General features: G+C 35.5%; 4 protein-coding genes across 7 annotated transcripts; 3 read left to right on the forward strand and 1 right to left on the reverse strand.

Annotated features, from left to right (window-relative positions):
- The first annotated feature begins 3,815 nt into the window (after nucleotides 1–3,815).
- Nucleotides 3,816–16,037, forward strand: LOC109098738 (6-phosphofructo-2-kinase/fructose-2,6-bisphosphatase 4-like). 4 transcript variants are annotated; one of them, XM_042733890.1, is made up of 14 exons: nucleotides 3,816–3,970; nucleotides 7,875–7,991; nucleotides 8,080–8,176; nucleotides 8,293–8,359; nucleotides 8,458–8,532; nucleotides 8,613–8,669; nucleotides 8,753–8,874; nucleotides 8,950–9,157; nucleotides 9,888–10,034; nucleotides 10,124–10,228; nucleotides 11,745–11,874; nucleotides 11,997–12,059; nucleotides 12,149–12,213; nucleotides 14,811–16,037. In XM_042733890.1, the coding sequence occupies exons 1-14, from the start codon at nucleotides 3,922–3,924 to the stop codon at nucleotides 14,868–14,870; spliced, it is 1,362 nt and encodes a 453-aa protein (XP_042589824.1). In that variant the 5' UTR covers nucleotides 3,816–3,921; the 3' UTR covers nucleotides 14,871–16,037. The 4 variants fall into 4 exon arrangements, with proteins under 4 accessions (XP_042589824.1, XP_042589823.1, XP_042589826.1 ...); XM_042733889.1 differs by lacking the exon at nucleotides 14,811–16,037 and adding an exon at nucleotides 13,633–14,446; XM_042733892.1 differs by lacking the exon at nucleotides 3,816–3,970 and adding an exon at nucleotides 6,794–7,033.
- Nucleotides 16,038–19,917: 3,880 nt separating this feature from the next.
- LOC109098874 (zinc finger matrin-type protein 3-like) lies at nucleotides 19,918–32,992 on the reverse strand. The gene is made up of 6 exons (XM_019112389.2): nucleotides 32,607–32,992; nucleotides 28,268–28,623; nucleotides 27,837–27,983; nucleotides 26,209–26,375; nucleotides 24,718–24,812; nucleotides 19,918–23,515 (listed from the first exon to the last, which is right to left on the reverse strand). The coding sequence occupies exons 1-6, from the start codon at nucleotides 32,722–32,724 to the stop codon at nucleotides 23,307–23,309; spliced, it is 1,092 nt and encodes a 363-aa protein (XP_018967934.1). The 5' UTR covers nucleotides 32,725–32,992; the 3' UTR covers nucleotides 19,918–23,306.
- Nucleotides 32,993–33,823: 831 nt separating this feature from the next.
- On the forward strand, nucleotides 33,824–53,685 carry LOC109098872 (phosphatidylinositol 4,5-bisphosphate 3-kinase catalytic subunit alpha isoform). The gene is made up of 21 exons (XM_042733893.1): nucleotides 33,824–34,370; nucleotides 35,241–35,345; nucleotides 36,542–36,951; nucleotides 37,604–37,813; nucleotides 39,139–39,389; nucleotides 39,793–40,038; nucleotides 40,239–40,324; nucleotides 41,085–41,190; nucleotides 42,354–42,506; nucleotides 42,830–42,964; nucleotides 43,607–43,731; nucleotides 43,842–44,088; nucleotides 45,160–45,263; nucleotides 45,386–45,557; nucleotides 46,528–46,634; nucleotides 47,149–47,270; nucleotides 47,364–47,442; nucleotides 47,600–47,770; nucleotides 47,894–48,011; nucleotides 48,104–48,258; nucleotides 49,125–53,685. Exons 3-21 carry the CDS (start codon nucleotides 36,600–36,602, stop codon nucleotides 49,393–49,395), a joined length of 3,210 nt encoding a protein of 1,069 aa, XP_042589827.1. The 5' UTR covers nucleotides 33,824–34,370; nucleotides 35,241–35,345; nucleotides 36,542–36,599; the 3' UTR covers nucleotides 49,396–53,685.
- A 519-nt stretch (nucleotides 53,686–54,204) lies between these two features.
- On the forward strand, nucleotides 54,205–90,254 carry LOC109076241 (xyloside xylosyltransferase 1-like). Its single transcript, XM_019091986.2, has 5 exons — nucleotides 54,205–54,399; nucleotides 54,754–55,319; nucleotides 60,080–60,227; nucleotides 68,795–68,927; nucleotides 85,456–90,254. Exons 2-5 carry the CDS (start codon nucleotides 54,834–54,836, stop codon nucleotides 85,850–85,852), a joined length of 1,164 nt encoding a protein of 387 aa, XP_018947531.1. The 5' UTR covers nucleotides 54,205–54,399; nucleotides 54,754–54,833; the 3' UTR covers nucleotides 85,853–90,254.
- The last annotated feature ends 53,925 nt before the right edge of the window (nucleotides 90,255–144,179 follow it).

Here is a 144,179-nt window from a genome sequence, read left to right on the forward strand (position 1 = left end):
TAAACTCGAGAGGTTGGACATCTGAATGTGAGAACTTGTCATATTAACATTCGTATTTGTAAGTTGAAATTTACACTCACAGCTCTGATGTGAAAAGCTGAATCTTTCAATTTGCACACACAGACAATGATCAAACACCCGTGTTTTGAATTGGAAGTTGTAGATTAATAGTCACAAATGTGTAAAATGACATACACAAATGTTTACGACATATTTACTTTTGCACTTTACTTCAGTTTCGCTGCACAACGTCAAGTCGGCACTTACAACCTCTCAGATCTGGCAGTACGAGTTCAAATCCTAGCGCTCTGACTTTTGCTACTCTTTTTGCAGTATTCCTGTTGCAAAACTCACTTGCGCACTTGTATATGCAGACGTGAGAGCGCAGAGCCAGGGGCGGGGCTTTGGTGCGAATGAAGACATTTAATTGGTCGATGCCTGGCCAATGAACAACGCCAGCCACCGCGACATGCCAAGAAAGAAATTTGTGTTTTATTTTATGCATATGTATCAGTTATTTGTAAAACACTGCAAACTATTTTAACTGAATATCCTTAGCTTTTACAGGATTTTAAGACACTGCATTCATTTTGTCATTCAGGTATTATCTGGTAGACAAATAATGTAACATCTTTCATATGTATATCCCACTGCATATCGCTGTACCAGAATTGCAACATAACTCTGTTGTTTTTATTTTTTTTTATGATTTGTATTCATATGTATATCCCACTGCATATTGCAGAGTAATATCGCTGCACCAGAGCAGCTGAGAAACAGTTGTGACATGCTTTGATCTCACCGCCACACGCGGTCATGTGGAGCTATCAATAGTACTAAACATCTCGCGCTGTCAATCTATTTGAATGGGATTAATCAGGACAGACAGCGGTTTCACTATATTTGCAGCGATTTTTAATTATTAACACAATGTACATTGATTGTGCATGGCTGACTACGCTTTACAATAGCATTTTATTCTGGAGATGAAACAGTATTATATTCGCATTCGCATACTCCTTAGCAGTCAAATGTGATCAAACACCTTAAGTGGAACTTTTAACCAATAAAATAACTGTACTACATAGCTCTTACATAGCTCTTACTTAGCTCAGTCCTGTTTAGTTAATTTGAAGAGATTATGATACTAAATAATATGCGCAATAATTATGATCCATGAAATGACCATTTAAAATATAACAATTTCTAATATGCTTATTATTTATATTACAATAAGTGTAGTATTTAGGGTTAAAATAGAGAAAATGTTTTTTAAATTTTAGTGCAAAGAGGCAAATTAGAGGCATTTGGTGTCCAGAAAGATAATATTCATATGTAATGCCATTGTTTAACCACTAGATGGCCTTATTGATGTTTAATAAATAGATGTATTTAGCTCTACTCTAGTTGCTCAAAACAGTATTGCTGGTCATAATTGCTTATTTTTTAGGTTTTGCTTTTTAATGTACATTTAGACATTATCAAACACTCGATTTTTAAAGTTTTTTTATGTTGCATTTAAAAAGGTTCATTACTGACAAGCAAATTAGGAATTTAATCCAATGAAGAAGTTTAAATTATTTTTACAAATCATAAAAAATAATAAAAACAACAGAGTTATGTTGCAATTCTGGTACAGCGATATGCAGTGGGATATACATATGAAAGATGTTGCATTATTTGTCTACCAGATAATACCTGAATGACAAAATGAATGCAGTGTCTTAAAATCCTGTAAAAGCTAAGGATATTCAGTTAAAATAGTTTGCAGTGTTTTACAAATAACTGATACATATGCATAAAATAAAACACAAATTTCTTTCTTGGCATGTCGCGGTGGCTGGCGTTGTTCATTGGTCAGGCATCGACCAATTAAATGTCTTCATTCGCACCAAAGCCCCGCCCCTGGCTCTGCGCTCTCACGTCTGCATATACAAGTGCACAAGTGAGTTTTGCAACAGGAATACTGCAAAAAGAGTAGCAAAAGTCAGAGCGCTAGGATTTGAACTCGTACTGCCAGATCTGAGAGGTTGTAAGTGCCGACTTGACGTTGTGCAGCGAAACTGAAGTAAAGTGCAAAAGTAAATATGTCGTAAACATTTGTGTATGTCATTTTACACATTTGTGACTATTAATCTACAACTTCCAATTCAAAAACACGGGGTGTTTGATCATTGTCTGTGTGTGCAAATTGAAAGATTCAGCTTTTCACATCAGAGCTGTGAGTGTAAATTTCAACTTACAAAAATACGAATGTTAATATGGCAAGTTCTCACATTCAGATGTCCAACCTCTCGAGTTTAGCTACTGATTTACCTCCATATCTGATGGAGAGATCACAAGCTTATGTTGACGTGTGTGTGTGTTTGCGTGCACCAGATCACATTTACATCCTGTTCCTTGTGACCCTTCTTAATTTCATGCCCTCATCACGATTTCATGCCCTGCTTTGTTCCATTCTGAGCGTAACCTTGACTAGCGTCACACTTTTGCCTTTTTTACAGCTTACTAGAAAGCCTCAGTCTAGTGACTTAACAAGCAACAAAAACACTGACAGACACTGACTCCAAGTTTTTTTTATTCATTGACATTTGCCATATAGTTATTATGAGACCCATGTGACCTGTGTCCTGACTTGGCTTGTGTCCACAGCTCTGACTGTCTTTACTGATGCTTTACTACGGTACGTGTGGCTACGTGAGCGACATGTTCCACTGAACAGGCTAAATATGTTTTTGAATGCGGAAGCACTGCAGCATCCAGCAGGTCAAGATGTTCCTAATGTAGCCGAGACGTCCTGAGAGACAGTGTGTAATTAAAACACTTCTCCTACGTTAGTCTGCAGTGTAGGCCTTATTAAATTATCTATTAAAAGATTCTCCACATTTAAAAGGTGAAATTCATTTCAATTTATTTTATTTTATATTTTATTTAAAATCTTCAAATACCTATAGCTATAACAGATGACACTTTGATATAGGCCTAAGGATATACAGTTTTTTTAAGAAGGCAAAACTTTCCTATAAAGCTTGTACTTTCCTATAAGTCCTAGTAATAGGACTTATGTAAGACATACATTGACATATCTTTGTGTGCGTGTGTGTGTGTGTGTGTGTGTGTATATGTATATATATATATATATATATATATATATATATATATATTTTTTTTTAGTTTCACCAAAAGTCCTGTTAGTATATATACCAAAATATATGTATATATATATATATATATATATATATATATATATATATATATATATAATTAATGAAAAAATAAATTAAAGTATTTTCTTTTTCCCAAAAAATTTTTTATACATTATATATCGTTTTGCTCCAAAACATACTATTGTAATTCCAGATAATATTTTTTAGTTTCAACAAAAATGCATAATTATTTTATATAGTTTATTCATAGTATATTATATATACTATGTATAGGCTACTAGATGATTTTTCCGTGTGTGTGTGTGTGTGTGTGTGTGTGTGTGTGTGTGTGTGTGTGTGTGTGTGTGTATATATCTATATATATATATATATATATATATATATATATATATATATATATATATATACTGTAAACATAAAATACTGTCCTGTAAGATTTTTGGGCGTGTTCAAAAATCCCATTCATTTTCTTTAAACCTGCCAACAAAGACTCGAGCGCAATCATTGATTACACTGTGACACATTCCTGTGTAACATATAAAGCGTTGCATAACACCGCGCAACAGTATCAACACAAACTTTTACCTGATTCCTTCTAATGATAGGTGGGCGTGTCCCCACGCCACTGCCTCGCAGCGATTGGTCGCGCCACCTGTCAATCAGTGGGTGTGTGCGCTCGTGTTTTCACATACTTCTCCTTAATACCTCAAGGCTCGAGCCTCAAAATAAAGCACTAACACACAAAACGAGGACAATGAGGGGCGCCGACCGGTCCAGAAACACGCAGAATCTGGATAAGAGGGGTAAGGAGCATGAGCTTATGGCTGTTCTATTGCGGAAGCAGCTGGTATTGTGTGCGCGAGGAGGAAGAAGTAAACAAGACTCTGTCACGTAGGCGCGTGTGCGTTGGACTCAAGAGTCCACGAGCCGTTTATTTGAGTAGTAACATTATATATATATGGCCTGTTAATAATATACTCGCATAACCTATGCTTATACATTGCTGTAAACCATGCATGTGTTCTAAAAATAAACTAACGCTGAGTTCTGTGTAATGCACTCAATGAATGAGGATATGCACAGTGTTTGGGGTGATGTACTGCGTGCACTGAAATGCATTGGGATTTTATGTGGTCGATTTTAATTGGGTTGTGAAACGTTTTATGTCATATCTCAGTATTGTTTGTGTTGTGCATGTCATTCATGCTGTACAGGAGTATGGAGGAGTTGAGGTCAAATCATGGCCATGTTTGTTGGATTACTGATATGGAGGTAAACTGCAGCTTGTCATGTTGTAAAAATAGAATACTATGACCTAGAGAGAAGACAAGAATTGAAGGGATGTTATAATTGAGGTTATCAGCAAATGAGATTAAAACGGTCACAGCTGCTGTTGCGTTTTTTCTTTTTCATTTTTGTTTAAATGACTGGAAAATAAGGAGGTTGGTGTGTAGTAATAGCTAACAATCTGGGCTGGTAGTTAAATGGTTGTAGTTTTGTACCCCATAAGTGTCCATTGTGATGAGAATGACTGTCAGTTTTATACTAATACTAAAACCAGTATAATTTTATATCGGAGATTTTGAACAATGGCAATTTATCAAATGTTGCATACCAATATGAGACTAGATAAGCAGTATTTGCCAGATATGATCATGATTTGTTTGTAGAATGATATCAACATATTCCACACCCACTTTTTCTTTAGCCACACCAGACCTAGTTTTCTCTGGAAATCTGAATGCTGAGTAATGAGTTTACAATTACTAACTGTAATTGTAGTTTCATAGTAGATTTGATCAAATCTAGAATGTATGATGATTGAGGTTTGTGGTTTACTAGTTCCTCATGTAGAACAGCTCAATCTCAGTTGCAAGATTTTTTTTGTTGTTGTTCATTTAATAAGGAGATTAATCAGAAATGTTTAGATGTTTTTGCATCTATGTGTTTTAAGTAGAATACATTTTGCAGATGTGTAATTGCCCTTAATTTAAGATGTGTTTGCTGTTAAAAGCAATCTAACATTGTGCAGCCTCATAAGCTTAGATTGTCTTTTAACCATATATCAGTGCAGACTGCACACTGATATAAACATACGCTGTTCCTCACAAATCACTGTTATTATCAAGCTCAAGTCAAATCCCCTACCCACAATCCATAGGGTCTGTAGCCTTGAAAATGTCTCTTTCTTGCCATCTAGTGGTTGATGTGGGATATGTGCATCATGTCTTGACTTTACTTTCACTTCCAAAATGTAAGAAAGAAAAGATTCTGCCATTTTTTTAAGCCTTAAAATGTGTTTTATTATAACTGGCTGCAATAACATTGTTTTATTTAAGTGTACTGTTGTAATGTTTAAGTGTATGCCGGGTCTATGATCTGTTACACTGCTAGTTTTAAAGGTGAACTTTGACCTTATTTGCATTCTTTTGTATTTTGTTACTGTTTTTATTACAAGCATTCTCTTTAAATCCAAATGTAATTGTAAAAACAGGTTTGTGCAGTGATTCACAGTACCACCTCTGGTAAAATCATTCTATCCAGGTTACAGCTTGCCAGCAACCTGCAAATGCCATTGAAAATGTCCAGGATTGGTGTGGCCAGTATTGATTTGTTTGAACAGTTTAATTGTACACTTAATTTAACTTAGAATCTAAGTCTCAAGCACGTTTTTAAATTGTATAATCGATTCAAAACTAATACTAAAGCGTTCAAATAATACAAAAAGAATAAAGTGAAAGTCGTGACATTTGCCAAGTATGGTAACCCATACTCGGAATTGGTGCTCTGCATTTAACCCATCCAAGTGCACACACACAGCAGTGAGATGTGAACACACACCCGGAGCAGTGGGCAGCTATATATCCAGTGCCCAGGGAGCAACTGGGGATTCAGTGCCTTGCTCAAGGGCACTTCAGCCATGCGTATTGAGGGTGGAAGAGAGCGCTGTTCATTCAGTCCCTCCCACCTACAACTCCTGCCAGCATTGAGACTCGAACCTGTGACCTTCGGGTTACAAGTCCAACTCTCTAACCATTAGGCCACAGCTGCCCCAGAATAATATAAATGTCCAGTACTACACGAGACGCTTGGTCAAGCGCTGTCTTAGAACAATAGAGTTACTTTTACCCCCAAAACCTGCTAGTGATGCATCAATTTCTAGCTCAAAATCTTGCTGGAAAAACCTGTTGTACACAGGCTTCTACATGTCTTCTGTTGTCTACTTGATAGTTCATACTTTTTTAGAAAGCGAAATGCCTTTTATTATACTGTAATTATACTAATATCCACCTTCAGGTTTTGGTACACATGTAAAATCTTTAATAGTTTGTATAAAGTAAGCCAAGTATTTATACAACCTCTGCTCAGGACGATTAAAATGCTTTGGAGATGCAGCAAACTTAAACGACTATAATTAGTTCATCTAAAGTAACAGACACCACGCAACAAAAAATGACACATTTAAAAAAAAAAAAAAAATTTATTTAAAATTTAGAATGTTGTATAGACCAAGCCGCTTAATCTCTTATTTTTGGATTATTATGTATGTCCTAATCACCATATGTTTGTCTGTTAATGTAAAACTATACCAGGCATTACGGTAAAGTGTAGTAGGTGCGCACTGTCCGCTGCTGTTACGGTAGTGTTGTTCTGTCTCAGTCATTCTTCAGCGCTGTCTTTAGTGCGCACTGATGGTTATGGACGCCTGTGTGTAGAGTAGACGTTTATAATGAATGTAACAGAGGACAGCACGGAGCAAAGCGGTAACAGTTTAACCCGAGAGCTCACACAGAATCCTTTAAAGAAGATATGGGTGCCATCCTCCACTAACGGCCTTCCAGACAGACACATTAGTCAAAGGAAGGGTGAGTATGGATGAAAGGATGAGAACCGGAGTCAGCTGCGGGTTAAAGAGGCTTTCTGGTGCAATGCTTATTTGGTGATACAATTTAACTATGGTTTGAGCTACGCATAAATAATTCTAGAAGCGTTTTGCTTGATGCATTTTTTTTTTTTATCAAACGTGTCAAATAGACTAAATTTCATAAATTAAAATGAATGATTACGAGTTGTTTTTATATTTGTAGCCTTTATAGCGTTCAGTAATAATAGTATAATATTTACAGTGCCATTGTTTCATATATATTAAGCGTTCCCATGATTATGGAAAACCTGGAAATATAAGGGAATTTTAAAATTATGTTTTCTAAGCCAGTGAAAGTTATCCATGGAAATTTCTAAAATAAAAAATACATGTTTTCATCTCTACATTATCAGTTATGCTGTCTCTAAAATATTTCAACAGCTAAATATTGCTTTTGTAAAATTGCTCTGTTCTTGATTTGTCAAATGTTTCACCTTTAAAAAGCTGTACTTATTTAAACATTGGAGTATTTTTATGTACAGATCAGAAACAACATATCATTTTCACCCGTTTTAAATTGCAGGACTATGTGGAAGTTGATATGATAATATGCAGTTTGATGAGATACCGAAATGACTTATGCTCTACAATGACAACTCACAGATTTTATTAATGCAATAAAAAGGTCACCTTAGTTTAACTGCACATAGATCAAAACATTTCCGTTCTTAACACCATATGGTGTGATGATTGACAGTTCACCTGCAGTATATAGGAAGAATATTATTGTTAAACATCTCTGCTTAGTTTTTTTATGAGCTGTTGTTTTTTTTGTCTTTCAGTATGTATGACCAACTGCCCCACACTTATAGTAACTGTTGGCCTACCAGCCAGAGGAAAGACTTACATCTCCAAGAAACTGACACGCTACCTCAACTGGATTGATGTTCCAACAAAAGGTAAAATGCATATTTGTGACTTGAAATGCTGGCCATGAGTTTGTTGCTCATGCTGAAATTGGCTTGTCTTCTTGTTTTAACTTCGTAGAGTTTAACGTTGGGCAGTACAGACGTGAATGTGTGAAGATCTACAAATCCTTTGAGTTCTTTCGGCCAGACAATGAAGAGGGGCTTAAAATCAGGAAGTAAGACATTGATTTTTATCAGCGGCAACCATTCAAAATGTGAAATGAAACTGCTAGTTTAAAAAAAAAAATGTTAAGAATGCTTAGAAGCTCATGTGATTCCTTGTCTCTTGTAGGCAGTGTGCGTTGGCAGCTCTCAATGATGTTCGGCAGTTCCTCATGGACGAAGGCGGCCAGGTGGCGGTAAGAAAAACAACACATGCATAGAATATAGAATCTCATATTCAGTTGCAATGTAACAGTTCCTTTTTGTATGCATGTACCCACTTTACAATCTTTAGGTTTTTGATGCCACAAACACAACAAGAGAAAGGAGGGAGACGATCCTCAGATTTGCCGAGCAGAATGGTTTCAAGGTGCTGCATATGGGATCATTCATCTAAGCTGTGTTTCTCATTTGTTCGCTCTTTTAAAACACTCTTTTCACACCCCTCAGGTTTTCTTTGTGGAATCTGTGTGTGAAGACCCGGATGTTATTGCTGAGAACATTGTAGTAAGTCTCAGAACTGCAGAACATCTTCAGTACCTTTATCTTACGTTGTTTTTTTTGTCTAAATTTGTGGTCTTGGTGTTCAGCAAGTGAAGTTGGGCAGTCCAGACTACACACACTGTAACACAGAAGAGGCCGTCGCAGACTTCATGAAGAGGATAAAATGTTATGAAAACTCTTATCAGCCACTGGATGAGGAACTGGACGGGTAAATGCCATGTTAGTGCTGCTGAATCCAAACTATGAATCTATGTATTTCACACAGTTTTTCTGGTGTGTTCAGGGACCTTTCGTTTATTAAGATCATTGATGTGGGGCGGCGGTACCTGGTGAACCGGGTCCAGGACCACATACAGAGCCGAATAGTGTACTACCTCATGAATATCCACATCACGCCCCGCTCCATCTACTTGTGCCGGCATGGAGAGAGTGATCTGAACATCAAAGGTCGTATCGGTGGAGATTCAGGGCTCTCGGCCAAGGGTCAGGAGGTAAGCTATATAGGCCTGTTTGCATTGACTGATCAGTTTTAGTGAAACTAACAAGCACAAAAATGGCTTGATGGTCATTTACAATTATGCATTTAGCAGAAACTTTTATCCAAAGGGATTTTTTTTTTTTTTTTTTAATATCAAGGTTGCAAACGTTTGTTCCTTTTCTATGCGCGTTTCTTAAAATTGCACTTAGCATGAACGTGCAAGTTTGCATCCAGGATAGTTTAAAAGAATTGGGGCCTTATCGGGTCCATTTGGGAAAAGCACATTATTTTAATTACCCGAGACCCGATGCTGCTAATACCGAACCCGACCCGTGTCCGAGGCACTCGTAGAAGTTTTGGACCTCGGGTTTTCAGATCCAAGTGGACCCATGAAGACCTCTACACTGAAGACTGTAGTAATAATGCTGAAAATGTAGCTTTGCCATCACAGGAATAATTAATATTCCAACAGAAAACAGATCTTTTAATGTGTAATAATATTTCACAATATTAATGTTTTTAATAAATCTTTTTTAAATACGTATATACAGCATTGGTGAGAATAAGAGAAAAATATATTATATATTTTTCACTGTATATGTATATATATATATATATATATATATATATATATATATATATATATATATATATATATATATATATATACTATATATATATCTATATATTTTTTTTTTTTTTTTTTTTTTTTTTTTTTTTTTTTTTTTCCCTGTCCCTCTCAGTTTGCTAAGTCTTTGGGCCAGTTTATCCAGTCGCAGAATATCCACGATTTGAAGGTGTGGACGAGTCAGATGAAGAGGACCATACAGACGGCAGAAGCTGTGGGTGTGCCATACGAACAGTGGAAAGCTCTCAATGAGATTGATGCCGTAAGTCTCTTATTCCTGAAAATTAAGCAAGCTTTGTCTTCATTTTAGAGATAATGTGTTACTTGACTATTCAATCTGTGTGTGTTTAGGGTGTTTGTGAGGAGCTCATGTATGAGGAGATCCAGCAGAGATATCCACTGGAGTTTGCATTACGAGACCAGGACAAATATCGTTATCGCTATCCCAAAGGAGAGGTCTGTTTACATCAGATCAGTTTTCTTTCAGTCCGTTGAATTTCATTTTAATTGATATCATAAGGGTTTATAACCTCACACATGATAGCGAGATGTTCTTTCAGCATATTTTATCATTTAGTGTTTGTATAGCTCTGTCCCTTTGGCAACAAACAGCTTTTACTTACACTTGAGCACATTAAACAAGCGTCAAATAAATGTTGCTGATTGCTAGGCTCTCTGATAGCCATTATCCTCAGGATTACTCGCCAGCTAAATACTCCCAAATGGAGTAAACAACTCTACATTGACATTGTTCCAAAAAAGGCCTAATTGACGTTATTTCACTTGTTTTTGCGAGCTGTTATTACTCTGACCGAGCACATCACACACCATTACCCTCAGAATGCACATACACACTTCCATTTGCTCCTCTCATCTGTCAGGTTGTGAGTGTGTCTGTTCTTCAGCGCAAGCAGTTCTCTCATTTAGATCAATATCTCAAACCTGTTTACTCAGAGAGCATTAAAGGACCACAATGTTCTCACTATATTAGATAAAGACTGAGTGCAAGGTCCTTTTGATGTTTGTAAGTTTGCATGCATTTTTTTCAGTACTGTACGTAAGGGTGCATGTGTTAGGACTGTGCATCATTCTTATATTAGTTTTGATTCGGTATCAATTCAGTTAGGAGCATTTCAGCTGCTTGTCAATTTTAGTTATTTTACAGTACCTGTACATTCAGTGTACTTAAATAAGAAAGTACTGGGTAAGATAAGGTAACTACATGGGTTAAGTTTAAGTTTAGGCGTAAGATAAGGGTTAGTAATTAGTTATTAACCTGTCATTGTGATTACTGTAAGTACATAGGATACACGTGGGACAGGACTACAAAATGAAGTGCTAATAGAAAGGAACATATGATTTGAACTATTGGGAAAATTTAAACTGTGCGTGATGTTTAATAGTAGGTCTCAAACCACTAAAAATATAAATAGCTTTTTTATATAATGTTCAATATTTAGTGAAAATCATCTCATGTCCTTTGAAAAAATAGTTAATAAAAATTTATAGATTAATAGAAAGATTGATATTTGGATTTTAAGAATCTTGTATATATATATATATATAATAGTTCAAGATTTAGTAACTTCATTATGTGCTTTTGTCATTTTATTAGTTTAATTTTTCTATTTATCTTAATTTTAAAAAATTTAGTACTTCAGCTTTATTTTTTTTGCAGTTGGTTATGCAATGTTTTTTTTTTTAGTTTTTTTGTTTGTTTGTTTGTTTTCCATTTATTTTCTTCTATTTTTATTTTATAATTATATATTATGGGTATTAATTGTATATTTTCACTATTTTAATCACCTCCTAGCTTTTCTGCATTCCACTTCAAGAGTTCCGTCGTGTTACGAATAAACTTTTAAAAGTACAAATAGTCAGTGTAGTATCACTGATTTTATCCAGCTCCTTTTGTTATGGGATCGTTATATAGCAAACGGAACAGTGTTGTAATCGAGTATCCTCCTCACAGTCTTATGAAGACTTGGTCCAGCGGCTGGAACCGGTGATCATGGAGTTAGAGCGGCAGGAGAACGTTCTGGTCATCTGTCATCAAGCCGTCATGAGATGCCTGCTGGCCTACTTTCTGGACAAGACTGCAGGTAATAACCACCCATAAAGAGCTTGCATCTTTTTAAATCACAGTTGAGTTCCACTGATGATTAATGCAATTAAAATCTAATCTAAAGTCTACTTGTTTGGTGTGTTTTTTAATTTCCTGCAGAGGAACTGCCTTACCTGAAATGCCCTCTACACACAGTATTGAAGTTAACACCAGTGGCCTATGGTAAGACACCCTTCCTTAACTAATCTGGACATTATATTCTTTAAATAACGCTATTCCGGTCTTGATTGTGAATCATTGTGGGTCTTCAGGTTGTAAGGTGGAGTCAGTCTGTTTGAACGTGGATGCTGTGAATACACACAGAGACAGACCATCGGTAAGACTCACAGACACACAGCCACTGAGCATGTCTGTCAGTTCGTGGTTAAAAAGCCTCTCTGCCTGTTTTTGCTTAAGTTAAAGTGTGCAGTCAGTCTGTAGTTATGATTGAGAGCTCTTCTGTATGATAAAGTGATTAAGCTTAGAGTCTCCTGAGCCTCAGCTGTCACATGAAAGATGTAGTGTTGGGCCCATTGATGATTTTACCTACTAGCATTATTAGGATGTCCTGTAGCACCTCAGTTTACAATTCACGTTTTTTGGGGGGCTCACATCTTTTCGCTGTACTGATGCTTTTTCATTTTTCTTCCCCCTGTCCAGTGCTGAGTTACTTTATTATTACTGAGATACTATTTAGGTTTTATTAACAATTTGAATACACACACACACACACACACACACACACACACACACACACACACACACATATATATATATATATATATATATATATATATATATTAGTCTGTTAATAGTAATTTTTAGTAATTATGATGTGTGTATATATAATTACATAATTATCTAGTAATTTGATGTTTATTTTTGTCATTGTATATAAACATGTATATATTTAAAACTGATTATATATAATATGGATTACAAAAATCAGATTTCAGAAATTGATTATAGATTATGTTTCCAAATATGTTTGAATACATGATTACATATTATTCACACAATAATAATTAATATTTTTTGATTTCCCCTAAATAATCTTGTTTTTATTTTTTTTATTTTTTTATTTTATAAAATGTTTCATTTAAAATTTTAAAATAAAGATTTAATAATTATTAGCATTATTACCTTACAAACCCTCTGCAGTTTCTTCACAAACCACATTTTGGGAAAGCCTGATGTATTGTAATGTTTAAAATGGAAAAATATAATAGATTTTCTTTCTTTTTGTATTCTTATATCAATATAGTACAAGATTATCCTATTCAAGTTAACGTCATAAACAAGTTAGGTCAAAAGTAATCTAAAAGTAGTTTGATTATATTCTACAAAATGTGTAATGTTATTGATGTTTATGTTTCTAATTACAATTTATAAATAATCTACCCAGCACTGGTCCTGTCTAAGATGTGAGTCATAAGCAATAAGCAAAAACGCATTGGGGAACACTTTTTTTAAGGTGTCCTTGTTACATGTTACATGTTCTTACTATTATAATTACAATAAATTATGCATAAGTACATGCAAGTAACCCTAATCCTAACCCTAACCATATTTATAAGTACTGTACATGTAATTAATGAATATTACTCAGTACTTAAATGTATAATTACACTGTAACAGTGACATCTTGATACGCGTGTGAACCGATGCAGGTTTTTCACACTTCTGTTACATCGCCATCCCCTACTTACCTTATCTATTAATGTGTGACATCATTCCCTGTGTTTGCTTCAAACAGAACGTAGATGTGTCACGGCTGCCGGAAGAGGCTTTGTTAACAGTGCCAGATCATCACTGACAGTTCCTCACACACCATTATCCCATTCCCATTCCCCTTTCTTAGGAATGTAGACATTCTTTTATTCCTAAATGCATCTACTGTATTTCCTAAAATCAGGGGACATTTTTTACAGCCCAGTAAATGCATTTTGAATTACAACTCCGAAGTGAAGAACTCTGATTATGTACGGAATTAACTTTTTTTTTTTTAATGACGACGTGCCAATACTAAATTGCACTTTATCATAAATGCGCCGTGATGTTTTTCAGTTCCTGCTGCACATGAATGTAACTGCTGCTATGAAAACACCAGTCACTCCAGTAGCATGTGATATTTATTTATGTTGCACACAGTAATGCATATGTAAATTTGATAGGGTTTTGGCTGGTTAATTTGACATTATTCTTTAAAAGCAATGATTCATCACTTCATAGAACGTGTAGCATGTATATAACAATGGTCAAATTTTGATGAAGCAGAGCCTTGGAAAGAAATTTTAGGTAATTTTAGAATTTTGCGCACCAATTTATAGTAAACCTTGCAGGTTTTTTTTTTTTTTTTTAAACACTAAGGAATGTTATGATGTATAACTCTCTTCTTCTGGTAACTGAGGAGAAGGAAAAATCTCTACTGTAATGCCTATTTGTGATGCTAATAAAATGTATTTGTATAGTGAAATCCTGTCTCTCTTTACATTCACCCACAATGCAGTCCGTCACTGAAGAACAAAGACAGAACAGCTTGTAAAACATAACTGCACCACACTGCAAAATTTGCAAACCATAAAAGATGTAACATAAACATGACAGAAAAACAAGATGATATTACAGCCAGAAAGGGCAATAATGGGATTTATGTCAATGGACTTTGACCTGAAGTCAAAGGTCAGTATCAGGATGGAGATACAGAGCTGATCATATCACCTCACCTTTGGTCACATGACCTTTGACCTCCATGCTGATTTATTGTTTTACACGTGTGTGTGTGTGCGCGCTCTGTTTAAAACAAGTTTGCTAGTACCAGTTAAAAAAAAAAAAAAGCAGAAATTAGGTTATTTTTCAAGATCACAGGGTGTTGTTTTCTTTTAACAAACAGCAATATAATAGTTATCTGTTCATTTTCTGTTCTCTTCCTAGAATGTTAATGTACACCGCACTGCCGAGGACGCCCTGCAGACCGTCCCGCCTCACCTCTGACCCACAGTCTCTCTTCACTACACCAGTGTCTCTCATCCGAGCTCGGGTTTACATTACAAAAGGTCAGCCCTGCCTTCAGACGGACCCCCGGTCAAGTTCTGGTCTGTCATGTTAACCGGTTAATTAGCTGCTGTGAGATTTCTACTGGTTGTATATAATATATGGTTCCTCACTCCGTGTTTTAAAAGAGCCATAATCAGTTTACATGGCATGAGAGATACGTAGCCTGGAAGATTTTGTGTGCACTTACGGGGTTTGGGAAATATGCGTTTGGATGGATGTTAGTATCGCTCTTATATGTATATGCAATATACATATTTATGTCATTTCTACCTAAGGGATCTGCAGGTATGTTATTTTGCTGCTCCTCCAATAGTGCTCTCATGTAGTCAATTCTAAAAGATTATCTCTCTGTTATTTTGAGGGATGGATGACAAAATTTGTGTTTGTGTGCGTGTGTACATACAGATCAGAGAAAACACTCATTGTGTCAAAAAACTGTATTTAGGTTTTTTTTATGTTCTTTAAGAGTTTAGATATAAATATCAACCTGACATTTAAATGCAAACACTGATCATTAATTCAAGTGCTAGTTATTTGAAATCAACACTGACAGATATTCAGGCAGGTCTTTTTATATCATGTAAATTTTAACTGTGCAGAATATTCTGACTTTCCAACAGTGCTTTTAACTGCATGTTTCTGAGAAAATGAAGTGCTTGTGAGAGAAACATAAGCTGTTTGTTACATTAACAAATTTGGGAACAAGATAAAAGTCTCAGTATTTGTATTACCATTCATAAATTTCCATTTCTGTGTAAAGGTTAGAATGGATTATAAGAGTCTTCATAGGTTTATCTGGGTCTGTCCAGTGTTATCTGTAATGTCCTGTACACCATGACTGAATTGTTGCCTCAAACCATGTCCAAAGAGTGCTGTGATATATATATATATATATATATATACTGTGCATTTGAAACAGATCTTGACTATTTAAATGAGATTTTCTGGAGTATGACTAATAGTATTGTGATGAGCATTTTGGTGCCACAATAATAAATAAAGATATGTTTTGATGTAGTAGTGCATCGATAGTAAATAGTCACAGATTTTAATTCATTGAATAGACTCTCTGTGTAACCAAATCATTTTCATAAACATGTTGACATAACAAAGAGACAAATATCATACAGCTAAAGTATTATATGCATCGATAGAAATTATGTAAAGTTAAATTTAATTTTTTTTTTTATGTCTGTTTAAAATGAATTTTTTTTTTTATTTGTTTGTATTTCATCCTTGTTAAACCTTTTGTGATTTTAGCTATATGTTGTAATATTTTGTGTGGCGCTGCTACAGTAAAAGTATAGTGATTTTAATGAAGGTTTTGAATGATTCGGATTTTTTTTGCCATATATATTCCATCTCAAAGGATATTTTTGATCTAATACAATTCACAATTAATAAAAAAAATTATAAAAAAGCCTGAAATAATCACCACTGAGCTTTTGATTGTTTATTAAAAGGAAAACCTGGACTGGATCTGAAGAGAAGTAGTAATGGAACGCTTTGAGCGAGGAAGGAGGAATCTGTCGCTCCGCTCCACTCGTATTATGTACTCCAGTCCGGTTTTTCATCTACGCGTTGCTTGGTCACATTCATATTCAGGCTTGATGCTTTGCCTTCTTTGAAAATGGAAACTATTTTATTTGGCTGGCAAGAAACATGCGAACTCACTTATTTAGCCCGAAACAGTGCTGTGATAGTGAATATAATAGTGCCTAATGACAAAATCACAGCTGATATTGCTTAATTGTTTCCAGTTATAAATATTTAGACACCATCTTTTCCAACAATGTTTTATCCTTTATACTTTTAATAATTATACTGGGAAAATCCTCTCATCCCTCGCATACTCACGAAGTCACAGCAAAACACCGTGGCTCCTGAAAGAGACAAAATGCAGTTCAATTAAATATTGAGGCAGCGTTACTGATAAAGTACCACAAGATGGCGCTATTGCCTTGAAAAGTCGGTGTGTGTGTGTGTGTGTGTGTGTGTGTGTGTGTGTGTGTGTGTGTGTGTGTGTGTGTGAGTGAAAATAAGACCATAGTTATTGTTTTACAATGTCTGATTATGTTATTTTGCTACTTTTAAGAAATGCCGTTTCACAATTATATCTAAAAATTCATAAATCTATAATATATTTAATCAGAAGAGGCGCTTCAAAAAACAATTATTTGGATATCTTCTTATTTGACTAAAACCACAAACTAGTGAATTGCTTTGAGAGGCTTAACACCCAAGAGAAATATATGGGTGTCTTTGGGGTTGAGTTAGCAGGACAAAAACAAGTCACGCTCTTCATGAAGTGCCAAATGGTTTTGGCTCTGTGTTGAGCGGAAATATCTGTCCTCTTGCAGAGTGATACATTCCTGTCATTTCTCAGTGACTGCACTTCCTGTAAGCTGCTGTATGAGCGCATGTTTTCTTATTAAGACTGGTGTCATAAGAGATGGGTCCACAGTAAATTACTCTTTTGGCCTCGTGGTGTGTTTGTTTTGGTGTGTTTGAGATTTAGGAAGAGGGCCACAGTGTTAGAGGATCAGTAGTAGAGAAAAACAAACAAATAATAAATGTATTCAGTGTATTCAAATAGCCTAAATAATAATAAATAAAAATTAAATAAAATTAATACAGAACAATGGAGTGCCACGGGATCAGTGGAAATGTGATTAATTATTTTAATCTGATTAAAATAAATGAACAATAAAAATATATAAAAAAAAAACTTAAATGAAACTAAAATAGAGGGTCAGTGAAAATATTTAAAGAAAACAGTATAAAATATAAAATAAAAAAATAAATCATACAAATAAGATTAAAACAAATAAATAATACATTTAACACTACAGTACTATAGTAAATTTAAAAAATTCAAAATAATAGTTTACACATTATTATAATATTACTTTGTAATAGTATAAATCGGGTCTGTATATTTACAAATATTTTGCTGGCTTCACACGAGGATGAGCTTATTTGCAGGTCTGTGGCATCTAAAAGATGAACAACCCCTGGCTTATGTATTATCATTATCATCATCATCATCATCATCTTTTCAACATTAATACAGTCTTAATCTTTTAGGCACATGGTTAATGTTTAGGAATGTACATTTAAGATTGATTTTATCTACTTTGTATTTTTAGATAAAGTAGAAATTAAATATGCTTTGTTATTATAGGACACGCTTCAAAGCAATACCTGTTGCATACTTGTTGTGATATTTCTGTTGGTTGTGTGCTGATGGTGAAACAGAGGAAGGACATGGGCGTTCTTCTTCCTGAAATCAATAAGCCTCTCCACAATTGTTTGAGTTTTTAGCTCCAACAGACCTATTTCCTCTCCATGTGGACTGTTAACAGATCATGAGAGAGAATACACAGTTTCCTATTGGTTAGGAAATCATGTATCTCATAACAGACAGGATGAGCGTCCTAGCTGATATTTGTTGAAAAGCAACAAATACACTACCATTCAAAAGGTCGATAAAATTAAATGGTCACCAAGACACATAGTTGTCTCTTTATATTTAGTTTGAATATAAATTATTTTAGCAATAAAAAATGACGCACACCAGCTTTAATTGTACACGATGACACAACAGTGATCAGGAAGAAAAACACTTCTATTAGAATCAGAGCCCTTCACATCTGTTCATCTCAGCTGATGCCACTGGAATTCCCAGCCTTACTGTTCCCTGTTTCAGCTGTCACTTATCCCGCAGGGCCTCAGCCATGCACACCATAAAAACACAAACAAGGACACAAGTTTGTCAGTTGACTTAGCTCTGTACAATGCATCCCACTCACTTCAGCGTGACTGCAGTCCCAAAGACTTATGGGTGGGGTGAGCAAACAGCAGAGCATTAAGAATCTCATTATTCGAGGGGAGAAACCATGTTGTGTTCTCCTAAAACAAATCACTGGAGTGAAGGATGACTCATAAGAGCTTATTTGAGTCCCGACTAGATGTAATATAGTAGGCCTAGTAGTAAAATAAAATAGCCTATAGTATAAAAGATTGGATTTTGGGTTGTGCATTTCGGCATAAATGAAATGCCACACATCATAACACTGTTTGTTAAAATCTGTGTGGTTAAAATGATACAAGAGAGAGAAAAAAAATGCAAATTACAATACAGCATGTAAATATATGTATAATAGAGACCGATTGTAATTATGCAAATATTACAGTGACATCATTGCTGTCAGTTGAATAAATGCTAAATATCCTAGCAATGCAATCATTCTTTAACTGATTCTTCAAAAGTACGTTTACAAAACATATAAAGGAATTTATATACATATTGTAACCCATTCATAAAGAGTCACTTGCTGTTTGAATGAATCAGTTGAATGAATGACTAAATGACTCATTCATTGAAATAGTCTTTTGCCGCCACCTACTGGTGGTTTGGTTTCATATTTAAAGTATCATTGCGTTTTCCCAACATTTCTTATTTGTATGTTCAAAAATTATTTAAAACATGAATCTTATAAAATTATTCATGCATTTGAAATGCATTTTTGGCACTTCAGTCTGTGTAAGTACATCTAATGCCACTTCAGATGCAGCTTCTGCTTGCAGTGGAAAGATTGAGTTTGAGGGAGTCGTGGCCTAATGGTTAGAGACCAACTCGTAACCCAAAAGGTTGTGGGTTCGAGTCTCGTACCTGCAGGGATTGTAGGTGGGGGGAGTGTATGTGCAGCGCTCTCTCCTTCAATACCACGACTGAGGTGCCCTTGAGCAAGGCACCGAACCCCCAACTGCTCCCCGGGCGCTGCAGCAAAAAAAATAAAAAATAAAAATTCCTGCCCACTGCTCTGGGTATGTGTTCACTGCTGTGTGTGTGTGTGCACTTTGGATGGGATAAATGCAGAGCACTAATTCCGAGTGTGGGTCACCATACTGGGGCACATGTCATTTTATTTACAGGATATATTACAAACACACCCAGTTCTGCTGACAAAGTACTGAAAGACATGTTTAATTAAATTTATTAATACATTATATTGCATTCAAAATTTGACTTCAGGACTCTACAATAAAGTTAAAATGTTCTTTCATCTGTACTGTACATTCAAGACACTGAACCACTATTTAATGGGGAAAAAAGGAAGAAGTCAGATAAATATCACATCGTCTGTATTGCACTCAGACCTGAAAAGGCAACCATTATATAAGAACATGTCTTCAAAAGGCACTACAGCTGGATTTTATATCGATGTACCTCAAAATAAAATGCTTCTGCTAATCCTTTAGAAAACATTTGTGAAATATGTCTCTCAGTGTAAATTAAAACAGAGGTATTTATTGATGGGAAAAATCGTGACTGACTCGAAGGGAATTCTCCCTTGGGGGAGATCCTAGTGTCCCTGCTGGTGTCCTCTGGGAAGGTCTGTTTCCAGATAGGGTCACAACTTCCTGACTGCACAAAACACAAAACAGGATATGGCTTGCCTCTGGTGAACCTCTGGGAGCAAATACAAAGGCTACCAGTAGAAAACACCACCACAGTTTTTTTTTTTTTTATATATAGCTGTAGTGCTCATGTGGGATAATGCAGGTTCTAGTCCGGCCTGCAACATGTTCTGATCCCATTCCCTCTCTCTAACCATTCCTCTTGCCTTTCTCTCTGTATTTGTCCACTGCAAGTGGCAAAACCACAAATTATTTCTACCATCAAATCTTTAAACTGATGATCATTGGTGCATTTTATGGAATAATCTGCACTATGAACATGTTAGATTAACATTTAACATGTTTAAAATGCAAAGTCATCTTTTAAAATTTCTATCAATATATACATACGAAACATCTCACCACATTTATATAAAAAGAGCTTGACATAAATGGTCAGTATTTTGAATAATTATGCAAAACATTACTTGTTACGCCAGACCCTCCTACTGGAAACATATTCAAAGCAGAACAACATGAAATGTTCAACATCACAGTTGAGTAGGCTTTATACTCAAGAGGCACATTTAAGATGACTTCACCGCTCCACTGAGTCCATTAGTCCGTCAAGCGCTCCCGTAAGTCCCTTGTGATGATTCCCACTGTAAACATTTGATTTGAATGAACATAGATGCCTGTGTAATAATATATAGCATGACTTGATGTCTTTTCCATTTCTTAAGTGCAATTCAGTTCTGCAATGGTCCTTTTCTTGCAGCGCAATCATCTTCTTAATATGTACAAGCAGCAATAATTTCATGCAGAAATAATACTAAATCAGAAAAGAATTACAATTTCAAACATTTAGTGACAATGGACTGCAACTCTGAAGAGTGGTTTTATAGCTAATTTAAATAATTATTGAGAGCAACAAAACAAACAGCCAGAGTAAAACTGGGTCACTTCTTCTGTTCAGAATATTGTAAATGTCTTTGATAAAATATTTATAGCATTTTAAGGGATAAAATCGGGGAAGGGTGATGTTTATGCATAAAATCATGCAGCCATTAACAAACAACATAAAGCATCTAAAACTTTTAACAGCTCCTTCTTGTCTCAATGTAACTGCTTAAAGAAACAGTTCACCTAAAAATTCAAATCTGCTGAAAATTTACTCACTCTCAGGACATGTAAGATGTAGATGAGTTTGTTTCTTCTTCTGAATAAATTTAGAGAAATGTAGCATTGCATCACTTCCTCACCAATGGATCCTTTGCAGTGAATGGGTGCCGTCAGAATGAGAGTCCAAACAGCTGATAAAAGCTTCACAATAATTCACAAATAAATCATACGACTAACGTCCATCTATTAACATTTTGTGAAGTGAAAAGCTGTGCATTTGTAATAAACAAATCCATTATTAAGATATTTTAAACTTAATTTACAGCTAAATATTAGTCTCTATCCATAATATTGCTTTCTCTAATAAAAAAAAAATATGTCTGAGAAATATGTATAGATCAAGCACCATTTACAAGCAAAAACTGAACACATTATAGATGTTAAATTATATTTTGATGTGACAGGGCAACATGGGATGGATTTTTTCATTGTAGGAAACGTTATTACGGATTATGGACTCATATTTTGGCCAGAAGCAATGGTTTTAAGTTAAAATTCCTTAATGGTTTATTTCTTATAAGCATGCAGCTTTTCACTTCATAAGACATTAACTGATGGACTGGAGTCATGTGGATTACTTGTGATGTTTTTATCAGATGTTTGGACTCTCATTCTGACGGCACCCATTCACTCCAGAGGATCCATTGGTGAGCAAGTGATGTAATGCTTCATTTCAAATGTGTTCAAGAAATTCATATACAATTGAGCTAAATTTCAGAAAATTTTCATCTTGGATGAACTATTCCTTAAAACGTCATTGTTCCCTCAGTAAATATTGGAGATAAAATATTAAAATAGATAAGCTTTTCTCAGATAAGCTTTGGTAGGCCAACGTTTCAGAGTGTTGTGACTGAGGTAGGGGCTTGGTCAGCATGGACCTTATTAAAAATAGCCATGTTTTCCATTTCTCCCTTTAATGTGGGGAGAGATTCTCTGGGGATAATCCAAGATGAAAATAAACAACAATCACCAAAATAATTTTGCACTGAAGCATGCTGGTTAACAATATCAGATGTACACCCCCGAAATCTTCCACTACATCTAGTAAACATGTGCAAAGCCAGACAGACATAAATCTATTGTCATCGCTTTCATAGTACATTCAGCAGGCACGCTGTGGATTCTCCTGGGAATGCAATCTCTAATCTGATCAGCAGAACGGCGGCGTGCGTTCTGTAGCTCCTGAAGAAACACAGTGAATCTACGGCTCAGAGTGAGTAGGATTGCCTCTTCTGTTGTTTAGGAAACTGATTGCTGCTAGATTTGTCCCTTTTTGAGGCATCAACTTCACGCAAAAACAGCTTAGAAAAAATACTTACACTCATTACCTCTCCAAAGCACATTAGAGGTGATGTAAGACATTAGAATTAAATAAATTATTAAAAAATGCTAGACGTATACATAAATACTGAAAGTATAATCCAGAGCTGTATAATGTAATATTTGTGTTCTTGCTCATAAGATGATTTAGGATAAGAATTTAGTACTTTCATGTTAATTATGAATTATAATTATTTGCCAGTTGATCCTAAATCTGTGCTTATGAGGATTTGAAACTTTCTGTTAGATATCTCTTATATATATCAAAGTTTTCTAAAACGTCCATGACACCAATAAATGGTCAGTCTGGCACAAAAAAAAACTTTTTCAGTGTGTGCGAATTTTACAGTAGCTCATAATAGCAAAATTACTAACGTCATCTTTGATTTTAAAACAAAAGTGGCTACTTCAAGAACTGCAAGATTATTTCTCCAGGATCTGGGAATCAGTGATCACTTTGGCTGCTTCTTAAGTGTATCCCAGATTCTCCATCTCGCTACGGTAGCGTTGCTCGGATACTCTGCTTTTATGCTGCTTGCTCTCCAGGTGCAGGCGAAACTCCGCTTCCTCACTGGCACCCGAGTTACACATCGAGCAGTAGAACTGCCCGCTGGGTGTGACGCACATCGCAAGGTCTCGTGGGATACGCTGCCTCGGCCGTGGGTTGTAGTAAGGGCCTGAAACAGCACAGGAAACATGTCAGGTCGTGTGAATGAATGAAACTTCAAATAAATGGCTACATGACTAAGGTGATGAAATACATGTTGAAATGCAAAGTCACGCTGACTGGGGTTTATGTGCTAATTTTCACCCAAAAAATTATTATTATTATTATTTTTTTTTTTTTAGAAGAAGAAGATGCATTTATACCAGGTTCACTGCATGATTTTATCCACAATTTTCAATTCTTCTTTTTAATTTTTTTTTATGCAAATCAGTGACAATTTGGATTGCAAGCTTTTTGCAAGAATAAATAAAAAAAACAAGCATGTTTCACTCATACAAAACCTATTAGGTTGGAAAATCACTTACTTAATTAAGAACTGACAAAAAAAACCTTTTTAAATTCCAGTTCACTTCCTGAATTTGAATCGAATTGAAGTAAGCAAGATGCAAATTATAATTAGAATTTAAATGTAAGTACATTTTAAGATGTTTATGTAACTCCAAGTACCACCTATAGAAATTTATATTATTTAACTGATACTGTATATTTAAGATCATTTATTTTTTCAACTCTGGCACACACACTTTGTGGCTCATCATGTGTATATTCTGCTGCAGATTATAAGAGCAGATGACCCTCACCCGAGGGAAACATCAGTGCATCTCAGTGTAGAGTGATGCACTTGTTTTTCAAATGCACATTTGCCATTTAGAGTCTAAATGCTATTTTTAAATAATAAACATATTATTTTGAAAAACCATTGATTTAGTTCTTTTTCCGATTGATAAAATAATATCACGTGCAAAGCTAATGGCTTCTTTAATGGAATGCAATAGCATGTGTTTTTGTGTGTATGTGAGGACAGGAGCGCGGGGCAATGGGGGCATGTGTGTGACTGAGATCTGCCATCGTGTGGGTGACGTTCGTGAGCCTGGGCTGACGTGGGGTGGAGTATCGGCTTACATAGACCAAAGCCTTGGCGTCTGGCCTGCATTTAGCGAGACTAGCACATTGCGCTACATTAGCACAGGCTGGCAAACTAACACACGCAGCTGCCACAGCACTGATCGCAAATGGAGGTTTTGCACCACAGCCTGGACCACTGGGCAGAAAACAGAACCCGAGGGATAGTCTCAGGGCAAGATCAACATGATGGCAAAAATCTGTCTCTTCTAAACTATCGGTTGAGATCAGTCTGTGTAGACAGAGTACCTGGCATGGCAGTGTTGATATGAGCCCTACGGTTCTTCATTAATCGATACTCGTATCCTTCTTTCCGTGGCCGTCTCTGAGTGTTGGACAAGTCTCTGGAAAACACATGATAAGAAAACACGATTTACCACTTAGTATGGCTAAGAAATATAGCTTATATTCTTCAGCCTTTTGATGATATTATATGCCTTTATATTTATCTAATTATTATTATGTAATTTCTTATATAAACATTTGTTTCTGAGATAAATCACAGTATTTAAGTGAAATAATCTAAGCCAGAATAATCAAAGAATTCACAGTATTATAAAAAAAAAAACTAAATAGTTATTTCAATTTGTAATAATATTACACAATAATATAGAATATTTTATTTAAGGAACACAAAGAAGAATTAGGAATCGTTTTCATGTATATTCTCAAATATAACAATAATTTTATACAAAAAATATTTACTAAAATATCTGAATACATGGACAAATTACATGTATATTCACAAAAAAGTGCCTCATTCATTCAAATATAACAATTCATAACAATATAACAATAATGCTGCAAAATAGCAATATTTACCTGTAAAAATATTTTTTATAAATTTCAAAAAATTTATAAATCGAAACATACTATTCAAAGACTTCTGTGAACATTTAAATGATGATGCAAATGAGATCATAGTTTTGAATCATTCAAATGTACAGTTTGAACTGATTTATGGAAATTAATCGAACTTAGTAAGTTTTGTCGAATTTTTGCTTCTGAAATTTAAAATCAATATTAAAACACTCTCATGCTTGCAAGTAACAAAGCAAGAACAGATCATGAAATTATTAAGATGACAAATATATATTATAAATAATAATAAAAATATCTAAATTAATGTATATTTTAATTTTAAGACACACTTGCATAACAATATTCTAAAACATTTTAGTGGTCAAATAAAAAGTGAGCATTTACATCTCTAATATATTCCAGCAAACTACTGTGAATGTCATACATTTTCATCCAGCCCTACTGTATAGTCTGCAGTACCTAAAACAATGATATAGGTACTTTTTTCTTATTTTTATATACAAGTAAGCTTATTTGTTTTGTTTTGAATTACTTAAAGGGAGGGACTCAAACCTAGCTTAACTAGCCAAAGACATGTTTGCTCAGATACAATCAGAGTATCTTCCTGTGTTTGTTATCAAGACAGCCCAACAGTGGCATTAAAATGAGTGCCCCACTTATCAATGCAAAAACAGCCTGAAGATAAAGCTAACAGGAAAAACGTCTTCCTCCATGCAAAACTTCCTACTAGTCGATGCATAATGTGTACGTGGATTTACTTTTTGTCAAGATTTGAGGCTGAAATTCAAACGAGTGTATGAGTTATGCAAACTGATGTCTCATTAAAAATCCTAAAAAAAACACCGCCCTCAAACACGGAAGGATTTCCCACGGTTAACGGCTGTTTTATCTGGGAGCGCGTGGGTGTGACAGACTCACAAGGACGTGGCGTTCTGCTGTGCCTCGGCCAGCCGCAGTCTTTTGGCGTGGTTCTTGCCCTGATAGTGTGCCTGGGCCACAGCGGGGGAGCTGAAGGAAGCGTCACACAGCTTGCAGTAGTCATTTTCTGTGGCCAGTATGACTCTGCTAGCGCCCTTAGAGAGTGGCTGCAGATGGGACAATGACAGTACAGCTTTTAGTAAGAGTAGAGCGATGAAAGGTGTGCGTCTACACAGGGACGTCTCTGATTACTATCACCTCGGGCTCAGTGAATGGATGCTTGCAGAGTGACACCGCATGATCAAACTGCACTTAAAGATATTCCCAGATAGGGCTGGACGATAAAGCAACCAATGTCTAAAATATCTTGATCATTTTAAGCTTTTTGATGATATGCAATATATATGTAGCAGTGTATATAAACAACCATTTAAAAGTTTGGGCTCAGTTAGATGTTTTATTTTCTTTTTTCTTTTTTTTCGAAAGAAAAATAAATAATTTGAACATTGATAATTATAAATGTTTCACCAAATCAGCATTTTAGAATGATTTCTGAAGAATGAGAGTAGTGAGGAGTATTGATGCTGAAAATTGAGCTTTGCATCACAGGAATAAATCACATTTAAAAAATATAATCAAATAGAAAACAATTATTTTAAAGTGTAATAATATTTCACAATATCACTGTTTTGCTGTATTTTAATCAAATAAATGCAGCCTTGGTAAGCATTAGAGACTTTACAAATTTTACAGACCCCAAATTTTTCTGAGTGATGATGCAAATTAATTGCTGAATATGTTCATCAAAATGGACAGTTTCAAATTTAATGGAAATAATCACATTTACGAACTCTAAAGTCATTTTTGTGGTGTTTATTTTAAAGATGTGACTACGACAAAACAACAGGAACGTTCAAAAACTCTTCATCTGCCATTGGTCAGAAAAACAGGTACAGTGTAGTTCCGCCCCCAAAAATTCAATTAATTGATTGAGCCTATGTTATTATGGCTGCATTTTCCCTTTGCTAGCTTCCCCCTTCATCTCGTTGACTCCAATATACATCATTGCTTATGTTGCATTAGTGCCCACTACTGGCGAAACTCTTGCAATGGACTGAACTGGAACGACCTTAGCCATTGATCACTTGGAATCCGCTGTGGAGCGGATTTATTATTAACATTTTTTCCCTTAGGAATTTTTTAATGTAGCATTCTGTATGTCTATGGAGCAGTCTGGGGTGTACATATAAATTAGACTCACTTCCTCAGTCAAAACTGATGTCTTGAGGGTCTGTTCATAAAAACTTCCCTAGTCCACTTCACAAGAAGGAATGCACTTGGTGACTGGGATTCACCTGAGAGGAAGTGCTTAGGGAAGTTTAGGCTAGTTCGACTCTCCAATAGTTTACGATTACGTTTGATGCAAGAATAATGCAAGACAAAAAAAATATCGCTAAACTAGTCTATTGACATGCATTCACAATGTTGCTTAATTTTTACGTAGCTAAAAAGATCACTGCAAATAAATGTAAAATAATTAAACACATATCGACCAGCCCTATTTGCAGACAAAAAAACAAACCCACACTTGCTCGGACAGAAATGCACCAGATAAGAGTCATAAGTACCTGGTTGGCGGTCACATTTGCAGAATCTGTGGGTGGAGTGGCTGAGGGTTGCTGGGAAACAGGCTCTACTACCTCTGGTATTCTAATTGGAGGTGGCTGCTGGCTACCAGCATAAAAATTGCGCAGCTTCTTACTGTGGTTTTTCCCCTATAGACAAAACAAAGGATTGAATACATGCTTTCTTCTTCGTTGCAACAAAGATTTAAACCAGTACTCAGGCTATCAAGAATAACAACTAACTGAAAGAAACCAAAACTGAAAGTAAAATCTCCTAAACATACAGTATCAATCAAGACAAACTATTATTTTGGTGTCATCAGCCATTGTGCAGTCCAAAACCACTTTGTTGACATAAACAGAATGTGAAATCATTCACTATTCTCTTATCATATTTACATACGCCATGGACCATAACATGAGTTTTAGATTACCTGATAATGTGCCTGAGCCTGCTGGGCAGAGTTGAGAGTGACGTTACAAAGCTTACAGTACAGAGGCTTGCAAAGCTCTTCCAGAGTGGCTTCCTGGTCAGCACCCACTGCCTGACCGTCTTCTTCGGGGGGCTTGGGACTGAGGACGGGGGGCGCTGGAATGGGTGGGTTGGGCGGCAACTGGATGTGAGGGGGCGGCTTTATGGCTAGAGGAGAGCAGTGTGGGAACCGCAAGGGGTCCGGCGACATCATCACCGGTGGAGCACTGAGGTTCTGGGTCGGGGTCATGGCCTGGAAGGGCTGAGGTGGCTGCTGACATATCAAACTAAGAGGTGGTTTTAGAACGGGGTCTGGACCTGGAAAGCCAAATGAAACAAAATGAACATAGGTGTCAGAGTGAGTAAATACACTTTTAAGGGCCTTTCACACAAAATGCATTCTAGCATTTTTTGTTTCAAAGCTCTGCCTCTTATGTTTTTTAATACTAAAATGCATTGGGCTCTTAAAAGTGGCATATCATCTGACTTTTTCTGTGTTTAAGTGCTATAATTGGGTCCCCGGTGCATCTACCAACCAAGAAAACACGAAAAAGAACAACCCAGTGAATTGTTTGGTAAGCCTTTCTCTGCAAGTGCAAAAAAAATGAGCTGCTGAGATTTCGCTCCCCTCGTGACATTGAAAGGGGGTCTTATTATAATATTATTACCTCTTAATCTGCAAGTTTTCAACTACGGCGCCCCCATTGTGTTTTCACAAGCGACACCGTTGTACCAGTTCTGACGCAATTGCGAAAGTTCGAGCACAGCATGCTAACAGTTCTGTCTTTGGCTGCACTGATGAGCACGGAACATGATTTAGAGTCCCAGCCTCAGAGGAGACAACAGAGCAGTGATTTATTGATTTATTTACTGTATATTAATCTGCTGCCTGCCACACATGCGATTTCTTTCCCAGCTGTTTACCTTCACAGACATAACCGACTGTTTTTGTAACTCATGTGTGTTATTAACAAACTTGTGTGTATTTGACAGTTTAAGTTCAATAATACATGAAAGAGAACCTAGTTTAGTGCTCACAGAGAAACATGCATGAAAACAGCATGTTTCAGCTTCCACTCAAAAGATGTTTTCTGGGGACATATGAGACTTATATAACATATTGTCTTTATTGACTTATATTACATAGGTCTCCGTTAAAAATATAGGTTCTAAAAGGGAACTGTGCCATAGAAGATTCCTTCTGTGCATTGGAAAGTTTCCATTAATGTAAGAGTTTCTTCATGGAGCCATAGATGCCAGTGAAGAAACATTATCTTTGTGAAGAATGAAGGATGTGATCTTGCTAATGTCTCAATTTGTTATCACAGCAGTGAGATTAAATGTAGAGAAAACAAAAGGCTTTTTTTCCCCTGCTTCTTAAGTGATTCATCAGAGAAAAAGACTCCAGTACTCTCACATGTCTCTTCTAGTGTTTCAGAAGAGGTGAAGACACCAAAGTCTGAAATCAAAAGTCAGATATTTCAATACGAACTCAAACAATTTCCAACACATTCCTTCAAAACCAAATGTTCAGAGCTTTCCACATTGTCTTTTTACATCTACATTCCTAAATATTTAAGTGAAACATAAAACAGAGCTCCTCTGCTACATAAAACAGAGATGTAAAAGCCACATATTAGTACTGCAAATTATTCATTTTGATAATAGAGCGGATATATGAGTGAAAGAGTGAATCTCTGCTGTAAAGCCTCCTGCAGATGTGATTAGGGCTGACTCCTGCCTCCTGAACTCAGCGCATGTTTGGTGCTTCGGCAGATCTGAGGCTGAGCGAGTGGGGGGTTGGAGAGTCAGCTGTTTCGTGGCTGTGTGATATTTCCAGTGTATCAGTTCTGACGGGATCATGACAACAATGATTCAGCCGACTAAAATAGACATAAGAATGTGCCAAATGGTTCTGTTTCCGGTTGCTTGGATGGTGGAAGCATTGGAAGGTTCTTCTTAGAATTCTTAAATACCCCAATGTTTATATCCATAAATGGAGCTGTTAATGTATTTCCATTTTAAATGTTTATTTTCAATAAAAATGGTTTCTATCAGGTCTCAAATGCTCTCCTTATCCACAGTTGTTTGGTCAAGTTAGTCCCATCCCCAAATTGTCACAATTGTTGGTTTAGTCAATCTCTGATCATTTAAACAAACAGAAAAACTGTGCAATTATTTGAATGATCTTTTTCAGGTATTCTATTGTGCTATGAGGTATTTTACTCACTTTCTGGCCAGTCAAGATATAGATGAAGATGATGTATATTTGTTTCTTTAAGGAAACAGCTTTGGAAAAATGTAGCATTACATCACTTGTTCACCAAATGATCCTCTGCAGTGAATGGGTGCCGCCAGAATCAGAGTCCAAACAGCTGATAAATGCATCAGAATAATCCACACCACTCCAGTCCATCAATAAAAAAGTTTTGTGAAGTGAAAAACTTGTAAAAAAACGAATTCATCAGTAAAATGTTTTAATGTTAAAATGTCAAGCTTCTGGCCAAAATTCCAGTCCTCCTAATCCATAATGATGCTTCCTCCGATGAAAAAGTCCATCCACTGTTGTCCTCTTGCATGAAAATCCACTCACATATTTGTTTAGAACTGTTTTGGGATATAAACTGCGCTTGATTTGTGCAACTCTCCATTCACTGGAGAGGATCTTTTGGTGAGCAAGTAGTATATAATACTAAATGAATGAAGCAACAAACTCATCTTCATCTTTAATGGTCTGAGTAAGTTAATTAAGAGCACATTTTCATTTTTGGGTGAACTATTCCATTAGAAAACTGGACTGTGGTTGCTTTTCATTGGTCATGCATTGGCCTGAATATGAAAGCATAACCTTTGAACTTGAAGTCTTACTTGAGTTGTCTCTGCATAATCATTTACACTATTACAAAAACATTCAGTGGCCTACCCTTTTATATTCTTCTTCTTTTGACCTGAAAACAAACCTGATATCTCTTGGTCATCAGAGAATACAAGCCCAGAAATAGGTCTAAGTAGAACCTACAGTCCCAACTCAAGGTCAGGGACAAATACCTGCTCTCTCCATTTGGATTAAATCCACTGTTTTTTGGAAGCAATGCAAAGTTTAGTTGGAACATGACAACAAACATCTGCTCTTATATCAGGACAATGAACAAAGATTTTTAGATTTAGGGAGGATTGTTCTCGTTGGGCATCTATAATGCAAGGTATGCAGGGCACATGAGAAGGTAAAGCAGTACTATCACTTGAGGCTCCAGGTTGTTTTACACCACTCACTGCTGCAAAACACTACTAAGCTGTTCCTGCATTGTACAGTTGTTCTTTGACAACATCAATTATTGAGAGCAGCATAAATGCATTACATGCACGGTTGCTCTCTGTGCACATTTGCAATGTTTATTACAATTACACATTTCATCCTTCTGTTTTGGCAGATGCATTTCAGTACTTTTATCAGAGCTGTACAGTGTCTTACTGTCTACTTCATCCATGATTTGCAGAAACAGTGCTATCATGTAAAATAAATAAAAATTAAGCATTTTTATGTCCCTTATGGCCTTTTTAATTAGATGTCACATGAATCAACTGCCAAGGTGTCCTCTTAAATAAAACCCACAGTAGTAACCTTGTGTTTTCTGAGGACATGGACTGCAAATTGTGACGTTATGGACTAAACTGGGACGTTTAGCCAAAAATCATCAATTACCTTAAATGTCCCTTCATATATTTATTGGTTTCATATGTAATCTAGACTAAAGTGTGACAATGAACATGGGCAGAACCTACCAGATACCTCACTCAACTTGCCTCATACTCTATTCTGCATAATTTTCCATTTAATAAAAAATATTAGTAATACACGTATTAGTCCACTCTCTGTGAAAAAAAAAACAAAACATATTTAAAAAGCTTGTATGCATTTTTTTTAACTTGATCTAATGCAACCACATATCATCCATGCAGAGCTTAAGCAATATATCATCATATAATAGAAACAGAGTGGCATAAAATATAAAAGGAGTACCTGAAGAATTTCAGTGAGATTTTAAATATGTTAGTCATGTACCATTAACATTTGATGTGCCATGGTCCTTTGGCAATGCAGATAGGCATTTTCATTCTCAAACTGTCAGTGGATAGTCTGACATCAAGGCCCTTCTTCTCATAAATCTTTCCATTATTTAAAAATAAAGACCGGTCCCTAATAAAGTCCTATTTTAAACCAATGCAGGGCAAAGCAAATTTGATGCAGAGCATCAACGCAATGCACTGAAAATCATTTCGGAAACATTGTCTTATCTTACCTGTCATCCGGGGGAAATAATGGCTGCAGTCTCCATAGTTTACAGGCTGAGAGGTGTAGATATCGCAATAGTCAACAATTGGATAAAAAGCATCCCTGTTCTTTACATTCATCGCCATCTTCCCTGCATCCTTCCTAGCTCTCTGCTGCTCAACTTCTTCCAGCTAGACGTGCGCCGCATGCTTCAGACGTCCAGCAGTGGGGTGTTTTCAATCGCATACGGTTTCAAAAACACTAGAAATACGTGGGAAATGTTATATAAATGAGACAGATGGAGATTTGAATTATATAATACATGCATTGGAAAACAGTATTCGTAATCATAATTCCAGTGGTCGGAAATATAGTGCAATTTGCATTAACGTCTCCCTCAGCCTAGTTGGTACAGTCCACCTCCTATCAAAGTGAGAATCTGATTGACGATTCAGCAGCACGCGCAAAGAGAGGATGCGCGAGCCTGTGGCTTGACAAACGGTGTGTGCAATAGTCTTCTTGAGTTAGTGTACTTCATTACAATTATATGTATAACTTAAATACGTGTGTACTTTCAGCGAGTAGCACTGAATATGAATACTTGTATTTTACTCAGATTAATTTGGCTACTTTATGCGCCTTAAAAATCCATTTCGACGTTCAAACTACAAAGTAAATATTTATTGGAATAATCAACAATAAATTGAGATGACATATTTTACAATTAATTGGGAAAATTTAGGTATGTGACAATTTTATTCAAGTATGTTTTAGCAAGGTCCTTGACCATGATTTTTAACTAGTCAGTCATTCACAATAATAATAATAATAATAATAATACTACAGAGGATAATTTCTCTGTATTTTTACACTTATAGAAAGAAATAAAAGCACAGTACTGTCAATAAACAAACTATCTATTGTAATTATACATATATGATTAAATATGCAACTATCCAGATTTAAATTAGCACGGATTAAATAAAAACAAACAAACAAATAAACTGTATGTCTGTAAAGACAACGATGACGAAAATTGCTTATGCAGTCTAATTTATTAATAATTTTATATTTTTAAACCTTTTTCTATTCATTGCCATTATTTAATACATTCAGCATCGTTTAATCTTTATGCACTTGCAGTTCTTGTGTGCCTGTAGCATCAAGCAGTCTGTTTAAAGGCACATTTTCTTGTATATATGCAGCTACATAAGCATATATTTGCAGTCTGAAGATGGCATAAAATATCATATTTACGTTTCTAGGGGTTCCTGACAGGATACACGCTTTATTTCGCTTGTTTTTATCACGTGTTTGTTGAACATATGGCTAGATACCACAGTGGGATGATCGATTGGAAAAAAAACGGAGTTCAGTGGGTTTGTCGTCCTCGCTCGTCTGTCCCTCTCCCTCTTGAGCAGCCAGTCACCGATCCCTCTTACCTATCCGGCCACTTTGGTGCCTATTTATTCACAGGATCCTCCCTTATTCCATCGTGACAGCGGTTCTGGCGATTTTTATTGAATTAATCGGATATTGGACAGCATGTGATTCGTCTTTCTCCCTCAGTTATGAATGATTTGTGTGAAAACACTGCTTGTGATCCGCCGCCGCCGCCGCTGCTGCTGCTGTTGTGATGATGGAGAGGCGGTGCGTGTCAGAGCGCGGCGGCTAGAGGCCCAGCAAAGCCCCGCGGTGGATTTACAGCCCTGACCGAGCGACTGAACACCAACAGCGGATTACCTCACAGCAACTCGTCGGCACATACCCAATATTAGCTATACGCATAAACGTGAGATATTTGTTTATTCATTCATTGTTTGGATAACAACTCTGGTGGTGTTTTAAAAAATAATGTGTCGTTTCAGAGTATAATCTAACGAAGCGTCATTTGCGAGATATTACAGCATGTTTTATCTGAAAGTTATCGGGTTAGCTATAGCGGATTAGCTTAGCGGCTAGGTGGCTAAATCAATCTTATTGTTTAAAGAAATAATCCGTCTTTAATGACTAAATTCCACGCCAACTGAGATTTCTTTTTATTTAGGAGTTTTTAAACTCTTTGACAAATATAAATGGCAGTTTTCTTTTAATTAGTATGTTTTGTTTGGGGTTGCTAGCTGGCTAATTATATCAGGTAAGTCATATGAGCTTACCAAATGTGTTTCTGCTTTAATAAGATATATTACGTTTATAATATGTGTATTAATTTATTAAAATACTTCAATAAGTTCTTAATATAAATTTCAGTTCGTTTGTTTATTTGAAACTCTTGTATAGCGGTGTAGTAGTAGTTGTAGTCATCATACTGGTGCATGTTTTTGCTCTGTCATGATTCAGGTGTGTTTGTTTTGACTAGTGTTTTAAACTAATAAACTATAACACTAAGTTATTGTAATAAACTTGACTTATGTATCTATAAACAGTTAATTTTAGCAAGTGGTTCTGTGTCATTGTGGCTTTGTCTATTCATATGCAAGAATGATAAACCTCTTAATCGTATTATCTTCCCATCTCTGTCACTCTAAACACTGCTGTGGAGGTTTGTTGTTGTTGTTGGTAGTGTTGGCATGGGTATCAGTTGGGCTGTTTTGGCTAAACTGAGCGAGCTGGTCCACTTTTTCCACTAGACACTGAATGCTTGTCCTTCTTGCTGTCACAGTATAACTCAGTGGATCTGAAGAGAAGTTATAAAGCAAGCAAAACAGATGGAGTCTGAACTATGATGGACATTTACTTTTACAAGTGGCCCTAACATCACACTAAGGTAAGCAAAAATACCAAATCTTATGAGAATGTTGAATCATCTGTTTTTCTCCTTTTTTTTTTTTTACTGTGAAAAGATTAAAAAAAAGCAATAAAAAGTGTTAAAGCATGAAGTGGTTATAACCGTGACGGTACCATGATTCACAAAGCTCTGTAATAAACATTTGCATGGTGTTTTACATGAATATACTGGAAGAACTGCATAGGAGCATAGTCAGGACAAAGATCTGACGTGTTCATCTCGCATGGCCCAGTTTTAAAATCCAATAATTTCAGATCACACATTAACATGGTGAAAGATGCTGTTTGTCAGACGAGTGAATCGCTTTCAGCAGCCTTACACTCAGGAGATGCATACGGGAGTCTTTTTGTTGGCACATGTTTGCAAGGAAAAACAAGTCATCCAAATGTTTCTGGCTCTATGTTGTGTGGAAATATCGCTTCTCTCTCACAGAGTGATACATTTCTGTCATTGCTCAGTGATGTTGGGTTGTACTGAACTTCCTGTAAGCATGTTTTTTTTATTAAGACTGATGTAAGCGATGTGACCGCATTAAATGACTCTGTCGTCTTCATGGTTTAGTACTAGTGTGTGCGTCTTTTAGGTACCATTCGAAAGTTTGGGGTTGGTAAGATATTTTAAATGTTTTTTTGAAATAAGTCTCTTATGCTCACCAAAGCTGCTTTTACTTGACATTTATATCGTAAAAATATTATTACAGTTTTAAACAAGGTTTTTTTTTTTGTTATTGTAATATATTTTGAAATGTAATGTATTTCTGTGATACAAAACTGAATTTTAAGCATCATTACTCCAGTCTTCAGTTTCACATGATCCTTCAGAAATCATTCTAATATGCTGATTTACCGCTCAGTGTTGATTTCAAAAGTTGTGCTGATTAATATGTTTGTGGAAACATCTTACAGACCCCAAACTAGTAGAGTATAACACAGGTTAATGAGTAGCATCACCATTGTTATATTCAAGTTTATTATGCTTGTTTGTGGTCTATGTTCCTGTTTGTTATTGACTTTGTCTCTCAGGACCTAATTTGTTTGTTGGACATGCTGACTTGTTTATCTGAGGTGTAGTTTGCAGTGCTGAACATTTTGTCTTATCTGTTGAGTTTATTAAAAACAGTGCATGGTGTCAGACATGTTGCCAAAACATACTTTATTTGTCCTGTTCCCCTTCAGGAGAAACAGAGGTTGGAGATTTTTTTTTTCCTATTGAAGATTGTGAGGACTTCACATCATGCCTCCAAGACCCTCCTCGGGAGAACTATGGGGCATCCATTTGATGCCCCCCAGGATTCTGGTGGACTGTCTACTGCCCAATGGCATGATCCTGACACTAGAGTGCCTCCGGGAGGCCACTCTCATCACAATCAAACATGAACTGTTTAAGGAGGCTAGGAAGTACCCCCTCCACCACCTGCTGCAGGAGGAGACCTCCTATATTTTCGTCAGTGTAACGCAAGAGGCAGAGCGTGAGGAGTTCTACGATGAGACGAGAAGACTTTGCGACCTTCGGCTATTCCAGCCCTTCCTAAAGGTCATAGAACCTGTAGGGAACAGAGAGGAAAAAATCCTCAACAGAGAAATCGGTAAGACCACACATGGACTGGTTTTTCCTTTATTTACTGTATGCATCACTTGAAACAACTTCAAAGTATTTCACTAATGACAGATTTAGCAAATTTCCCTAAATCCCCTTTTCTGAAAAATGTGCAATACCATTTAAAAGTGTAGAGTTGGCAACATTTGTATTAAATTGATCAAATTGACAGTAAAGACAATTATAATATTGCAGATTTAAAATTAATGCTGTTCTTTTGAACTGTCCTTTCAACAAACAATACAAAAATGTCTCATGGTTCCCACAAAAATATTAAGCAGCACAGCTGTTTGCAAAATTGATAGTAAGAAGAAATGTTTCTTGAGCAGCAAATCAACATATTAGAATGATTTCTGAAGGATCATGTGACACTGAAGACTGGAGTAATTATGATGAAAATTCAGCTTTGCATCACAGCAATAAATTGCTTTTTTTTAATTCTTAAAATATATATATATAAAATAGTTGTTTTAAATTGTAATGCTATTCACAATGTTACAGTTTTACTATTTTAATACTGTATTTTTACTGACCCTAAATTTTGAATAGTAGCGTATTTGATTCAGGAGGTTTTTCTCTCTTCTCTTCTGATGCTGTTCTAAAATGGTGTTTTTTTTTTTGTGTGTGTGTGTGTGTTTCAGGTTTTGCCATCGGCATGCCGGTGTGCGAGTTTGATTTAGTGAAGGATCCTGAGGTGCAGGATTTTAGGAGAAATATTCTTAATGTCTGCAAAGATTCAGTAGAGCTGCGAGATGCCAGTGGGCCACACAGTCGAGCGCTATATGTTTATCCTCCTAACGTGGAGTCTTCACCAGAGCTTCCAAAGCATATATATGGCAAATTAGACAAAGGTAGGTTTGTACTTTTATAGGAATGTTTTGAGTTATTTCAAGTTGTGGCATGTTGTCAGTTACAGGATATTGAGTGATGCTTGACCATGGAAATTCAAATTTTCTTCAAGAGATAAAAAAAAAGTCTTTCTTGAGCTATGACGTTCTTAGTTCTTTCGAAGTGAGAACATTTCTAGGCACTTCTGCTTTTGCATTGCCAGTGTGATTTCTGTGGGCAGAGATTGCAGAACGGCGCATTATGATTCTAGGTCCCTTCCTGTTAATATATTTATATACAATACGAAATGTATAAATAATCAGGGTTTTTTTTTTTTTTTTTTTTTTTTTTTTTTTTTTTTTTTTTTAAGACCAGTATTGTGTCGTGTTTGTGTCATGACTTGTATGTGAGCATCAAAAATCAGAAATATTTTAATATACTACGTAATGTAAACTTAACTTATTTTAAACCAATATATTAAAAAAAATCTATATATAGATTTAGCAATTTGTTTTGCATCATTCCTCAGATATATAAAAGGAAGTTCCTGATTCCTTATCCCTAAAGTCTTATTAAATCATTTTTATCTTTATTTTCCAGTGAATTAAAATGCATTAAAATAAAATAATTAAATGTATTTTTTTTTTTAAATTTTGAGAAAAATATAGATTAAATTAAAAATATTTGAAATATAATCAGTGGTTTTATATTTGATATAAATTGTGATTGTTACCATGCTATGTCTATGTTATGCTATGTCTTATGCTAGCACATTATTGAAGAGGTACTTTCAAAACAGTGTGATATTTTTGCATGTTGCATGAACTTTTGTTAATTGTGCTGCCCAACTGCCTGCTAGGCTTTGATTGTGTTTTTGTTAATACACACTGACGGACCAGTCGACACTATTGTCTGGGGTAATCGACAGCATGTCACTAATGCTGCACATTGATTCTGGGGTTAAAAATGATGTGGAATGTTTCTTTATGGGTTGTAGCCAATAGTAATCTTCAAAGTGTCGAGTCTTTCCTGGAAGTTTTGTATTGCAGCAGTTCTGTTTTCTTTCTTATGTGGATGGGCTTGTGCTGTAGTAGTAGTGGTCATGAAGCATGTGATGCTTGTTTTTGCTTTTGCCCTCTGTTTCCTCTTAGCCTGGAGGAATGTATGCACAACAACTCCATTACATTAATTCCCTGACAACTTCATTGGGATGCATTCAGCCTTTCTTTTTTACACTCTCAGTTGCCATGTGGGATTAATTGTTTGTTCTCAGATGCTTGATGCCTGAAGGAATCAATTCAATAATGCTGTTCCTGTTAACGCTCCAATCTTCTTATTTGTGTGCTAGGTCAAATCATTGTGGTAATCTGGGTGATCGTTTCTCCCAACAACGACAAGCAAAAGTACACACTTAAAATCAATCACGACTGCGTACCTGAGCAGGTGATCGCCGAAGCCATCAGGAAGAAGACAAGGAGCATGCTGCTGTCAGCCGAACAGCTAAAGATGTGCGTGCAAGAATATCAGGGCAAATACATCCTGAAAGTCTGTGGCTGTGATGAGTATCTGTTGGAAAAGTACCCCATCAGTCAGTACAAGGTATTTAGGCAATTTCGGCTTCACTAAAGTACCTCAAACACGCACAATTGCATACGTGTTCTTGAATAACCATCTGTTATTCTGTGAATGAATGCAGTTTTTGCGTTACTTTTTTTTAATACATATTTATGGTTTGGACACTGATTAATTAGCCATCTGAAATGTCTAGTCGTCTCAGATTTTTCAGGGTTTTGGCACTGGTCATGTGTTTGTTTCAGGCTTTCATTATCTCAAAACCTGCCAGTACACAGAATGCATTTGAAGTTTTGTATCATCCCAACAAAAACTACGGTTTAGGACACACAAAAAAAGCTCTGGACATTTTGGATGACTTAACGGTCCATGAGATATGCTGATTATGTGGCTTTACGAATCTCTGTTTGTCTCTTTCTCGTTCTTTCAGTATGTACGGAGTTGCATTATGCTGGCTCGGTTGCCAAACCTCATGCTTATGTCCAAGGACAGTCTTTACTCTCAGCTGCCTATGGACAATTTCACCATGCCCTCCTACGCCCGCCGGATCTCCACCGCCACGCCTTACATGAACGGAGAGGCCTCCACCAAATCACTCTGGACCATTAACAGTACTCTAAGGATACGTGTCCTCTGCGCCACATATGTTAATGTGAATATTCGGGACATTGACAAGGTGCTTAGCTGATGTCTTTTTGTTTTCTTAAAGTCTTTTATTATACAAAGAGCATTGGAAGTGTTTGGTAAGATAGCAGAAGTTTGACATTGTGAAAGAACAGGAAGCTGTTGGTGTGTTTCTTTTAATAATTGCATGACCTTTCTGCATTAGCGTATTCTTGAGGCTGTTCGGTGATAGGTTTTTACCTTTTGTTTCAGATTTATGTGCGGACAGGGATCTACCATGGTGGAGAACAGTTGTGTGATAATGTCAACACACAGCGTGTGCCGTGTTCAAACCCAAGGTACTATGTAATCACGTGTCCTATCTGATACAACAGTTGATTCATTACTGAGAGAAAGTGCCTGCAAAACCCTAGGGAAGCCCGTTTCCACCAGTCTAAATACATGGATGAAAGGGTCTGTCTGTATTACAAAATTGTTCAAACTTTTTTTGGTATACTCCATTTCGTATTCATATATTAAGTTCATGAAGTGCAGTTGACTGAATTGCATGGTTATCTCATAATTGCAAGATAAACTATAAAATAAAAAGCTTGCAATTATCAGTATTTTTTTATTCTATAGCAGAAACAGTCTTTCATAATTCTTTGTAATTTAGTAAAAACCAAAGTGAACTGAAATATGCAGATGTGCTATGTTGGCTTTAAATGTGAAATGAGTCTGCAGTCTTTTTGAGACCTAAGTGTCATTTTTCTTGGTAATCACTGTGACACATAAACAACCCACCTCTTCTCATTTCACAATATCCCCCTCTTTTATGCTAAATTTACTGCAGAGTGTGTGAATGGCATTGTACCACTCATTAAAACCAGTAGGTCTGTGTTGTCAATGGGTAAATAGATTTGCTTCAGTCTAGTAGGCCCTGGCCATATGATAATTAGTCATATTAATTTCATATTAATTTGCCAGTGGTGTCTGGAGGTTGCCAGATCCCTGATGTCATGCACTATATTATGACTTCTAAAAGTGTTAGACATTTGGAATACAAAATGATACATTTTAAAACTGTATAGCATGCTGACATTATCTCTCTGTTTCCAGGTGGAATGAGTGGCTGACCTATGACATGTACATTCCCGACATCCCCCGGGCGGCTCGCCTCTGTCTCTCCATCTGCTCTGTGAAAGGAAGGAAGGGGGCAAAAGAGGTAATGACTTGGTTTTCTGTAGTGTTGTTATTGTAAATTAAAACTATTAAAAAATAGTTTTTGAAATAAATCGTAAAATAAAAATATTCAATGAAAACATTTAAAAGAAAAACTACAAAATATTGCCTCCGTAACTAACTGAAATAATGAATGAATGAATGAATGAATGAATAAACTTTATTTCAAACATGTAAAAAAAAAAAAAAAAAATACAGATGAAGTATTACGAAAATACAGACGAAGTACAGACGGAATAAAATAAGTTTAAAGGGTAGTTCACTCAGAAATTTAAATTCTGTCATTAATTACTCACCCTCATGTTGTTCCAAAACTGTTGGACGTTTGTTCCTCTTCAGAACACAAATTTAGATTTTTGGTGTATTTCAAATGTTTTCTGAGATTTATTAGACAGCAACACAAATGACACGTTCAAGGCCCAGAAAGTTAGTAAGGACATTGTTAAAATATTCCATGTGACATCAGTGGTACAACCTTAATGTTATGAAGCTTCGAGAATGCTTTTTGTGTGCAAAGAAAACAAAAATAACAACTTTATTCAGCAATTTCTTCTCTGCCGTGTCAGTCTTTTACGCGCGTTCACAAGAGTATCATGACACCTACATGTGGTGCTACTGACGTAGGAGCTGGCGTTCTTATGTCTAGTAGGCCCTGGCCATATGATAATTAGTCAGCGGCTTGTTTGCAAGTAGACGAATGCACACGCATTGAATGGGCGTCCAAGACTGACATGGAAGAGAAGAATTGTTAAATACTAAAATGACTACAATTAAAAATAAAAAGTATATATATATATATATATATATATATATATATATATATATATATATATATATATATATATATATATATATATATATATATATAAATATATATATAAACAAAGTTAAATCTAAATAGAAATGACAAAAAGCCCATAACAAAATAACTACTGAAATTAAATATATATATTTTTTATTTTTAGCTTTTTAAAGCTAAAAATAAAAGCCAAGTCAGAATATTAATAGTATATAAATTACACTAAAATAACACTGTATTTAAGACTACGCCTACCTCACCCTTGTGAGAATGCAGTTCAGAATGGTTATTTAAAGTGTTTTAATAGTGCTTGCTTCAGAAATGAACATTTAAATGACCTTCTACAGGAGCACTGTCCACTGGCCTGGGGAAATGTCAACCTGTTTGACTACACACACACACTGGTCTCAGGAAAGATGGCACTGAACCTGTGGCCAGTACCACACGGCTTAGAAGACCTCCTCAACCCCATTGGGGTCACGGGCTCCAACCCTAATAAGGTTTCCTCTCTTGCATAACCTCTTTGAGCACTAAACCATTTTAATAAGCTCTAATACGATTCATCTGTGTTGTCTAATCTGAGGTGACATGGTTAATCAAGAGCGTATGGTCTAAATCTGTTTATTCAGTGTTGTGTTTATTATTTTAATTGGTTATTTTTTACTTCCAAGAAAAATCTTAGTCTAATGGCCTTAATACAGAATTCAGGAATGTAATGGCTTAGATGCTAAAACTGTATTAGTTGTTAGTAAAGTGTTATTTAGTTACTAGCATTTTTAGTTACTGTATTTTTCATTTATGTATTTATTTATTTTTGCTCTAGGAAACCCCATGTCTAGAGCTGGAGTTTGACCACTTCAGCTCACCAGTTAAGTTCCCTGACATGGCCACGATTGAGGATCATGCTAACTGGATAATATCCAGGGAGATGGGATACAATTACTGCCAGTCTGGACAGGTGAGCTTACAGACACACATCCTAATTAATTAATTATAGTGACACACTTCCCGCTGCTATTAATACCCTTTACAAGCCTATGGAGCATGAGAAACATCTCTGCCATTCTCCACGACACCTCATGAGTCATTATTTCAATTATTAATTATCCTGTTCAGTTATTTGATTTTGTAATATAGCTCAGTAGTGACCATCCACTTCTTTTTTTTTTTTAGTATTGGTCCTGGACGTTTATGTACTTTCTCAAAAAAAATATTGTTGATTCATCTCTGATTCACATTTTGAACTACTGCTTTCCTGTTAAAAATAACTGATGCATCACTTCTACAGAACCAGACAGTGTTGTTTAATGATAACAGAGGCCAATTTAGGTTTGATCAAAATACAGTCAAAATAATATTAGTGTAAAGTAATAGTACAATGTAAAATAACTATCAGCTAAATTTTTTTTAGCCTTCAGTGTCACATGATATAAAATAAAATTGGGGGGGGTCAGACATTTGTAAATATTGCAATATTTTAAATATTAATTAGTAATTGCTAAACATTAATAAAATATAAATTTATGTTCCTTTCCAAGGTCAGTTTTCTTTGTGAAATTGGTTCCCTGTTTATTAATTGAGTTTCTCATCTGACTAACAGAGCAGCAGACTGGCCCGAGACCATGCCATGACGGAGGCAGACATAGAGCAACTTCGTCAGCTGAGCAACAGGGACCCGCTTTCTGAGATCACTGAGCAGGAAAAAGACTTCTTATGGAGACACAGGTAGTCCAACGCCCTCATAAGCTCTCCTCATTTTGGTGTCCATTGGCACAAAAGTTAATTTATTTCTATTTTAAAGTTATTTAAAACAGTATTTGTGTTTTCTACTCTAGGCAGTATTGTGTAAATATTCCAGAAATCCTGCCAAAGATTCTCCTGGCAGTGAAATGGAATTCCAGGGATGAAGTTGCACAGATGTATTGTCTTCTTAAAGACTGGCCCGCAATAAAGCCGGAACAAGCCATGGAGTTGCTTGACTGTAATTATCCTGATCCAATGATCCGAGACTTTGCAGTTCGATGCCTTGAGAAGTATCTGACTGATGACAAACTCTCGCAGTACCTCATTCAGCTGGTTCAGGTAAGACTGATATATTCAGTTATTGATTATAAATGTCCTTATTGTGTTTACTTTAGGGCTGCCCTTGACTAAGGATTTTTCTGGTCAACTCATAGTCGTTCATTTTAAACATTAGTCGACTAATCGCAGGTTTATTAATAAACCATTTAAATCATTATAATGAGCCTTTAATTGGCTACATAGCCTAATAAGCGCTCAAGCACACACACATAGCTTGCTACAGCACACTGGCAGAAATAATTATGAATGTGTTAGGGAAAAACAGTGAGGAGACTGCACTAACATTTTAATAATTTGATAAACTAGTGTTTTTGGTTTAAGAGATGAAGTCGGCGACACTGACTCGTCATCTCCGCAGTAGTGGACGCGCATGTATGCATGTTTCATACGGTTAAAACTTTGAGAATATTTGTTTTACATTTGAATTGGTTGATTTGAAAGTAGATAGGCTATATTTTTTTATGTTTATAAGGCAAAGATTTACACAGAGTTTTGTGCTCAAGTTCACAGACCAAGACTGTGGAAAGCTTTGCTTTCAGTATTTTACAAAAGCGCAATGTTTTGTTGTTATTGTGAGTGCACACAAACAAATGTATAGTCTTTACAGATTTGAAAGATGTATTATTCTTAACTGTATGACAAAAAAATGACAGAGTATTTTAGGTAAAGTGAGCACACTGGCGCCTCCATCTGTCCTGCAGTGAGCGCGCTTCTACACTCCACACAGACACTTCAATAGCGCACATTTCTCTAGGTTAACATTAGATTGAGCGGCCATATAAAGTTGCTAATACTTGCGTATTTCAAATGATAAGCCATGTTTGAGGTCGATGAATGGTTTGGATGTCCTGCCCAATGTACTGTATTACCATAGACTAGCCGTTATCGATCCGTCCGTCACGGACTGCGAGACTTCACCTGTGGAGGTTGTTTTTTGTTTTTTGCGACTAAGCGACTAATCAAATTTTGGTCGACCATCCTCTTCTGGTTGACTAAGAATTAGTCGACTATTAGGGGGCAGCCCTACTTTACTTGTTGATTTTTCAATGTTTCACTTTTCATCTGTTTAAGGTTTTGAAGTATGAGCAGTATCTTGATAACCCACTGGTGCGATTTCTGCTGAAAAAAGCTCTTACCAACCAGAGGATTGGGCACTTCTTCTTTTGGCATTTGAAGTAAGCAGTTTCCTCTTTTTGTTCTCTTTTCTGTCAGGCTTTTATGTACACTGACCTAAATATCCTGATGTTTTTGAAGCTCCAAATGAATTTAAATTGTAACCTATCTTGTTGGGTTGCAGGTCAGAAATGCACAATAAAACCGTGAGTCAGCGGTTTGGTCTGCTGCTGGAGTCGTACTGTCGGGCATGTGGCATGTACCTGAAGCACCTGAGCAGACAGGTGGAAGCCATGGAGAAGCTCATCAACCTCACAGACATTCTCAAACAGGAGAAGAAGGATGAAACTCAGAAGGTAAACTCAGCCTTTGACCTTCTCGCCTCACCTATAAGTAGGCAGGTGAATGGGCACGTGAGGTTATATTAGGAGACTCTCTACGCACACTGCAAATGAAACCGTAGCTGTTAGATTAGATTTACAGAGGATACAACATCCACTCTGTGAGGTGATCCTTTAAAAGCACTCAGGCATTACCTTAAACATCCCACTCAATGTTGTTAACGTAGTCAACTTGAGCTTAAAGTTTATTGGTCAATTAAGTTGTTTTGCGTTTGCTGGGGAAAAACCTGGATCAGGTTTGAGGAGGCCAGTGACTTGTCTGTTCTTCAGCTGTGAGAAGCTCCTTATTATGGGGGCTCAAATGTGATACTCGTTATTTGATAATTGAAAAATCATTTAAAGAATTAGTAAATCACTTTGGGAATATATAAACAAATTGAAAAAAATCATTGATTGAAATTAATTAATTAAGAAAATCAAATAAGCAGCTGTTAGCATGTAGATAAATTGAAGAATTTGATAAAATTTATTTGATAAAAATAAACTAATTTACAGAGATAAATATCTGAAAGTTACTGGACTCACTGGAAATACAACTTAAAATTTAGTAGTATACTTGTATTTTTTTTATTTGTTTTTGCCATGTAAGCAGCCTAAGATGCTGACATGGCTTTAAATAAAAATATACTACTACTACTAAAATGTAGTTGTAATTAATATGGAAACAAAAATATCAAAATGAAAAGTCATTTTTAATATATGTTAAAGTAATGGATAAATACATTTTTACTTTTCATTTAATTTTATTGCACCTGTCTCCTGGTGTAGTAGGAAACCAATAGTAGGGCAGTAGATAATAGAAAAAAAAAAAAAAAAAAAACTGTTAAATTCTGAGGTCATTCATTTCCATGATGTTGACCTTAGAAAAATATTTGTAAGTGCTGACCGACTTTTATTTGAAAGTGTGTTTGGTTTGGTTTTTCAGGTGCAAATGAAGTTCCTGGTGGAGCAGATGAGGCGACCGGACTACATGGATGCACTCCAAAATTTCACCTCTCCACTCAACCCTGCCCACCAGCTGGGTAACCTACGGTGAGTACCATACTGCGCAGCATTTACAGCTGAGAGAACGTATTTTCACTTAGCAGGGATAGCACATGTCGGTTTTACTACAACATTGATTAACCGTGGCAGTATGTTACAAATACTTCCTTTTCAAATAATTGCTGTTCTTTTAAACATCCTGTTCATATAAGAAAGAAAAAAATCATAGTTTCCATAAAAATATTAAGCAGAACCATTGTTTTTAAAAGTGATCGTAAGAAATGAGCAGTAAAAACATATTAGAGCATATTAGAATGATTTCTGACGGATCATGCGACACTTAAGACTGGAGTAATGATGCTGAAAATACAGCTTTGCATTACAGGAATAAAGGACATTTTTGAAACTGTAATAGTATTTCACAATATTAGTTTTTTTTTTTTTTACTCAATTTTTGATCAGATAAAAACAGCAAAAAAATAAAAATAAAAGCATACTTACCCCACTCTTTCAAATAGTAGTCTGTTAAATTTCTAACTTTGTTTTTCTGTTTGCATGGTAGACTTGAAGACTGCAGAATCATGTCCTCTGCCAAGAGACCGCTCTGGCTGAACTGGGAAAATCCTGACATCATGTCCGAACTTCTCTTCCAAAACAATGAGATCATCTTCAAAAACGGGGATGGTAAGATTTTTTTTTTTTTTTTTTTTTTTTTTTTTTTTCGTATGAATTGTCTCTATTTTGTGTGGTAAAAAACAAAACCTTTCATTTCCTTAGACCTGCGGCAAGACATGTTGACACTTCAGATCATCAGAATAATGGAGAACATTTGGCAAAATCAAGGGTTGGACTTGAGGTATGTGGACGTAGTGGTAAAACATCTTGCCTGGTAACCAAAACATTGTTCAACCAAATAAATAGTAGTAAACCAGATATTAATGTTAAGTTGTTCTTAGTTTCCTGCAGTCAAGATGTAGAATTTTGTATTAACTCTCAAATTTTTGGTATCCCAGAATGCTCCCCTATGGCTGCTTGTCTATTGGAGACTGCGTGGGTCTCATCGAGGTAGTGAGAAGTTCCCACACCATCATGCAGATTCAGTGTAAAGGAGGTCTTAAAGGGGCACTGCAGTTTAACAGTTCAACACTGCATCAGTGGCTAAAAGACAAGAACAGGGGCGAGATGTGGGTGGCGATTATTATTATAATATATATATTTTTTTTATAATTACTTTCACCATTTAAATTCAAAATGAATGTACAATGCACAATTCAAATATACAGTAACAAAATGATCTGTGTTAATAGGTACGACATGGCCATCGACTTGTTTACGCGATCCTGCGCTGGCTATTGTGTGGCCACTTTCATTCTGGGCATCGGTGACAGACACAACAGTAACATCATGGTGAAGGATGATGGGCAGGTATGAACCTGATCTTTAGAGGCCTTAATGCAATTGAAACATTCAGTCATTATCAGTATTCTCATATTGACCTTTTGCTTATGTCCCTGCAGCTGTTTCATATAGATTTTGGTCACTTTTTGGACCACAAGAAGAAGAAGTTTGGCTATAAGCGAGAGCGAGTGCCGTTCGTCTTAACTCAAGACTTCTTAATTGTGATCAGCAAAGGAGGAACCCAAGAGTGCACTAAAACCAGAGAGTTTGAGAGGTGCGTATGTGCATGTTGGAACCATTGCCAATTATTTTCCAGTGTGAGCTTAACAGAAACAAATCCTTTGTGGTTCAACATTAACATAGTAATTGGCAGGCAGCTAGCTATCCGAGACAATTAGAGATTGAGTTGAACAATAGAGGCTTTCAAAATCGGCCTCTTGGGCCTCCATCCCAGCAGCCTTTCCTCACCCAACAATACTCTGACAGCCAGCCGGCTGCCAAGTTTCCTGCCTCTTCTCCAGACTTCCGCTTTCTAACAAATCTCCGCTTCAGTCGGGACTCAAAGGAGGCTTCAAAAAAGCAGGTTGTGTTCTCTATCACTGTGTGTCAGAGGAGTAGACGTCCATGTTTCCACTTGCAAAAACTAAACCAATGATGAAGTGGTCTCTGGTGGAAGGACGGGATTTGAGTGCAGCTTCAAAAAAAGGTTTAAAAGGTTTTTTAAGCATAAAAGAATATTAAGGAACAATTTAATGTTTTCTCCTTTTAGAATTTTGCCATCTTAAATTTAGTAGCTTTATCTATAGAGCACTGCAGGAGTGAGCCAAGATGGAAGTTAGTATCACACCCCAACAAAAATCTTCAATCTTCAAGTTTCAAAACATGAGTTAGAATCGTTTACAAGAGCATTTCCATTTTAGCAACTGGCTTTTCCAAGAAATCTTTTAAGAAATCACTAATGTATTGTAATTTGTAAAATAAAAAGGGCAAATATTTTGAGCTATTGAGTATTGAGCCACTGACCTTATATCAGGCATTTAATCAAAAAATTATTCAAAAAAACCCATTACTCCTTTCAGAGTTTTGGACTTCCTATAGATGCAGCAGGGAAGCTGAACGTCTCACTGTCTCCCCCTACAGGTTCCAGGAGATGTGCTACAAGGCTTACTTGGCTATCAGACAGCATGCCAACCTTTTCATAAATCTCTTCTCCATGATGCTGGGCTCAGGCATGCCAGAGCTGCAGTCCTTTGATGACATCGCTTACATCCGAAAGACCCTGGCGCTGGACAAAACAGAGCAGGAGGCCCTAGACTATTTCATGAAGCAAATGAATGACGCTCACCATGGTGGATGGACCACAAAGATGGACTGGATCTTTCACACCATCCGACACCATGCCCAAAACTGAGCCGACACAGATCCCAGCCCACTGGTGGAATTTGGGGCCGGATAACAGGCAGAAACAAGACCCTTTTTGTAGGACGCACTGCCTGATTTATGCCATGGAGAATCATAGCACCTAAACCTCATGTACAAATGACCTTCAGAGCACTAAAACAACCTGGAAGGACATGATTTTGTGTCCTCTTGTTTATTTTTATTTTTCCCACGTGAGGCATCTCTTGCCCATCATCGTCTGGAGTGGTTGTACAGTACGTTATAGCTGTAGTTTTGTCCCAGTTTTTTTTTCTCTCCACTTTGTGCTGCTCTTTTCCTGGAGAGTAAATTCTTCTTCTTATTATTATTATTATTAATATATATTATTTTTTCTGCGGAAAAAACAAACCATTGAAGACAAAAAAAAGAAGTTCTGCACTCTTCAGGAGCTTTTGTGGGGATGTTCATGTCTTCCTGTTTAAAACTACAAATGCCTTCTAATATGCACGGAACCGCCGAGAACACAAGAAAAACAGGGTATGAAACTTTCTGGTCTGCTACCTGGCCTTTCCTCTCAAAACAACACTAACCCCCTGAAAGGCAGCCCGAGGCGTAGCAGTATGAATCTGATGGTGCTGATTTTTGAATTGCGCTCCTGTTCTTTGAGTTCAGTTGGTTTATAATAGACGGATGATAAGGTTTCGTTCTCTTTTCTTCCTTATATGCACAGCGAGCTAAAATGATAGCCTGAATACCTTATTATGCACTGGATGTGAATATTTTTATTTCCTTTTTATTACAAACTCAAATCTTGGCCTCACAGTAGCACTACATGAGTCTCATACTCCTTATACAGACTTTTCGGTAACGACATGGTTTGTGTTCTCAATATGCACATGACGCACTACACAATAACAGCGCAGGTTTCATGATAGAAATAAATAGGACTATGATTTAGGACTTCGATATGGGTTTTTTGATGGCCAGTACTGATGGTGATAAGTAAGCAAATGAGTGCTGATTTCCCTTATTTTACACAATATTTACCCAGAATATTGAGTTTGAAGCATATAAGCGATGCTTATTTTTGACAAGGCTGTCAGTCAGTACCAATGGGTTAAAAATGAATAGCCTGGCCGATATATATCAGTTTATCACTAATCAGGACATATATTTTAATTTTTATTCCTTACAGATCAATGCTGTTTTTTCAGTTCCAGTGTGCAAAACATCACGGGAATCCAGGTTATCTGCTCTCTGTGTTTTCTCGGTTGTCCGGTGCGATTGATCAGGGCAGAGTAACGATTGTCCTACTAGATGCCCTGGCAGCGTGCAGATATGAAGCCTTAATACACTCGCATAGTATAAATTGATATTCTTCTTCATGTGCACTTGCATGCCATAGGAAAGCAAACACTTGTCAGTGCATTGACGCAGAGCAGTTACGAAAGAACAAAATAGCTTTTTCTCCCCTTCAGTTGAGTGGCTGTATCTCTGGGTACTTTATTTTACCACGCTAAAGCTGGCAAGACCTTTTCTGTTAGCCTGACTATTATTTTTTTTTTATTATTTTTTTTTTTAAACACAGATACAACTCGTAGATTGTGTGTGAAGCATTAAAGGGATAGTCCACCAAAAAATGACACTTCTTTCATAATTTATTGTAAAGGTTTGATAACTAAACCATTTCGGTTCCTATTGATTTTCATAGAATGGGCAAAAAAATACAATGAAAGTCAATGGAAACTGAAACTGACTGACTATCATTATTTTGCAAAATATCATCTTTTGTGTGAAGAAAGTCAGTCATACAGGTTTTGAACGACATAAGGGTCATTTTGGGGTTGACTATTTCTTTAAGAAAGATGGTGCTATGTAGTTAAACAGAGAAATATTCTATAGACAAAATGGATGTTTTAGACGGTGAAATGGCTTTTAGATGCTTCAAATGGATGACACTGGTAAAATGTCATTTACCGATTACACTACAGTACAATGCATTATAATAACTACAGATACATTTATATACACACATACATGCATATATATATGTGTGTGTGTGTGTGTGTGTGTGTGTGTGTGTATATATATGCATTCTGTTCCCCCTCATTGTCTCTTTTTTTCATTAGTGCAGAGAAAGTACAGTAAATGTTTCATGGTGCAGGATGTCTCGAATGTGGCGTTACAGGGCTGAGCAAACTAGAGAAAAATAAAATAAAGGTTGTTTCTTTTAATTTGACATTTTCAAATGAACTTATTAATGATTGCCCTTTTGAGTCAGGTTAAGTGCCTTGCTTGGGGCCGTAATGGCAGTGTTACGCTCGAGCTGCTCCCTTCGCCTGTTGGATTAGCAGCTTTCTGGATCACTTTAACAGGTCCAGTCCAAACAAATAATCACATATTTATAGGGATAGTTCACCCCAAAAACATTTACTCACCCTCCATGTCGTTCCAAACCTGTCTTTCTATTTTCTGCAGAAAACTAAAGAAGATATTTCGAAGAACCCAATCGACTTGTATTGAAAAACGAGTATATTCAAAATAAATTTCATGTTTGGAGCGACATGACAGTGAGGCAATTTTCTTTTTAGGGTGAACTATCTCATTGGACACAGATCCAGATTTTCTCTTTCAATCTCTCCAAGCCCCTGTCGTGTTTCTGCATTACTTTAAAGCTGTGAAAATGTACATTTACTAATGAGGTGCAATCATGCTATTTAAATGGATATATGGCTACTGGCAGGAAACCCCTGAGCACTATTTTTCTCACCTTTTTATGTACGTTGTGTTTTCCTCAAAAGGAAAGTCAGTGATCATACTGCATAACCACCTGAGATATTAACGATCAGATGAAAATCTGATTGATCTACGTAGGAAAAACTGAAGGATACAACACCTGCTCATTTCCATGTTACAGTCTGACGAGGTCTTTGCAGAGCTGAAATTCTGCTTAAATACTGGGCAACATCTAACAATGCAAATCATTGTTTTTCTACTGTTTTTAAGTTTAAAATGGTGTCCGGAGTACTTACTAATGTAGTATTCCACATTTATGCATTTCTTTTTGTTTTTTTGTAACCGTTGTAACTATTATATGCAGTAAACAAATGAACAGATATACACTTGGTTTCAGACTTATGTATGCAGGTGGTTCTTGCACTTTGTATTCCTCCATACTTTGTTCTTTCTCTCTTTGCCTTCAGTCCTGAGGGACGCTTAAGTCTCCTGCATGTGTTTTTAACCCTACGTGCTCATTTACTGCCTAAAACTAAGATCAGCTACGTTAGAGCTTAGTCATGGCAAGCAGCCTTATGTTAGCTCTCTTAAAGCCATTTAATGCATGGTGTTTTTGTCTGTACAGGTTACAGATCTACTTGGGCTGGACCCGCTAAAAAGCCCATTCACAAACGTCTAATCTAATCAGTAGCTTTCTAATTTACTTTTTAATCATTTAAATAACTTGCAAACAAACTATTGAGATGCAGGAATTCTGGAGTCTTTTGTATGACAAAGGAAAATGAGAAAAAAAGGAGTTAAACGACAAAATGTTTAATAAGTTGCATTTGTTGTACTTGAAAATCATCGCTCGGAACCGTCTTTGTGTGTCGACTACAAAGCCGTCAATGTTACATAGCACTGAAGGTTTACTTGCATAGGCAATTTCATACCGATTGTGAATGTTTCAATGGTTTGGTCTGGAGTCTCTCTACAGTTAGAAACTCTACTACACCAATAAAAAGAGAGAAAAATGACCATTTAAATTCAAAGAAAAATAAAGTATAAATTTGTTTGCTATTATGTGAAGTCTAAAAGATGGAGGATATATAAAAAAATATATATTTAAAGGAAGGTCAAAGCAATTCTTTTGTTGTTTTTAAAATGCTTTGAGTGGTTACATTTCTCTCTCTGTATTGCTGTTGCATTTTACTCATTTATGTGTTGAATTATGATGTCATAAAGATAGTTTTCTTTACTATCACTATTATAAAATTATATATAGCAGGCCAAATACTTTATTTACCTCTTTACTTCCTTGCATGAGATTAAAAAAAGGAAAAAAAAAATGGAAAAAAAAGAGAAGTTAAAAAAAGTTGCCCTAGTATTTTTTTTTTTTTTTTTTTTTTTGTAAGATCTAAAGGATTTTTCGGCCTACAACTGCACCCATCACATCTATAAACTGCCATCAGTTACAAAGCCTCATGTTCATTTCTATTCAATTTCATTGTGCACCTCAGTTCAAAAGTAGCTTTGTATCCAGTCTGTCTTCAATATTTTGAGTGTTATGTGACTATGTACAAATAAACGTATTTCACGAAAATGATCATGAATCTGACTAATTATATTCATGTTCATGTATGTGAATGACTTTGTCAACTAGGAAAGTTTGAGACAAGCTTGATGTACACTTGACAAATCCTTGCCTAGAAGTAAAAAAGCTGATTGTGACAATGAAACAACAGGCCAGACAAAGATTTAGTTTGATCTGTCACATTTAACTTCTAAGTAACTGATTAGTTGCATAGAAATATGTATTAAGAATCTTTTATAAATATTTGTAGTATTTAACTTCTAAGTAACTGATTAGTTGCATAGAAATATGTATTAAGAATCTTTTATAAATAGGAATATTAGGAATATGTTATATATTTGTGTGTATAAAATGTTTTACTTTTCATCAAAAATGCAAAACATTTAAATTTGATGAACAAAACAACATAAAAAATACACTTGTCTATTCTCGTTTTGAAAAAAAAAAGCCTTTCTTATTTGATCCATGGCACACTTTTAAACAGAAATTAAAAATGTTTTATATAACTTACCACGTGATTGCGAGTCTTTTATTATGAACTGGTGAACTTCCGGTGATGTAAGACGCGCAAGTGTTTTGATGTCTCGTGTATGCACATGTCTTCTGTCTTTACAAATTCATTATTTCCCTTCATTCTTTGGTGATTCGCTGCTACACAGTTTGCAGTCAGCAGAAGTGAAGGAGTCTGATGTTGTCGCGCGCTGCTGAATGCGTCACGTGACGGCGGTAAGTACAATCATGTGCAGTAACATGGCATCCTGCAGCAAGATTAATGCATATACAGTACATGGATATGCATACTTAAAGACCCTCTCTGATGACATGCATTGGAGCTGACACCTTTGAAGGTTTATTGTTAGAAGTTATTTTTATAATGGACTGTTCACCAAAAATAATCTTCTTTCGGACTGACGAAAATGCACCATAAAATTATAACATTTCGCTATAAGTCATATGACAGATTTGTGTAATAAAGAGTCCTTATCCTCTTTGCTGCACCTCTCAAAACAAATATAATGCCATTAGATTGATCTTTGTCAAATGCCACTGATTAATTCCTGTTTCTTGCACTCTTGCAAGGTGTGATTGGAGGTTAAGAACTGTCAACAAGAAGAAAGAAAGTGCATCCTGCCCTGTTTTGTGCATGTAGAAGAGGATCCATGGGTGTCCTGCGGGTGCTGTCGGTCACCATGGGAAGGATCAGCACTTTTAGGTCCTATCAGATCGTGTTGCTCTTTGCTGCAGCCCTGGCAGTGGTGGCCTTCTACTACTTCGGCTCTGAAAAGCAGAACTTCTCCAGCACCACAAAACGGATCAAGGAAACACAAGCGAGCCACAACACCAATCGCGATGATGCAGATCTCTCCGTAGACATCCGGGCTGGACGTCCAGAAATCAGAATGGGAGCTGGAGATGAGCTGGAGGGAAAGCCGTCACGCTTTCACGCTCTCATGATGTTCACCAAAGTTGACAAGAGCGTGAACTTGCAGCAGAAGTTTCAGGTGGCCATGCGCTCCGTGGCCAAACATGGCCGGTTCCTGGAGGATGAGGTGCTGGTTCTCCATTACGTCTCTGATGCAGGTAGTCAGGAGCTGGGGGAGAAGATGCTTCTTGAACTTCTGCTGGATGCAACCTTCCGGTACGAGGTATGTTCAGCAAACCTTCATGTTTTGCAATGTGTGCTCATGTTGGATGATGCAGCTCCGGCTTCCTTTTAGTTTATATCATGTTTTGATGTTTTTACAGTAATTTTTCTTATAGTTATTTGGAGTAGTTGTAGTAGTACTTGGGTCAAAGATGAAAAGGGTGTTTCAAGCATCAAAAAAATAAATGTGCGATACAGCTTTAAATTTAGTTTTTTTCCCATACATTAGAATGTGTCCTGTTTAACGTTTATATTTTTCTGAACAAAACATAACAACTACCATGCATTTTTTTTTACCATGATTTAGAGAAGACACTCACTAAAATGTCATTCAGTGTAATAATATTTAAATACCAAAAAATCTTGTTAGGCATCTTTTAAAGATGGATCGTTTGATGACATATTAAAAGACTAGATTTTAGCATCACAGTGCAGCCCTCAAATACAAATTAACCTTTCATTTTAAATCTTTATAGTTTACTAAACGTGCTTTAAACCACTAGGTTTTTCCTATTTGTCAGCAAGACGTTTTTGGGGGGAAGTGAATGTCATTTAAAATATAATAAAATATAGTATGATCACACAATCTTTTTTGTATTTTAATAAGTTCAAATCACAATAAGTATATTGTTTAATTTTTACATAAATATATCTGTTAGCGATAGATAGAATCTCTTTTATATCGTTGGATTTATTTTTAATTTAAATTTTTTACAGCTGATAAATGATAAAAGCACTGACAGCCAATCAGAATCCATTCCACTTTAAAGAGCTGGAGCATTTAAAGCAGCAGAAGATAAACCTATTTTTATTTATATAAAATATCTAAAATTATATATAAAAGATTTAAATTAAAAATAAATATATATTACATGAATAGACATTTATTATTATTATTATTACAATATAATATTGTAATGTTATGTATTTAATACATATTATTTTATATTGTATTAGATCTTTAAGCTTAAGTTGCCAATAAGATTTTTGGTTTGTAACATTTAATTGGAATTTCTTGAGAGTTTTCTTGTTTAATGCATGAAGGCATTTTCTGCTTTTTGTAAGCACAGCAGGAGGCAGTGCAGGACAGCTGAAATCAGACAGTTGCTTTGCACACATCATCTACAGGACTAGAGGTCATGACGCAGATGTTTCCTTTACATCAGCTCACAGAATAACAACACACAGCTCTCATCCAGCAGAGCTCCCTCAGGACCGCTCAAACACTGTATACCAGATATTTTAGTCCAAAAAAACAGCTAGAGTCATTCTGTGAACACACGAAAATTATAACATCAAGGTCATGTCTTTATTTGTGTGGATAGAAACTTGAAATAAGCATAATTTACCAATTAAAAGTCATTGTAAATGTTATTTATGCTCCCAATAGTACAAAGTGAAGTATTTCCACTGAAGGCTGTCCTTGGCTGTGTGTCGGTCACATGAGGGCAGTGTTACTCTTTCACAATAGGTTTTTGTGATTTCTCTTTGAGCTTCAGGATCTTTGGCCTGATCCTGCTGTAGAGGATTTGTCTTTAGTACCATTAAGTACCATTAAGTAAACTTATACTTATACCTAGTTCAGACAGACAGGTGGTCGGGTTGTCACCTGACTTTTGAGTTTCAGATTTTTTTTTTTTCTATATCTGATTTGATTGATCATGTACATGCAGCATGATGTCTCAGTATTGAGCAGACAGCAGTGTTTCCTGCCTAGCAACAGCATTGGTGGAGGCTGATCCTCTGTCCTGGACTTACGGATGGACAGAGGCTCAGTTTAGCAGGGATGCTGTGAGACCGAGGTTCAGATTACCTTCCTTTAATCCTGACTCTATTCAACACACACACGCACATACTTGCATTTGAGGTTTACAGGGACTCTCCATAGATGTAATGGTTTTTATACTGTACAAACTGTGTTTTCTATCACACTACACCTAAACCTACCCCTTACAGAAAACTACTGGCATTTTTTGAGTTTCATAAAACACCTTTTTGTATTTTTATTTAAAGCTTTTTATTTTACGGGGACACAGGAAGTGTTTACGCTGTAGTAGCCATGTCATTATACACACATATGGCATTATACACATTTGTGTCCTCATAAACCATATATAGCAGTACACAAACACACACACACAAGTAGAGTATTTGGCTTAATGCAACATCCGATAATCATCATCTCGACCCACCCCAACATGTGCTGTAACAATTTGATTAAAGCAGTTTTACACACACACACACACACACACACACACACACACACACACACACACACACACACACACACACACACACACACACACACACACACACACACACACAACAGCAGCCTGTTTCAGGTGAATAATACATTTTGATGATAATGATTGTTATTTAGGAGTCATTTTACTACTTGTAGAAAACATACGTGGGACTTTATATTACATAAACACATGGAATATATACATTTATTTGCATATTATGTTATATTATATTATAGCGCTATATAAAATACATTTTATAATCATAGTAGTAGTATTGTTATCATGTAGTTGGGTTGGCTTGTGGTTATTAGGGCAGACTGTCTTTATCTGGATATAGTCACGCTCTCCAAACTGAAGCACACAGACGTAGAGCGTGTGGAAAGTTCCACTATACTGTGGGCTCACAGGCTCCCACACAGTCTCATGACATGAGATGAAACCAGTGTGAGCTCATCAGACATGTGTTCTCAGGGAAGGATGACAGCTCCTTCAGCTGCTGCTGGGGGTCATTATGTGTCATTCTTTGAGGAACTGAATGAAGCGTGTGAAAGGTTGATTCGAAAGGCGTTTCAGTCTCTGACATCTGTGTGTTGCAGTTTGACAGCACTGGCAGATGATGGTCACGTATTGGATATGTTGTGACCACACTAAACTACCTTGAAAGAGCCTGTTTCTTTCAAAAAACAATTTATTTTGGACATTTACCATAGTAGTATCATGGTATTCTGTTCCATGGTTATACTGATCATTTAGTACAATGGTATATATTAAATTAAACTACCATATTAAGATACCCTGACTGTAACATGGTGGTTTTAGTCTAAGTAATGCAATCATATTCATATATATTGTTGTTATAATTCCCACACAGAATATTCAGATTGTCAGTAATACTTAGGCAAGCATATAGTCTCATATAATGAAGTACACTCTCACTTTATTATAGACCTTCACACCTCCAGAACTATTTGGAAAGTCAGAAGCGCATAAAATGACCAGCAGGCTCTGCTCCGCATCCGCATGCTCATTAACACTGTCAGAATCCTTTCATTTAATATTGCACAGCACTTCATGTGCTCATAATAGAGATTACACTGAGCTCTGTATGCAGCTACACTCTTAAACTCATGTGAATTCCTGGAAGAGTTAGCCGGTCCCTGCAGTTACTCCATCTATAAAATGAACCTACTGCTTACTGGTGTAGTTTTTGTTCCCATTTATTATTCTGTGTAGATTCATCACTAAACCATCCAGGTGTTGAAACTTTCCAAAAATGTAAATTTTTATTAAAATCACCGGGCTATAAAAAGGTTAAACACGACATTTCGGTGTCTATCCAAACACCTTCATCAGTTGTAAAAACTGAAAAAATTTACATTTTTGGAATTCCCATTTATTAGTTCTTTTGAAGCGAAATGACAGCTTCATTGGAACTCAGACAAGTGTTCTGTTCTCTTTGAAGCAAAATAGAGTTTTGTTTCCTCTGTTATTTTCTAACTGACTCTGCATTATTTACCAGTGGCTTTAAAGCACTTTGCTTATTTAAAAAATTCAGGGCTATATCACAAATAAACTGTGATGAAATATTCAATGGATTGCTCCCAAACTTGATATGTTTGCAGCAGATTTTTTTATTTTGATGCTTGACTATTTTTGATGAGGTACATTCCAATTCATGGGGTTTCTGAGCGAGGAATGTATTTACATATAGGCAACATGCATTGCTAAGTTTGGGTTTAGTAAGTTTTTTTTTTTTTTTTTATGTACTCACAAAGGCTGTATTTATTTGATCAAAAATACCGTAAAAAACAGTAGTATTGTGAAATATTATTCTATTTAAAAATAACTGTTTCTGTATGTCACACATTCTATATGTCACTTAAAATTTCAGTTGTACTTTTTCAGAATTTTCTGAGCCCAAAGATAAAGGGTGAAGAAACTCTTTTGTGTTTGAAGGAAACCTGCCTTTACATCCAACAAATACTTGTTTAACTGTACTTTTGCACTCCACAAAAATGAGACAAAACTTTGTTACAATATCAGCTGTGTTCCTTGAGCTTGTGCTGAATTGGTGCTTTTGTTTCGCCAGACGGAAGGAGGAATTCTAATCCAATAGCAGAAACATATATTACCCTTGGAATCAAAACCTTAATGGGAAATCTGTGATGACTGAACCCCCCCACATTAATCCTCTTTGTGCAACCTAGAGAGAGATACACATTATCTGATTGCATGAGTTGAGTCAACGCCAAAGCCTTGCATTGCAGAGCAGGATTAGGGGGCCGATTACACTGCGGACAAACACAGGTATTGTGTGTTTTCAATGGATGGAACAGTAAAAGACGACTGTCAAGGTTCAGTGAACCAAACAGCGAACACCTGAGGATAAAATCACGGTGCCAAAACCCAAGCGAAGGGTAGAAATACAGCTCAATCCTGTCTACCCAGTGTCAGTGTCACTGGGGTCACAAAAACGCCCTTGTTTAACACAGACATTGTCTTTTGTCTGTTCCAGGTGGTGTTTCACGATGTAGGCGCCCTTACGGAGAAATTATTCCCCATCGTAGAGGCTATGCAGAAACACTTCAGTGCAGGTTCTGGCACATACTATAGCGACGCCATCTTCTTCCTGTCGGTGGCCATGCATCGCATCATGCCTACAGGTGAGCTGGGACTCGGCGTGGAGGTTGTTGATATGCGTAAAAAAAAAAAAGCAATTGCAACTTTTGGTTTGATGTTTTTTTTATGTTATGTTGTGTTTATCGAGTACGATTTTTGTATTGTCCATTTAAAAAAAAAAAAAACCTTAAGAAAACAAGCTATTAACAGAAATATAACTAAAATCGAACTAAAAATTAAACTACAGTAGTCAACATTTGAGGCCCTATTTTAACGATCTAAGCACATTATCTAAAGCGCACGGCGCAGGTGCACTCAGGGTGTGTCCGAAACCACTTTTGCTAGTTTAATGATGGGAAAGCGGTCGGCGTGCCTGACGCATGATCTAAAGGGGTTGTCCCTATTCTCTTAATGAGTAATGGGTGTTTTTTGGGTGTAACAAATCTAAAGACAAAATAAAAAATAGAAAAAATATTATTTAATAATAATAATAAAATAATAATAATAATAATTATTATTATTATTATTATTATTATTACTGTTGTTATTGTTGTTGTTACTATTATTATTGATAATGGTAATTATTGTTGTTGTTATTGTGTTGTCTCTATTTTAAGACCTTGATAAAACATTTTAAATAAGAAACAAACAAAAAAGCTAAAAATATGTTCAAATATTATTTAATATAAAATTTTATTATTATTATTATTTTTATTATTATTATTATTATTATTATTATTATTATGGTTTACAAACTGTATTTAATAATAATAACGTATTTATTTTTTTTTTATTTGTATTTGTTCTTTCAAATGATGTGTATTTTAATCGATAATAAATTAATCGGAGGACTGTACTGTGGCCTCTGTTGGCTTCTGATACTTTTTTCATACTTTTTTTTTTGTTTTGTTTTGTGAAGCTAGTGTCACATTAAATATGTACCTTTAGCACTTTCAATTAATTTTATTTATTTACAAGTTATCCCTCTAGGGTCTGTTTTGTAAGTCATAATTATTATCCTGATTAAATTAGGGCTAACCCACCTCAATCAATCAGGCCGTGAATGGATTTGGAAACGAGGCCGCTGATGGTGTCAGATGTGCCGACTCGCTCACAGGAGCTGAACTGGCACATGGCACGGTGCTGGGCGGGGGGAGGGGAGGGGGATGGGACGGGGCATCCTCTGTGACACTGCTGCTTCTCACACACAGAGCCATCGGCCACTCACTTACTCTCACATTAAAACAAACAGCTGTCCAGGCATCGTTTGCTGTGCCAGCTGAATGCCCAGATGGGTTTCCTGCTAAACTAAATACAAATTCCCTGGGCTCCGCTGTCAGCCGAACAAATCGATGGTATCGTGAAAGGGTAAAGACCTATGAGTGTTTGATTAAGCTTTTAGGCTTGTGGCTTTGACACCGAATACTGACATTACTTTGCTTGGAACTTCACACAGTATACTTATCATATTAGGAAACATTAATAATCTATAGGAACAACATTAGCAGACATTAGGACATTCTGAAATATTTCATTCAGATCAGTTCTGGTTGATTGCTGAATTTACATAATGACCATTAAAGTGTATATTTGGCAGATTTCCTACATAGCGGTGCTAGTTTAATGTCCCTCGCATCACTTCTCGGCCTCTTTTCTTTATTGATAATAAAATGTTTTAAGATCAGATCAGTATTTAGATCAAAGGTCTGAGACCCACAAAATGCCTCTATTTTGCAATTAATCCTTTTTTTTTTTATTGGCATGATTTGAGATTGTAATTTAAATGCTTAACGTCAATAATTTGTTTATTTGATTAGTGACCTAAAAAATGGTGTGGAATAAAAACAATAAAAAAAAAAAAACAAATTCTTCTTTTAGTCATTATTTATTTGGTTAAATAATTTAAAATAACACTGCTTGGTTTCAAGGTTAAAATTAGATTTTGAGTCCCTTACTTAAATGACATTTATATAATTCTTAACTTAATTATTAATGTACTTTAAGAAGTTAGAAATGTTAATGAAGTTTCATTTAATATATTTTCATATAAATACATTTTGAGTGTACATTAACTGGTGATCTGTTGAGGATTTATACATTTAAAAAGATATTTAAAACAATCCATTCATTTGTATTACATTGTTTTAACATGAATTAAACTTAATGTGATGCATGTTTTACAGTCAAGAATGAAATTTATGTAATAGTACCAATAAACTGAATGTGTTTTTAAATATGCAGTAACTTTTAATATGCAATAATTATATATTAAACCTGGTTTATATATTTATATATTATTTAATTATCAATAAATTCAGTTTGTTTCAATCTCTTACATTCTAACTAAATAATTTTAATTACTCCACAGCTGGCCATATTTGTGCCATATTCAGTTTTGTTTTTACAATTAACAGATTTATGCTGATTGTAAGCAATTTAAAAATAAATGTTTATTAATTGTGTTCAGACATTAAAAGATATTAAAATTAATGCACACCCAAAATGAATGCAAAGTGCTTTGCATTTTGTGTAAGCATTATTTTAATTAATTAATTTTTTATTTATCATTTTTATTTATTTATTTTAAAGCTATAGTTTTTTTTTTTACTGAAAGGTCTAAAAGTGCAGGTATTAAATGGAAATCAAAAGCATTTGAAGTGTGAAAAATATTAATTGTAACATTTATAATATCCTACAGTCTCTCCCCTGTTGTTCACCTTGTTGCTCAGGAATTGTTTTCTTTGGCCAGTCACCTTTAAAGACACTACGCATGAGTTCACTCACCTCAGTCAACACTGCACCAGAAGGCCTTAAGATGTCAGATTGCACCTGTGGAAAAGTCTGAAGTGGCAACAACAACACTGAGAGCCTAGTGGACACTGGGAAATGGAAAGTTTAGAATGAATGCGCATTCTACGAACTGAGATTCACTGAAAAGCAGTAAGTGAATCTCAGTAAGGCCTGCAGGGATGTTCGGGTCGATTTGTTTGCAAATTTCTCTCTGGCGATTTAGTCAATTCTCACTGAGGAGACATAATTCATATATGAAATGAAATGCTTTGGAAGCTGAAGATCCGGAAATCAATAGCTTGTTGCTCAATAGTGTGTTTTTTTTATATGTTTTGTTCCTTTGAAAGTCCGTATGCTTTTATTGCTGAATGTGTCGCTTGTAGTGTCTGAGTCTAATATGTGCACCTTATTCAGTCAGAAACTCCCTCCTGAGTTCAGTTTCTAGCTTGATTCACTGGGTCGTGTACAGCCTGTAATTTCACTATTGGGCCATTTATATCTGCAGGGTTGCCAAAGCACGCTGTCGAAGTGGCGTTTGTGTTTGTTTGTTTATGGAAGGCTAAGAAAGGGAGTTGAGAGTGTGGCCTGTGGGGAGAATGAGTCTTGTACTTTTTTTACAATTAAGTTGTTACCTGCACGTTTTGAATTTCTGTGTGAGACAAACAATTTTCAGGTTGACAGGAAGTAGGTCAGCTCACTTTATTGTTCTCCTGCAGGTCATTGAAATAGAAATTATCCAGGTGTGTGTATGTATAATACTCTCTATATAGAGTCATATCGACTCTCTATACTGACTATAACTAAATCCATTTCTTTTTTGTGACCTGTATAATCAATAATTGTATTATTTTATTATTCAGACAGGACAGTGAAGAGATGACAGAAAAGTATTGGGTAGAGAGAAGGGAGCGGGATCGGCACTGGATGGGAATCGAACTCAGGTCGCCGTGAGCACAGTTGCGCTGTATATGTCGGAGTACTAACCATGAGTTTTTAAAGATTTAAAACATTCAACACTGAACATAAACCATGAACAATATGACATTTATGTATCAACATTAGCCTAGATTATTAAATTTCATAAAAATAGTTGTATATTGTTTGTTACCTAAGGCATTAAAGGGAAAGTTCACCCAAAAATTAAAATTCTGTCATTAATTACTCACTCTCATGTCGTTCCAAACCCGTAAGACCTTCGTTGATCTTCAGAACACAAATGATTATATTTTTGATGAAATCCGAGAGATTTCTGACCCTGCATAAACAGCAAGGGATTACCACGTTTAAGGCCCAGAAACAAAGTAATAGTTCACGTGACATCAGTGGTTCAACTGGTTTAATTTTATGATGCTGCGAGAATACTTTTTGTGCGCAAAAATACCAACTTTATTCAACAATTCAACAATGTTGAATAAAGTCGTTATTTTTGTTTTCTGTGCGCACAAAAATTTGCGAAACGTTTCGTTTTGAATCCTCTATTGTGTTGTTTTTCATGTTGTAATTCTAACTTAACTCATTATTAACTCGCCATTATTTTGTTCCAAGCCCATTTGAAAAAAAAAATACTTTTGTGTTATTATTAATAAGTTATTTTGAAGGGTCTTCACTTTCCATAAAGTGGTAGTTCATTATGACCACAGGTGTTCTGCTTGTGTGTCCCACAGACAAAATAACATTGTTCATGCTTGGAACCACATGAGGGTGAATTTTCATTTTTGGGCCAACTATTTCTTTAACAGTGGTCTTTAATTTTCTTTTGACCCACTGACTGGCTACTCAAACCCACCTCAAGGAATTCCGTCCTGATTTCTCTGTATGTCAGGAGGAGGTCTGTCTGCTTGCATGACTCTCGCCGTCTCTCCCGCCAGGCTTATTCCGGTCATCGACTTTTTACCAACAGGGCGGTCAATACCAGCCCGCTGAGAGGCTGAATAAGTGAGCCCTGAGGAAGAGACTGACACCATCCGTCTCACTTTATCCCTGGAAGACCACTGGCCCACTGAGATAAAATGAGGGTTTTTTGGGGGGTCTAAAAGAGCAAGATTAGGTGCTCAGTCATGATGGATTTTTTTGTTCTTCTGAAAAATGACTGGGGGAAAAAGAATCACATGCCAGTGATTTAAAAAAAAAAAGAAATACTTGTTCTAGTTTTATATTCTGTCATATTGCTGTGAGGGATTTGGCTGTTCATTAAAGGAACATTGAACCTGGAGGTGGGCTGCTATATTAACTGCTTAGGCCAAGTGACAATAGGAGCTGTGAAAATAATTGGCACTTGTTTCAAGTGGCTATGAATCTTCTCTTATTGTGAAGCATTGCCATGTGTTCGCAGCTCGTGAGGGAACAGAACGTCTGTGTTTTAAGACTCTTTGGCTGCCTCGAAGAATGTTTTTGTGAACAAATTCTGCTACTTTCAGTTTCTGTAGCAGTTGTTTTTATTGTGTCTGCTGGAAAACAGATCAGAAAGAACATCTAAAGGTACATATTTAAGTGTTTATTCCCATTTCATTGATCTTATTAGAGGTTTCAACACAGCTTGCTATACAAGTTTACACTCTGTGCTAACCAGACATGAAACGACAAGAATGCCATTCAATCACGAAACAGATCCACCAATCAGAACTGTTCTGCCTGTTTGTGAACTAAAGCAAACATTGATAGTACTGCAGCTGAAGAGCATAAAATTAAAAACACATGCATTGAGGTATCTGACTTTTTCCCTCGCTTTTTATGGTTGATTGATCAACCATAACATTTTTATGACTGATTTAATATGCAGTAAGACAAGGTCCACTGATATTTCAGTGTTTAAAGGGCTGTCTGGCACGACACCACAAAGATGAAATCTTTTTGCATTCTTTTTAAAATAAGATTTAGCATTATTTGAGTGTTATTAACAATATTTATTAATATTTTGAATCAGTTTTTATTTTTATAATTTTAACTTTCCTTTTAATTTTAGGTTAAGTTTTAGTAATCTTATGTGCTTTTGTCATTTTTATTAGTTTTGAATATATTTCACTTTAATTTTTATTTATTTCAGCTTTAGTCTTAGTAATTTTAGTTAATTAACTAAAACGTATTTTATTCAGTTAGCTGCCAGGGCAACATTTCTCATTTTAATTAAAGGTTTTCTTCAAATATTTATATTTTATTTTACTTTAGCTTTATTTCAGTTAACAAAATGTTTTATTTTTTTATTTTTGTTAACAATGCTGCATAACAACAGTCGCTTTATCATGTTGTGTTTGGTTGGGACAGTGTTCGATTATATGTAGTTGCAGACAAAAGTCTCAATACTCAAAAGATATTTTCTACATTCTTTGTCTGTGTGTTTAATGTAAATTAAGGGAAAGGCTAAAAATGTCAAAACAAACCATATCTAGGTGATTTGAAAAAACATCCTCCGATATGTTTTTTTTTATCAACATTCAAACTCAAAGGTGAATTGTATTCTATGCTTTGAAGAACAAAGTAGACCTTTGATGTACTTAAAAAGAAACATCTGTGATATTATTAGGCAGTCAGTCAGTTTTGTGTAACTCATTTGCCATATGACTTATCTAGAATTGAGTCACTATGCTAAGAAGTTACTGTCAGAACGTAAACACGCGTGCATCTGGAAATTTCAACATTTTGAAACTTTATGTAATGTCATTTATATTTGATTCTAAGTTTTAAAATTACACAAACTCCACCTTTAAAAAAAAAAAAAAAAAAAAAAACGTTATCAGTGATTCTGGAGTCAATCATGTGACTCCAAATGTCTGCATGCAAAGATCACATCCTATAAAAATGAAAACGTTTTTCTTGGAAGACCTTCCACGTGATCATGAGAATGTTCTTCCCAGAAAGAGGTTTCCATACTCACCTCGTTGGATTTAACTATTTACCACTTCAGATATTTTTCTTGCTGATGGAGAATGGCAAGATAAGACCCGGTTTTAATGTCGTAATGAAGTTGACCTACAGTACATCAGCCTATATCACTTGCTGCTGTTTTCACTGAGGAAGGCAATAAAGAGTCAGATATTTTCCAGGATGATGATGTTGAATGCTAGTGCAAAGCTCTTACATCTGTAAAACACAGCCACTCTCTTAAAAGTATGTCAGGCTTCAGTGCCCCTAGTTATTTTAGATGACCAGGCTATTTTTGAGCATGTTCAACTGTGTTTTCCCTTGGCTGTAAACGTGCTGGGAATGTCCTAGACGTGTATGCACTCAGCTAAAACTAGAAATTTTGTTTATAAAGCTTTGTAGGCATGTCTCCAGCACCTTGGGCCACGATGGAGATAGTGAACTTCATGTGGTCCTGTTTCTTGAAAGTCTTTATCGCTTTAGGCTTCAGAGGCCCAATAAAATGAATTAGTGCAGTGGTTAATGCTTCAAAGGCACATTTTAACATGCTTGCTGACACCCTCAGGTGCACACCAAGCCTCTGTGGCTCATCATGCCCAAAGCGCTTGTTCCTCTTTTGATCTGGTTTACTGTGACACATGGGTTTTATTTTTGGAGGTTTGAAGTGACTCTCAGTTTTGGAGGGTAAAAATGGTCCTTATTCAAACTGGGGAGGTGAGGTTGGTCTTTGGGATTTGATCATTTCAGAGCTTTTTCATTTTCAGAAGTTTCAGGACCATTAGTGGCACCAAACTGAATCATAAAATACTAACCGTTTACGACTGCAAGACTATAAAAATGTTGCTGATCGCTGTAGCATATCATTCTTTTTGCTATGGCAAATAAGCAATATCATGGTCGATATTATAAATAAACACTGCCTGTTTTTGTTGTTGGTTTTAATAGTGCTCTGCTAAATAGTCACATCAGAATGAAATATAGATTGTTTTGGTAACAGTTCTTATTTGTTAATATGAATGCAATCCTGCGAGAATTGTTTATTATTATTATTTTTATTATTATTATTATTATCAGTGTTGAAAACGGCTTAATATTTTTGTGGAAACTAAAACACTTTTTTTCAAGACTCTTTGATGAATAGAAAGAACAGCGTTTATTTAAAATAAAAGTATTTTATAACATTATAAGTGTCTTTACTGTCACTTTTGATCAGTTGAAGGCTGAATAAAAGTATTAATAAATATTAATTAAATACTACTTAAAATAATTTAGTTCTTTTAGTGTAGCGTGTACTTCCAGCTGATTATTACAGCTCATTGAACTGGAAGAGGATAAATTATTTTAACATTATTAAAAAAATACATCTCTAGGTTTTGTTTTTGATCTCCATACACTGTGGATGTGCTTCCTGTTTCATACAAATTCAGCACTTGTCCTTCTTTTATCATTGCTCATGAAGTGTTTTGTAGTCAGACTGTGTGTTTGGAGGGGAGCGCTGAGATCGTTGATATTGATTTGTTCAGTTTCCGGTGCTTGTTTGGAGAGACATCGGTGTGAAATGCTTGACCAACTAAACAGCTCCGGCTGGCTGCTCTCTTTTCATTGTTCTAATTACAACAAGCATAGTTTGGGCCCCTTATGTTTTGCTTTCCGAATGTGTGTCATTGTGTGCGTGGCCTCTGCTCCACAATGGTGTGTCCAGAATGTTGTCTTGAGGGCTTTGTTCGTTGTCCAGTGGGCTCACACGAAGACCGTGAGGCCATCCGACGTGAGAAAACCCCTCCGGATGATGATGTTCCATCATTTGTTATTTCAACTATGTGTTATGGGTTTTCTGCATTATAGAGCACGCAAAGAAACAATATAGTATCTCTGATTCATGTAGCACTGTTCACAATTCACATTTTGGTGTTTGTTAATTTCATACAGATTTGCTTAACTTTCTCTTTCTTTTGCCCCCTAGAACTGAAGCGCATTGTTCAGCTGGACCTGGACCTCAAGTTCAGAAGCAACATCAGAGACCTCTTCCAAGAGTTTAACCATTTCCCTGCTGAGGCTGTCATTGGAATTGCGCGTGAAATGCAGCCGGTTTACAGGTATCTGACTCAGCTCTGTGTAGAGTAAAGTAACTGTGTTCACTGTTCTCACATTTATATGCTCCTCGTTGATAAATCTGCTGCATTCATACCAAAAAGTATGAAAAGAAGCGCTACAGGATATATCGGTACCGTATCGGTTAATGTTGAGAATTTTTTGAATGTTTGTTTAATTTGTCGGAATGGGTCAAAATTGGATATTTAATTGTATAATTGTATATTTCCCAAGCGTATAATTTTAAGATTACCTCTGCCATCATCTAACGTTACCTTAAAGTAAAACTTGTTAAATGTAAAAAAAATCTCTAAATGAATATAGTTTTTTCCACACTGTACATTAGATACACAAGATAAAAGTGTAAGAAAATAGAATTTTAATAACAGCAATTTATTGGTTATCAGCTATAACTTATACATCGTATATAAAAATATTTTTAATATACGATGCATTCCAGTGTTATTTTAGTATTATTTATATGCTATAATTATTTATAAATAATTCGAATTCTAATTTTTTATTTTAATCCTGGTTTTAGTAAACTTTTTTTTAAAATATTTATTTTTAATTTTACTTGACCTAGTACTTCAACTTAAACATTAAGCTTAAAAGTTAGCTGCCAAGACAACATTTTTTTTTTTTTTTTTCCCTTTTTCATTTAATATTTATATTTTATTTCAGCTTTATTTAATTTACCAAAAACAATTTTAATAGTTTCAGTTAGAAATAAAAAGAATGCTCAGTAGAAGAATCACAATACTTCAGCATGTTATTCTTAATAAGTGAGGGTCATTTTTGGGGGGATTTTTTTACCCAAGCAGAGTCTCTGAGAACCTGACACCTTGTAATTCTGGAGACTCCAGGAAGGTTGCAGTTCTGGAAAATGGTGGCACTGGAGACTTAATGGTTCCTGATGGTTTCTCACCTAATTTTTCACATTAATTCTTAATTCTTTTGCAGTTAACGCGTTTCTTTTCTTCTCCACCTGTTTTTTCTTAGCCCGCTGTCCCTCTGAGCATTTTGCTATCCAATGGTCATGTCTTAACTTTGCAATTTCTGTATTGCATTAGTTTTTTATATTTCTCGTGGGGATTTAATAATTTTTGACTTTTTAGGCTGAGTTAAACCTCTTTTTTTGGCTCATTTTATCTTTAAAAGAAAACATGCCTAATAATTCTGCACACCTGAATATAAGGAGTTTTTCACTTCCAGCCTTCATGGACAATTATATATAACTTATAAATGACTAATTACAAAATTAATAGTAGTTATTAAGATTGATGTGGTTTGCAATTGGTAAAATATGCTTGGAGAAAAAATATATAATCAGATTATCAATGTGCCTAATAATTATGCACGCCCTGTATATTTAAAATTTTAAACAAGTATTCCAGAGAGCAGTGTCAGTTTAATTGATGTGACCTTTCCTTACCTCGTGTCATTCACCCATACAAGCTTTTTGAAAACTAAAATTTTAACTAAAAAACATTTTTCATCAGGCTTTCAGCTGTGAGGAGCTAGTGTAATTTCAGGATAAAAGAAATAAGCTATGCTATGCTGATGGAAAAATAGTCCCTGTGAGAGTTTTTTTCCCTTCCACAACAGAGTGCAGGTTTTCCACAACAGTTCTCTCACTACACTCACACAAAACCACGTAAACAATTGAGAAGGAGATAAAAGCATAATCGGCCATTTGTGGTACATCATCAGCAGCAGTGCTGGGGTTTGTTGATAACGTCTAACACCTGTGCCAGCATAATGACCCACTAGGCCACTGTAATTAACTTTTAACTCTTTTCCGAGCCTTCTGCCCGACTGGCACAGGCCTTACGCTTTGTTTGTGATGCTCGCTAGGCTCACAAAGACCTCTCTTTTCCACTGATGTAGCATGTTGGATGTCTCCTGGCTCTGAGGTGCGTCGTTCTTTCGGTGTTGTTGTATTAGTTTCTCTGCAGCTGATGCACAAAGAACACACAGCAGGGCTGAAGATAGATACAGCTGTTTCTCTCCAGAACACTTCGTTAGCTGGTGAAGAGCTATTTCATCTAATGTGCTTTTTAGCTAATGAAGTGAGACTTAAGAAACAAATGATAAGCTAGACTTTTAAGCTGTGGTGGGTGTAACTATTTTGGGGTTCCTTTCAGAAAGTCTTGCTCATTGGTTCAATTGTTTTGCTAGTTGTCTTTTTGATTTTCCATTTGACGCAAGTTGGTTGTCATTTATCCAGAGGAACTTAATGAAGCAACGTGATAAAGCAAAAAGCTTTCCAAAAACATCAATGATTAGTGTTTATGGGTAATACTAACAATGTGTTACTAACTAACAATATATATATATACAGTAGACAGATTACTAACAATATATATAGATAGATTAGTAACAAATTGTAGTCCCTTACGGACTACATGACAAAAATTGTAGTCAGTAACTTAATCCATTACATTTTCCAATTTAGGTAATATAATCAGACTACTTTTTGATTACCTTTTTAAATGGGGTAATTTTGTACCATATTGATATAAACATACAAAGAATAAGAAAATATATTCCATTCGTTATAATTAACAACATGAAGTGCATTAAACATTACATTACGTAAGGTTGGACATAATGATGTAATCTCTGTTTTTATATACTGTATATACACTTAGAGATACATTTACTTGTATAATGTATCTGAAATTAAGTCCTTGTTTATATTATTTTATGTAAAATACATTTTATTGTTTTTAAAAAAATTGGTATTGTATCATTAATATTAGTTACTATTTCAAAATATATTATTATTTGTATTGTCGTTGTTGGTTGTTGTTACTATATGTATATCTATTACTTATAAAAATTAAATAATTTTGCTAAATTAATTTACAGATTCTTTTTTTTATTTGTATCTTTATTTGCCGTGTAAAAGCCATTCCTGGATTCATACTTCCAATTGGATTGATCCCTTTTGGTTACTGTGCCATACTTTAAAGTCAGCATGAGACGTTATTTGCAATGCATTTTTCTTGCATAATTTGGTATGCAATCTATTTAATTAGAGAAACCAGAACCTATATATCCACGGGATCATTAAAATCAAGTCAGGTAGTTGGAAGGTAATAGTTGCCGTGCCACGGCACCCTTCTGAAACGTATTAATGCTGCTTTTTGGGGAGATTTATCATATTTAACATATATTTTGGTTGCCTGTATGGAATGTATGAAGCAGGACAGAAAAAGCTGAGTGGAATGTGAAGATGTGCCAGATCTCAGGCTCACTGGAGCCCTCATATCTCAGCTGTGAGCCTCTCCCTTCCACCAGCCTCTGTCCCGACCAGGGCACATTATGGTGCGTGGCAGCGTGCCAGCGGTCTGGAATCCTCACCGAACGCATGGCTCCGAATGAGTGCAAACACCAAGCTGGGAATTGTCTAATCGGATTGAGAGCTTCAATATGTCAACAATTACACACACCCTTTACCTCCCTGTGGAACTCAAACATAAATGGTGATTTGTTCATGTTATTACTTGGCCTGATGAGTAGTTTTCGTAAGGTCTGCCTGAAGATTAGTTGTCTTTGCAGTTTTGAGACTGCCTTGATTTGATGCAAGTGTGCAACATTGCAAGATCATGTTTTGATGTTGTTGATATGTGGTTTCTTTCAACCAACGGATGAGGTCGGTAGACATCTGTCTCTATAACCAAAGGTCTTTCTCCAGCTGTGTGTGGTGGTTTTACTGCACATTCTGCACACACAGATTTCACGCTATGGCTGCATATTAAATTGCACCATTTGCTCCTGAAATGAAAATCCCCTAATCTGCTAAGTGTAATATTTGAATATTAAAATCCCGAGAGAGAAACTGAGGTTAAAGGACAAATAAATGGAGTGTAGAAGACTGCAAACAAGCCTATTCAGATCTGTGTTGCGCACCATAATTTCACCATTTTAATAGGTGATTTAAACTAGCAGTTGAAGTAAAGCAGTAATTGCTTTTGCCAGTTACCATTGTCTTTATGTGTATGTATTTAAGGGCTGCATAATTTTGCTATTTTTCATGAATGTTTTCATACTTTTCATGATAAATTATTCAGCACAAACCTTATTTTTTTTTCTTGATTAAATGGAGTTAATCATACACTCCATTTCAAGTTTTAATTAAATCAGTGATTTTTAGATATTGAAATAGTACTAGATGTTCAGGATAACCTTTGGAGACCTTTATGTCTGACAGAAGGCATTTTTTCTACTCTTATTGTGTGCACATCCTATTCAAAACACAAACACGGTAGGACCTAAAGTCTGTTTGTAAGCAAGCGTCTCGGGGAAGCTGAACGTGCACGAGAACATTTGACAACACAGTTTTATAGTCACAGCTAAAGGATTTATGGTGACACTTTAGTATAGGGACCAGTTCTCACAACCTACAACATATGAAGTGGATCAAAACCTTCATCAAAGTTGTCCTAAAACCTAAAACTAAAGTCTTAGGACAACTTTTTTTGATGAACTTCAAATGTTGACTGTAGTTGCTTGTTAGCATGCTTATTAGTAACACATTGGCTGTTTATTAGTACTTATAAAGCACATATTCTGCATGACCGTATTCTGCATCCCTAATCCTACCCAATACCTACACTTAACAACTACCTTACTAACTATTAATAAGCAGCAAATTGGGAGTTTGAGGCAAAAGTCATAGTTAATGGTTTGTTTATAGCGAGAATTGGACCCTAAAATAAAGTGACCGAATTTATAATATAGCACCACCTCATGTGCCTTTGAATTTTATCACAGTTAGCCTTATAACGTACAAAAATAAGGACACAAATATTCATTAAAATTGTATTTTATTTAGCAAAATCATTAAGGTTTTTTTTTGTAAGTATTTAAAAAAAAATGTTTTTAAAGAAGCCTCTTGTTCTCACCAAGGCTGTTTATGTGCTTCAAAATACAGTTAAACAGTATTATAGTGAAATTATTTCAATTTAAAGTATTCTATTTGAATATATTCTAAATGTAAATGAATGTATGTAATTTATTCCTGTGATGGTAGCTTTAATGTCACATGATTCTTCAGAAATCGTTTGTTCGTTTGTTAGTTAGTTATTGTCAATGTTAAAAACAGTTGTTCTGGAAATTGTGATACTTTTCTTACTGAATTCTTTGATTAAATGATGTTTTTTTTTTTTTATGAAATCGTAGTCAGTTTTAGTTAATTGAATGCATGCTTGCTAAATTAAAATAAGATATTTTTAAAGAAATGAAAACAGTCCCCAAAACTTTGAAGAGTACTCTTCAGCACTACTCTTCAAAGTTTTGGGGACTGTTTTCATTTCTTTAAAAAAATCTAATTTTAATTTAGCAAGTATGCATTCAATTAACCAAAACCAAAACTTTGAAGAGTAGTGATGTTAATAATTACATTTGTGTAATTATCATCTCTCATTTTGTATTTTTTTTTTTTTTTTGTCAAAAACAAGAACTCTCAATAGAATAAAATAATTGCAACTGATCCCACGATTTCCAACTTTAGAAATAAAACAGATTCATTAAATTGCTGCGTTATATAATTATTATTATTATTATTTTTTTTTTATTTAAGATGGCCTTTTAACTTTGGGTTTTTTTTTTTTAAATAAAACAAGACTACCATTTTTTTTACTGTTGCCACGCAGAATTTCTAAGAGAGGTGGCCATGTGTCCACGTGTCAGAAATGCTTTGTGATGTCCAGTGTGTTCTGTCTTGTCTGGCGGGGTTCTTTTTGAACACTTTTCACTGTCACAGAAGCTTCTGTGCCAGTGTCCTTTCTTCTGATCTTACCACTGCTATTGATGTTCTTTTGATGTGTGTGCATGCTTGTCCTGGAGAAGCCCCTGGAGTTCTGTTGATGAGCACTTGTCCAGCATGTATCGGTTAAGGAGTTTTCTTGTGTAATTTTTTCTGCTGGAGCTGTGAAGGGCCTCTCTGCTGTCTGCATTAATTACAGCAGCAGCATGTCCTGTCTTCAGACTACCATTTAAGGTGCTGCCAGTCTGTGTTACTTTACACATGTTCAGTAAAACACACTTAAACCTCTCTCAGCTTCATAGCCTATGTTTACTTCTTCCCAAACACCATGACTAAAGATTGTTTTTCCAGCAAGAATTTTGCCATGTTTGCTCAAGCACAAAACAAATCTGCTCCAGCTGGACATGGTTTGTTATTAATCCCAGCATGTGCAGATTTGGCAGTCCAGTCCGACTGACCATGTGCTCACGCACGGGATAACTGGATTTCCTGCTTGTTTGATGAAGGTTTCCCTGAAGTGTCTAAAAAAAAGTATTTTTTGTTTTATGGTCATAATCAATACGTTAAATTATTACTACTTAAGCTATAAAAATCTAAAGAGAGTTAATTACCCCCCCCCCCCCCCCCCAACAAAAAAAAACATAAATTATGACTGTCCCATATTAATGTCACTATATATATATTTTTTTTTAAGTTCGCGTATTTGCTAAGAAGACAACAATGTCAGGAAAAAGCTTAAGATAAAATATAAAGAAAAAATTGAAAACAAGAATGTAATTTTATTGTAAATCATAGAATTTTCCTGTGATGCACTGTATGGAAACACATTTCCACCATGAATGAAAAAAAAATCAAACATCAGTAATTATAACATCGTAATATGACTTATGTTTTAACACTGAAGTTCACATAAAAGTCAAAATTATGAAATAAATAGTCATAATTATGACATAAAAGGTCAAATTTATGCCAGTTCTGATTTGTCATAATTCATATTTATCAATCCAAATTGAGACAAAAAGTGAAAATGATACTAATTCATGACGTGTAATATTTTGATTTGTCTCATAAATATGAGTCAAAATTATGACAGTCAGAACTATGACATACTAATTCATATTTGTGATATGACCTTTTGTCTCAAACTTGACTTAATATGTCAAATTTGAATGTTCTGATTTCGATTTATGAATTAGTATCTCATAAATTAAAATTAGTTTAAAAATTTTTGATTTATTTAATAATATACTTTTTACCTTAGAATTTTGACCATTTCCATCCCATAAATATCTCAATTTTTGACATTTTGTTTATTATTATGACCATTTATGCTGTAATTATGATTTACCAAAGAAGCCTGTTTAGTCCCTGCATTAAAAATAAAATAAAAAAGATTCTCAGAATTGCGTGATGTAAACTCACAATTGCGAGTTATAAAGTCAGAAAAGCGGAATATAAACACAATTGCAAGAAAAAAAAGTCAGAATTGTGAGATAAAATTAACTTTTTTTATTTTTCAATTACATTTTTTATTTTATATTCAGTGTCGGAAACAGGCTTCCTTAGCTTCCATACAGCTGTTAGACATTGTAAGTTGATAAATTAAACTAGAGAGAATGTTAAAAGTCTAGGAAGAGCATCCAGACTAAAACCTTTTAGCCAAATAAGTGTTTAAAGTGTGTGCACAGTTACATAATTGAAGAAACTGTGCATAGGTGTGGATATCGTAAAGTATTTTTATATATGTTTTATATGTAGGCTAATGAATGGTCTGTTTTCAGGTAGTGTGTAGTATGTAAGTCCTAATGAAATATGAAGAGATCAGAAGCTTTATTTTTCCAGTATCAGTGTTTTGATGACGTAAGAACATTCATTGGAGTCATACCAGTCGTTAAAATGTTCCAGGTTTTTTTTTTTCTCCTCCTCAGGAGTAGTGAGATTATGCCAGGCTTTTTTCTTTCAGGACAGGAAGTGACTGCAGACACAGCCAGGCCTTGTTGTAGTGCTGACAGGACTCCAGTCTATACAAACAGATTTCTATCAGTACTCACGTGTAACCAGAGGGCTTTGTTCAGATTCAGGGTCTGCAAATTAAGACCCATGTCCAGTCCATAAACAGTCTGGCTCCGGATCTACGTCACTTACTGCATCTGTGCCCATCCTGCTCTCACTTACTGTATTTGGCACCACGTCATTACCGCTGGTTTTTCCCTAGTGCTCTTTCTCTCTCTGTTCTTTCTCTGCTTTGAGCTTTAACATCATTTGGAAGCTACTCTTGCTCTCTGAACCAGTTATCTTCACAAAAACATGTCAGGACTTTTGATGAATTGTGTTTGGCTGTAGGCTGAGATGTTGCAGAGAAGCTGGTGCCGTACCATCAGGGAACATTGGGCCCAGGAAATGCATTTTATTTCTAAAGATATTATATCTTTAAAAAAGAATGTTTAAATTTTTTTTTTTGTGAAGTACATTGTACTATACAGTAGCAATATATTTGTGTGGGTACTGCTGTTTAGCTATAATCCATGTACGTTCAATGAGTGTTAATATAGAAACACTATCCAACACAGATCAGAAATCTCTCATTGTTTGTTTTTTGCATCAATTTAATCTGAATTTTATGCCAGAACACATGCAGGTTTTCACAAGTATTCATTTCCCTTGTTTTTCCTCCATCAGGCTTGTATCTTTCCTGTCTGTGTCTCCCTCATTCTCTTCCCCTCCAATCACTCTTTCCCTCCGTACCTCTTAGTTCCTGACATCTAGAGCTGAGTGTTGATGGATAGAGCTTCCCGGGGCCTCGTTCAGCAGTTGCCAACAGCGATGAAATGCTCATCTTTGATGACGCATTAAAATTCAGCTGGCTTCTCAGAACACCATGTTTAATATTTCAGAAACCCGTTGCATAAGATCCCTCTTCCCGATTCTGTTCACAAACTTTGCAGGAAATTCCAGCCACTCTGATCTTTGCTTACCACACTGATTTGATAGTAAAAGCATCCTTTGTGTTTGATATTTAGTTGTTGTTTTGAAGGTACTGTGAGATTAAAAGAATGAGTACAAGCTAATCATATTATGTCTTTTAAGCAATAGTTCAACATTGCTTTGAACTTTAGCCAAGGGCTTTGTCGAGATTAAAAGTTGCACGCTGGATTTCAGTGGTCAGCAGGGAGTAAACTTCTGAACTTTGGTTCCTGTTCCAAGAGGTTATCGTCGTCATCATCATCATCATCATCAACTTTTTGGTTCTGTTGTTGGTATTTGTCTGATTTCGGCGTGTCCATATAAGCATAGAAATTTTGTAGTACATGCAAATATTGGATTTTTTTTATATATTAATAGTTTTCGTTACTGAACTAAATAATTTTAAGTATGTAATATATTGAATATAATTTATGTAATATAATCATATTTATAATCATAATCATAATTTTTATTTTCATTATGTATTTAATCTATATCTGTCTGTCTATCTGTCTGTCTATCATTTTTATATGTTTATAAATAATTTTTTTTTTATAAATAGGAAGCACACACACACACACATATATATATATTACACAAATGTATAAATATAAATAATTTATTAAATCAATAATTTATTCAGTATGTCTATATATATATAGACAGACACACACACACACACATATACACTGTGTATAAATACGTATTGTGTGTTTGTGACGTTTTTTTTTTTTTTTTTTTCTAAAACTCGTAGACCCCAAATTACAATGCTTTTTAGGAATAGAGCTTTTGTTTGGAAAAAGTCATGGACATTATTAATTTTTTTTTTTTTTCAATTCATAAAGTGATTTTTCAGAGGTGATTTGTGCCACAATGTACCGTGTTAATGTTTTTTTGTGTGTGTGTGTGTTAATTTTTCACAGGCGTTCTACCTGTACTTTTGAATTACACACATTGCATTGTGTTATGTTTAAAAGAAACTTAACAGATAGATGTCTTGGAAGAAAATGGTCTTTTCTGTTTTTCTTCAGACTTTTATTCTACAGTGTTCATTAGGCATTGTGTGAGGGCATTGGAGATGACAGCATTGTTTTCGTTTCTGAACTTGTTTTTTGGCACACAGAGACCTTTCTGTTCATGTAAAACACAAAGAGCTCAGCACAGGTTGTTCTTTCATTTTTTGAGAGCAGCTTTTTGACATATTTCAAATAGGTGCTTGACTTCCTTTGCTTGAGGCCAGTAGCAGAACATTTCCCAGTGGCAGGTGCATGTTAAAATTCCAGACTGGTGAGACACAGACATCCACAATGATTGAGGACAAATGGCAGAAAAAGATGAAGAGATGAGAGAAAGCTGCCTCAAACGTTGCCTTAAGGGCTGCTCTGACTGTAAACCAACTCTAAAACCAAAGCCAGTCAGATTGGAATATTTGAAAATGTCTCCATTTTGCTAAAGGAAACCTATTATGCCCCTTTTTACAATATGCAATATAAGTCTCAGGTGTCCCAGAATGTGTCTGTGAAGTTTCAGCTCAAAATACCACACAGATGAGTTATTATATCATTTTTAAAATGCCTACTTTGAGTGGAAGCAGAGACAAGCTATTTTCATGCATGTCTCTCTAAATGCAAATGAGCTACTTCTCCCCGCCTCCTTTTCCAGAATAAGGGCTGTGCCTTTACAGCCAGTTCCTCAGATATGTTAAAAACATCTTTTTGGTTATGATTATCATGTCTCGCTCTGAAATCATGTGTTTTAGTTTAAACTTCTGATATATGATTGTCTGAGTGCATACATACGAAACGTGCACAGAAAGCGGCTGTCACATGACATGAGTACCAAACTAAGTTCTCTTTCATGTCTTATTGCGCTTAAACTGTCAAATACACACAAGTTTATGTTAAAAACACACATGGGTTACAAAAAAAAGTGGGTTATGTCTGTGAAGGTAAACAGTTGGGAAAGAAATGGCATGTTTATATTAGATTTGTGTGCCAGGCATCAGCGTAATATACAGTAAATAAATCAATCAATCACTGCTCTGTTGTTTCCTCTGAGACTGGGGCTCTAAATAGTGTTCTGTGCTCGTCAGTGCAGACAAAGACAGAACCGTTTGCATGCTGTGCTCGAACTTTCACCATTCGTTAGTAGTAGTACACCAGTGTCGCTTGTGAAAATGGTGGAGCCGTTTAAGAGGTGGTAGTATTATAATAAGAACTCCTTTCTATGTCACGGGGGGAGCAAAATCTGAGTGGTATATATTTTTTTTTTTTTTTTCACATTTACTGGGTTGGTATTCGCACCAGGAACCCGATTATAGCACTTAAACATGGAAAAAGTCAGATTTTTATGATATGTCGCCTTTAAAACCTTGAGTTAGCAATATAAAGTAACAGTGTAAGTGCAAAGTAGCAGTCCGTCACTTAAAGTGAATTTGTCGAATCAGCAACACTGCATTTTTTTTAGCCTTGAGTGTTAACTTATTCTTATATATTTGCATATTAATTAAATATTAAAGTGTTGTCAGAAATGTGTGTTTGATAATGACAGGACATCTTAAACTGTTCTGGTAAATAAAACAGCCTCCTTTCTGTCACAGTGGGTGCCTTAATGGGGAGGTAATTTTCTGTCCCTTTTTTTTTTCTTCTTCTTGTTATCACACTGGTACTAAAAACCAAAGCCATTAGCATTTCATCTGTTTTTAATAAAGGAGAAAGCTTTGAAATACTCAGGTAGTGAGCAGCTGATTGCTTTTGCACACAAATCACAGTGTTTTTCACTGTGGTACCTCTTACACTATATGAATATGAAAGAAGCCCATAATGCTGTCATTTACTCTTCCTAGAATGAAACACTTTAAAGGAAACGTTTATTTCATGAGTAAAAGCCCACGGGACCTATTAACTGCTAAGATGCAGTGGAAATGATTGCCTCATTAGTGGTGTTTCCTAAGGGTAGCTTTACTGTTACTGCTGTGTGTACTTTACAGTTAGGGATTTGAACAAAACTCTATTTCTAGATATTACGACTCTCTAACCATTAGGCCACGACTCCCCCACGAACTTTGCTGCACAACCACCCAGAACACCCTAGCAAATGCATGTTTTTTTTTGTGAAATGACAATGATTAACATTTCAAACAATTTGGGGAATAAAATGGTCATATTTTCTGAGGCTAATTACTTAGCCAGCACTGTATGCTAAACATGCACATTTGATATTTTTTCTTATATACATATAATGGATTTTCATCAATATAATATAATATTTAGTTATTTTATAATATTATATTTAAATGTATTATACTTTTATTATATTTATATTATTTTATAATATAGATTTTCTTATTTTATTTTATAGATCACTGTCATTTTCACCATATTGTAATATATGTATAAATATTTATAAAAAATGTACTATTACATACATTACTATTACATCCATAATACATACAATTACATAATAGGTAACACTTTACTTAAAGCCTTTATGTATAATGCATTTTAATTATTCATAATGTGCATTGTAATACATTTCATTTGTAGTAAATAATTAGAATCGAATTTAAAATGCATACAGTAGTGTAACAATGAATTGGTCAGTGTTATAATGTATTAACTGTGGTTACAATTATTCATGAGACTGTACAATGCATTATAAGGTGCATTACAAGGCTTAACTACTTCTATAATGCATTATACATAACTGCATTATACATACAACTTTTTTCATTTGGAAAAATACCATTGTATACTTGTTTGCATAATGCCATTATAAACACATTTCCTTTCCTGAGTCATTATGTACAGCAAAACACCATCCAGTTGTTAATGGTGATGAATTCTTCTAGATTTGTGCTGCAGAGCACGTACATCCTCTCAAGCAGACAAACAGGTCTTGCCACTTGTAGAAGACACTAAAACTAGGCATGAAATGTGGAAGTGCCATCTGACATTCCTCTGGAGTTTATGGAGGAGGCTGTTAAACAGCAGGGAAAAGTTGTTTGTGTTAAAGTACTGATGCTGAGCTGAAGAGATGACACAGGAAGCTGCCATTCTGCTGTCTCAGCCCACACTGTTGATGCACGTTTGCATGGTGACACCCGCAGTTTTCCTCTCTGACTTCACAAATTCCACTTAAAGACTCAATAACGCAGCTATAATTGAGTTTTTTCTGAAGCTTTGTTCATTAGGGACGGCCCAGGCACACACTCATCCTGACCCAGAGCACCTCAGCCATACCTTTGCAGCATTTTGTCTCCTCATGAATATTTAATTAGAAGAAGACTCATAGAGAGTGTCCTAAATAATCAGTGTCATGCCACCTCAGAGCCGCAGGTGCTGGAATCAAAGGGAAAGAGATGCACAGAAGTGTCATTGTTTTAGTAATGTGCTTGTTCTTGGATTGAGTTTGCATTTATCTTTATCTAAGAAATAGGTCACCTCAAAATAATGATGTCTTCATTTTCTCATGTCATTGCAGGCCAGTATGACTTTCTTCTGTGGAACATTAAATATGTTGAACAATCATTTTGCTGCTCTTTTCCGATAAAGAAAGGACAAAAAAAGAAAAGAAAGAAAAAGTAGTCCATTTAACATGCACACACAGAGAGAAATACATAGGATATAAAATAAAATGCAGAAAATACAATTTCATCCTATTTTGTTATAATTAATTATCCTATTTTTATCTTTCAATTTCAGTGTTATTTGGAGGAGAATGTTGGCTAGGATGAAGAATAACTAAAACTAAAAAATGAAAATGCAATTATTAATGTCTCTTTCACGTTTTAATATAAATAAAAAAATAAATGATTTTCAGAATAATTTTTGCAGACCTACTCTTAGGCTGTTTTTTTTCCCCCTTTTTTGAGCTTTTGGACTATTCAAATGTCATTGTGGGTTTCACATAAGTCATACAGGTTTCAAATGACAAATATAGAAGTGTTTATATACTGAATTATGAATATGTGGCTTGGGTCCTCCATTGACATTTTTATTTTTATTTTTATTTTTTTTATTATTATTTTTTATCTTTCATTTGTGCAATGTTTGGAGCAAAATATTGGCCAGGATATAGAATTCCTTTTAAAAAAAATACAATTATTAATGCCTTTTTATCAATTAAATAATAAATGAATCTCTTATCAGAATAATTGTTAGTTGCAGACTTACTCTTATGTTGCTTTTTTTTTTTTTTTGGAGCTTTTGGATTCCTCATTTCATATTGCATCTTCCACATAAAAAAAAGAAAGTCATACAGGTTTGGAACAACATGAGGGTGAGCAAACATTGACCAAATTTTTATTAGGTGAATTGCCCATCAGTGTCCATTGTCTTTTACACCTTAATACTGCACATGCAAATTTATGTTATCTGCCTTTTAAAAAATAAAGTGTGCAGGACAACCCTTTCTACAAAAGATTAAACTAATGATTTTATACCTGAACTTTATGGAAAGACTTCTTAGAGGAGCAGGAATCTCACAAAACTCTTTGAGTACCACCATCAAAGCACCCACAGGGCCCTCTGAGTTAATGTTGTAGTCATGTTCTCATTTACCTGTTGACTCGAGTTCTCTCCGAAATGCTCCCATGGACTGGAGTTGCACTAAATTGTAGTCTCTGGGAGAAAGATGAAAGGTTCAAGTTTGTGTCATCCTGTCTGGTTCTGTTCTCCTGCTGTCAAATGAACAGTCCTGGAGCAGCAGCTTCAGAAATCTCTTTCTTGTTTCCATCCCAGCTTGGGCTTTTTAAAAGCAAGAGAGCATCTATGAACTTCAGGAGAACCTCTGAGGAATTCCCTGCAGGGGGCAATGACTTGATGGATCAAAGCTACTTTGAATAAGCTTGGTTTCAGCAGTCCACGGTTTTCGTTATGAGCAGTGCGTGGCCTTGGACTTCACCAGCCCACATGCTGCATCTGCACTAAATCTCAGTTCACTCAAAAAACATGCTAGAGATTTTCAGGATTTGCCACAAGCCACATAAGTTGAGTTCACCTCAAGCTTACAGCCTTGGGTCAATCTCATGTTGAAGTCTCGAGTTATTTCAGATTCCAGCTTGACTGTCTATGTATTTCAGAGGTATTTTTATGAATAACACATTTTGTCTTTTCAGTGTTTAACTATTTTAGCATTGTTCACATAGAACTGAGGGTTTTGGTTGTCTGTTGTAGAACAGCTGAGATTTTTTTGTTTTGTTTTTGGGCCTTTATGCTTTTTTTCTCTCTCTCTCTCTCTCTGTATACTATAACATAACGATTGTTCTTCTACTGTTTTTTTTTTGCATACTTATTTTTGTTAATTTTTTTATTTTTATATTTTATTTATTTATTTATTTATTAAAGCTTCTCTATTCTTCACAAGTCTCTACTCCCTGAAACAGCACTACTGTTGAAATGGTTATTGTTGAGAACAAAAACTTAGTAGAATCATATTTTTGCCCAGAATTGTTGCAAAGATATGCTATGCAGTTGCATAGGTGTTCTGAGTGGTTGTAAGTGCATTGCTAGGTGTCAAAAGTCAAGAGAGCACTCTCCAAAGTATGATTTTTTTGGTAGGCTATATATATATATAACTTGATTTTAGAAAATAAGCTAGGTAACTGTGTAGGGCAACAAGCTACTGCCAATCCAGTAGGGGCAGGTTTATGCAGGAAGCACAGCTTTTCCAAATGTAAACGCCTAAAGTGAATAAATAATTATAATTAATAATATTTTTTTCACAAATTCTGTTGTGTATTTTCTGGAAATCAAATGAACATGCAGAACACGAGGATTCGTATTTAAATAGTCTTTTTGCAGTTTAATATTCATAGTCACTAGTCTATATCGTGATTTGATTTAAGTGTACTGACCTGTTTTTTTATTTATTCATTTAAAATATGACAGATTCCGTGAAATTTTGCATTATACAGTAAATTCCGTTTTATGACTGGATTCCTTGCTTCCGTCTGCATTTTCTGATCATCGCAATCATAGGGCCGTACTAATGTAGCAAACGAGTATGATAAGCTCATTGTGAGAGTACAAGACTGGGACATTGTTTCTTTACTTTATAGCATTGCGTCTCATCAACTAGGTGACAATGTAGCATTAAATCACCATTCAACAGACTCAAGCCACCACCGCACTGCCGTCTATTGGACTGCAGAATAATACCAACTTTTCAATCTGCTGTGTTACTGACTGTACTGACAAACTATGCTGACTTAGGAAATGTGATGTGACTGATGTGATAAGCATAAGTTCTGCGGCGCGGTGCGGCTGGTCAAAACACATGTACATGCACAGCAACGTCTGCTTTTAAAAATAAACCATCCATTCATCATATCATCATGCAAAACTAAGAATTAGAATCATTGTAATGTGACAATCAAATATAGGTGCAGGTGGGTGGTGGGCGGATAATTTGAAGCAGCGGGTGAAGTTTGAGATCATCCGTACATGTCATCCGTACACACTGCAGTGACCTGGGTTGCCAGTAGCATACAATGGCGTGCACTCTGCTGGACAAACATAATTACACCATTTACAAGCATTTCATCTGCGTAATGGCAGCGTTCATCGTTTACTCAGGAACTATATGTTCTGTAAAAAAAAATTCATATCGGTGGCAAATCTGTGGCATATTTGCCGATACTGATATATCTGCGACAGGCTCATATCGGCCGATAAAATCGACAAAATTATATATCGGTCCGGCTGTACCGATTTATCTGTAAATATAGGTATAGTAAAGCTATGATTCTTTGCTTAAATTCTTCTTTGCACTGTCTTCTCTATTTGTCGTAGGCACACTTTCTGGCAGTACCGCAAAGAGAATCCGAAGTCCCGTGTGGGTGACCCTCCACCAGACGGTCTGCCCGGCTTCAACAGCGGCGTAATGCTTTTGAACCTCGACACCATGCGTCGCTCTACCTTATACAACCAGCTTCTGGAGCCCGAGCGGGTGGCTCGTCTTGCAGAGAAATACCACTTCCGGGGGCACCTAGGTGATCAGGATTTCTTCACGATGATCGGGATGGAGCACAGGGAACTGTTTTACCCACTGTCCTGCGGCTGGAACCGACAGCTTTGCACATGGTGGAGGGAACACGGGTATGGTGACATCTTCCAGCTGTACTATCGCTGCGATGGGCCAGTGCATATCTACCACGGCAACTGCAACACTCCCATACCCGATGATTGAGGTTTAAAGTGCGCCTTTGAATGCAAACTTTTAGAAACTCATTTTGTTTGCACATCTTTAAATTAAATTAAATTAAATTAATGCATTTAGCAGACGCTTTTATCCAAAGCGACTTACAGTGCATTAACAACTTTAAATCAAGTGGACCAAGGCAGAAGGGGCTCATTGTTAGAGGTGCTAATAGTGCAGCATTCCCATGACTAATCACATTTCCACAATATAACACCGCTGAGGCTGTTGGTGCCTTTCCAAAGTTACTGAAAGAAACTCTGGCTTAAATACCAGTTGTTTTTCTTTATTTAAAGAATGCAGTGAGACTTTGACTCTTGAGTTTCCTCATGCAGGTGTCTCATTAAATCACTCTTAGACAGCAGGTTGTGAAAGAGCCAATCAGAGAATCTTTTTCTCCTTCTTATTTCACTCTGTATTGTTTACAGGTGCACTCTTGCAGTCACATTAAGATACCACTTATCTTCACTTTAAAATGTGGAGAGTTGCTGCATATATTTTTACTAGTTTTAACCTCTCTTATCTTCAATTCTGTGAAATGCATTCCCACTTTAAGCCACATTTCCCACTCAATCGCAAATGTTTTTATGCAGTGATGATGAGAAATGAGGGGGAAAGGGTGTTGACCCATTTTCCTGAGTTTTTATACGCTGGTTTTGGAAAGTCGTTTCTCTGTGATGTGCAACTGAATCGCCTTAGAAAGCCAAGATAACATCTCAGATCTGAGGTCTCATTCTTGCCGAGGTGGTCTGATCCGCCTGAGAAATGTGGAAGTGGGATTTGCTGGAATATTCCAAAGGGAACAGCCTCTGCCCTGAGGGAAATATGCACTAGATTCAAGGGCAGAGCACTAGCTGTTGTGGTTGGCTGGCATTTATTGAGTGATGTTGCTGTTGGCGAAACTCTGCTGGGTTGTGTGAATTTCTCGTTATAACCTGCACGATGTCAAATCAACAGGCCAGAGAGAAAGAACTTAGTAATCAGGCCTCACATGTTTTGGCAGGCAGCCATGAGATCCCACTTTAAGCTCTTCTGTGTCCAGTACGGTGAGGTTAATGACTGCGTGTCCTCGGGATTTTCAGTGAATTTGTCTTTTGTTTTGCCGTGAGTGCGGTTATGTGTTTTCTAACTGTTTTAGACCGGCTTTTGCCTGATCAAGTTAAAAGCAGTGTTTAAAAAAAGTGTTTAACTAATTAACCTTTAATCTGCTAGTCATATCACATGAAGTATTCATGCTCTTTTCCTGTTTTCTTTGTGTAAGTCCTGAAAGATGAGCAGAGCATATTTTGGTGTAAATCTTTATTTGTACATTATCATTCAAAAGCTAGGGGTTGGAAAGATTCATGTGCCGGTATTTGGTAATAATACATCACGATAAAGAACATGTACAATATTGTTATCACGAACTCTTCAAAATAACATGAATAATTATTTATTACAGATTATTCTTTTTTTGGAATGCATTTTAAGAATATGCACAACGCTGCTTTATGCTGCTTCAAAGATGCATGCACACTCTGATTTAAACAAGCCCAACATGGATGAGAAGCACATGGCGGAACAAGTGAATAAATGACATTCACATTTACTCTGACAGCAGATGGCGCTGATGGAACAGCAGAAATGCAGCTGTTACCCTGGAAACCCCATAAACAAAGCAGCTGCACTACTTTGTTTTTGAAAAGTATATGATTTTATAAGCCATTCAGATTTTTGTATTTGCTGTGGTGTTAATCACAGCACTGACTTAAAAAGCTATTTATTTGAAACTGTACACAATGCGAGGGTGACGTGTTAGCCCATAAAGGTAGCATTTTATTGCCAACGTGTATATGCATTTGCATTTTATTGAGGCGGGAACTTTGTGTAGAAATTGTGCAACATTCAGGAGCTGGTTTTCAACCCTGCCCCCGTAAATTTTATAAATACAATAGCTTCGCTACTAAAATCTAATAAATTTCTCAGCAATGAGAAATGTATAGATGCCCGTATTTAAGGCATCATAGACGCGTCTCTTATGAAAGCTATAACGCAGTTTGTCCCATATTCGCAGGCATACATCATATGTCCACCAGACCATGAATAACAAATTCTCAGATGATAATTATTCATTCTTTTTGCACAAATCATTGTTTTATTTGTGAACGTAGGCATTTGAGGAAGGCTTTAAGACAAAGCGGAATCCTCTGTGGGCTCCTCCTGCTTCACATCGAGTGGGACTCGCGCTAACAGCTATTCACTTCACCATCCATGTTTTGATTTTGGCAAATCAGTTTGAGCGAATGCAAACAACTTATTGATTATGAGCCCAACAGCCAGCAAGGCAGGAAACATTCAATCTACCTGAGCCTGAGGGAAGACATCTTTCACTATTGTAAGTTAATGCTGTTAATAATAGAAGAGTAAAAAACACATTAAAAAAGAACTTCTAGCACGTTCTTAAACTTGGACCTCATTATATCGCAGTAGAAATCCAAGCAAATCCAAGTTTTCTTTAATTGAAAAATATGCATTTTCAATCATATGGTTGCAATAGGCTAATAGCCTATTTTTAGTTTAAAAATTTAAGTGCCATTACTTATTTAAAAAAAAAAAAATATTATTGACTGACATTTCATAGTGATTCAGTTATGCTTTCAAATTTCATTCCATTTGTATTTTCACCTCCTAAATTACTAAACTACTTGTGCAGTCACAATTTTATAATGGTTCAATTTACTTGGGCCGATTACTTTTTTTTTCGTTCTTTTTTTTTTTGTATGACATTAAAATTATTTTTAGAATAATTGTACATAAATAGATTAATCAAAACGTGTTTATTTCTAAGAACTTTTTAACTGCAGGCAGACATTATGGTACAGTACAAATATTTTTTTAGAGATATGCGAGCAAAAAATAAAAGATAAAAAAAATTTATAATAGAAAGTGCAAAGGTGGCGCTGAAAAGGTATATTAAAAAACACTTTTTTCAAAGCAATTAGAAGGCTGTAGAGAACAGTACGCTATTGCAGATTTACATACTGAGGTTTTAATTACATTATTGTAATAGCTATAGTCAGTCATGAACTAAAGTCGGCTGGTCTAAGGCATGAAACTCCAGGACTGAAATGAGTCCCACTCCAGCCCTGGATACCAGTCATGTCTAAAGTGAATGTAAACAGGTGGGCAAAAAAATTGGATATGGTCAAAAGATTGGATCTGTGAGTTAAGACTTGCAGTGGTAATGCAGCCCTAGATATTTTTTTGAAAATGTTTTGATTCTTTATTGTTCGATCATACTTTATATTAAAGGTGCAAGAGGTGATTGTCTTCAGAAACTTTTTTTGTTATGCTGGTTGAAAGTCTCTTCACATCCCAATAGCAATTTATTTATATATTCTGTGGAAGGCGTAGTTCCAAAAAATGTTAGCCCAATCAAAACACTTGTTTCGAGCATTTTGATAGACTTTCCTACCTGCCTGTCAACATGTATTTGCATACCTCTGCATACAATGTCAATGAAAAATTCTTCTAAAGCATTTATTAATCTTAGTTAATTTCAACATTTAATAACACTTTATTAAAATCAAAAGTCATAACTGTATTATTTAATAGACCTGAGCTAATATGAACTAACAGTAGTACTTTTAACAAAGAATAATAACTTATTTAACAAATGTAGCTATTGCTTATTTAATGTTAAAGCATAAACTAAGGTTAACTAATGAGAACTTATTTTAAAGTTTGACCTATTTTCTTTATAATTCTTTTGCACTTTAATCTGCTTGAAACATTCATTTGATTTATAATTTTTGTGTATTGCTTCTTTGTATCTTGTGTATGTTCAGTTCTTTTTGTTATTAGAAAAAAAGGTATTAAACCTGTTATACTGGTTAAACATTTCTTTTAATCAGTGTTTAAAGAAATCATAGCATTTATTTGAAAAAGAACGCTCGATCAATTTAATGCAGTTAATAAATAATTAAAAGTATTAATTTCTGTTTTTAAATCTTACTAACCCCAAACTTTTGAACTATAGGCTCATAAAGACTCTTACCTACTCTTTACCTTGTTTTCCATTAACATTTTTTTCCCCAAAGGAATCTCTCAGGAAAGATTGATGGAACAAATTTTCCTTAGTATAAGGAAAATGTAATTAAACCTCCACAAACTACACTTCTATGTAGTACAGGTTATTCTTTCTACATAACCACCTGTTTGTACTTCGATTTTGAATACTGAATGTAATACACACACTTGTTGTGTAAAATATGTTGTGTCATAGAAATTGAATGTATTAATCAACAAAATTACAGAAGTGAAGGTGCATCAAATTTTTAATATATGTAATATATCTTTCTCTTCATGCAAATATATTGGTGGTCTGAATAAAATGTCCTTCTATTTCCTATAATCCTATTGCATTTCTCTTTCTTTTATGTATTAGTATTCTACATGTAGCATTAGTCTACACGTGTTTGCATGTTGTAGTATTGCTATATCAGTTTCATTTTGAAGTGGAGTTCTTACAATTGGTAGATGACTCTCCAGTTGAATATCCAGGATGGGTTTCGCTTATTTGATCAAGCATCCTTGTGTGTTATCCGGAGGCCTGTGTCCTTTATCCCAGTTTCAACTTGTTCCAATTTTCACATCATTGTCTGAGCTGGCAGTGTTTTGCAGCATGAGTGTAGAAGAAATCAAAGCGGCGATGTGACCTAAATTCTGTCACCTCACAACACAATCATCATGATTTTCTTCTTGTTTATCAGCTGCTTCTGAGAGTCTTCTTTGGTCCCACTGCTCTGTGTCTTATGCCTTCCTCATGTTCTGTATGTACATGATTTATGTATAAAGCATCTAAGAGTAGCATTTAGTATCAACAAAATTAAAATTAACAGCAGAATTAAGGGCTAATCCTCCAACCTCCCGCAAATTCCTATAACTCTTTCTGATTCATCCCTACTTTGTATGAAATTGTTCTCCTATCCTCAACTATAGGGCCTTTCGCAAAAAAACTGGGATGATTTCGCGCAGACCATTTCCCATTACCATTTAAAGGGTTACATTCGCACCGACAGTGTGTACTAGAAAATGCGTACGCCGGTCGACTGCGACGTTATTTGTGTGCGGTTTTAAATGACGAAAACAAAGAAGAACAACGTTAACAACAGGAGGATGGAGGACGCTGTGATCGGAGCTGTTTTTTGTTGTGTTTATTTGTGTGCAGGACTCACGTAAGGTTTCACAAATGTTTTAAATGGACATGGCGGTGATGGAACGTGGTTGCCAATCGATGTATACGGGTAACCAGCGATTGAAAGAAGTAGCAGTTTACGCAGTGTTTTCAATCATACCCAGTTCCGGCGGTGCGAAAATGCCAAAAAAGTGGGTAGTTCCACAATCTGGTACTATGAATAGGTTCCCGTGGTGCAAAAGGCCCTTATAAGGCTCGTCACGTTGTCCCTAGTAGTGGCAACTAGATTTTTGCACTTTCAGAAGACAATGCTGAGGTTTGCTTGTCTCTGCTTACTTAGTCGCCAGCTATGTTAAAATGTGCTCAATATATTTTCCAGTTTTTGCTATTGTGTTCTGAATGGTTTAAATTGTAATATTTCACAATATTAGTTTTAACTGTATTTTTAATCAAAGAAATTCAGCCTTGGTAAGCATGTTACTCACCGGAAAAAATCCAAAACATAAATTCAATCATTCTTACTGATCCAACACTTTTGAACAGTATTGTAATTGCCAAATCTCAAAATGACTCTCTATTTTTTGTCCTTTATATTATATTGTTTTAAAGCCTGTATGTTCTATATAGGCTATAGATTTTAGTTTTTTTTTGTTGGTTTATTCATCCAGAAAAAATGTTATAGGTCTTTAAAATTTTAACATGAAACTAGTTATCACAGTATCTGTACTGACCACATTTTTTTATCGGTGCATCCCAAATTCATTGTAATTTTAAAAACATCCTTTCACTTTAACATTGCAAATCGTCAGTGTGAACACCCAATTAGGGGTTTGTTTAAATCCTTAGCAAAAGACATAGTGATGCTTTTTTCCTCATGTGTGCGTCTAATTGATCAACATGGATGCATCTTTGTTATTAAACTAAGCACTTCTGTCATATAAATAATTTCTGTACAGAGGCATCTTGATGGATGAGAGCTCTTTTGGTAAATACATTCACTCTGAGTAAACTGTAGCTGGGACTCTAAATGTGGGTCAGACTCGTGTAGCTCCGAACTGCGGTCGTTCCGTTCAATAGCCTATATGATTAATTTCCCATAATTCCAAGCTCATAAATTGGCCGAGACGCTCGTCGACTTCTCTGTGTAACTCAATAAGCTGAGTCACATCACTCATGACATTTGTAAAGCCTGTGAGGGGGCATGAACAGACCGAGCCCTCATTTTCAGCCGGATGAAATGATGTTTTTTGTCCCCGTCTCCTCAGGCTCCCGGTTGTCAGTAAGATGTCCGTCATTTGGGCTTTGCACACACTCAGAAAGCTGCAGGTGAGGGAGCACTGACCTACATTACTGTTGCACACTAACCTATTTTTCCACTCCTGAAATTGTATCCTGATATTTTTGTTTGTTTATTGTCATGGAAGCACCAGGTGCATCCGTTGATGGTTTGTCCTATAAATCTGGAAATGAGTTATATAAAATTCTGTGCAGGTGCATTATTATAAAATGAATGATTCTGAAAGTGTTTGTGTCATACTTTAGAACTAAATGTCCAGCTCAAGACATTCAATTCCAGTTGTTTTCATTACATTACTTATACAACAGTGTTTTAATTATGCATATCTTGGTTCAATGAAAGTCAGTGAGGCTCATTTAGTTTTAGACCCCACTGGGTATCTTCTTTTAATAAATCTAGTTATATCATTTTATTAGTGCAGGTGAATTATTATAAAATAAAAGAAGCTAAATAGCTATTATTTTGTTTTAAAAGGGTTAGTTCATCCAAAAATTCTGTCATTAATTACTCACCCTCATGTCGTTCCAAACCGGTAAGACCTTATTTTTTAATTTGTTTCCATTACAATGAAAGTCAATGGTGTCCAGTGTTGTTTTAAACCCCGGTGAATTTCATTTATTGAAAGAAAAAAAAAATCAAATATCTTAAATATCCTCTTTGTGTTCCACAGAAGCAAGCAAGATGTACATGTTTGTAACGACAAGATGGTAAAGAAAAGATGACAGAATTATTATTTTTGGAGGAACTATCCCTTTAAGTGATGATTGTCACATAGTGTTATTATCCCACAGATGCATTGGCAGAACACAGGACATCCAATTTACATTTGTTCTATTATTTGATAGCACAAATTCAAACTGGTGATGTGACTCACTGTTCTGAACATTGGGACCTTTGAAATTGAAATGCACCCAAATGAACATCATTTCACATCTTTCTTTTTTCTCCTTAGAGCTCTGTGTGTTGGTAGAAGTGCTGTAGGGTACTAAGATTTCATCAGAAATGATGAAATAATGAAATCTCATTGAATTGCAGCACTGCCTAATATCAAGGGGAGGTAAGAAAAGACAGGATGCATCCCTTTGAGAATTGGTTGACAAGTTTTTCAACTGAAAAGTGAGAGAAAATGAATGCGCAGTAAGATTTGAGATACAAAGTTGTAAGTTATTTTTTATAAAGATATTCATACTTTTGCAAAGACCTGTTAAATTGATCAAAATGATAGTAAAGACATTTCTAATGATTTTGTTATAAATACATTTTTTACTTTTTATTCATCGAAGATTCCTGAAAAAAAAAATGTTTCAAGGTTTCCACAAAGATATAAACACTGATAACAATAAGAAATGTTTCTCGAGCATCAAATCAGCATATTTGAATGATTTCTGAAGGAGTATGTGACACTGAAGACTGGAGTTATGAAGCTGAAAATTCAGTTTTGCCATCAGGAATAAATTACATTTTAAAGCATATTAGTTCAAATCAAGACGTTATCTTAAATTGTAATAATATTTCATAATATTACTGGTTTGTTATAATTTAAATCAAATAAATGCAGCCTTAAGGACAAAAGCATTAAAAAATTGTACTGCCCCCAAACTTTTGAACAGTAGTGTAAATAGGGTTGACTTTTCGAGAAGAGATCTGATCTGATGAATGTGTGTGTTATCAATAGCCTGCTGTTCTCACACATGTGCTTTTAGCTCGTTGAGTCACTGCTCACCATAATGACTGAACGCTGGCGGTCTGTTGCCATGTCAGTATGTAGGAGGAAATAGGGACATGGTGACAGAAGTATCACGTCTATACTCATATACCCTCAGATGGATCTCAGCCCGGACTGTGAGCGTCTAGGATTTAAAAGGTCTTTGAATGTCCTTGATTTTCTCATGTAAACACCATATTTCAGGTACAGCTATCTCTGTTTCACTGACCTTTAAAGGTCAACAAATTACGGTGTTTCTGTTATATAGGTTTCATAATCTTTCCATCACTGAGAAACGCTGCCGGAGCTGCAGGTCTCATAAGGTAACATCACACATTGCTTTCTAAAAGCTTGCTGTGAGGAAAAAATGCAGAAGTCTTCAAAAAACTATCTAAATATTGCACTGTAGGCTTGAGTAAAGAGTGATCGCAATATGAGATCTGCAATTGATCTCTGGCAGCTGAAATCTTTTTTTTTTACTCTAACAAAATGCTCTTCAGCACAGTTTTTACCTTTTACGGGCCATTCTTGGACTGAATTATGCAACATACTGATTGGTTGGAGGTGACAGCAGTGTGATTATTGATTGATTAAAGGGATACTCCACCCCAAAATGAAAATTTTGTCATTAATCACCTGTGTCGTTCCAAACCCGTAAAAGCTCTGTTCGTCTTCTCTTCTGTGTCATCCGCGCCACAAGGATGTGCTGTTTCTAAGTGTATTTTTTTTTTTTTTTTTTGGAAGAGAGCGCATCCTTGTGGCGCGGATGATACAGAAGAGCATACGGTGATATGAAGAGACACAGAGGAGACCGCTGACAAAGGAATTGTTGAATAAAGTCGTTATTTTTGTTTTCTTCGCTTACAAAAAGTGTTCCCGTCGCTTCATAAAACCCAGATTGCACGTCTGATGGCAGATGGAGTATTCTGACAACGACTTTCATACCTTTTATGGACCTTGACACTGCTATTTACTTGGCAGTCTATGGGGGACAGCACAGGCCTCCCAGTTTTCATCCAAGATATTTTAAATTTGTGTCCCGAAGACGAACAGAGCTTTTGCGGGTTTGGAACGACAGGTGATTAATGACAAAATTTTAATTTTGGGGTGGAGTATCCCTTTAAGATTAATGACAAAATTTTCATTTTGGGTGGAGTATCCTTTTAAGGCTGGTCTTTGTGTGCTCAAAATTGAGTGTAGAGACACAATACCACATTAAATCCAGATTAAATTTTAAAGTTTTGCTATGTGATATTCAGATTGAAATAGGTTGTCCAAATAAACAATGTGAGACTTGATTTTGTCAATTGAGACAAACTCTCTCTCACTCTCTCTCGCTCTCTCTCTCTCTCTATATATATATATGCTCATAAGTTTGGGGTCAGACTTGATTTTTTCCAGTTATACAAAGCGGTCTCTATATTACAATATATGTGTGTATTATATACTACTGTTCTTAAGTTTGGGATCAGTAAGATTTATTCATTTATTTTTTACTTTAAAAAAAGATTTGTATTGCAATTTTTTATATATATATATATATATATATATATATATATATTTATTTATTTGCTTTTATACATCAAAGAATCGTAAAAAAATTTACATATATTTTAGGTTGTAATAATATATCACAATATTACCGTTGTATTTTCAAAAACATGATAAAAATAGTGCAAACCGCAAACATAGCGTATATGAATATATTTGAACTTTTTCATAATAAAACTATGTGCATTTTATAAGTGAATATTACTAAAATAAATTTGCACTGCTTTTATTTTGTTGTAAGCACAAATTATACAGCAAGCACAAATTATATTAATAAACTGTATTTTGCCCTTTGGGTTGCTGCTGCTTTTAATAGGATCTGACGGACACGGGACACGTGCAGGTTGGTAATAGAAATGGGAAATGTTCTCTGAAGCAGATGCACTTATTAGTAAATGGGGCAAAGTCGGTTTTGAGTGCATGATGGACTGTAAGGAGTATATATGCTGGTTAAAATTGTGGTTGGATATGTCAAAGTTGCCCAGATTCTCTCAGCAGGTTTTCCATTAAACATCAGTTTTCCTGGTAAACTACAAAACAAAGTTGAACTGTATATGTTGAAAAAAGTTGATCTGTTATAGGAGTAGTTATCTAATTATACACATTCATGCTCCTCTTTTGTTCACATAAATTATCCCTTCATGTACTTTAAAATGAGTCACTGTAACAACATCGCTGACCCTGCTGTCCTGGCCAGTGTTAATGTGATTGCTTTATTGTGTGGAATTGGCATCGTGGATGATATTGATGCTTGTTTCAGAGTCTCTGCAGGTTCTCTGTGATGACTCATGGAGTTACAAGAAACTGTTGCATGTGGTTGAACATCAGAAATGTGTCACAAAATGTAGGTCAGTGTGACGCTCCGGGATAAACCACTCTTGCTCCCTCATGGCTCTTGCAGACATGATAGTTGGGAAATCAGATCTGCTGGAGGCAGATATAATAGGGTATCAGTCCCTGCTGATATAGTCGGACGTCGCAAATAATACACCCTCTTCGGTCGACATTGCACCTTTTCTTTAATCTTCTGTCAGATCCACCTCTTTAATCCACCTTTCAGACAGATCATGATGGATATGTTGAGTCTTTACCCTTATTGGTGTTCAAAATGGCAAAAAATAATCAACTAAATTCATCAGGAAGAAGTTCATTATTCAACAGTATATTATAGGCCTACATTATATTTATATAATGTTTGCATATTTTATGTTAATAATGTATTATATTGTCTAATATATAATTTTACTTTACATTAAAATTGTCAAAAATAAGTATTGCTTTTATAATGTGTGTATATCATAAAATTAATACATATTTTTGACAGTTTTAATGTAAAAGTCAATGTATATAATTTATATATATATATATATATATATATATATATTATTAATTTTTATATATATATATATATATATATATATATATATACGGTAGTTATATATATATATATATATATATACGGTAGTTAACGTATAGTGTTCAGATATTAAACAGCATGTCAGAAAAAGGTTATGTAAATCAAACAAGGGTTTTCTCAGTAACTTCAGTATTAGTATTCAGTGGCACAGTTCTTATTGGCCCTCATTGCTTTTATTTCCCTCACAGCAGGTTTTCTTCCTCCCTTCTGAAATCTCTGACCACTCTCTCGCTTTTTATCATCTGTTAAACCTCCGCGGTGAAACCATCCAGGCCTCAGTCTCAGGAGAAAGTTTTTGTGTATCTGAGCAGAAAAGTGCAAGGACTTGTTCTTCATAAAGCTGCTCTCTTCTCTCAAACACGATCAAAAGCTGATCTCAAAACTACTGACAGCTGTATTGTGTGTAAAGTCTTTCCACGAAAGTTGAACATGAACAGCTTGAAACATCTTTTAAAAAATGAATGGAATGTTTTATTCTTTGTACTCTGAATGACATTTTTCTCTGTATTTCTTTTATATTCTCTCTCTTACTTTAGTTTCTCTTTCTTTCTGTTTTTACAGTACCTTTTACATACGCACGTTTACAAACTCATGGTCACAGAATCAATAGATGGCCTGATTTCACATTAAAGCTGGTTTAGTTCTGTCTGTGAGATGAGAGCAGGACGCATCTTTATTCCCTCAGTGGCTGTGAGCTCGTCCCGTCCCAAACACTGGCAGAACCACTGCAGAAAACACCACATCAACTGTCACATTATGAACATTAATCAAACCTTATTGACTGTGCACTGATCATCTATCAGCATTGCCCTCAGATAAGTTTTCATCTCTTTTCCAGTTAATTTTGATTGTATATTTGATGTGAATTTGTACATTAATTGTGTGAAAAAAAATGTAAATTAAAACAAAAATAAGATATACTGTAAGAGAACAAAAAGAAGTGAGGGAATACAGAGGAAAAAAAACTTTAAAAGCATTTTTTTTTTAAAAAGTTTTTTTTCTTTTTTAAATGATGATAAAAGTAAATCAGAAGCTAATTCTTTTACAATTGGGCGAATGTGTAAGTTACCATCATACAAGTAAACTTTATCTAGCTCCTTATTGTCAGAAACATCACAGTGAAAAAGAACCTTAATGACAGAAATATTGCAAATCTGGAAAAACGAGAAATATGGATGGTAAAATTTGAAGCCAGAAATGTATGGCGTAAGAACTGAAATAAAATAAGTGTGAGAGAGAGATTCTTTCATGGTATGATTATTTTTTACAAATTTCTGTATAGACACAAACTTTAAATTCTTGGCAACAGTTATCAGTATGGAAATCTGCTATTAAACAGCATATTATAGGCTTTTCATCAAAATTAAAATGGTAAGATATTTATGTGAAAAAAGTCATGAAACAGATTTTATTGTTTTCACTTTTTTTTCCCCAACAACTACTGAAATTAGAATCAAATTTGAAGGACAGTATTCACAAAAAATGTTTTGAACTACAGTAGGTATGCAAAGAGGATTCATACAAAACCACTGCTAGGACAAAAACAAGCATTTAAGCAATTTAACTATTCCACTACTGTATTTACTGAGATATTACCCTCACAAGCACTTTCCTGTGTAGCAAGTGGTCTCCACTACTCAAAAACGAATTCCTTGCTTCAGTATTTATTATTGATATTTAGAATTTATGTCATATAAATTGTATATTTTATCACTTTGATTGATATCTCATTCCTTGCAGAGAAAACCATATTGTTGATGGATAGATAGACAGACATTAAAGATCATACTTTTGCATGTATTTTTTTGTCTGTTAGTTCTGCAAAAGTCTTCAGGCAGATGTATGAAGCATTGGGTGGCTCCAGCAGCACGCAGGTCGAGCTTTCACAATGATTACACTAGAAGCTTCTGTACAATCTCTCGGCACACACTGTGTTACACAGAGACTCGTTCAAGAATCTGATAGAACAAGACCATCTGCTTTACCATGCAGAACGAAAACCCGTCTCACATTACACAGTACATGCTGTGTCATTTTTGTCACTGTTATTATGCACCGTAACTATTAGTTATAATTATGTAGCTTTCACAGCAGTTATATGCAGTAATTATTCATAGAAATCATTCATGGTTTGAATGTGTGAAACATCTGCTGTCTCATCATCTGTATGACCTGATTGTTAGTCTTTATTGAACCAGCACGTGAGTAATGATTCATACCTGACCTTCTAACATCAATCCGCTGATACAAAGAGAGGCATTTTCAGGGATAGATGGCATATGATGGGTCTTTTTTTTATGAATCTAGTTTATTGTTTACTGCAGATGGTGTTCCAGTTAGATTCTCTGCAGTGCGATTCATTGAGTTCGTTAGGTTCATTTTGTGAGCATTGTGGGTTATTGGAAGTTTAGTAGTCCAGGCTAAAAGCCCAAAATACAGTCAACCCCAAAACACACTTGCTATTGTTTCAAAAGCGACGGCACGTGCAGGCATGTTTGTGTAAATCGCTCCAGCATTCATCTCTCAGTGACAATGACTCTTTATTTTATGAATAGTAATATTAGAGTTCACTGGGTTTCAAATGAAAACACGTTTTCCAACACTGTAGAAAACAGACTGTTTTTTAAAAACTGTAAATAAAACAAAGAGTATTGGAACATTTTAGAAGAAAATAATATTTCAGATGATTTAATTCACATTTAATTCAATGTGTTAAATTATTTGCTATTTGTATTTGTAAAATTTACTAGCAATTTCTGAGTAAAAATAGTTTAAAAAAATTTCAAAGATACAAAGAATTTCAGAAGGATGGATGGAAGGACAGATTTTTATATATTTCATCTTATTAATTAATTATATGGACCATGACTGAAGAATACTTCATTTCCAAAAATACATTACCTGTGTTCAATTTCATTATATTTATATTTAGTAATAACAGTAATAATTGCACTTAAGCCATTTCACAGTTCAGGTTTAACTCTGGATTTATTATTTTTATTTCTTATTAAAAGGAGAAATACATTTGAAAATTCAAGTTGATAAGTGCATCTTAACCCTGTCCTTGTTTATAGATAATAGATGCTAAATAAAGAGACTCAATATCTCTTTTGTCCTCTCTCATTCATTCCTTTCCTCTACTCTGAAGTCTTCAGGGCTGCTCACTGTATCGTCTCATCCACTGACACACATTTCTGAATCGATGACCTACATAAATTCTCATGTTATGTTCTTAGAGGACCCCCTCCCCTGATATCCCGCTTTCGTTTCTCTCTGTCCAATTGATTCTCTTATTCCATTCCAACTTAGATCTGAGAAAATCAGGGAATTGTTTAATCATTCTGATTCCCTCATGATTCCATTAACGAGTCTGTAAATACTTTTGAGAAGGCACCAAATAATTGTACTGTATTGCCTAATATTAATTGGCACATACGATGCCCATTCAGCTCTTATTGATGAGTGAGTGAGTCATGTTATATGTTTAATGACCTGCTTTTTAAGCTAATCAGTAAAATATGAATCACATACTGTATCACATTATTTCTTATCCCAGTGCTGATTTTTTTTTTATTTTTTTTTTTAAATAAGTACAATTAGGTTGTTTTATTTTGTTCCAGATTAGTTTTTCTATATTTATTTTACTGCACAATAAAAAAATAATGTGTAAGTATTGCAAATGTACTGGGCACCAAATATGCTAAATTTACTTTTTACGTATTGTATAAACATAATTGTGTGTTGACAGTGTGTGTACACAACCACCTTAAAATGATAAAAATCCAACCGCTCATTTTTTTTTATCCCCATAAATCATAAGTAGTGTATCAGAAAAAGCTGTTTACAGAATCTGTAAAAGGTGATGCCAGATGTTACAGGATGTTATAGGCATTTTCACAATAATATAATAAATAATCTGTGGGGTATTTTGACCTGTAACTTCACAGACACATTCTGGGAACACCTGAGACTTGTATTAAGGGTATCTTGTAAAAAGGGGCATAATAGGTGCCCTTTCACTTAGAGATTTAGCCTGATGACGACCCTAAAGGTTAAAAATCTGTAGCTGTAAAAAATATTTTGCATTTATATCAGCGTATGAACATTTATTGATTTTCTACAGCAAAAGCGTGACCATTTTTTAAAAATTATATGTGAGTAAACAGTTATTTGTTAGATGTTTTTGTTGTCTAAGGCTCTTCTGATGAGTCAGTTTTCACGTGTGCCAGTTTGGCACATGATTTTTGCCCTAATAATAACCCAAATAGATAAATAGAAACGTCATATTGTGCAGTCAAACAATATGGTGATCTACAACAAACCACCAAAGAATAACAGTGTGACGCATCAGGCATTGTCTTCTTTGTTGTGTGTCCTGCTTGTTGTCAGGTCGGATAAAGTTTAAATGGCAAGGAAAGCAACATAAGTGTTTTTAGCTATTTGGTCAGAATGACATTACACAGAACAGAGATTTCACATGATGCAAGTTAATGATTACAGATTTTATTATAAGTCAAGTCAAGTCAAGTCAAGTTTATTTTATATAACCCTTTAAAACAACATAAATGCTGACCAAAGTGCTGCACAACATACCAAACAAAACATCCATTGTACAATACAATTTAAAAACTAATAATAAAATATGAAAAGAAAGCAAAACAAAAATAATAGAATTAAGATCGGAAACATCATGCAATTTAAAACAATGTTTAAGACTAAAAAAAAAAATAATATTAATTTAATAATTAATATCAAATTACACATATGCCTGAGAAAAAAAAAAAGTTTTAAGAGAAGATTTATATGTAAAAAAGTGTAGGGGAAAGTCTAATAGACAAAGGTAGGGGGAATTCCAGAGCTTAAGACCAAGAACTGAGAAAGCTCTGTCGCCTTTGGATTTAAGTCGAGATTTTGGGAACATTTAATATCATCTGAGTGGAGGATCTGAGTGTTCTCACTGGACAATACGAGTGGAGAAGGTCTGAAATATATGAAGGGGCAAGACCATGAAGTGATTTAAATACAAATACTAAAACCTTAAAATCAACTCTGAATTGAACAGGTAGCCAATGAAGTGATGATAACACAGGTGTAATATGTTCTCTCTTTTTTGTCCCTGTTAAAAAACGAGACGCAGCATTCTGTACCAGTTGTAATCGCGAGAGAGAGGACTGATTTATTCCAGCATATAGAGCGTTACAGTAGTCCAGCCTGGTTGAAATAAACGCATGAATAACAGTCTCCAAATCACTAAAGCTTAGAATATTTTTCAGCTTGCGAAGTCCCCTAAGCTGCAGAAACTGGCTCTAACTACAGAGTTGATTTGTTTATCAAATGTTAATTCAGGATCAAGTGTAACTCCCAGATTTTTTACTTTATCACGAATGCTATCTTGAAGGGGGCCTAAGGTAGAACTTATATTATTTAAAAGGTGTGAAGGGCCAAACAACATAACATCAGTTTTCTTCTGATTTAATTGAAGGAAATTATTGTCCATCCAAGCCTTAATGTCCTCTAAACAAGCTAGAAGAGAGGAAACTGAATCAGTACCTGATTTTAATGGAAAATAGAGCTGAGTGTCATCGGCATAAATGTGATATGAAACTTTATGGGCCTCAAAAATGGAACGAAGAGGGAGTAAGTATAAGGAAAATAAGGTTGGACCCAGAATTGAGCCCTGGGGCACCCCACAAGTGACAGGAACTGAGAAAATTCTCCAATTTCCACCAAAAAATTCCTGTTTGCGAGATATGATGCAAACCAATCTAGTGCACCATCACGAATGCCAACTTCAATGTCCAATCTCTTTAACAAGATACGATGATCCACAGTATCAAAAGCCGCACTTAAGTCCAATAATAGAAGAATAGTACAAAAATAGTATTAAAAAAAATTCTGTTGTTAATTAGTGGTGCTTAATAGTAAGGCACTTTCATAACCCATAAGGCAAACTTCTGTACCTTTTGTGCTCCAGACGACTTGTTTTCCCATAGGCATACAATAAACATAGATTCATTCTACATTTGCATCATTAAAATGCATTTGATGTCTCTTTATTTGTTATTCATTTCATTTAAATGGCTATTCATTTGTCAGTGCAGAGGTTCATGTCTAGAGAAACTGAATTACACAGCTGAATAATTTAGCTCAGAGATCTGAAGCCTTGGAAACACAATCCTTCAGGCTTCTTGAGGTCACTTTTATCAGGTATACGCTTGGCTACAGCTGTAGACTGAATGAACCCACATGCCCCCAACCCACAGACAAAAGAACTATAAAAGTCACCTGTGCTTTTGTTCAAATCGAGCAGTCTGTAATGAGGAAAGGCAAAAATGGTTTAAAAAAATACTGATACGCTGACTTTGAAGTACTCATCATACTTTAACAAAGCAAAGACAGGAATAAAACAAGCTTTTCATGCAAAAGTGGGTTAGATGATTCAAACTGAAGTGTAAGGTTGTGGATAAAAGAGAGCTGCAGCAAAGCTTCAGTTTCACTCGTTTAATGGTAATAAAAGCAGTCAGATCTGACATCTAAGCGCAGACAGTGATGAGGCAGTCAAAGTTGAACAGCGGGATCAGCTACAAAGATATTTTCCCTTTCACAAACACTTCCTTCATTTCTCCACACAAGGAAGATGACAGCTGCAAACAAAGCTGGGTGTTTTTTTCTCTTTCAAATATACGCCCTGTATTAACTTGTTGGCTAACAATTTATAGAAAGTGTATAGGCAAAAGGCGCGGAAATCGGCTTTTCATTCTGCTCTAGAAAACTTTCCACAGTGGTTTGAAAAAATTCAGGTCAGGTATTCTGTCTTCCTTGTTTGCCTGCATTTTAGCATTGCTGCCTGTGATTAAAGTTTTAGCTTCGTGAAGCTCTCTGTGGTCAGTTTTTTGTGGAAGCAGGGTCTTCAAGGTGAATACTGAGGTTTGCTGTCACTTCTGCTGCAGCAATTCTGTTGTTTGGACACAATCCTTTTCAATGTTCAGTGGTCCCTCTCATTGACCTTGCATTTTTTGCCCACTATTCTTCTTCACTAATGAAGTCTTGCCATCTTTTGTGAATGCAGTCATAACCATTGCACTTAAAACACCAAATAATTGGGTTGTTAAGAAAACAGATATTTCTGCTAAATGGGCTCCTATGATTTACTCTTTTTGGAGGTCTGACAAGTCATCCATTTCACCAAGCACTTATACTAAACACTGCTAAACACAAATTATAATACACTGATATACAAACTAGAGAATATAGACAGTAGAAAGATAAATAAAAGATAAACACATCTTTTTTTCCACTGTAGCCTAAACAAATGATATTAACCCCTGTAGTAATTGCTTTTCACATATTAGCACCCTTAGTTGGTGCAAAGTAAAATCTATATCCAATCCAATGTAAAATCCAGTGTAATATACAAATTAGCTTTCATTGTATCTTTTCATAGCCTGGTTTGTGTGTGTTGAGTTGGATCTTACTATATGGGTTCCAAACAGATGAGATGATGAACTTCTGCTGTCAACATCCATGATGCTAATTGCTAATGCTAATCGTTTTTTATTAGGGCAAAGTCTCGAGCTCGACTGTCCCTGCATGGTTGTCCTATAGGTTTCTAGGTCAGCTCAAATCACTGAACACACACTGTGTTTGTGAGTTGTCAACTTTATGCGTGTTGCTAATCATTGGAATGCTGGATCAATATTCCCTGCCTTCAGGCGAGAAAACTGGGTCATGGCGGCATCTTTCTATAAAACTCATCCTTATTCTAACTGAAAGTGTACTGAATACTGTACAATTAAATTAAATTAAATTTAAATGCTGTTTTGATTAATCCTTGCTCTAAAGATTAAAGATTAAAAATAAATAAATTAATAAAAGCATTGACCTTTGCAATATGTGAGTGAGTGAGAGAGAGTGTTTATTATATATAAAATGGCATTGGTTTCGTGCCAGTTGTACCATTCCCAAACAACACCCCACCCCACCCCCCACCCCCGCTTTTTGTCCCTGGTATTGACTTGAAATTAGTGTCTACCACAAAAAAATCCAATAATCTGCTTTTGAAGAACAGTATGATATAGTCTGCTACCAAACCCCTGCTCACCATCCCCCTGCTGATGTTAATTAGCATTCAGGCAGACGAGAGCTCTGCAGAATGCCAGCTAATTTGAAGGGCCGGAGGGCTGGGCCGATGCACTTTAGTCCTGTAATTTTCCACAGTGTGGCAGCCGTTTCCTAGAACAGCCATTCTGTACTGTACAGAGGAGGAGGATGCAGGGATCTTCACGCCACCCACTCACAGATCACTTCATTCAGGGCCATGGTGACATTTGATGTAGTTTGTTCAAAAGGGATGAACATATAGTACACTTGTTTTTGTTCTGTACAGTACAGTTCTGTATAGGGGGATGAATCGAAGTGCGGCTGGCTGTGTTTATTTGTATGTCATGCATTTGAAAGCATGCACAACATTATGCATAGTAAACATGAAAAACATCACATCATTCTTGATTGAATGACGAAAGCCCTGTGTTATCATGTTTGTTTTTATTTATGTAATAATTTATGAGCTGTGAAAAACATGCTTTTTCCGTATAATATCCTGTGGTCAAAATAAAAACTGACTCTATTTTTTTGTAGTTGTTGTCAACAAACATCAGATATAAAAGCAATGAAGCAACAGTAAATTACCAGCAATTTCAAGCACCTTATTATAGTACTTTCTTTGAAATCAGTCATTCCAGCCAATCAGTGTCAATTGTGAATGAGTATTTCTCATTTATTTTAAATAGAAAACTTACTTATTTACTTCTTAGAAGCACTCATGTTTTTCATTTTAGTTGATTAAAAAAAAACATTGAATTACGGTTTGAAGTATTGCTGACATCAGACAGCACAATAAGAATTAGCACTGACATTTTTATTGAGAAAGCATGCAGCCCCTTAAAATCCGTCTCTGTCTAAAAGATGTGCATTGTCTGGTCTTTATGGCAGTATCTGCAGTATTTTATTTGCAAAGCCCCAGATTTGGATGAGACCTAATAAAGTGGACAAAATGGGAAATTTATTGAAAGTAAAGTGTAATTGTGTTGTGTGCTAGCAAAAAGTCACTGCAAAGATGCTGCTGTCTCCTCAGCCATGCATGGTGACAGCCACTAGTTACCCAGCTCCCAGAGTGCCTTCTAAGAGTCCCCGAATGACCCCTCTCGTGCTTGTATTAAACTGTTACCATTGAACTTTCTGATATTGAGACTGAGAATTGAGTTGGTATAGATAAGAGAAATGATTTGTAATTAAAGGATCCAAGTCTTCTGAAGACATGCTGTACAGTAGTTTTGAATAAAGAAACAAGTCATTGAGTAGTTCTAAGCCAGTCTTAATCACGACATTAACAAACATCAACAGCCGGTGAATGGAGAATGCTATGATCTGAGCTGTTTTTGTGTGTGTCTCCGATTCGAGATAATGGAGATGGAATGTAAATGCACAATTTACATGATTTAACAAGCATAAAAAACTGACTTTATCTTCTATGACAACTTGCAGTGTTTCATATCATTGAGGCTGAGAAAAAACAACAACGCTGCATTCAATAGGTAGCTAAATGCCACTATTATTGCTTTTTCTATGGTCGTGGAGTAAATATTTTTACATGGCATTTTAAAAATGCCTGGTAGCTGGTGTTTCATATGCGTTTGGCCAATCAGTGTACATGTACATCACTGCTAGTTCCTATAGACCCCAGCAAATTTAGTTCCCCAAAATGCAGATCCTAGAACTAAATACTATTGAACACACCAAAAAATGGTACTTCCGCCAATAGACTGCATTCCAAATTATTATGCAAGTGACATATCAACAGGATTTCGGTACAATAAAGAGTCAGATTTTTGTTTGTGTTGTTTTTCACATCTTTTTAGATAACCGGTATCAATCTCAGACAGGTTTGGTCAATAGTTTGCCAGGTCTTCTCAGGTAAATGGAAACCCTACTTAAAGAGGTTGTTCCACATTATTAAGTAAGTCACAGTTCTCATAAAATATGGTGAGGAAGAAAGATGTTTCTGAAGATGAAAAGTATGAACAATGCAGACTGGCAGTTGTGTGTAAAGCTGTGTTTCAGTCACTGCTAACCAAAGCTCATAAAGAGAAACCTGCACAGTGGCTGTAGAAACACATGAAGACTTGTTTTTAAATAGTTTCATTCACTTACGAATGCTGCAGTACAGTGGATGGTCCAGATAAATTTCTGATAGTTGATGAATGGCCATCCTGTTCCAATGAGACTGTAACATGGGCAAGGAGGCGGTGGGTGATGATTTGGGTTGGAATATTGGGAAGTGAGATGTAAGGCCTTTTTATGGTGTCAAAATGACTTCTGCAAGATATGTGGAGTTCATAACTGACCATTTTCTGCTGTGGTATAAAATGAAGAATTGTGCTTTCGGAAATAAAAGGATTTTCATGTAGGACAACACGCTATCCCATGCTGCATAAATACTATTGTGCTAAATAGTTTGAAAATGTGTTTCTACAGCCACTGTGCAGGTTTCTCTTTGTGAGGTTTGGTTAGCATTGACTGAAACGCAGCTTTACACACAACTTTCAGTCTGCATGGGATCTTGAGACTCCAGTAGCTTCAAACACCTGTCTGCTGCTCAGCAGTGGCTTTTTTACAGCTGGCATTACAATACAGTTCATTTTTTTGACAGAAACTTTGCTTAATAAATCTGTATCTTACCAAGATCATCTGTGCTCTAAGTCACTCAGAAATCTTTTGGCAGTTCAAAAATTTCTATTTGCTTTTCGCTAAATATTGTTTGTTTTGATGACTTGCTTAATAATGTGGGACAACCTCTTTAAGTAGGGTTTCAAACTATTAAACAAACCTGTCTGAGATTTATACCAGGTATATAAAAAGATGTGAAAAACAATACAAAGAAAAATCTGACTCTTTATTGTACCAAAATCCTATGTCACTTGCATAATAATTTGGAACGCAGTGTAGTTCTAGGAACTATGAAAAGGTTCCTTCGGACCGGTGCGAAAGCCCCTATTGAGATTCTTCAGGGTCATGAATGAATCATCTGTACACTGGATCAACTGATTCATAAAAAAAAATTGAATAATTAATGCACAAATCTGACATTGCTGCTTCTAATTTCCAACATCTGGCGTGTGTCGCATGTACGTGCTCTGGCATTGTAAACATAGATATATATATACGTAGATGCCTCATTTTTGGGTGAACTATCTCTTTAAATTTAGACAACACAAATGTGCATGGACCACATTTTGAATAGCTTGAAATGTTCGTTCATTGAATTGCATGGAAAAAAGAGCACTTATTGGGTGAATTATTCCTTTATGCAGGGCTTTTTGGGACTCATTCGGGATTCAGTTTTGGTGAAGCAGATGCAGATTAGATGACATCACTTCCCAAATTGCTTTCAACAACAATCGGCCATTTTAACACATTGGGTTTTTCATTCAAGCTTTTCCATCTTCCATTCATCATCTGCATTGACAAAAGTGTGTGTCATAGTGCTGCCTGTCTCTTGATGACAGAAGAAGCAATCAGAAGAATGGGAGAGGCGGCACGTGTCCCATGGTCCACCTGACGTCTGCGTGGAAATCAGCCACCTCCACAGGTGCCATGGTGACAACGGTAGCCTTTCATTTTTTAACCTCCATTTTCAGTACATCCAAGCCAGGCAGAAAGAATTATTTTTTCAACAAAAGATGGAAACTAATATGTTCTGAATGGACAGGAACTGGGCGAGGGAGAAATAGGTCATGAAAAAAGGAAATGGAAAAGTTGTGTCGATCTAGGAGTTTTTTCACATTTTAATGCAGTGTCTAGCGTTTTATTTAAGTGAATAAATCAGGTAAGACTTGTGATTTACTTGCGGGATGCACACTGGTGGGAGAGACATTGTAGAGAGCATTTGATTGGACATCAGTTTGATATCAATAGGATCAGCCATCAATATTTAAGCACATTTTCACAGGAAAGCGAAATGCTGTATATTTTAAAAGTATATGTCCAAAGTTAATTTTACACTACCAAATAGCAGCCAGGGCCCATGGACTAAAAGCTAAAACTCAGAATTTGATTTCTTTAAATGGTAAAGTGATGTTCTTCCCCTCGCATTCAAGAGTTGCATTGGGATAGACACATCCGTAAATGTGCTCTGAGCCCCAGAGCAGACACGTGTAGTGGCTGCCACGTGTTTCCAAACAGAACCATGAACATGGACAATAGATCAGGAGAGTTTTAGCTTCAGTCTTTTCTTTAAATTGACTGTAAATGAAGTGTTTTTCCATAATGGTTCTTTATATAGAAGCTATTGTGTCAGGTAATCAGAGTATTACAGAATCCGTGCAATATGGAAACGTTTGAGAACTTAGAGACAGGGGACAGCATCAGATGTACAAAAATAGCTCAAATCAGCAGATGTCGTCTAATTCATCTGATACAGACTAAGCAAGAGCTTACACTACACTTATGTCTATCAAATTGTCATTCACTTGTTTGTTCTATCTAGTGTTAGCTCTTAGTTTGTTCATCTATCTATCTGTCTGTCTGTCTGTCTAAATTCAAAATCAGAGAATTTAACTTTGAGAATTTACCAATTCCAGCTGGTCATTTCATATGACATTTTGTACTAAATTGGTAAATCATAAAAAAGCAATAAGCAAAGTGTATTATTGTTTACATGTGCTACTTTTCAGTCTCTTATGCTCACCCAGGCTGCATTTGTTTGATCATAAATATAGTAAAAATTGTAATATTGTTAAATATAATAGTAGTATTATTAAAATTTAATATATTTTAAAATGTAATTTATTCCTGTGATGCAAAGCTGAATTTTCAGCATCATTACTCCAGTTTTCATGATCACACGATCCTTTAAAATATGCTGATTTGCTGCATAAGAAACACTTATTGTTATGTGTTATTAATGTTAAAAACAGTTCAGCTTCTGAATGTTTTTGTGGAAACCATGATAAATTTTTTCCGGTTTCTTAGATTAATAGAAAGTTCAAAAACTGTGTTTATTAATAGAAATGATACCAAAGTCTTCCTGTCATTTCTTGATCAATTTAATTAATTTTTGCTGAATAAAAGTATTATTTTCTTAAAAAATCAAACTTCTGAATGCTAGAATGCATTGCTATATAATTTATATATAAAGTATTCTTATAGTTCCTTATAGGTTAGTATACCAAGACCTATTTTCTCCTGCATTTCTGTAGCATCCATGTAAAATGCAGGTACACAGTGTCAGCATGAAGAGCCATTCGCCAGTCAGAGTTGGCATGTTATGTCTGTATCATGTGTAGCGTTGATGAGTGTCATCAGGGGGGTAATGTCTCTGCCACAGATGCTCACCACTGCCCTCCATCTGTTTATATAGGTGACTCAGGCACTGTATGGACAGTGACAGCGTGAGTGTGTCAAGAACATCATTCTCATGTCTTAATGTTTATATAGGTGACTCAGGCACTGTATGGACAGTGACAGGGTGAGTGTGTCAAGAACATCATTCTCATGTCTTAATGCATCTAGGGTGAACTAAATATCACCACAGTGGAATATATAAAGAACTTGTCACTTGCACAGCAGATGTTTTAAGTTTCCTAGTGAATGCAAAAGTAAGTTGATGAATGATTAAATTGCCCTGTCCAGCATTTACTCAACTTATTTTGCCTTAAGAGGGAAGCCATCTGCTGTCCAGAACCTCATCTGGAGAGGGATGTAGAGAGACACATTGGCTGGTTTCTACTGGATGGCACCAGCACTAATGAAGCTGGCTGGTGTTCTGTTCTCTCTATGATTGGCAGCAGTAGTAGTGTCTACACATCTTTTCATAAAACCCTATCATGTTTTGTTTTTGGTCCATCAAAAGGCATCAGAACACTTACGTAACTGGTTTTATTCTTATCGTGTTTTCACCTATTGCCAAATTTTGTCAGTGTTGTGTTCTGATGAGAGCTAATATGTGCACATAGACAAAATTTGCATTGGTTCATGCAGTTGGTTCATGATTAAATGTAATGCTTCTATCTATCACTCGATCTAGGAAATCCTGTGATAAACACATTTATTTTGTGCTAAGTGTACAATAAATACATTTACAAAAGTGCGTAATAAAAATACCTTGCAATTGTACTAAACTGATATACTTAAAGTCAATGGAACACCTAATTTTGTGCTTAATGCATTTTGCAAAAGTATAGCTGAGGTCCAACTAAAGATATACTGAAGTATATTTGATTGTGCTTAAGTGGAACTAAGTACACTTTAAATAGCTTGCATTTAAATGATATTATACAGAGATCATGCAATCCTTATTATTAGTTATATTAAAATACATTTTAGGCATAATATTAAGAAATGTGCACTGTGCTCCAATACTCCAAATAAAATGTAATTATAAATTTATATCAGTAAGTCTTAAAGGGATACTCCACCCTGTGACTGTGACTGTCCCATAGACTGCCAAGTAAATAACAGTGTGAAGGTACATAAAAGGTATGAAAGTCGTCTTCAGAATACTCCATCTGCCATCAGATGTGCAATCTGGGTTATGTGAAGCGACGGGAACACTTTTTGTAAGCGAAGAAAACAAAAATAACAACTTTATTCAGTAATTCCTTTGTCATCGGTCTCCTCTGTGTCCCTCCATATCACTGTATGCTGTATATGCACTTCTGTATCATCCGTGCCACAAGGATGCATTGTTTCTATGTGTATTTAGCTTTGATCTGAAAGAAAACAGCGCATCCTTGTGGCGCGGATGATACAGAAGTGCATATACAGCATAAGTGATATGGAGAGACACAGAGGAGACTGCTGACAAAGGAATTGTTGAATAAAGTCGTTATTTTTGTACCTTGACACTGCTATTTACTTGGCAGTCTATGGGACAGTCACAGGCCTCCTGATTTTCATCCAAAATATCTTAAATTGTGTTCCGAAGACGAATGGAGCTTTTACGGGTTTGGAACGACATGGGGGTAAGTGATTAATGACAAAATTTTCATTTTGGGGAGGAATATCCCTTTAAGTGATACGTCAATAAATATGTTAATGGTTTGATGTATAGGTGCATCTTAATAAATTAGAATGTCGTGGAAAAGTTCATTTATTTCAGTGAATTGTTGGGATTTTGTTAAATGTGAGCCAAACTCATCACAATTAAAATAACCAAACGAGTTTCACAATTTGAGTTGAATTACCGAAATAAACTTTTCCACAACATTCTGATTCATTGAGATGCACCTGTATACTTAGTATGAAATAAATGTATTTCAAATAAATTATGGCGTAGGGTTTTTTATTTTATTTTCAACCAGAGTTTCCTTTAAGGCAGGGGTCAATATTTCACCATAAACTCTTTCTGAAATCGAAGTGGTATACCTGCTGAGAATTAGAGCTCTAACCTCTCAAGTATATCACACTATGATAACACTGCCTGCTCTGTCATGCAGAATCCCATGCACATCTATCTGGACATGAGTGTGGATACAAAAAGGGCTTTTCCTCTGAGAATAGTGCTGATGTCTGTCTTGTTCTCATGTGATTTAAAAAGTAAAGGCCTAACTTTTTCACTATAGGGCTTTGGGATGATATGAAATGTTTAATGAGTTTAAATACTAATGTAGTGTCATGATTAATCTTGTGAGTTGAGTTCATTAGATTTAGCCATTTGTAACTGGTTCCTACATGCAGCTTTGAGTTTATCACATAGACATCAGATCGTGTTAAAATGTCAGGGAAAATTATAGCATTTACATCTTTTTGTCTCATACTTTGGACATTTTCATAGATTTCTGTTGACAGTTTTGACATTTTTTTTAACTGCACTTTCTGTAGTTCATAATGGTCTATTTGTATTCATCCTGGTGGAGCTGGCTACATTAGAACTTATTTAAAATGCATTAGGCCTGATGCGTGCATCATTGTTTCCACAGACAGTTGATTGCTCTGCAGCGGTCAGATCAATGCAGTCACAGTCAACAGTCAAAGGCTCACTCATCTGTGTGCTTGTATGTGTGTGTTTTTCTGTGCTGTGGCTTTTTTTTTTTAGAAATTTCCTAGCTGAGTGATTCTTTAAATACATGATGCTCTTATTCATGCTCTGTTTAGATGAAACTATAGGAGGAATACCTGAGCGTGAGACTGAATGATACAGGGAACATATAGTGGTAACATATGAATGCATTAGAAGGACTTATTTTGCACCTTCAGCCTTACATATGCTAAGCACATACACTTTATGTACTCATAGAAGTTTGACTGGGACATTGATACAGTAACTTTTCTTGTTCATTATTCAAGGTCTTTGGTCTCTCAGTTTATGTGAAACATTGATGTGCTAAATTTTGAATTACGTCTGACAGGGTTTAGTGTCTGTAAATGCGGTGAGTCAGATTTGCTGATGATAAAACCAAACCTGCCTATCTGATTTTTACATTCTTTTTCCAATTCCGGTTTCATGTTCATTTGTTTTGACATCTCATAGCCCTGCCACACACTCCGTCTGGATTATTTATTATTTAATACTGAAAAATATCTGATGTATTTAAAAATGTGGAATGATCATTTGTAAATAAACTATTGATTTATATATCAAAGCAAGATGAAGACTTCTTTCATAATTATTAATTACAGTAGCTAACATAACAGGATGGTCTAGATATATTGCCTGGCAACATCAGTGCAAGACACTTGAGAAGGCATATATAGTCAGGTCGCTGCTGTTGGTACTGAGGTGTGTGAAACCTCAAAAAGAGGCTTTGTGCAGTAGGCTCCATTACATTCCATAATTCAAACCAGACTCTTGAACTCCAGTGAGACAATGGCACTTGTATGTTATCTGGGTGCAATAACCCCATTATCATCCGGCTGTGCTGTGTGTGCTGAAAGCGTAGTCTTAAGCCTTTCTGGCTCTGGTAGTTTGGTTTGGCTCACTGCCACTGTTGCAATGCATATTTACGGCTTTACATTCATATTTAGTTCATGCTCTAACAGCTGCATTCTTACTAAAGGTATAATACATAAATAAGTTCACATGTTTTGTTTGTGATGAATTTCACAGGAAGCCAAAATGAAACCACAAAGTGTTAGCATGAGCCATCGATTCTCAGCTATAAGGGAGACACGGTTTGTGTTGATAAAATTGTTAATGGTTATATTATAGTACTGTTAATATTGTATTACTTATGGGGTTTTTGAATATTTTGTTGGAAAGTTGGACCTTCAAAATGGTTGAGAACCATTGGTATGAACTCTATTGATACATATCTACTATCAGTATAAAAAAAGGATGTTCGTCTGTGTAAACGTAGCAGTGAGTCAAGCTGTGTATTTATTTATTTATTTTAGAAATATAATTTATGTTTATTTCAAAGATCATCCAAATAGGTGAAGAAAATGTTTAAGCAGTCATTTGCTCATTTAAAGAGTTTAAACATGTTTCGAGATAATGTTAGCAGTTAATTATATTTCAGGTAATGTGGTTCATTCATGTTGTTTTCTTCTTCTTGGTTTGAAATCATAAATGAATAAGCATTAAGTGAATCTAGTTTACATAAGATTTGATTTTATACTAAATTCTGCTCTCTGGCCATAAGTCTTAGGGTCTCCGGTTGTGCTCTGGTCTGTTTATCACAAAAATGTCTAAAATCACATAAAAATATGACTTCTGCAGACTTTTTAATGAAAAGTGAGATCTATGGACCACTTTTATGGTACTTTGAGTTTGACAGCCCCAGTCCTCATAGGAAAAAGACATTCATACTGGTTTAAAATGACATGAGAGAGAGTAAATAATGACAGTTTTTGTGTGAGAGTCCAGTTGGCCCAAGAGCCATCTACCTGAAGTTTTATGGCAATTGAATTTATCAGTATGGAAACTGTACTTGCTAGAAAAATCGCACCAGATATATCCTACCTCATGTGTTTTATTAATTCCCCAATGCTCTGAATTTCTGCAGCATGCATCTCTGATCAGAAAAGCAGGAAATTGCTGCTCAAATAGATCAGATCCATCAGGCAGATTTGCCAAAGCACTGAAAAAACGTCAGGATTTCATAAATCAGTTTGAACAGACTGTCCTATTCCATAGCCTGAAACCTTAATAGGCCTTATTGAACATAATGTTAATATCTCTAAAGTTCAGAGATGGTGTGTCATTCCAATTTAAAAGCTGAACAGCTTATTCTCTGATAACTGGTGTCAAGGGAAATCATCTTTTTGTATCTAGTGTAGATCATTTCAGCATGTCTTATGGAAAAGGAATCAAATTTTCTTGATGTTTTGATATTAAAGAGTGGATGAGCTATTAAAAAAGCACACAGACCTTATCTTTCTGTCCAAAAAGATGAACGACGAAACTGAACCTCAGAAACTGACATGACCTAATGACTGAACTTATAGAAAATAGTCATGTAATGTGCTGTTTTTCGCCACAAAAAATTAAAAATAGTTGACCAAAAGTGAATTCACCTTTACGCCATCCATGATGTAGGTGAATTTGTTTCGTGATTCACTAAAAAGGAATTGGATGGCGCTTTCTGATTTGTGCTGAATATTCATTATGTTCCAGAGTCATTAATAAGTATTGTAGGCAGTATTTTAGAGAAATTAGTTTTTTTTTTTAACCTATGTGTTAACTATGGCATGTTTTCTAAGAATGGTCCATGTCATTGATTTGTTAGATCTCACAATGATTTATATATCTCACAACAGTATTATGAACAATATGTGACCCTGGACCACAAAACCGGTCATAAGGGTCAATTTTCCGAAATTAAGATTTATACATCATCTGAAAGCTGAATAAATAAGCTTTCCATTGATGCATGGTTTGTTAGGATACAACTATTTGAATATCTGGAATCTGAGGGTGCAAAAAAACCCCAAAATATTTAGAAAATCTCCTTTAAAGTTGTCCAAATGAAGTTCTTAGCAATGCATATTACTAATCAAAAATTAAGTTTTAATATATTTACAGTAGGAAATTTACAAAATATCTTCATGGAAGATGATCTTTACTTAATATCCTAATGATTTTTGGCATAAAAGAAAAATCTATAATTTTGACCCATACAATGTATTTTTGGCTATTGCTACAAATATATCTGTGCTACTTAAGACAGGTTTTGTGGTCCAGGGTCACATATTACCTTGAATCCTCCCATTTTCAGAAGCTTTCAGAAGGATGTGAGGCCCAGGTGTGTGCAGAAGAGCCATTTTCACGTTACTTGCACCATCTGAATGCCTCTTTGTCATAAATATGTTTTAAAATACAAAGGCAGATGAAAAAGTAGGTCAAGGAAGACCTTTTCCTGGTGAATTGTGGACGTGACGTTTGAGATGTCGACATACCTTTGTGTGAAGGAAGACCTTCATGGTGAGTTCAACCTAGTGGTTCTGTGTCTTCAGACAAACAGCAAGCCTTTATCCTCAAGCTTTCTTTTGCCCTATTACAGTATATACAACAACTCGAGATAGGCTACTGACAAAAATTCTGAAAATCTTGCATTAATGTAATCTAGTTCTATGCTTCACACTACTTTACTTTGGGTTAACATTCCTATTTGCATGTTTACATTCTTAATCTAGTGATACACTGAATTTTTGGCAGCCTATTTATTTATTTATTAAATCTGAAATCCAAAACAGTGATGTTAAATTTCAACTTTCCAATGGTGCATTTTGACTGTCAGTGTCAATTTTGTGCACTTAACTTGGTTTAACTACAGCGCTTACTGAACTGAATCATGTCTCATGTTACTTCAACTGTTTCATCCGTGGAAAGACGTCAGTAAAACAGCTTGTAAAAAAATTCACTTATTGTTACATTTACTTCAGGAAAGCAGTTCAATGTTAGTTAGCTAGAAAAAGTCATTCTAGAAAAGAGCATTTTGCTAAATATATGCACTGTATGTTTATTATATTTCTTACTTAACCTGTTAAAGATGTGTTCATTATTTAATGTATATGTTTGTCATGAATTCTTATTACAGCCACCGCTTCAACAACAAATTGGAGTAGGAACATAATTTTGTTGATATTGTAGACCCTTTGCAGGAAGTTCTGACTGATAATATATCACCGAATCTGCCATTTAGTCCGTGAAACAAACCAGAGGACAGTATTAATGTCATTGAAAAATGGTGTGTATTGATGTCTTTCCGCGGTTGAAACAAGATACCCTCTGATGTTCATTCATGTTTATTTCATGCTATAACTAGTAAAGAGGAAGAGATGATGGGTTCACGTGCAACTTGAACTGAGGCACTACAGAGATCTATCACAACACATTAAAAAGCCACAAAATGGTATTTATTGTTTGAATTTCTTAAAAAAATGTCAAAATTGAAAAGTGAAGACTTTGTTTCATAACTAAAGTAACCTGCTCTGCCTTGTCTGTCAGCGGTTGTCAGTGTCCTCTTTGCTTCGCGATGTATTTTTTACTCCATGAGAACATGATGTGAAGTGTGAGGGTGTGGTTATTTGTGAAGGATCCGTTGAAATGTTTGTACAACTCAGTTTTTATTTGAATGTTGATAGAATTTTCATTTTTGAAAAATAACGTTTTCAGATAAAAACTAGACAGAAAAGAAAATGCTGAGCAGTTTTAGCAGGAACTGACATTTTCTCAGATGCAGAAAGTTTCTGTGACTATATAAAATGCATGAATATTTAATATTTCATCTCTGATCTTATCAAGCATCCATCAGTTATGGATTGATGTGGTGCTTTATATTGTGTTTTGTCTGGCATTATATAGTGTTGCTCTAGGCTAATCTGTATCTTGCTGTTTATTATCCTGTGTGCCATTTGTGTGTTCCTCTGGGCTGAGCCGCGGTGTGTGTGCTGCATACGGTTGCAGTGACTTAAGAGAGCAGCATGAGAAGATACGGAAGCTCTACAGGAGACGTGAAACTCATGCTGATCTGCTCTCCTGTGTGGTGATATATCCCTACCTACCTCCCACACTGACAGCCATTGTGGTGCCATTTAATATATTTGTGCCTCCCTGAAGCTCTTCAGACGAGGTGGACATTTATCACAGCCTTGGATATTTTCCGAAGCTGTCAGTTGTTTCTGCCTCTCATCACCCTCAGACTAAAATCCCAAAGTGGCTTGTATACATTTCTGTATTATCAGTTACACTGAATGATAAGTTAGCAATGCTGCTGTGACACCTCTTGGAAAGAATTTTGCTTTATTGTAGCTTGAATTAGTTTGCATAGCTGAGCATTGAGACTTTGAGAACAAAGATCAATTACGATACATGTGCAGATGGCCGTAACACTGTACGATGGGAATTTGAATGAGCTTTGGTGCTACTATGACTGACAGTTTATCTATACATGAGGACATCAGGATGTGCCTAATCCCACATAAATCTCTGCTCTGCCTGTTAAAACAGAAACATCACAGTGTATAAATGCAGAAAAGGCAGGTTTTCTTAACTGTCGATGGTGGATGGAAAATTGTGCATCTGCTTGAATCAGCTGCCTCTCACTTCATCTCGGTCTCTTTTGCTCTTTTCTGACAGTGGGATTATGCCCGAGGCTCAGTTCTCACCAATCGTGCAAAGTGGTCTCATCTCCAAACCAACTGGATTTACCAGATTAACTGGATTAGGAGGCCTAAATTTAATCATTTTGGAAAAGAAAAATATCGATGGTAAACAAAAGTTGCATTGTGGTTCAGTCACACAACATACAAATCTGATTTGCACTGTCTGCACTGTCATTTTACATAGTGAAAGTGTAGAAATTTTGCCTTTCCTTATGTCGGTCATGAGAGCAATGAAGGTATTTTACGCATTCATGCACATATTGTGCTGTGTCTAAAACTGCTGGCTCATTCACCCCTTCACTGTTCACTGCATAGCGAATGTCACATAGTTCACTATATGAGGAAGAGGCAAACTAAATTGTATGAATTGTATTGTATGAATGTATTTGGACAGAATTTCAGATAATATTGCACACTTTTTATGATATTATATTTTTAAGATGACTTTTAGATTAAAAAATATATATATTATTGCATCATGAAATCCAGTCTGACCATTCAGACTACAAAAATTAAATAAATAACTAAATAAATGGATGGATGGATAAATAAATAAATGGGTTTTAATTGTTATACTCTAAAAATAGGATTTTGCTGCCTGTCTGAGCCTTTGAAAGGTTTAGGAGGGTTGGTCTGCTCAGAAAATATATATCCAGATCATATTTCAACCCAATTCATAGGAAAGAAAGGGACATTAGAAAATAATGTTGTTTCTTCCCACTAAATGAACTATTTAAGGAATTTTGCTTAAAACAATTAAAAAAATTTGTACTGTAATAATGTAAGAATAATCAATAGGAATAATTAAAATTAATAATTAAAAAAAACTCCAAAGTAAAACGTTAAATCACAGCAGTAAACTGATGCCACAATGAAATTTATATATATATATATATACTATATATATATATATATATATATATATATATATATATATATATACTGTATATAAAATAAATAATAATAATAATCTAGGCTTTATTTTCTTCGTACCAATTTTTGATGCGAAATGTGATTTTGGGATGTTGTTCTAAGATTCTCCAGCTTTACCTTTGTCTGGAGAAAGCTGTAGACCTCCCAGTGTGCTTCACAGAGAATTTGTCTTGCGTGTGGTCAGGTGAGAGTGATAAAAATCGCAGCTCTGCATAGAAATGTCATCAAAGCGATTTACTGTCCCTCACTGTGGTGCTGTAGCTCGTCTGCTACACTTCTATAAATAGGTTGATGCAGATGCTTTTCCCTGTGACCTTATAAACTCAGAGCTTAGAACTGATAAATCCAACTTGTTGGGAAGAAAATGCAGTGGTTTGAAGCTGATCTCTGGGATGGCATAAATATACAGATTCACCATTCTTTTCACCACTTTATACTGTGCATACACATTATATGGCATGTACAGACAGTCATAACACTGGCAGTTATACTGAAACAGGTGAATCGAGGGTGTGTTGGTTGGTTGTCCTCAGTTTGCCTTGTCGTGAACTTTTGTCCATCATACACACTCTCATAAAGCATTTATTAACTTACCTCCCCCTTCTGTATAAGCCTCTAAGATCACATTAACTCTCATAAAGAGCTCAGAAGACACACTGTGTAAACAATATTGTCATTGGCCAAAAGACGTGAAGAACACAGCCATAAACTACACACAAGAGTGGCTTGCTGTTGACGTCAGTTCAGTTTACAACCTACCTGCCACCTTACTGGCCTACTTACAAGTAGTTATGGTAGTTTGGTATCAATAATGATCTGTGACAGAACTAATGAGGTTCTTATGGTGACATTTTCATTTTGAAACATTTTTTATTAAGAATTGTAAATGTCTAAAATGTATGTTTCGTTGCAGATTATGTATGCTGCATGCATGATCTCAAATAGGGTGACTGCATCTAAGTATTGAAGAATTATTTTATTATTATTATTTTTCATAAAAGTGTTATATTACATTATAATAATAGTAAATGAATATTTTAAAGTAGTTTTAGTGTAACATGCAATTAATATTAAAAATAACAGGTTAGGCAGCATGCATGGATTTGTAAGAACACTTTTGAGTGTATTTGTTTTTGTATTGTTGATGTTTGTCACACATTTAAAACAGGCCTACTGGTGTGAACACACATTGTCACACAGAGACTTTTTTGTCTGTTCTAAACCAACAATGGCTAAAGAAGAAGAATGGGGGGAAAGCACAATGAAGACATACTACACGAGTTTACTAGCAGAAAGAAGACATTTCCCCTCACTGTCTCACCTTTGAATGGAAAGCCTTTCATACTCAGGCAGAATGGATTGTCATTGCTTTTGATAAGAGGCAATCAAGAATGCAGTGAGAATGGCAGACAAACAAGAGGAACCATCTGAAAAAAGGCTTTCTCTGAATACAGCCTGCCGCTGTTACAGTGGCGCATTTCAAGTGGCTAAAACAAAAAATAAAACCGCTTCGGAAGCTGGAGGCATGCTGATTCTCACACTCTGAGAGCAGCAGCAAGCATTACTCTGGCTGAATTATACAAAGAGAGCGTTGAGTCATGCATCATGTGAACTCGGCTTGTTTCTTCTGAAAGCAGAGTAATCTCCCCATTGCTCAGTGACAAACACTTCTAAACCTTTTTGGAATTTTAATTAAACAATTCTGAACCAGAACATTTCATCATCCACAAGCCTGAAAGCCATTCTGGTCCCATCCCCCCCACACACACACTTTCACACGTGAGTATGCTTTCGCACACTTTGTGAATGTTTTGAATTCCTTAGAAAGATTAGTTTGCTGATCCATTTTCCCCCTCAATGATCAGTCCATCCTGTTGTAGAGTAACTCCTTTTTGCTTCAATGTGCACAATTAACACTGAAAAATGTTCAGATTGGAATTATGACACAGTTTTATTATGTGGCTAGTTATGCATTGGGCTTCAGAGGAAGAACAGTTTATGATTATTTACTAATAATGAGTATGTGCCTGCATATTGTAAGCCAACATAGTTTTATGTCAACGTATTAGCAGTGTACTGTATATGTCTATGCAAATATGTACCTGCCCTGATTCACGTAGCCCAGACTGGTGCAGTGTACTATGTACTCATCAAATATTTAGGAGGAAATGTCTTATGAATAGAAAGAAGACGTGAGCCAAAGGAGCATTCTTCACAGTCTGTTCCGTTCTTATTGACAAATAGGTCACAGTGTGAGACAGATTCAAGTAACATGTTTTAAAACATGATCTAACTTTAAATCAGTGTATAAAAGATTAATAATCAGATCTTATAAATTCTATCAGAAGTTTAAAACCACGTTGCACCTGATCAGCTATAGCAAAACAAGCACTTTCAGTTTTCACAGCTAGGTGTCGCTGTTTTAGTTGTAAGCAAAGCCAGTGCTCTCTGAAATGTGCTTCATTCACTTTTTAATACCAGTGCTAAATGTTAACTGCTTTTTTTGAGTGTATTTTAAAAATGTGCACTAATATGGGGTTATACATGTGCCTAAATTAAACAAAAAAAATCCAGCCTTTTGCAAATAAACACTATGATGATGATCAGATTTGCTTAGTATCTTCTGGTTCATGTTTTGTTAACGATGCTGTGTGTTCTGTAACATTTACAATAAAAAATGATCCAAGCATGTAGTATTAAAAGAATCTAAAGACAGATGGGAAAGATCCATGGAATTGCATGAAACTGAATTCCTTTTCCGAGTATATATTTTTTTTTTTTGGCCTTGGAAAAGTCTCCATTAACATACTTCCACATAACTGATGCTGTTTGGAATAGGATAAATTTATTCCAACTGTTTGTGTTGATCTGTTGATGTTTACTAGCTGAGTTCAGTAAATCAATAAAAAAAAAAAAAAATATATATATATATATATATATATATATATATATATATATATATATATATATATATATATATATATATATATAAAATTTGAGGTAAACAATCTTGAATTTTAAAATCAATTTTATTTATATTAATTATATGTATATTTATATTGATATGAAATCTAGATATATTTATATTAAAATACATTTTGATATAGTAATTTGGTTGCTCTACTACAACTGAGTAGCTTGAAACAGAAATTTCTCCTTTTGAGTCTTCTTAAAATGAAAAAGAATATATACCTTTCTTATTTGTTTTTATTGTCGCTGTGGCTTGCCATGAGGCCAAGGGGAATTACAGTTATCTGAAGATTCAATTTTGCATTTGAGTCACTCTAATGGATGGAAAGATACAAAAGGATAAGGGGTCTAACATGGGAAATCCCACTGGTAATGGAAATAAAATATAAACAGAAAAAAATAAAAATAATTAAATAATAGTTTTATCAGTATAAGCAATTACTGCAAGTTTTTTCTCATGTTTGTGTTGTAGGATGTCTGAGCCAGCACCAGAAGATCATCCTTCTATGTTTGCAAGTGTTCTAACACCCCATGAGGACACACACCTGAAAAAGGCACAGAGACACAGTTTAGCCTGATTTAACCCATCTGTTCTAATCTTTATAGTGAAAGACAGAGCTCTGCTGTGATTGGTTGATCTCTGTAGCAATATACAAAGATATGCTGTGATAGACTGAATTTTATAGCTATAGGCAGAGCTCTGCTGTGATAGGCTGATCTCTATAGCGATAGACAGAGCTCTGCTGCGATAGGCTGGTCTGTATAGTGATAGGTAGAGCTCTGCTATGATAGGTTGGTGTCTTTGGCATTATTCCAACTTCAGCAGTTCAATTTAATTCAATTCAGGTTTATTTGTATAGCGCTTTTTACGATACAAATCATTGCAAAGCAACTTTACAGAAAATTATGTTTCTACAATATTTAGTAGTAGCTTATCAGTGGTGACTGTCAGTTTATGTGCATACGGCAGAAATGTTCGGAAAAATCAATAAAAGACGTAAGGCTGAGCTCTGATTACTGAATTGTACAGTTGGGGAGATTCCTTTTGGTTTGCCCTGACAATGTATTGCACACCTCTTGTGCAACAATTGCTGTATTGTATGTGTCTGGAGTTAGCTTACAGTATTATTCCAACAACAATTGCTCAACATGATTACACCCTCACCCGCAGATTCTTAAAGGGATAGTTCACCCCAAAATGAAAATTCTATTATTCTCAATTAGTCGTTATTATCTCATGTTGTTCCAAACCTATCTGACTTTCTTTTTTCTTATGTGAAAGACATTTTAGAAAATATGTCTTTTTTCATACAATTGAAGTCAAAGATTAAGGAAATCCATACAGGGTTGAAATTGACATGAAACTTAATTTCTGAGTGAAGTATCCTTTTATTGCTTGTCGTTCATCAGACCAATTGCTTGAGGAAACTTAATATGAGGTTGTGCTTTTATGTTAAGGTAGTGGCAGACCAGCATACAGTTCTTGTGAGCAGACATGTGGCTGTATTGAGTAAGAACAGCGGCCCCAGAGAACACCACTCCCATCATGCATCATAACTGCACCATTTCATTTTTAGTAGACCCCTTATTTTAGCCAGCGCTCCAGAATTGACAGAATTGAAAAGAAACTCTCTGAGGGGTCTTGCTGAGGTCAGGCATCAGGCTGTGCAAAGAGGAAACCCTTGCGTTTGCTTTTATTCAGGATAACAGAGAAAGTTCAGAGGTGATCTACTAATTAAGATACTTTGCTTCAGTGGCATTGGAGGAATTTCCCCTTAGACCCTTGAAGAATGAAAGAATCAGATAACGATGTTCCTTTTGCACACTTTGCCATTGTGGTGAATTATGTAGCTCAATTCTACTCAAACATGTAAACAAAAAGGTCATAAAAACCTTTTGAATCCAGCCTACTGTGACAAATAATTGACAGAATTGGTCCTCTGAATTAGCTTATGTCTTACAAACACACAAAGAACAGTTATATTTGCAGCAATGCATTGAGCAATCTTCTTATATTCTCTTAATGAGTTCACACAGTGAGATTTACTGTAACCCTGTAGGGCCTTGAGCCTCTTTACAATTTGACCTCCTATTAAACAAATACAGTATGATGTGTGTTAAATAGAGAGATCACGATTTACAAACCATTGTGATAACATGACATAAACAAGTGCTGCAACCTCTTTTTCTTCATAAATTAGTAGCATTCACTGGATGGAGCCCTTCCAAGGATTTTCCACACAAACCAGGGACCCCATTGTCTTCCTTCTAAAAACACTCATTGGTCATCCAAAAAACAAAAACAAAAAAAACAAACGCCTTAGCAAGCAAGGTCTGCTATTTATATCACGTCTATCTTGTCTATCTCGCTCTCTCTCTCTTTCTCTCTTAAGTTCTCTAAGTCTGACTTCCTTGACAACCTACTCTTTGTTTTCAGTGGCACTTGTTCAAGTTGAGAGTGTGAGGAGCTTACGTCCTGGAGGTTATCAGACATAGAGACGGCTGTAGCCACAAAGAAACTCCCCAGTTTGGAGAAGTTCACAGTTGCTGAGGAACAGGACCTACATAGCAGTGCTGCCAAGAGCATGTGAGAAAGGTGTCTTGTTATTGCTGTATCATCACAGCCTGGTAACACTTTTTTTTTTTTTTTTTTGGAGCTTAAGTCTTACACCATGTCCTAGCCAATGAGCTTTGATTCTTCTGACAGAAAAGCTAGCATTAAATTAGCATTAATGAATGTTAATTTCTAGATGAAATAAAAAAATTGAGCCTTAGCAAAACATAAATTAGAATATTATTATTATTATTATTATTATTATTATTATTATTATTGCGATGTATATTTACTTTCAAGAAACATTGGGGTCCAAAAATTCAAAAATCTGGGATTTATTTTATTTTATTTTATTTCAGATCATTTTTTGAGGTTAGATTATGAATCTAATTATTACAAGCAAATTACTACATTGAAAATGAACGCTTTGCTTAAACAAAATTACATTCCAATGATTTCACTTCTCAAAGGAGGACATACAAAATATTAAGACATTTTTCAGTTCAACTCTAATTCTTATACTGAAAATACCATTTATATTGAAATAAATTTGTTTAATTAGAAAAGTGCTAAAGCATTTTCACTAGTGCACTCCTGCTGTAGAGTATTAGATTGTGAGATTCTACTTTTCAGTAGAATGACTCTATACTCTTTTAGCAAGATCACTTCATTTCATGTGTGACACCACATCATTCTTTGCATAAAAATGTGAGTGCCTAATAGAATTTGTCCTGAATTGGTCTGTTTTTTTTTTTGTTGTTTTTTTTGAGTAAGGAACACATAAAAGGTACCTGTTTGTGGTACCTGTTTTCATGTATCAAACATTTGAAATGGCCTCTTTTCACAAATCCATTAACCATCCATTTTTTTAAAAAAAAATACACATTAATGTTGTTTTTACCATGGGTGATTGTTGTTTTAAAAAAACAGGAGACCTGCACATTGCATTCCTGGCTGATAGCGGCATTGACCCTGAGAGGACTCTTCCTGTTACGGTTAGTTAGATCTTCCTCTGCTGTCTATAAATAAACCCTTCAGTCTCACCCAGTAACTGTGGCCGGACAGAGTTCAGCTTTATTTAAAGGTCCTTTAATACTCCTGTGCTCTTTTTAGAAGTGCTCCTTTGTAATTGCATTTTAGTTGTACTGACACATGTGCGGTACTTTGTAAACTTAGTACAGGGGCAAGAGTTGTTAATGCATTAACTCCAAGCTATTTACAGCGGCCCAGTGCTTCACACGCAGCTACTGTGAAAAAAGTTGTGAAAAGGAAAGGCTATTAATGTCCTAGCATGAAAAGAAACCCAGCTGAATCCAAGACTCTTACAGCTCTTATAATTGAAACCACATGAAATCTAAACTTTTTTTTTTTTTTGGATTAGATTTGATCTGATATCAGTTATTAATTCTATATATTTATTAATTCTATATATTAATAATTATTAACTTATGATGTCTGTTGTTTAATGTGCTGATTCAGACAGATTCTGGAGTTCTGTTTCTACTAGAAATATAGAAATATAAATTCTGTAATTAGATACTCATCCTTATGTCACAATTTAAAAATAAAAATGGAAAAATCAGTTTTTTCAAAACTGTAATATTTCTCAATATTAATTGTTACTTTATACTAGATCTGTATTGTAATTCTGAGTGAACCTGCTGTAACTCAAGGCAAATTTCAGACTCAGTCTGAAAATAAAGTGTATCGTATATATATATATATATATATATATATATATATATATATATATATATATATATATATATATATTCATATGAATATATATACATATATATTATGATATATAATTATATTTTTTTCATATAATAGTTTATCTATCTTTTTTATCTAACATTCAGAATCACTGAAGTTCAGTTCTGTCGGCTCTAATTTTGAGGCAGACTAAATGACGCTTAACATGTTAATGACACACTCAACCTTGAGAAACTCTGCTGGCAGTGCCGTGAGTCTGACACCAGTGAGGATGTGCTGTTCACAACACCTGTATGCTGTCAGAGTTATTCATACTGTATGTCAAAACCTATTGCTTGTTTATAAAGGTGCGCCAATTCAACAGTTTTCTTTTTTTTTCTCAGAGTAAGACTGGTGCTGAGTCTGATGCAAGTCTAGTGCAAGACACACTCTTTGCATTCTCATTATGCCAGCAGACTCTCTCTATTGGCTAGAGGTTTTGTTTGTCTTCTCGGTTGCTAGGCAGAAGTATTGTAGTCTTTGTGCTTACTGTATATGAGATCATAATTTTTTTTTTTTTTTGTTATTTTATAATATTAAATCTAATATTATATTGTGTATATACTGTGTATATACAGTGTTGGGAAGATTACTTTGGAAATGTGATATATATTGATTATATATATTGATTGATATATATTATTAAATTAATTAATCAGTATATCATAATTAATTTGATTACATTGATACAGCCCTAGTCAGAGGTTTTGTTGCAACCTGATGCTGGTGTGTGTGAATAAGCTTGCTCTTTGTTCTCTGTTGTGTTCACATTTTGAAGAAAGCACTAATAGCTTCCCACGCTGCACTGCTCTCAGAGAGCACATGAGCCCGCCGGCATTCTGCTGACAGTAGATCTGAAAGAGAGAACGAGGATAGTGATATATCCCTTTATTACAGTCCATGCATCTTTTTAATATGAAGGATAACAATTTGTTAAATGAGTTAAATAAATCTGGACTTATTAAAACTTAAATCCGTTTACATGTTAATGACAAATTTAAATCAAAGGCCACTCAAAAGGACCTGAATTTTGAATGGTGCTGTGCAATTAGCATTCATTTTATTTTATTTTTTATTTTTCTGTGTGCTTGTGCTGTTAACTGATTTGCATAATTTAGAGTAAAACAAGTTTTGAAACTATGCTTGAAACACTCCTTATTTTCTTCTGGACAGAATATAGCAGGTAAAATCAAGCTCCGAGGTTTATTTTTGTGGTTAGCTTTGTCTTAGTTGACACAAAAGTCACATTTTGGGTAGAGCGCAAGCTCTTAAAGGCAAATTTCCTTATTTTAAGCCAAGGTTGTTCTTGTCCTGGAGAGAAGTCACAATTAATCAAGATTACAGGTGGAAATGCATCTCAACAGCAGGAGGTGCTTCATTCCATCGCACACCGGCCAAACCAGCTCACCTCATTCATTCATCATGCCTGAGCACTGAGCCAATGTCTTGTGGGAAAAAATGGTCTGTGCTTTGTGAAAGCTAATACTTGAAATCCAGTTATGATTCTCAGAACCTGTCTTCTTTTAAAAAGTGACATTTATAATTAGTGAAGAACACAATAGCTTTGTTCTTCATGCATTCGTGTTTGACAGTCATCCGTCTTGTGATTTGCTAAGTCTGACAATGCAACATATAAAAGATTAATGACGCAAATCCCTCTTTTGATTTCATAAAATGTGACCTTTGACATTGCTGGTATTTAAAATGGACATTTAACACACTGATATGAAGTGTTTACAAGGTTAACTTTTGAGTGACTGTTGAGTCATTTTCTAAGAAAGTGTTAGAGGTTTCGCAGGTTGCTGCTGCTATGCCTGGCCAATCACTGAGCAGTGTTGAATCTAGTGAGATGGAGAGACATGCCTGACTAGAGCTACTTAGAAACTGGGATGTCAGAGTTAATGTTTACTTTGAAATTTCTTTTGTAAGCTACATGTGTATAAAGGAATAGTGCACCCAAAAAAGAAAATTTGCTCAAAGTTGATTCACCCTCAGGCCATCCAAGATGTAGATGAGTTTGTTTCTTCTTTTGTAAAAGATTTGGAGAAATTTGATCACCAATGTATCCTGAATGGGTGCCATCAGAATGAGAGTCCAAACAGTTGATAAAAACAACACAGTAATTCACAAGTAATACACATGACTCCAGTCCATCAATTAATATCTTGTGAAGTGAAAAGCAGTGTTTGTAATAAATTATAATAAGCTTTTCAATGTTTTTTTATCAACTGTTTGGACTCTCATTCTGGTGGCACCCATTCACTGCGGAGGATCCATTGATGAGCAAGTGATTGTAATGCTTAATTTCCGAAACAAACAAGAAACAAACTCACATTTTTAATGGCCTGAGGGTGAGTAAATTTTTTTTTTTACATTTTTGGGTTAACTTTTCCTTTAACAACATATTGAAAACTTTGCTTGTATTCAGAATTGCTCTAGATTTTTTTTTAACCTTTAAGAATGAATAAGCTTTAAATTGCCCAGACCTAAGCACACAGATAAGTGGAAGTCTGTTTACATCCAACCTATCTGTCATAAGAGATTAGACTCTATGCTTTGAGAAGCTATGGTCAGATTCATAGTACTAAGTTTAGACTCTGTTCCTCGGCTCAGGGAGACTTTTGGAAGCCACAGTGAGATTTGAAATTTGTGATCTTCAAAGGGTTAATTTTCACCTCTCGACACTGAAAGTGTTCAGCAGGAGTATCAAAGTACTATATGAGAAAATACAGACCAGGAACCTGAAACTCAAATGACGGCTCATAAACTATAAAAATAAGGCCTGTTTCACATTGCATGCATATGTAGCACAAATGCTTTCTGCAGCATAACTGCAACAGCAGATTTGCGTTGTGCTTTTTCACTGACAGCATTTCTGCAAAGAAAACTGCAGCTCCATGCAAAACATACAGTGATTTCTAGGTTGGAGTATTTCTGTTTATTTTAATCAATTGCACAAAATAAAACATGTGCAGCTTATGTGTACAATGTGAAACAGGTTTTACAGTGTAAAAATATATTGTATGTGATAAAAATGTAAATAATATGAATGAATCAACCTGATTAGGTTACACATAATGCAAGAAATATTTTCTACTGTCACACTACGCTGCCGGAAGAAACACAGAGCCGAGGATAATCAAAATAGTCTTTATTAATCCAACACGGGGTAAAGCCAACATGGGAAAACAGGAGGAAGACACACACATGGACCTGGTAGACCCAACCAAACTGAACTGAAAGCACTGGGGCTTATAAAGACAGGATAATCCGGGAACTGAGGAGACACACCTGGGAACTAATTAACACAATCAATGGAAGACAGAAACTGGGTCACGGGGAAAAAACACAAAGTCCATAGTTCTGACATCTACCACCTTAAATCTTTATTTATTAATTTATTTTTGCGCTTCAAAGCATTTATCACATGTGCTCTGTTTTTTATTTCCATCCCTTTTTTTTTTTTTTTTTTTTTTTTTTTTTTTTTTACATCACCAACAAATGTTTATCATTAAGCCTCTAGGTCAAACAGCAACATACAACAAGCATTTGTTTTCCTCACTGCATTAAAAAAATTTAATAATTACAGTGTACTCAATATACTGACTGCAATTCACTCAGGTTATTCTCTGCGGGCCTTTATTTATGGAGACAGATAAGTCTCAAATATAATTCACGCAAAAAACACGATTCACACATGCGTAGACAATTTCACATGCATGAAACCTAATTCACGTACTCACAAAAAAAAATTCACGTGCGTGAAAAAAAAATATATATTCACAAAAAGCAATTCACATGCGCAAAATACAATTATATATTCATAAAATACATTTCACAAATGCGAAACACAATTCGTAGATATACAACTGTGCACAAAAACCTTTGAATGTTTAAAATGTACGAGTGTCTGAATGTACAAATCGTCATTTACTACGAATCCACTCGGAATTGTGTGTGTGTGTGTTTTGAGACTTTCCTGGCAGAGCTCTCTTCCCACGTGGGTCCTGTCGTACTCTTTAGCCAATCAGATGCGAGCTTACCATTCAAACCAATCATATCATAAGCCACTGAGAGTGCATTCAAGGAGCACGATTCTGCGCACCTTTTGCGCAATATGGATTAATTAGAATGCAAATTAAGCCTTTATATCAGTAATCCCATAGACAGTAAAAGAAATGGACACAGCGACCCAATTGGAACTCAGTTGAGACAAGTGAAGCCCATTTTTTAGCGATTTTTAGCACTTCCGTTTCTGACGCGCAGACTCAAACTAAGCTTGATGACGTCAGCAACCTGTCTGACAGATGTAAATCTTCTAGTAGCTGTGCGTGCAAACTGCCATCGTTAATCTTGCAGAGACGGCGAGCTTGATCGTGGAGTTCTTTGGCGTGAGTGAGCAGGAGTAAGTATTCTGATTAATTATTTGTATAGTATTTTAAAATGTAACGCCAGGGCTTCTATGGGCTTCTCTCTTGACGTCTCCCCGATTGCCTGCGAGCTTCTGAATGCACTCTCAGTGGCTTATGATATGATTGGTTGAATGGGTAAGCTCGCATCTGATTGGCTAAAGAGTATGACAGACCCACATGGGAAGAGAGCTCTGCCAGGAAAGTCTCAAAAACACACACACACACAAATCCGAGTGGATTCGTAGTAAATGACGATTTGTACATTCAGACACTCGTACATTTTAAACATTCAAAGGTTTTTGTGCACAGTTGTATATCTACGAATTGTGTTGATGTATTTTATGAATATATAATTTTATTTTGTGCATGTGAATTGCTTTTTGTGAATATATTTTTTTTTTTACGCACGTGAATTTTTTTGTTGTGTGTGCGTGAATTAGGTTTCATGCATGTGAAATTGTCTACGCATGTGTGAATCATGTTTTTTGCGTGAATTATATTTGAGACTAATCTGCTTCCATACTTATTCAGCACACATACCTATATAGATGTTCCTTAATAAAGTCTGGTGTGATTCACCAGATAGCAGTTATCATCTGGTGTGATGATAATTCTGGTGTCAGAAATTTTAAAGCTGATTTATTTCATCCTTCAAAAACTTTCTGCACAGTGATCCTTAAGCCACACTGACTGCAGCTGATATATTAGAAGTTAACTTAAGCCATGGGAATTAAAGTTCTGAAAGTGAACTTTCATGACTGACTTCTCCTTATATATATAAAAGATATATATATATATATAATATATATATATATATATATATATTATATATATATATATATAATATATATATATATATATTATATCTATAAGGTATATATATGTATATATATATATATATATATATGTATATATATATATATATATATAGGCCAGTAGCCAGCTATGAGGTCATGTTTTTCATGTTCAAAAATAAAATTTGTTCTCTGAATGACTAATTTGTTGTTAAACTCCTCATATGAATGTCTGCAGGACATGTGTAATTTAGTCAGTTTGCAAGAATGTTTAGCGTCCGTGGGATCAGAAAATGATCTCTGCAAGACGCTGCTGGAGTGAACGATAAGTGTCTTTTCCACTTAATTTGACATTTTAGAAAGTTAATAAAGTAGGACGTTGCAGTTTAGCGTCAACTGTATCTTTATCATATCTTAATTGCAAAAGAATTTAAATCATTTCTGTTTATTTTTATTTATTTATCGTTTTTTGTTTGTTTTAATAGCAATATCTGGCAACACTGCAATGCAGGTACTTACAGTAAACTGACAGTAATCAAAAAATCCCATGGACAAGTTATTGCTGACAATATAGCACATTCGTACGGTGCCGGGAGGTGACACGTTCAGTTCACTTAGTTTTGTCGTGGCCATGACATAATAACTCATGGGAATGTGATATTATGTCGTGGCCACAAGATAATTTTGTCAAGGTAATGACATCCTTATGTCGTGGCCTTGAGATGTTATGTTGAGGGAACGACATCCATTTCTCGTGGCCACTACTTCTTATGTTGAGGGAACGACATATTTTTCTCGTGGCACGAGTTTAATGCATTAACAAACCTGTGTGACCATAGCAACCCGGGATTATCAGAGATGGATTTATTAATATTTTATTTTGAATTAAGAAATTATTATATCATTTATTATAGAAATTATTACATTATTAAATTATTATATTAACCATAGGCCTTGGCTAATGGACTGTATCATGTGAGATAGTCAGCATTCAAATTAAGTTTATCATGAATAAATGTTACATAAAGTGCATAATATAAAATAGGTCTAAAAGAAAACATTTTTATCCATCGTCTTGTAAGTCCATTAACTGACCGTCTTTTCCCCGTAATATTTGGATATTATTATTAGCCTATTATTATTGGTTATATTTTTATATTCCTTTATATTAATTTTTTCCCTTCATTTCGATCTCTTTTTTTAATGTTCTGAATACTTTTGTAAATATTAGCCTACTGTAAATGCATCAATTAATCATTCACGTAGTTTCATTTGTAAATGAAAACACAACACACTAATTTATCATCACACATAAGCATAAATACAATCTTAAAGTCAAAACTTTATTGGCATAATTGTCAGGTGTTTATTAACAAAATATATGTTAGGCTAGCAAATGCTAGCATAATTATACAAAATATATGAGTTATTATGTCGTGGCCACAACAAAACTAAGTGAACCAAACATGTCACCTTACGGGCGCCATATCTGCTTCAGTAACCTTGGACAGAATATATTATATAAAATCTGAATGCTGCCATATTTAGTCATTGTAAAGACCTGACAGTCAATTGGAACTTGGAACTAAATTGTATTTCGCAATGCTTTTCCAGATACTATAACACTTCAGTTTATGTCACACATCCTTCTTGAACTTTGACACTGAGAACAATGTCCAAGATAAGCCAGACAGGGAGGAACTTGTTATTATGGGTGTTTGTTGAAAAATGTTTAGCGGGGGAGTCAGACTAGTTAACATTAAGGAAATATCATTTCAGCAAGGTTTTCAATAAAGGTGAAGCATTTCATTTCTGCACCAAAAATAATGAATGTTTCCTGGACAACCCATCAATAGTCATGTACCAGACTCATGCCATTGCTTCACAGTATTTGCCACAAAGCAACATTTTTGGGGGGAAATCTACCTATAAATTTCTTCCTGTTTCTGTATAACAGAAAAAGTATGATAAAAATTAAGCTTCACCTTTAAAAGGGATAGTTGAAAACACCAAAAATTAAAGTTCTGTCATCATTCTTCTGTGAACACAAAGCTATTTTGGTTAAAAGTGTTATTTTTTTTAAATACCTTTTTTATCTTATGTTTTTCTACAGAAAGAAAGTCACAGATGTGAAGTTAGAATGGTGTGAGGTTGAATGTCAAAAACATTTTCATTTCAAAATAACTTTCCCTTTAATCAAAAAAATGGTTCAGCTTACAGACAGAAAGAGAAAGACAATGAAGATGGGAGAGACAAAGATGGCAAACTAGATTATGAAACACAAACACCGGGGTCATGCAGGGTTTTCCTGCAGACAGGGACATTAATAAATCTAAAACTGCACTGAGCTCTGATGATGAACTAAATTTGCTCTGGGAGACACACAAATGGCACATTGCTGATGACATTTATCAATTGATAGCTGAATTATCACATGCTGAGATCAAATGAAGACACTGGGGGAGGACAGCAATTTATACTCCCTCTAAAGCCATTTAATTTCTTTGCGTTCTCCCATTTAATGTGACGTAGCTTTTGATAAGGTGTACAGGCCTGAGAAACTGTAATTACGACGCTAAAGGTCAGCGTGGTGCAGTATCTTTGAACAAATGTGGGGTATCATTGGTCTAAAAGTGATAGCGGGTTATGAACTGTGAGCGTGTCAGTGTAAATGGGCGAGTTACCCAGCTGTCTCCCAGCGACTGTAGATTGTACTCAGTGGAATGTGTGTGTGGACAGAAAAAGGTGTATTGTGGTCATTCAATAGCTAAAGGTGCTATTAGAGGAACAGATAAATGTGCTTGTGAATCTCTTAGTTGTCTTTCACTTTGATTTAGACCTCAGTTGACCTGTTTGTTCCAGAATATGTTCTTCTTTCATAACCATTTACTTGATTTTTCTGTCTTATTGAGGCTACTAAAGGACTTTGACACAGTTTCCTGTGATGCTTATTTTATGGCGTTGCAACACTGCTACCTAATTCACAGTGCAGAACGTACGGTGCATTCAGTCTGATTCCTGAACAATTGACTCTTATGAGTATGAACTTTAGTCTCATCATTCATCAATAAAATTATTTTTTTCCCCCAAAGTTATTAATCCTTAAACATTCTCAAATAAATGTTAGTGGAACCCTTAAGGAACAGAAACAATAGTAGGAATTACCTACTAACCATCCTTTTATTTTAATACCAGCTATACAAAATTTAACATAGCATTGTTGTTGAAGTGTTACCTTCTCAGTTAGTGCCACATGTTTACTGGACAATGTTACAGTAATCATTTGACACATTTGTCATTAGCAAAAGGTCTTGGAGGAAATTGAATTTAAACACAATAAGATTGAATTGGTCACTGTTGTGCTGTCAGATACAGTATATGACAACAACCTGCAGGGAGCATTTAAAGCTCTCAATAGATGAGACCGGGGGGACATTAAGCAGGAAAAACAACTGTTAAGGTTTAACACCATTGATGGTGAGTCAACCGAAGCTGGTCATCCCTGACCCCCTCCTTAAACATCTGCCCGTTTCTCTCCAGACATCTCTGTCTGATCTTATTACACCCCGTCACAGAAAATAATCAGTCGCCTCCAGTCTTGCCCAGAATAGATTTTCGAATTGTCTTGTTACGTTTGTGTTTTAAACTCATTGTTGCCACCAGCTCTTATTTGCACCTGTGATTTGATCCCTGAAAACATTCAACATATGAGCAAAGTAAAGACATGCTTACGTGGCGCACTCATTCTCAGTTTTTAATAAAGATCAAGAAGAAAATTATTAGACACAAAAATGTGTTTTTCTATATTGCATTTTTGAACCGGCGGTTCAGCAAAGGACGGTTACTTTAGATTTGAGAGACTCATACCTGGAGGCACTCTGAAAACATATTTCTCTTTGATGTCCGTTTCTTTCAGGTTCTCAGCAGAGCTTTTCATAGAGACATTGTAGTCTGGAGGCAACAACTATAGTGTGATATTTACGTGTATTTTTGAATTATTTAATTGGGTGAAAATTCCTGCACATTAAATAAAATCCCAAATGAATTTTTTTTTATGATTTTGAAAAACATCAGCATAAATTACCCTTTTTTTCTTTTGTTTTTCTCATTTAAATTGGCTAAAAGTTCAAATTGTTTTTTGTTTGTTTGATTTATTTGATTTAAATTTATTCATTCACTCATTCTAGAGAAAATATTTTGTAATAAATTTAAAAATCATGCATTCATTTGATTTTGAGATTTGAAATCTGACTCGGACATCTTCTTGAGGTTTTGTAAGATTATTTAACCAATTCACCTAGTCTGTTTTCTCCAGTTATTCCTCCAGTAAGGCATATTCTACATTAAAAATAATTCACTGAATTTGAACATTATTATTATTCTGACCATTGTAATAAGTCACAATAAGGCTTGCAAGCTTTCTTTGTTAATCCCAAGGCCGACAGACGGATGGGCGGAGCCAACAATGACAGTAAGGTGTTTCATGCCATGCTAATGAGGATGGATGCCCTCAGTGGTGCAGTAAGTGCAGTTAATTTAGTGTCTCATTTTGGTGTGTTGCCAAATGGGGTAAAATCCCCAGCTGTGTTATGACTACATCGCACGTGTTCGCTCCTTTAATGGAAGCCGGGATGATGTACAACCTGTGTAAAAATAGGATGCACAAGATGTGCAGCATCGGGACTGATGTTATGAAAACCGGGGGATTTCTAATACACTAAAACTCAAATCTGACTCAGATATTTTGCTTTTGTGCTACAGTAGAAATCGGTTGTATTTATCAGTTTATATGTCTTTGTCACAAAGCGCAGTGACACTGACTTTACCATTAAATTCACAGGTTTGGACTGGGAAAAGGAAGGAAAGGAAGATTGAATCTTCTTTCTTGCCCTCTAGCATATTTTTGGATGCTCTCTAATGATTTCCCAAACTTGAAAGTGCACTCTATTATTAGCTGCATGTGTTTATATAACCCCCTCTAATGAGAGCGTACCATACAAAAATGGAGGTCATGGGCATCCATACAAGCTTTTATAAGCATTAATTAAACTATGTCCTGTGCCATGGCTTTAAAGCTATTGAGAATGTGGTCATTAGCTGCTAAACAACTTGATGAGTGCTGATGAAATTAGGATGTGAGCTCAGATCAAGTGTATGTGTTGTAATTATGTCACAGTGATTGTGTGAGTGGGGGTCTGTGGGGTATCAGGGCATGTTATGTATCTTCTGTTTATTGTTGGTCATGTAACTCTGGTACAATATAGCTTTAGGCAACATGCTCGGCTGAATAATCTTGATAAAAATAACTAAAATACAATAGCCAGGCCCAGTTACCTACAAAACATGTCAGAACCATTCATTATTCAATGAATCTGTCATCAGTCCTGTTTTGGTACGGGTGGGTTTTATGCAGTAGGGTGCACGGCCAGGATCTGGGGCATGGGGTTGTTTATAGCTGCAGATTTTAGGCTTTATTTCTGCCTAATTTCTCTACCCAGCTGGCCATTTAGAGGGGTAAAGAAGGAATACAAGGGTAGCACCACCCTCTTTTCTCTCGCACTCACTGTTTCCTGAAAAAAATCAAAACAGGGTTTGGTGTGACAGCAAAAAAATGACATGGCCAATGCTCTGTTCCAGTTTTTAGGTGGGAGACCTGCTGGATGACCAGATAAACCCCAGGAGAATGGTTAAACAAGATTTTATATTAATTAAATTTGTGTAACTTTCTTGATATAAAAAAAAAAATCTGTATTTGATATATCAGTTTATCTCAATAGATTAGAAATATATTTGACAAAATGATATATAACAGCTTCTAGTTTTTCTATTTAATGTGCTTATTGCATCAGGTACACATAAATGCTACAATTGTACAGCTATGCACACTGCACAGAACACAAGCAAGAACACAAGCACAAGGGCGTTTTAAAGGCTTTATCATTGCCACTGGCTTTGTCATAAAGGGATCACCTCAAAATTGCCTTTATTTGTTTTTAGGGGTATTGTGATTAATTTATAATTAGTTTGCTGGCTAGCGGTACTATTAGCCCATAGATTTCACATTTTTAACAGGTTAATGTTGCATGGGTTAAATAATAAACATTTAGATTTACCTTATAAAGTTGGTTGGGAATGTGAGGTTGAATGTGAATGCAGCAAATACTAGCTAATGACTCATTCTGTCATCTGGTAAAAATCTTCTCCTAATGCTCTCCTCATTTGATTCTCATTCATGTCCTTAACAGAAATGCTGCAGGATAAATTATGTGAAATATGCGGTATAATATTTGGGTTTTGGGGTTTGAGCAAAGGTATGAGCGAAAACAACAGTGATTGGCTTAGAAAGCCATAATAACTACCTAGTGGATTGCCAGCCTTGTATATGACAGCAGACAAGAAAGTATGCTAACCCTATTGAGAGAAATGCTTCCAATGACCTTTTCTGTTTGTTTTGTTTATGTCGGTCATTCAGTTGAAATTCTGAGAGGCTGCATCTTGTATAATTGTGCAACCTTGTAATTCCTCGAAATTAAGCAATGATTTCTAAAGTCAGACGCTGCAGCTTTGCATAAAATCCTTGAACGTAGAGGTGTGCTATTCTCATGTGCTAGCACTTACTAGAAAATGTCATGGTCCTTTAATTGGGACATTGTACCATTGCATTTCCATGTTTATTGGGCACATTTCATATTACTTTATGAGCTTGTGAACTTTCTGTAATGAAGCTTTTGTTTTTGTAACATAAGTTCACAATTACTCTGTTGCTTGTGCATAAGGTGTTGACAAAGCAGCTCTAGTGATATTAGTATTACAGACATGTCTCAGTTTCATAACTGTAGTGAATAAAGTAGGCACTTTCTAGACAATGCTCAGTGATGATGTACTTATTTAGACATGGGCTTAAGAGCAAGAACCTGGTACACAAACACTGCAAGCAGATGAGAGCCAGTTTTGTGTCAGACAGATGTGAAATATTTTATAGCACTTTTCCACTTCTAATGGGTTACATCATCCAGTTATGTTTTTAAGGGTGGCTGTGGCTAAGAACATGATCTATTCTCTTCATATCCAAATAAAAGAGTTTAAATGCGATTAGGGCGTGTATCAAAGAGATTTTGTGCTGGCAGGCTGTTTGTTAAAAAATATTAACCCTATAAACTGGGTAAAACACAATTTGTTTAGGCTTTTGCAGGATGGGCATAGACAGCTCAAGGGTTTTCACTAAAGGCCAGTTTCAGGATTGGCCCAGTTTTAGTGGTTTTATGAAACTAAGCGTCCATTGATTTGCAACATCAGCTATCATGTTTATGAGTGCCACCAGGCTGATACGAATGTAATTCCATTTAGTAATATATAAGTTAATCAATATAAAAGAGTTTTAGTGGTTTTTGGCCTAATGGTTAGAAGTCTGACTCCCAATCGAAGGGTTGTGAGTTCGAGTCTCGGGCCGGCAGGAAATTGTGGGTGGGGGGAGTGCATGTACAGTTCTCTCTCCACCTTCAATACCACGACGTAGGTGCCCTTGAGCAAGGCATCGAACCCCCAACTGCTATTAAAATGGCTGCCCACTGCTCCGGGGTGTGTGTTCACAGTGTGTGTGTGTGTTCACTGCTCTGTGTGTGTGCACTTCGGATGGGTTAAATGCAGAGCACTAATTCTGAGTATGGGTCACCATACTTGGCTGAATGTCACGTCACTGAGTGTGTGTAGGTTTTCACTGTTTTATTTTTGTGTAGTTATATATAATTTTTAAAACACTTACTTTGTGTTAAATTAACAGCATATCGTTTTTATACCCACTTATGAATAAATATTATATTAGATTAAGATATACGCAGAGCTGGGTAGATTACTTATGAATTGTAATCAGTTACTGATTACTGATTACATGACAAAATTTGTAGTCAGTAATATAATCTCTTAGATTAGACATTTTTGGTAACGTAATCTGATTACTTTTGGATTACATTTAGATTACATTTGTGCTAACCCTTGTTTGATATCACATATATTGAATTAGTCTAATCTTGTACTATTTTGACCTCTACAAAGAAAAAATATATTCCACAAAATGTATTTAATTCACCAACAAGAGCCACAATAACTTCTTTTTCAAGTGCAATGTATGGACAGTTAGTACTTACAAAATACTAACACTAATGTACCCTGTTAGTGTTTGCTAGTAACACTGAATAAAACAAAATCACATCTAATGATTTTAAAGGATATTTACTTATAATTAAGTAAATTTAGAAAACAGCTACATTACAAAAACCAATATTGAAAAACATAAAATTCACAGCAATATCACTGCCAGGTCTAATATTGAATCTAATAAAACACTAGAAGTGTATATGAATGTATCAATGAAAAACATAAAAAAATAGCTACATTGCAAACATGAATTTTGAAAAAGACTAAATTCACACAGCAATGAAATTTCTATCCATCTCAAAACATTTTAAGTGCATAGTAACAATGAGGAAAAGACAAACAATATTACAAAAATTGAATATTAAAGAACATGAAACTCACAAGAATAACATTGCTAATATATATATATATATATATATATATATATATATATATATATATATTAAAGACCATATAAGTTAAATATTTCATCTCAAAACACTTGAAGTGCATAAGGTAGTAACAATGATATATATTAAAGAACATATTAAAGGCTATGTTCCCCTCCATTTTCCATTATCTTGTTGCTGATTTCTTCTGAGCGCGATTCTGACACCCCTCCCCTTCTCCGCCGGAAAAACTCGAAGAATCACGAATGTATATATTCGTCAGGTTTAACAGGAAAAAATATACATGTTAAAAAAAAGGAAATTTAGGAGAATCAATGAATTGTGAACAACTTATTACCATTGTGTAAATAAAGTGTAATCATGTAATCCATAAAAAAGTAACTGTAGTCTGATTACGAGTATTTTAAAAAGTAGTTTACTCTAATTACAAGTACTTGAGTTTTGGAATCTGATTACGTAATCCAGATTACATGTAATCCGTTACTACCCAGCTCTGGATATACATTAATATATATATAATCAATACAATTTTTTATTAATTTTATTTCATTTAATTATGACTTAGATGTTACAAAACTAGCTTGACTCATTCTGTTTTTCAATTTGTGTTGTACTCAAGGTCAGATGAAATGTGCAGCTCTGAGAAACATCAATACACAGGAAAATCGCAGTGTACAAAGGCTGTGAAACTCCCTGTTGGTGAAGCACATTTTCTTCTGATGTTCAGCTTTACTATTACTGACCCTCATGATCTTGGCTTTGCTGAGGAAGATTGCAAGTTTTACACTTTGTTCCCCACAGAGATCTCGACCTCGTGTTGTTCTGCACGTAGTTGTGTGAGTGAATAAAAATGCAGCCAAGTTGCTCTGAAGCACCGTGGTAATGTTACAGATGGCTGCTCAGTGAGGAGTCCTGGCATGCAGCGTTATGAAACTCCGACAGATCTCATCTGGGTCTTACCGGTTACTTTTAGTTTTATTCTCCCTCCTAGTTGTATTGTTTTACAACTGTGTAAGCTTTTAAAACCACTTTTAAAACCAAGTACACTCTGAGAACAAAATGTACAAATCTGTCTGATTGAGGTGGCACTCTATTAAAATGACTAATATGTACACTTTAGGTAGAAATATGTACTTTTAAAGTACTACTATGTGTCTTTAAGGTACTAATACTGTATTAAGGTACAAAGATGTACCTTTTAGCTTTTGTACCTCAGGATGATGCCTCAGTGACAGCTTTGTATCTATATAAAATAATCTCTTAAATAAATAGTTCACCCAAAATGAAAATCCTGTCATTAACTCCTTAGCTTAATGTATTTTTGTGTTTAAAGATGACAAAAGAAAGGTGAGTAAATAATGATAGGATTTTTGGGTGAACTATTCCTTTAAAAACAGGCATTCCAAATAGAATTGTTACATAATTACATTCTTGGATTTGGGAATTGGGGCTAAACTCCAATTCAAAACCACAAATACAAGTCTTGCAGCCTTTTTCTTTTCAGCATGCAGCTGTCTCTGTGTGTTTTAGTTGCAAGCGTCTATATTCTGGGAGTTTTAACTGTAGTTCTGCAAAGACTGAAAGTGTATGTGACACATTCACACTATACCTTAAAAAACTCATGTCATCATCAGCACTCTTTTTTTGGCTGTAAGTGTGAAACAAAGGTTTGTGTTCATAGGACAAGTCCGGATTTGTACCAGTAGTGACTGCCAGGGACAGTTAAACCCAGTTTGTTACAGGGGTTTCTCGTATAACTCTATATCGCTCTGATGGGGGCAGAAACAGCTCTGTTTCCATGAGGACTGTCATACATTCCCAAAATCAACTAGTATTACACAAACTACATATCGAGTGTTTGGAGAAAGATACTGGCTGTTGTTTGTGTGGAAACCAGCAGGACACAGTCAGTCAGCTGTAGTTCTTATTGTTTTGAAATGTTGGCAGATCGAGGGCATTTCCCACTTTGGCTTCCTCTGGCCATGAGGCTGTTATATTCATCCCATTACAGAACCCTCTGTGAGTATTCTCTTACAGGAATTGTTTGTGTTTTTGCAGTTGCAGCTGGCATAAAGGTAAAAGCGTATTTCCATTAACATTTTCACCTGGTGCTTTGAATGGGTTTTTGGAAGTTTTTGCCTTGAACTCGTACATCAGTTTTAAATGGATAGTTCACAAATAAAATGAAAATTAGCTGTTAATTCACTTTAATTTGCTATTATTTGCCCTCAGGCCATCCAAGATATAGGAGCTTGATTGCTCATTCAGCACAGTCACCTATACATATCGGATGGACTGAGGGTGAGAAAACAGCACATTGTCATTTTTGGGTGCACTATATCTTTAAGTAGTAGAAACTTTACACTCTCTAATCTGACTGAAGAAAAGAGAAGTGTTTGGCAGAGGGAAGTCATGTGTACTTTTTTTTTAAAGTTATATTTATGGGCTTTTTGTGCCTTTTATTTTGAGAGTACAGTGGAGAGATGACAGGAAAGTATTGGGGTGGAGAGGGGGGAGCGGGATCAGCAAAGGACCTCGAGGCAGGATTCGAACTCGGGTTGCTGTGAGCACAGTTGCTCTATATGTCGACGTACTAACCACAAGGCTTTTGGCGCCAACAAGTCATATGTACTCGACTATAATTGAGGCAGTGCCTGTGAGATGGGTGTGAAAATGTCAGTTCCCTGACAGCAGAGACAGTCTGAACCTGTCGCACTGGTAAAAAGCAAAGTTATTTGCAACATTACGGGTGTGACTTCAAAATAAGAGCATGTATTTGAACAACACAAAATAATAGAAGTCACACCTAACAATATGTAAAAGGTGCGTTCAAGCCCTGCGGTGTGTTTTGTCTTCTGAGTTGGTACAAAATGGCAGCATGTACTTTCAAAGACATGAAGCTTGATAACATAATGCAGTGAAAACATATGGAACGTAACTCATCCTGCACCATCTGTGCTCCAGACATTAATGATGCATCAAACTGTGTGGTTTGTTTTCCTGTCAGTCTCCTTCAATGCTTTAGCAATCATGGCAGCAAGCTTTACAGGAGCAAACACCACTAGATCTAATAAAAAAAAAAAAAACTGATATTGTACACACAAACTGAAATGACCTCATTAACTGACTAGTTTGATGCAGCAGCAGCTCTCGGCCGCTTTTCTCCCTGCCAAAGGAAAATCATGGAAAAATCCCTTTGCTTCAGTGCTAAATCACCTTTCAAAGCCATTGTTTCACAGACATTCCTCCAACGCTCAAGTCATTCGTCAGATGGACTGAAGTTGTTTTTTGACTAGCTGCTAGCTGTCCGCTAATTTCCCCTCTGTTGTTGCCGGTCTTGATCTCCGCTCACCCTCCAGTCGTCCCCAGAGACCTCGGACCGACACATCCACTTCCTGTTTACACTCTGTGCAGTGGCCTTAGCGTTTCAGACTGCTGGAGGTACAAAACTGGGGCTTGTAAGAAAAAGAGGAAGGATTACAGACCGTTATAAAGTTGCTGAAAGCTTGTACAGCTTGTAAAGAGAAATGTTGCTAGCCACGTGTTGGTGTAATTTTTAAGTTGTTAAGGTTTCCTGTGATACTTTAACTGAGAACAAAAACATTTAG

Source organism: Cyprinus carpio, chromosome B11 (assembly GCF_018340385.1).
Source record: "Cyprinus carpio isolate SPL01 chromosome B11, ASM1834038v1, whole genome shotgun sequence".
Taxonomy (NCBI): domain Eukaryota; kingdom Metazoa; phylum Chordata; class Actinopteri; order Cypriniformes; family Cyprinidae; genus Cyprinus; species Cyprinus carpio.

Bases quoted from the DNA above. Each gene is read 5' to 3' on its own strand.
- LOC109098738 (XM_042733892.1), top strand. From the start codon at position 6,898: ATGAATGTAACAGAGGACAGCACGGAGCAAAGCGGTAACAGTTTAACC. The intron at 8,360-8,457 runs GTAAGAAAAACA...TACAATCTTTAG, and splicing joins ACGAAGGCGGCCAGGTGGCG to GTTTTTGATGCCACAAACAC. The intron at 11,875-11,996 runs GTAATAACCACC...AATTTCCTGCAG, and splicing joins CTTTCTGGACAAGACTGCAG to AGGAACTGCCTTACCTGAAA.
- LOC109098874 (XM_019112389.2), bottom strand. From the start codon at position 32,724: ATGGCGATGAATGTAAAGAACAGGGATGCTTTTTATCCAATTGTTGAC. The intron at 27,984-28,267 runs GTAATCTAAAAC...TTTTGTCTATAG, and splicing joins AGGCTCAGGCACATTATCAG to GGGAAAAACCACAGTAAGAA. The intron at 23,516-24,717 runs GTACTCTGTCTA...GTGCTGTTTCAG, and splicing joins TATCAACACTGCCATGCCAG to GCCCTTACTACAACCCACGG.
- LOC109098872 (XM_042733893.1), top strand. From the start codon at position 36,600: ATGCCTCCAAGACCCTCCTCGGGAGAACTATGGGGCATCCATTTGATG. The intron at 42,507-42,829 runs GTTTCCTCTCTT...TTTTTGCTCTAG, and splicing joins CGGGCTCCAACCCTAATAAG to GAAACCCCATGTCTAGAGCT. The intron at 43,732-43,841 runs GTAGTCCAACGC...TTTCTACTCTAG, and splicing joins GACTTCTTATGGAGACACAG to GCAGTATTGTGTAAATATTC.
- LOC109076241 (XM_019091986.2), top strand. From the start codon at position 54,834: ATGGGTGTCCTGCGGGTGCTGTCGGTCACCATGGGAAGGATCAGCACT. The intron at 55,320-60,079 runs GTATGTTCAGCA...TGTCTGTTCCAG, and splicing joins ATGCAACCTTCCGGTACGAG to GTGGTGTTTCACGATGTAGG. The intron at 60,228-68,794 runs GTGAGCTGGGAC...TTTGCCCCCTAG, and splicing joins GCATCGCATCATGCCTACAG to AACTGAAGCGCATTGTTCAG.